The sequence below is a fragment of the Bactrocera tryoni genome, chromosome 3 (genome assembly GCF_016617805.1).
Source record: "Bactrocera tryoni isolate S06 chromosome 3, CSIRO_BtryS06_freeze2, whole genome shotgun sequence".
NCBI lineage: Eukaryota > Metazoa > Arthropoda > Insecta > Diptera > Tephritidae > Bactrocera > Bactrocera tryoni.
In genome coordinates this window covers 34,242,902-34,387,080 of record NC_052501.1, presented here as the reverse complement: position 1 = coordinate 34,387,080, position 144,179 = coordinate 34,242,902, and the positions used below count along the sequence as shown (strand labels likewise).

At 34.6% G+C, this 144,179-nt stretch overlaps 7 protein-coding genes across 15 annotated transcripts in view; 3 read left to right on the top strand and 4 right to left on the bottom strand.

Annotated features, from left to right (window-relative positions):
• The window catches only part of LOC120770961, a 10,954-nt gene extending 10,474 nt beyond the window's left edge, over positions 1-480 (bottom strand). The window contains exon 1 of the mRNA XM_040098690.1: positions 161-480. The gene's annotated coding sequence lies outside the window, so the exon portion shown is untranslated. The remainder of the gene's footprint in view (positions 1-160) is intronic.
• A 4,800-nt stretch (positions 481-5,280) lies between these two features.
• On the bottom strand, positions 5,281-6,845 carry LOC120772264 (inactive selenide, water dikinase-like protein). The gene has a single exon (XM_040100767.1). It carries the CDS (start codon positions 6,731-6,733, stop codon positions 5,531-5,533), a length of 1,203 nt encoding a protein of 400 aa, XP_039956701.1. The 5' UTR covers positions 6,734-6,845; the 3' UTR covers positions 5,281-5,530.
• Positions 6,846-7,939: 1,094 nt separating this feature from the next.
• LOC120772450 (toll-like receptor 3) lies at positions 7,940-15,477 on the top strand. 3 transcript variants are annotated; one of them, XM_040101072.1, is made up of 14 exons: positions 7,940-7,962; positions 8,104-8,327; positions 8,390-8,550; positions 8,636-8,805; positions 8,863-9,015; positions 9,159-9,361; positions 9,441-9,542; positions 12,183-12,327; positions 12,392-12,646; positions 12,712-13,323; positions 13,468-13,562; positions 13,947-14,136; positions 14,209-14,906; positions 14,968-15,477. In XM_040101072.1, exons 2-14 carry the CDS (start codon positions 8,227-8,229, stop codon positions 15,353-15,355), a joined length of 3,273 nt encoding a protein of 1,090 aa, XP_039957006.1. In that variant the 5' UTR covers positions 7,940-7,962; positions 8,104-8,226; the 3' UTR covers positions 15,356-15,477. The 3 variants fall into 3 exon arrangements, with proteins under 3 accessions (XP_039957006.1, XP_039957005.1, XP_039957004.1); XM_040101071.1 differs by having other exon boundaries at positions 7,948-8,038; positions 8,089-8,327; XM_040101070.1 differs by having other exon boundaries at positions 7,954-8,327.
• Positions 15,478-23,670: 8,193 nt separating this feature from the next.
• On the top strand, positions 23,671-85,209 carry LOC120772069. Of its 7 annotated transcripts, XM_040100454.1 has the most exons (16): positions 23,671-24,193; positions 24,597-25,188; positions 39,135-41,372; positions 67,110-67,281; positions 67,488-67,726; positions 67,794-67,957; positions 70,856-70,998; positions 71,055-71,192; positions 73,906-74,001; positions 78,056-78,205; positions 78,304-78,380; positions 78,432-78,743; positions 81,092-81,186; positions 81,317-81,405; positions 83,312-83,628; positions 83,771-85,209. In XM_040100454.1, exons 2-16 carry the CDS (start codon positions 25,121-25,123, stop codon positions 83,904-83,906), a joined length of 4,434 nt encoding a protein of 1,477 aa, XP_039956388.1. In that variant the 5' UTR covers positions 23,671-24,193; positions 24,597-25,120; the 3' UTR covers positions 83,907-85,209. The 7 variants fall into 7 exon arrangements, with proteins under 7 accessions (XP_039956388.1, XP_039956393.1, XP_039956391.1 ...); XM_040100457.1 differs by having other exon boundaries at positions 23,672-25,188; positions 67,110-67,269; positions 70,856-70,992; XM_040100456.1 differs by having other exon boundaries at positions 23,672-25,188; positions 67,110-67,269.
• A 14,016-nt stretch (positions 85,210-99,225) lies between these two features.
• Positions 99,226-102,475, bottom strand: LOC120772104. Its single transcript, XM_040100514.1, has 9 exons — positions 102,210-102,475; positions 101,342-102,142; positions 101,162-101,284; positions 101,024-101,100; positions 100,826-100,967; positions 100,550-100,768; positions 100,377-100,496; positions 99,859-99,899; positions 99,226-99,798 (listed from the first exon to the last, which is right to left on the bottom strand). Exons 1-9 carry the CDS (start codon positions 102,396-102,398, stop codon positions 99,573-99,575), a joined length of 1,938 nt encoding a protein of 645 aa, XP_039956448.1. The 5' UTR covers positions 102,399-102,475; the 3' UTR covers positions 99,226-99,572.
• A 4,216-nt stretch (positions 102,476-106,691) lies between these two features.
• LOC120771113 (60S ribosomal protein L23) lies at positions 106,692-110,427 on the top strand. Its single transcript, XM_040098962.1, has 4 exons — positions 106,692-106,774; positions 106,895-106,978; positions 107,039-107,166; positions 110,195-110,427. Exons 1-4 carry the CDS (start codon positions 106,762-106,764, stop codon positions 110,390-110,392), a joined length of 423 nt encoding a protein of 140 aa, XP_039954896.1. The 5' UTR covers positions 106,692-106,761; the 3' UTR covers positions 110,393-110,427.
• On the bottom strand, positions 110,421-127,520 carry LOC120771112 (inactivation-no-after-potential D protein). Its single transcript, XM_040098961.1, has 14 exons — positions 127,204-127,520; positions 119,885-119,955; positions 119,728-119,817; positions 119,548-119,670; positions 119,404-119,479; positions 119,143-119,312; positions 118,631-118,721; positions 118,201-118,556; positions 117,724-117,876; positions 117,591-117,662; positions 115,218-115,329; positions 114,983-115,122; positions 110,871-111,167; positions 110,421-110,675 (listed from the first exon to the last, which is right to left on the bottom strand). The coding sequence occupies exons 1-14, from the start codon at positions 127,229-127,231 to the stop codon at positions 110,487-110,489; spliced, it is 1,968 nt and encodes a 655-aa protein (XP_039954895.1). The 5' UTR covers positions 127,232-127,520; the 3' UTR covers positions 110,421-110,486.
• Between the last annotated feature and the right edge of the window lie 16,659 nt (positions 127,521-144,179).

Below are 144,179 nucleotides of genomic sequence, written 5' to 3'. Positions count from 1 at the left end.
CATACAAACATATGTATTCAAATGTATATAATAAACAGCTTTACAAAGGTAATGGGTTCGTTCATTCATACATATATTTCATTACAGTTAAAGCACCACATAAGCATGAATAAAAACGGTTAGGTTGGCTTTGCAAAATTGTCACAAATATCTCACATACTTTCTATTTTTTCGTGCCGCCAACAACACTTAGCTCTTCACCGATCTTCAATTATTTTTGAGTTCAGTTTCTAGTCTTAATACTCGACTAAATGACTAAAATATGCCGATGCAGCATGTATCGGTATAGTTTTCTTGTTATTTCGTTTTTTAGCTTGCTTTCCTTTGAGCACTGACAACTATGAAGATCCCCAACGAGATGATTGTGTGCTATAAATGCGGCGGTGTGGCGTCAGTGGCGGGAGTATGTGTTTGGTAATGAGCGACCAGTTTCGTTGCGAGCACTACACGCGTTCGCGTCGGCAATCTATTGTGTACTGGCACTGGCGCCAGCGACCTGCTCTCGAGAAGCTCAAATTGTTTGCACGAAAAGCTGAAAGAGCTATCATGCCAATATTCCACCTTCTCCTCGGACGCATGGGTTAGCACTTGAGCGGTTTCTTGCTAGATACCTACTCTCTTAACACACTCGTTGGGAGATGCGCTCTTATCTTATAATCAATACAATGATCAGAAATTCATGCACATATTTGAATCTGTAAAAGTAACATGCTTTTAAAAAAATAACTCTTGTGTGTATTAAGTCACTCAATCACTTATTGATGTTACTTGTTACACCTATTTATCTCAGAGTTTGGCTTTATACTTTCCTCAAGTTGAGAAGTGCAGCGTCTAAAGGTAATCCTTCTTGTGGACTCATTGGTTCCACGGTGTTATGAATTCCGAATTTTGACTTTTCAACGATGGAGCTGCTGGCCGTATTCATATTCAAATCGCCCATTTACTGCGATTATTTTAAGAAATAATTTTGCTTTTGAAAACAAAAATAATATTAAATAGTGCAAATACTATATGTATGAATCAATAATTACACAGTTCTACATAAACAAAAAATCATTTGCTCTGGATATATTAAAGAATTTTTATTGAGTGTGCTCTTACAAGTATGTTTATGATAATTGCTCATCATATATTTTAATCAATTATAGGCTTTTTAGTTATACGACTTATTTTTCCAGTCTTGATAAGCTTTGGATTTCGTATCATTCGTAATTGAATGAAAGGTTTAAGGTTTAAATATACATTAAAAGTAATAAACATCACTTACAGTCTACAAATTGTTCTTTTTTACATTGAGTAAACTTTTGGGGGATGGAGTCATGTGTAGAAGTGCACGCAAGTGAGGAAAGTTCTCTGATCGCCATTCACTTAGGAGTGGTCAGAAACGATTCTTTTACATATGGCTCAAGCAGCTCACGACTTCCGGTCTTTGAGCAAGTATCCTCTGGTTAGCCTAAGAACATCCGTTTGAAGGCGAGTTAAAGTGTGAAGGCGAAACAGGGTTGTGCGCTGGGTTTGGGACCCGCCACGTAAAATGCGCCCTTAATGGAAGATTACCAACTGCCTCGGATGAGAGACCCCCCTTGGCAAACGAAATAAGGACTACGATTTTAGAGCATGCAACTGGAACGTCCGGTCTCTTAATTGGGAAGGTGCCGCTGCCCAGCTGGTTGATGTCCTCGTTAGAGTGAAGGCTGACATCATCGCCGTCCAAGAAATGCGATGGACGGGACAAGGACTGAGACTTTTACTATAGTGGCCATTTAAAGGAGGGCAAATTTGGTGTAAGATTCGTGGTGGGAGGGAGACTCCGTCGCCGAGTACAGTCATTCACCCCGGTGGAGGAACGTCTAGCCACAATCCGCATCAAAGCGAGGTTCTTCAACATATCGCTGATTTGCGCCCACGCCCCGACGGAAGAGAAGGTCGATGTGACCAAAAATGCCTTTTATGAGTACTTGGAGCGCACTTATGAAGTCTGCCCCCGCCACGATGTCAAAATCGTGCTTGGCGACTTTAACGCCAGGGTGGGCAAAGAAGGTATCTTTGGCACTATGGTCGGTAAATTCAGCCTCCACGACGAAACATCCCCAAATGGGTTGAAGCTGATTGACTTCGCCGGGGCCCGAAATATGGTTATCTGTAGTACTAGATTCCAGCATAAGAAGATTCATCAAGCTACCTGGCTGTCTCCGGATCGAAAAACTACCAACCAGATCGATCATGTTGTGATAGACGGAAGACACGTCTCCAGTGTTTTAGATGTGCGTGCGCTCCGAGGTCCTAACATCGACTCGAACCACTATCTTGTTGCAGCTAAGATTCGCACCCGCCTCTGTGCAGCAAAAAACGCGCGCCAACAAACACAAGGAAGGTTCGACGTCGAGAAGCTACAATCACAACAGACAGCCGAACGATTTTCTACTCGGCTTGCACTCCTGCTCTCTGAGAGCACTCGTCAACAACTCGGTATAAGGGAACTGTGGGACGGCATTTCAAACTCCTTACGTACAGCTGCAACCGAAACCATTGGTTTTCGGAAAGTGCAAAAGAACAGTTGGTACGACGAGGAGTGCCGTGTCGCAGCAGAGAGAAAACAGGCTGCCTACCTCGCAACGTTACGATCGACCACTACACGTGCGGGATGGGATAGTTCGAGAGTTGAAGAGGGAAACGAGACGCATTTGTAGACAGCAGAAGAAAGAGGTCGAAATGCGTGAGTACGAAGAGTTTGATAAGCTGGCGGACAGGGGTAATTCTCGAAAATTCTACGAAAAAATGCGGCGGCTTACAGAAGGTTTCAATACCGGAGCATACTCTTGTAGAACCCCCAAAGGTGATCTAGTCACTGATGCCCAGAGCATACTTCAATTATGGAGGGAACACTCTCCAGCCTGCTGAATGGCAGTGAACGCACAACACCAGGAGAAGGAGAACCCGATTTCTCAATCGCTGTTGATGGAGCAGACGTTCCATGGCTCGACCATGAAGAAGTTCGAATAGCAATTTCCCGCCTGAAGAACAACAAAGCGGCAGGGGCCGACGGATTGCCGGCCGAGCTATTCAAACACGGCGGCGAAGAACTGATAAGGAGCATGCATCAGCTTCTTTGTAAAATATGGTCGGACGAAAGCATGCCCAACGATTATAATTTAAGTATGATCTGCCCAATCAACAAAAGGGAAGACCCCACAATCTGCGCCAATTACCGTGGGATCAGTCTCCTCAACATCTCGTATAAGGTTCAATCGAGCGTATTGTGTGAAAGATTAAAGCCCACCGTCAAGAAACTGATTGGACCTTATCAGTGTGGCTTTAGACGTGGCAAATCAACAACCGACCAGATATTCACCATGCGCCAAATCTTGGAAAAGACACGTGAAAAAAGAATCGACACACACTACCTTTCAAAGCTGCTTTCGACGGTACGAAAAGGAGCTGTCTTTGTGCCGAGATGTCTGAATTTGGTATTCTCGCAAAACTAATATGGCTGTGCAAACTGACGTTGAGCAACATCAAAAGCTCCGTCAGGATCGAGAAGGACCTCTCCGAGCCGTTCGATACCAAGCGAGGTTTCAGACAAGGCAACTCCCTATCATGCGACTTCTTCAATCTGCTGAGAAAATAATTCGAGCTGCAGAACTTAATTGAGCAGGTACATACAATCTTTTATAAGAGTGTAGAGCTGCTGGCGTATGCCGATGATATTGATATCATCGGCCTCAACACTCGCGCCGTTCATTCTGCTTTCTCCAGATTGGACAAGGAAGCAAAGCAAATGGGTTTGGCAGTGAATGAAGGCAAAACGAAATATCTCCTTCATCAAACAAACAGTCGTCGCACTCGCGACTTGGCTCTCACGTCACTGTTGACAGTCATAACTGTGAAGTTGTAGATAGTTTCGCATATTTGGGAACCAGCATAAATACCACCAACAATGTCAGCCTGGAAATCTAACGCAGGATAACTCTTGCCAACAAGTGCTACTTCGGATTAAGAAGTCAAGTCCTCTCTCGACGAACAAAAATCAAACTCTATAAGTCACTCATAATTCCCGTCCTGCTATATGCTGCAGAGGCTTGGACGATGGCAACAACTGATGAGTCGACGTTGCGAGTTTTCGAGAGAAAAGTTCTGCGAAAGAAGTTTGAAAATTTTTATATTAAGTAGACGGGAGCAAAGGGGAACTATTGACCCGATTTTAAAGATTTTTGCCATAAGGGAACATTATTCTTGGAAACAGATTATCTCTGAATTTAAATATTAGGTATATTTCACATAATAACCGATATGCTTAGTTAAGCCATAGGCCCTGTGATCTACTTATTCGGTATCTGGGGAATTGAAGTTATTCTTCGATTTCGACACTTAGGTACTATTTCTGATACAAATTTTCGCACAGTCTGAGATGAAAAAAATCTTTCCTTAGCAAGTTTGGTGGATATGAATTTAATGCCTTGTGGGATAAAACTATTACCAATTAGACATTAGGCCACGCCCTTTTTTCGCCGACTGGTTCTTGTCACTACTGCGATCCAGTAGCAGCAAGTTGTTTGAGTATAAATATGTTGAGTAAAAATTCATCATTCATTATTCGACGAAGCCTTGGATGAAGTATTAAAATCATGTTTGGTATTTTATAAGCAAATATACAATAACGAAAATGATTATAAGAGCTGAGATTGTTTGAAAATTTATGGTTAGTGCCTTGAATGCACTGTATATCCAAGCTTTGGACGAAGTTCTCACAATTTTGTAACTTCAATGCCCCCACGTCCACAAGCAGTGTATGTTCAAGGCGCACCAGCGAAATATTAAGATTAAAAAAAAAATTCGGTAAAAGGTCTTACAGGTACCTTTTACATCGTGATACGTGGTTTTTGCTATTGTAATGAATTACTTTTTTCGAAAATAAACTTCTTCACAGAGGGATTAAACATTTACTTAATATTTTAATAATTTTAATGAACTTGCGACATTTTAGTTATATTTGGATTTAGCCTATTGCAGCGATATTTAATTTTTTTTCAAGTTATGGGTTATTTCTTCATCTACCTCGATTACATAGCACAAGGGTGATTATTTCTTCGTCAGAACATTTGTATTTATAATTATAATTTATATCTGACAAAGAAAATGAGGAAGAAAAAACAAAAACTGACGGAACTGTGTTTAAAAATCTAAAGCTGGAAAGATTAAAATATGAAACAATATCAATATCTTTAATTTAAATTTTTAAAATAAATAATAGCCATAATACTTTGGAAGAAAACCTATGGGTAATTTTAATTATATCATCAATCTTATACATTTTGTTTATTCTTGAAAAAATGTAGTATCAATTACATAGTAAGCCTTAGGGTATCATTAGATATATAGTGCAAACTTATATTTACGTAATTAAATATATTTTTAAATATAATGCTGTGTAAAAACCAAATCGATAATCATAGATTTCAAAGTATGCAAAATATTTAATGTCTATAAAATGAATTTTGATATAATAAATTCTTAATAGAAATGTATAAAATTAATCTTTTGCTGGCACTTCAATAACTCGGGGCTTATCAATAATACGAGCGGTTTTATTGCCCTTCTCAACTATACCAATTATCCAAGCCTGATATCCCTCTTGCTTCTCTATATCTTTGCAATAAGCAGCAGCTTGTTCTCTTGGTAAACAGATAAGAAGACCCCCAGATGTTTCAGCTGAATGTCCTTGTAACAATTGAAACATGTTTCCACAGGCTTTTGCAACTGCAGCCATCTTGGCAATTACAGGCAGATTATGTATAACGAATGATACATCTTTTTTCTGATGCGAAGCAAGAGTTTGCGCGTGTCCTAATAATCCAAATCCGGTAATATCAGTAGATCCATGGGCGTTGTATTTGTGCATTAGGCGTGCGGCTGTTCGGTTCAAACGGGCCATTGAACTCATTGCTCGATGGTATGCTTTGCGGACATCCTCTTCGGAAACTACAAGTTTAATGCGATTCCACCGTTCTGGTTGATCTAACCACTGGTGAGCGTTCACAGCTACTTGAGTTCCGAGCGGTTTAGTTAGCACCAACACATCACCTACAACAGCATTATCCGGGACTATATACTCATTAGGTTGACATATGGTTGAAGCCACTCCACCAATGGTACACCAAGGATTCACTACACTTTGCCCACCAGTAACAGTGGTTCCCGCTTCCAAGGCTGAATCTTTAAAACCGCGCATTATTAGTGGAACGACAACATCACGCTCTTTTTCGGTCATTTTTGTGCTTACAGCAAGCAGCATCAACATGTTATCGCAATCTGTTACACCCATTGCATACAAGTCACTTAAAACATTGGCACAAGCTATTTTTCCCATCATATAAGGATCATCAACAATGGGATAGAAGAAATCTGTTGTTTGAACTAAACAGAGACCGCCGTGACGTAAGGGGATAACTGAGCAATCCAAACCGATTCCAATGCGTGGAATAGCCATATTCATAAATTGAGCATCTTGATCCGAGGCATTAGAATAATCCTGCTGCAATGCCGAAACAAGTTTACCAAGAACTTCTTGTGGCACTTTACAACCACGTCCCTTTAAATCAGCGAACCTAGTCAATCTAAAAGAGGGTTCCAAATCATGAGCTGTTGGATCAAATGGTCGTCGGAGTTCGGCACCACTACCACTTCCTTGCAATTCAAGATGTGCAGAATTCAATGCTTCTACTTGGTAACTCATTGTAAATTCTTTTTATTTCTATTTATAAAAACTAACTTTGTGCAAAGTTGTTTAAAATCAAACACCACAACTGCGAACCAATATGCGTTTTGATAGAAAGGTTAAGTATTAATGGCTACCTTTTAGCGCTCGCTTCGACAAATAACTCACATTCTCCCTCGGCACACACACTATTGTCGATGGCCATGCATGTATACAAAATTTTAACCCGAAGCTGCGCTAGTATGAGTATTCGTTGCATTTATTGGCTGATTTAGCAATGGCGGTATGAATCGGGCGAAGTCAGTATTTCTCCCGTCGGTCATAGTAGGCGATTGAGTGTTTTCTGGCAGTGTTCATGGCATTTCAACAAACGTATTGCTGTCAATTTTTGCTACAAAGCAGTGTTACCAAGGTTTGCAGGTTTCAAATCTACAAGAATTAAATAGGTATCTTTTTGTATTAGTTGGTTTTAAGGATTTATATTTACATTTGTTATAAACAAACTATTTAAAAAAAAGTATGTTTTTAATATTTAACGAACGAGCCAAGGTGCTGGATTGTGTAATTATTTCTAAACCAAAAGACTCCTCTGCTCAGCTTCAGTCAGATATGGGTCAATAAAAAAAACACATGATAAAAAAATAAAATATTGCATTTATTTTAAATATCTCCCAAACCTTTTAAAATCGTTTACCATATAATATGTATGTATGTCTTTTGAAAACACACATTACAAATCATAGCATTCATTGGCTTAGTATATAAACATGTTAATTTTACCTTTTTATATAAAATTAGATGTTGATGCATTTATTTTAATGATATTATTATTCATAACATGTATTCGAAAACAGCTAAAATAATGGTATTCATACTATTTTTTGTTTTAAAAGTTTTCGATATAATTAATATCGAGTAAGTAGTTTGGTTCGCGTTCAAATTAAATTGGAATGCGACAAAAACAATTCAATTCCAAGATGATTTATTAGATTAGAAATTCATCTTCCTATAAGGTGTAAATTGTAAAATCTAATTGTAATACCAAACAATTAAAATTAATATCCGACAGGCTAAGCATTAATGAAGCATTAAAATTGTTCGGCTATAACTACTTATTTCGCCAGCAACATTTTTTGTAGATCTCCCGCTAAAAGTAAATGCTAATGAAGGCAGTAAGTTAGTTTGAAAATGTCATGACGTAGGGTCCAATGCAATGTATAGATCTGATCTGTCTACCATCCACATGAGTAAAATATGTTTGTTTAATTTTTGATCATTTATTTTAGTGAAATGAATAAGAACCCGCAAGAAGCCTTATAAATAGTTAAGCAGTTTATAATATATTGAATAAATTAAATATATTTTCTCAGCAGAATGTTGTGTTTCAGCAAAAATTGATGAAATTGACACGGGTTTCTTTTACGCATAAACGAAAGACTTAAGCGACGAACTATATCAGTGTTCATGTCAATGTCGAATTTTCTCTTCAACAAACCTGTTTAAATATAAATATGATTCAGCTGCTACTTAGGTGCACTTTCATTTTGTGTTTATGTGCAACAGTGAAGTCAGAATATGCATTCAGTGAGCCAAAATATAAGTGTCCAGCAAAGTAAGTGAGGATTTCTTTAATACATGTATGTAGATATGGGTATTAATAAATTGTTTGTTAAGGCCGAAACTTATATATCCATGTACCTGTTGGAAGAACTCCGATGTTGGCATCTATGTGCGCTGTGAAAACACGAACTTAGCAACGCTCTCAATTGCTCTTGAAAATCTTGGAGCACTGGGAACGCCTGTAGAGCAGTTGGAAATTTTAAAGGGTCATTTCGGTAAAACAAATTCTAAATTAATCTTGACTGGGATATATGTACATACATATGTATGATTGCTTATACCTCTATTTACCTTTTACAGTTCGTTTATATGGGCCAGTGTTCGCGACCGTTAAAACTAGATTGCTTACCATATCTGATACGCCTATAGTTACCATTGAGGATTACCCATTCTTCGGTGTGAATAAAACTATAGAGGAGTTGCGCATACTTCGCACCAATTTAACATCGTTTACTCCACTATCGTTTGGGGTAATTTTTTAATTAATTCTTATTGCATTTTCAAGCCAAGTAATTGTTTATTTATAGATATTAGGAAATGCGAAAGAACTAATAATTGACGGCCATGCGATGCAAAGTATCAGCAAGAATGCTTTCGATGGTCAAAACATTGGAAATAAGCTGGAAGTCTTAAGAATTATCAACGGACCTTTAAACGAGGTTCCAATTGAAACTTTTCAGGTATGTACCATATATTTGGCATATAATTAAAATCTTAAAATATTTTAAGTCATAAGCTTAAAATAAGCCTGAACCTATGCGTTAGGTATAAAGGCAATGAAAATATTTATTGTGTTTATTAATTATGATTTACAAAAATTCAGCCTCTTCGAAAACTGAGGGTTCTTGATTTACATGGCAACCAATTAGGGAATCTTAAAAAGAATCAATTTAAGAATCTAAGATCTGTGGAGGTCTTAGACATTAGTTTCAATAATCTTAAAAAACTTGAAGCACAACACATATCGGACTTAACCAAGTTGGGTTGGTGCAATGCATCTAACAATGCCTTAACGGAAATTTCTAGGTAATTACCATGCACTTATTTATTAATTATCTTTAAATATTATTTTTTATTATATAATAGCTTTTTATTAAATATTTAGAGGTACCTTTGCTCGCAACTCCGTTTTGAAATTATTGAATTTGTCGCACAACAACATCAGCCGCTTGGATGCGAACAGTTTCCGAGGAATGCGGTTTTTAAGGTAAATGTAAAATCATTTTCACACTTTCGCAACACACAATTTAATTCATATAACCTCTTCTTGTCATTCGAGGTAAGCTGGAAGATACATACGTAGGTTGCTATATATATTTCTGGCCTAATAATGTAAATAGGCATATTTATCAACGAAAATTGTTCTTTTTATTTTTGTCGATTGCTGTTTTGTTTCGGGCTCATACGCATAGATCCATGATTCGTCACCTGTGACGATCTTATAAACGTCTTTTGAAGCACCGCGATCGTATTTTTTCAGCATTTCTTTACAACAATCCACACGAGCCTTTTCTGAGCGATTGTCAAATTGTGCGGGATCCAACGAGAACAAACCTTTTTTACGGCCAAGTGTTCATGCAATATCGAATGTATGCTGTTGGGAGAAATACATAGGCATGCCTCTATCTGAAGGTATGTTACATGACGGTCTTGCATTATCAGTTCACGTACGGCATCGATGTTTTCTGGCACAACGGCTGTTTTGGACGACCTTCACGGAATTCGTCTTTGAGCGAGCGTCGGCCACGATTGAATTTGTTGTACCAGTTTTTCACAGTGCTATAGGATGGTGCTTCATAGCCATACAAAGATTTTAGTTCATCGATGCACTCTTGTCGTGATAATCCACGTCGAAAGTTGTGAAAAATGATCGCACGAAAATGTTCACGAGTTAATTCCATTTTTTGGCCGAGATGAATTTTTAATTCCCTGTAAATAAAACAATTCACGATTAAATGACAAAACGTTCTGAGTGAAGTTATGCTAAAAAATGTCAAACTTTCCAATGGAAATGTCAGATTGCACCTGGCAACACTTAGTGTTGCCCTAGGCCAGAATATATATATCAGCCCTCGTATTAAACTAACAGCTTCGCTTTTGTATTAGAAAGAACCTTTGGCAAACCGCAAAATTTGTAATCTATTATACATATCATTGTACACATGTATGTATATATGTATAAATGGGAAAATTTGGTTTAGGCATGACCATTTTCCTCTGTCCGGTTGTTTTGGAGTTAAATGTAGTATCCTTGGGTAATTTAGTACTTGATATTCTTGAAATGGATTACCTACCAATCCAAAAAGGGTTAGATGATCGAAATAACAACCCTTAACAGGTTGTTGGGATGAAATCGGTTTTTAACTTCGTCTAAACCGGATATTCAGTTCATTTTTTATTCTCTTGTAACATACTGATACTTTAATAGTTAGTTGGTGACTGTCTGTTAATCCATACATATTGTAACTTGAGGAAAAATTTAAGATATTATGATGAGACTTGCTATATATACATATATGTTCGCTGGAACGATTGTTGATGTGTGGAATTAGACCACTGCGATATCCGCAAAATTCCGTAATTCCCAAACATATAAAATGTCATAACAAAGTCGAGTATTTAGATGCACAATTATAATTTTGTTCAGCGATTTAGATTATGTACATAACGGCATCTCAAAAGCCACTAAAGCTATATCAACGAAATTTGCTAAGGACAATTACTTTCGGCAACTTCATCGAATATTTGGAAATTGGTGAAATTGAACGATAAGGATTAATAAATGTTGCTGTAAAGAAATGGGTGCGGCACCATCCTTCTTTGGGTAGAATTCAACAAATTTGATGTGTAACATTATCCAGACAAACTAATATTTAGTTGTGAAAATGGGCGAAATCACCTACTTGCCATATATCACAAATATCTGATTCTTTCACCTTATAGTATATAAATTGGAAGCCTTCACGTTATCGAAATAAAATTTCCCTCTTACATTGCCTTTAATGTATGCGATCTAACTTCTAAAGTTTGTAGAAATCCGAACTACTGGATATGTAGACCCCAACTTTTAAGGCTGACTTTTTACTAAAAATATATGTAAATTTTATTGAAATCAAGATAGAATTTTTTCTGATAAAAATCTGCGCTTGTGGACTAAATTGGTGAAATCGGTTCAATACTAAATAATCTAGCCCCCATATACCTTATATAGAGATATTGGAACCGACTGACTTAAAATAGTTTTTTCGGTAAATATATACGTTATTTTAATGAAATTCAGAGATAAAATCGGGTGAATATATCTTCTAACAACATCTTTATCCGTGATCGGGATATATTAAGCTTGCCCCGCAGTTTGTGATACCCTGAAAGAGTTGTCGCACAGCGCATAAAGTAGTCAGCTTGATGAGCTGAGTCGATTTAGCCATGTTCGTCGGTGTCTCCATCGTCGGGATGGGACATATAGCTGCCATTAAACTCAGCCACACCTTTTTGTTTTGTCGTTGTGGCTAGAAGAACTAGCAAAACATTTTTTTGAGTGGATGCAAACCGTTAACCGATTATGGTTTTAGATTTAGTTATAGCTTCGGTACAGCTGAATTTAACGTTTTTTACTGTTTAATATAAAATTTTGTAGCATCTGAAAGTATTTCAGCGACGAATTGCGAAATGTTCAGTTACAATCCTTCCTTACTTGTTTTTTATATAATTGTTTTTCAGTTCTCGTGCATATTTAGTGCGCACGAACTTTCGCACTTATTTGCTAAGCTTCATGACGAATGCGACTTTGATTTAGAAAACTTTTAATTAATTTTTGTTTAATATTTTTATTGTGTTCATTTAATAGACGTCTGTTTTTGAGCGATAATAAAATAAATGATGTTGGACGTGGCACTTTCGGCTCCATCGGGAAAATCGGCACTATTGATTTGGCCAGAAATTTTTTGAAAAAAGTTGAATTTCAAATGTTTTCCCAACTGAATTACGTTGAGGTGAATATAATCAATTTATGCTATTTTAAGCAATTATATTTATTAATTAAATTTTGTATTTTAGGTGATTGATTTGGCTGAAAATAATATAACGATCGTGGAAAAGCACTCTTTTAAAGATATATACCAATCAACAATAAATATTTCACATAACGCCTTGGAAAAAATAGAGTCACTGGCTTTTGAGAATTGTGTAAACATTACAATTTTGGACTTGTCTTTTAATAGGCTGACAAATTTCTCACGAAACGCATTTGATCTCACTACTTTCGCAACAGAGTTTCAAGTGAGCTATAATTTTCTCACAAATTTAGCACAGGTGAGCATACAATAAGTTTAACACATTTTATAAGAGGCCAATTTAAATATGTATTTCTGATGCAGGTGCCTTTCCAAAATATGACCGGAATCAAAGTTATAAATGCATCACATAATTATATAGCAGAAGTGCCGAAGAACTGTTTTCCAAAGCTATATGAGCTCCACACTATAGACATTTCATACAACAACATTTCATTGATTGCTAACGGTGTCTTTCAGACACTTTTCTCACTGCGCTTCCTAAATCTTAGCCACAATAGCCTCACGGAGATTAAGTCTTCAGTTTTTGGAACGCTTCCCACATTGCTGGACATGAATCTCAGTCACAATAAATTAATTTCGATTGTTCGTGGTGCGCTGGCCAAGCTTACAAGTTTGCGTTTTTTGGACCTCAGCCACAATAAGCTCGAAAAGCTGTTTCAAATTCCAATTTCTCTGAATGAGCTTAATTTGGAAAGCAACCTCCTAACTGGCATACCAGCAGGCACTTGGCCGGTTATGAATTCGCTGCTATTTTTGAACTTAAATGACAATCAAATCGGAGATTCATTATCAGCCCAAAGTTTCACGGGCCTGCTTGTATTACAAAGATTATTACTAAATAGAAATGGCATAACCGTGCCACCGATTGAGTGTTTGGCAGGCATGTCAACACTTCAGTATTTATACTTAGAGGTAAGTTCAACTCGCTACAAGAAAGGTGACATAAATTGCCAAACAAATAATGTCTTACCATTTAAATATTTATTTGTTCGTTGGGTTTAAATTAGTTACAATGGAAATAATAATTAATATATTTATAATTCATTTATTTATTAGCAAAACAACATAACAACGTTGGATAAGAGTGCTTTCGGAAAATTGCCAGTCTTGTTTGAACTTAATTTGCAAGCTAACGGGGTTCAAGAAATCAGGTTAGTATTATTCTACTAATGTTTTTGAACAAGTCGTCGTTCCTAAAGTCAGTTCGGGTACGTTAAATTTAGTGGCAATATCCAGCTTTCTAGGTCTCAATGTTAACCGATTATCATTTTACATAATATTAAAATGTTTAGACCATATCTGTTTTTAAAGAAAATTTTATGATTTTCAATAGATCCGATAACTTTTCATTGCACATAGAATTCATATGCTTATTTCGATCGATTGCGTTTTGAAATATTTAGAGCAGTCAATACTCGTGAAACTCCACTGCAGTCTAAGCATTTAAATCTCTATTAGCTAGGATGTAGACTTGCTCCTTTGTCAATTTCTACAACGTAACTTTACTAAGAAAAAATATATATTTAAACTTTAAGCAAGCGTTCCTTCGAAGGCCTGTTGCAATTGCTTACGCTCAATCTGTCCTCCAATGCCATTAAAAGTATTCCAACGGACGCATTTATTGGCTTACCTTCTCTGCGGAAGTTGGATTTATCGTTCAACCAAATATCAAAGCTGGATAATAAAACAAATGGGGTACTTGACGATTTGCTTAGTTTGGAAGAGGTATGAATACAAATGTTAATATTTACAATATGATTACATAATATATGCATAATCATAATTGATTAATTTCAGTTGAATTTGAGTCATAACAAAATAAGTTTTGTCACCAAAAAGACTTTTCCATCCAATCAATATATACCGTATAACTTGAAGCGTTTGGACCTAAGCTTCAATCAAATGCCTGTGTTGACATACGATATCACTTTCGGCACTAAAAAATTGCTGAGCTTAAATATATCTAATAATAATATAAATGAAATCCGAAGAGGTGTTCTAGCAAATTTTACCGAACTGCAATCACTGGATTTATCCAATAATGAACTGAGTAACTTGGCATCCGAAGCACATGTATTCGACCTACCAAAGAATCTTATCAACATCAATTTGAGAAACAATCAGATATATAAAATACCAATTTCAAATTTTAAAAAGGATTTGCAATTCGAAAACATTGATCTGCGAAACAATAAATTGACGGAATTTCCGCAACAATTAGTGCTTATGCTTCGTAACGGTACCAATGTGTATTTTGCCGGAAATCCTTTGGATTGCAGTTGCGCTGCTCGCCCACTTAAGCATTTCATGATGGAAAAATCAAAATTAGATTATGACTTAGAAAATATTGAGTGTGGTACCCCGTCGTTTCATAAAGACCAAAGGTTGGCGGAAGTGCCGGATGAGAATTTGCAATGTTTATTAGAGGATAGAGATCGATACAAAGGTGTAGCTTTTAAAGAGCTTTCAGATGTACAGTTCCGAGATATTAAAATGTAAGTAATATGCGGCCGATTTGTTATACTTTCAACTAATGTTGTTCCCCTTATTGTCTAGCGCTGATTATGGGAATCTTACGGTACGCTTCTTTGTCACGGCTGCGAGAGATATAGCCGACTTTGTAATTTATATTCGAAACAACGAAAATGATGTTTTGTATCAGGGAGAGGCAGCGTACAATGAGCGAACGCATGAGATACCCATCGAAACTATTCGGGACAGGATTAAAGGACAAAAAGCGGAGATATGCATAATATCGAAAAATAGTAATGGTATAACGGGTCGTTGGTTTAGTGCACAGTGTACAAATCTGCCCGATTTAAAACAAAAACGTAAAGGCATATTCACGTTTGCTGCATTTAGTTCCGCCAATTATAAAACTCCGAATACTCTGATATCGACAATCATATCACTTTTAACATTTTTAACAATTACTCTGTGCTAACAGGCCAAATTTAGTGCATCACTGCCAAACTAATTTAATTCGTATAGCAAATACTCATTCCTTTTGTGATATTGTTGTTTAAAAGAGTTTTTTAATAAAGTTGATTTTGTTTAGACATTGCACGATATCTGTCTTATAAAAATATTTTTGGAAACCAGACGCACGCTTTGAAACTATTTCCATTCTACATTAAATTATGATGTTTCAGTTACAGAATTATTGCAGAGATTTTGATATTTTTTTTAATATTGGATACAATTTATGACTGTTTGCAATATAAACTTAGATCTCTTTGGCGGACTTTTTCAGACAGAAGCATATTAATTTTTAATAAAATTCAGTGTTCGGAGCCCCAATTTTATCAGACCAGGTATTTATACCCTGAACAGGGTATATTAAGTTTGCCACGAAGTTTGTAACACCAAAAAAGAAACGTGACGAGCTGAGCAATGTTCGACTATACATTTATGCGAACTAAATAGTCCCTCAGTTTTTAAGGTAATGATCAGAAATGCGTCCTTTTCTCATCAAGACGCTGTTCCTTTGACGGAACTGTTGATATCGGACCAATACAGTATACATATAGCTGCCATATGAACCAAACTATTGGAATCAAATGCTTGTTTAGAAAGCTTGATCAACTGTCGAGATATCTTTAAGAAACTTGGCATGGTCTATTGCCTAAGCCAATTATATAATTTCCAAAAAAAAAATGTTAAGATCAAATCACTGTAGTATATATGTACATAAGTACTATAGCTCTCATACAAACTGACCGAACGAATTCAAGTTCTAATTTGAAATAATTTTTTATTTGACAAAGTATCAACACGAAATTTTGCATAAACTATTATTCAGTGCTTCTCTACAATATACAATGATATAGTTCAGATCGGACCACGATATCATATAGCTGTCGTATAAACTGACCGATCAACACCATATAAAGATCTTTTATTACTCATTTATGCTGTGGATAGTATAGCTTCAATGCAGAAAAAGTTAACGTTTTTTTGTTAAGCTTGTGTTTCTGCGAGAGATATATTATACCATATTGCAGATCTTGAGCGAATATTTTTTCACACCAAGCAATTTAATTGGTGGTGATCTAATTGATTTTGTTTAATATGTCTAAAATAATATACCTTATTTTGTAAAAGCAAAAAAATTTGGGTCGTGTGTACAACAAAACATTGAGTATAAAAATATACTCGATAAATATTCGATTTATTGTAACTTTTGTTTTTATTGTTTTAAACCATTGGACTAATTATTTTGTTAATATTTCTTATTTTTTAGGATTTGATGTTATTTCTTATGGGCTTATTTTGTTGAGATTTTGGATTTGTACTTTTATAATTAGTGCTAGTGAATCTGTTTATAAGAATAATAATTATAAAAATTTATTTTTATTTAATGTTTTAATTTTGTTCGAATTTTTAGTATTGACTTTTTGAAGAATGAATTTATTTATGCGTTTAAAAAGAAGTGATCTACAGCCTACTAGAGAAAACGTTCTACAAAACAAGCTCAACCACATTCTTTAGCTTCTTTAGTTTTCAATAGATTTAAGATTTAAATACTTATTGTTACGCTTTACCAAGCAAATCAAATAAATTATGAAATATTGAAAAAAAAATTGTGGCTTCATAAGGCCCATGCTGAAGCACCTGTTTCAGGTTCAATGATTTTAGCTGGAATTATATTAAAGTTAGGAAGGTATGGATTATTGCGTGTTTTTCTTTTTTTGCAGCGGTGGGGAGTTAGAGCGGCTAAGTATAATTATGTATGAGTTAGTATTAGATTAGTGAGAGGAGTTTTAATTAGTTTAGTGTGTTTACGTTAAACTGATTTAAAGGCTTTAATTGCTTATTCATCAATTGCTCATATAGGAATTGTTTTAGGCGGTCTAATAACTTTAACTTATTGAGGTCTTAGTGGTCCTTATACTTTAATAGTTGCTCAAGGGTTGTGTTCGTCTGGGTTATTTTGTTTAGCTAATATTACATATGAACGATTAGGGAGTCGGAGTTTATTAATCAATAAGGGTTTATTGAATTTTATACCTTCAATAACTTTATGGTGGTTTTTGTTAAGAGCTTGTAATATAGCTGCACCTCCTTCTTTAAATTTATTAGGGGAAATTTCTTTATTAAATAGAATTGTGAGTTGATCTTGAGATACTATGATTTCTTTATCTTTATTATCTTTTTTTAGTGCTGCTTATACTTTATAGATATTTACACATATGCTGACTATAGCATGGTAAAAATTTTTCAGGAGTTATAAATTTAGATGTGGTCAGATTCGTGAATTTCTTTATATTTCTTCATTGATTTCTTTTAAATTAATTAATTTTAAAGAGAGATACCAGTTTATTTTGATTTTAAATCTAAATAGTTTATTTAAAATATTGATTTGTGGTGTCAATGAAATGAGTTTCATCATTTTATATCGTGAAATATTTATAAATTTGTACAATTCGATTTTTAATTTTAATGACTACTAAGTTGAATTTTTTACTTCCAGTTTGGGGTTATTATTAAATGACTATTCTTTATTTTTAGAATGAGAAGTTAGTTAGTTTAAATTCGACTAGAATTGTAAAAACTTTTGTATGAGACTGAATGTTATTATTATTTGTACTTGTATCTTGTGTTTTGTTAACTGCATCTTTGGTTATTTATTATAAAAGGGACTATATAAGAGGGTATATAAATATTAACCGTTTTATTATAGATATTATTTTTAATATTTCTAGTGTCTATAATGCTATTATTAGTCCTAATTTAATTAGAATTTTATTGGGGTGAAATGGATTGGGGCTGGTGCCTTATTGTTTAGTAATTTATTTTCAAAATGTAAAATCTTACAATGCTGGGATATTAACTGCTTTATCTAATCGTATTGGCGATATAGCTTTTTTTTTATTAGCAATTGCTTGAGTATTAAATTATGGAAGTTGAAATTATATATTTTATTTAGAAAGTATAAGGGATAGAGTGGAAATGGAAATTATTGGTGCATTAATTATGTTAGCTGTTATAACTAAAAGAGCACAATTTTTTTCTTCTTGACTGCTTGCTGCGATAGCAGCTCCAACTCCTGTTTCGACCTTAGTTCATTCTTCGATCTTAGTGACTGCGGGTGTTTATTTATTAATTCGATTTCATATTTTATTGAGAGGTATATGACTTGGGGATTTACTATTATTATTTTCTGAATTAACAATATTTATGGCACGGTTAAGGGCTAACTTTGAATTTGATATAAAGAAGATTATTGCTCTTCCTACTTTAAGACAGTTAAGGATTAATAATAAGAATTTTATCTATATGATTTTATAAGCTTGCTTTTTCATTTATTAGCACATGCTATATTTAAGGCTGGAGCTATTATTCATAATATAAATAATTCTCCAGACATTCAGTTAATAGGAGAGTTAGGGTTATAGGAGGTTAGGTTATGCCTTTGATTTCTGGATATTTTAATATTGCTAATTTAACATTACGTGGATTACATTTTTTAGATGGGTTTTATGCTAAGGATTTAATTTTAGAAGTTGTTTCTTTAAGTTACATATATTAATATATTTTCTTATTTTCTATATTTTTTTACTGATTTAACTGTTTGTTTTTCTTTTCGGTTGGTGTACCATCTCTAGAAGTTAACATAGCTACTTCTTCGTTACAATGCTGTAGCAATCTTGCACTATGTGCTGTTGCAATTTTTAATATTTCTGCGTTAACCGAGTTTACGTCTAGATCACGCTTTATATCAGCACATTAACAATACCATGGCGCTTTGACAATTAGTCTTTGTACTTTGTTTTGAAATTGTTTGATGACTTTCTTATTGTTTCCGTTAGTCCATCCCCAGAGTTGTGCACCATGGCTTCATATCGGTCGGAGTATTTGCTTATAGATAAGTAACTTATTTTCGATGGATAACACTAATTTGTTGTGTTGTAATTTTTGAGTCGCTGGTCCAGCTTCTTACGTTTGTTTTTTACGTGAACTTTCTACCGTAGCTTAGTGTCAAGCGTCATTCCTAAGTATTTAGCGGAATTAAAGTACGGATTCGTGCACCGTCTATGAAAATCGGTAAGTGCTGTATCTTGTTGTATGTGAAAACAATGTGTATAGACTTAGCTTCATTCAGTTTTATCTGCCATTTCTTCAGGTCGTGCGTGAATGGAATATAAAGAAGAGGGTCTAATACACTACCTTGTGGAACTCCTGCTTTTATTTCCCCTAGAATAGAATATTTGTCTCCTTGTTTAACGCGAAAGTAGGGATCTGATAAATACGATTTTAAGACGTCATAACGCTGTTTCAGTAAAAACAGTTTCAGTTTCGAAAGCAGTCCTTTGTGACAAACTTTATCGAACGCTTTTGCAACATCCAAAAACAAGGCAGAACAGAATTTTTTTTCCTCAAAGACTTTTTTAATAATGTGTGTAATCCTGTGGATTCGATCAATCGTAAAATGGCCCGAAACCCAAACTGATGCGCTGGAATTATTTTTTCGTTCAATGATTTTATTGATACGTTTTATGAGAATTTTCTCAAAAAGCTTCGATATTATCGGTAGAAGTGATATGGGCCTGTAAGAAGATACATCATATCTTAGTTTTCCTGGCTTTAGAGAGGACAAGTTCTCCGAGCGCCTTCACATATGGCTCAAGCAGCTCACGACTTCCGGTCCTAGACCAAGTATCCTCTGGGTAGCCAAAGAACATCCGTTTGAAGGCGAGCTAAAGTGAGAAGGCGAAACATTCCCTCCACAAGGTTGTGCGCTGGGTTTGGGACCCGCCACGTAAAAAAAAACGTTCCCAATGAAGAGAAAAAACAGCGCAGCAGGCTGACATCACCGCCGTCCAAGAAGTTCGATGGGCGCTGACACGAATAGGTCTTGTGGCATTTTCTACAGCGGCTATATAAAAAAGCGCAAATTTGTGATTCGTGGTGGGACAGAGGCTTCATCAACCAGTCCGGACATTCACTCCGGTGGATGAGCGAACGAACTAGCTACAATCCGCATCAAAGCGACGTTCTTCAACAAAGCACTAACTTGCGTTCACATCTCGACGGTAGAGAAGGACTATGCGACTAAAGATGTCTTCTATGAACGCTTATAGTGCACCTATGAGAGCTGTCCAGCCAATATGTAAAAATCGTGCCTGGCAAAGGTGGGCAAGGAAGGTATCTTCAGCGCAACGGTCGGTAAAATCAATCTCCATAATAAAACATCCTCGAATGGTTTGAAGCTGGTCGACTTTACTGAAGTAGATCGATCATGTTGTGATAGACGGAAGACACGTTTCCAGTGTTTTAGACGTGCGTACGCTCCGAGGCCCTGCCATTGACTCGGACCACTATCTTATTGCAGCGACACAAGGAAGGTTCAACGTCGTGAAGATGAAATCACAACGGACAACCGAACGATTTTTTACTTGACTTGCCCTCTGAGAACACTTTGAATTTAAGTGTGCTCCTCCCAATCCACAAAAAGGGAGACCCCACAATCTGCGCCAACTACCGTGGGATAAGCCTCTTCAACATCGCGTATACATAGTATAAGGTTCTATCCAGCGTACTGTGTGAAAGATTAAAGCCCACAGTCAACAAACTAATTGGATCTTACCAGTGTGGCTTCCGGTCTGGAAAATCAACAACCGACCAGATTTTCACCATGCGCCAAATCTTGGAAAAGACCCGTGAAAAGGTGATCGACATACACCACCTCTTCGTCTATTTCAAAGATGCTTGTAAAAACACGAAAATGAGCTGCCTTTATGGCGCTATGTCTGAAATTGGTATCTCCACAAAACTAATTCGATTCGATTTAATACCATTCGAAACCAAACGAGGTTTTTAACACTCCCTATGGTGCGATTTCTTCAATCTAATCCTAGAGAAAATAATTCGCGCTGCAAATCTCAATAGCGAAGGTACAATGGATATAGAATCGAAGCAAATGGGTCTGGTTGTGAACGAAGGCAGGACGAAATATCTCCTGTCATCAAGCAAATAGTTGTCGCATTCGCGACTTGGCTCCCACGTCACTGTTGACAGTCATAACTTCGAAATCGTAGATAATTTAGTCTATCTTCGAACGAGCATTAACACCAATAACAACGTTGGCCTCGAAATCCAACGCAGAATTACTCTTGCCAACAGGTGCTACTTCGGACTAAATTAGCAATTGAGATGTAAAGTCCACTCTCGACGAACAAACGGCAAGATCTACAAATCACTTTTCACCCCCGCTATATGGTGCAGAGGCATGGACGATGACAACATTTGATGAGTCGGCGTTACGAAGTTTTGAGAGAAAGTTTCGGCGGAAGATTTGGCAATGGCAAATATCGCAGTCGATGGAACAATGAGCTGTACGAGATATACGACGACATTGACATAGTTCAGCGAAGTAAGAGGCAGCTGCTATGCTGGCTAGGTTATGTCTTCCGAATGGATGAAAAAATTCCAGCTCTGAGAGTATTAAACGCAGTTCCCGCCGGGAAAAGCAGAGGAAGAGGATGATCTCCACTCAGTTAGAAATACTAGGTGGAGAAGGACTTGGCTACACTTGGAGTCCCCAATTGGCGCCAAACAGTGAAAAGGAAGTACGACTGGCGCGCTGTTGTAAACTCGGCTATAACCGCGTAAGGGATGTCTATGCCAATATAGAAGAAGAAGACATGTATTGACTTTCGTTGCTCTTGCAAACCAGTTTCGATCCTTGCAAGTTGCAAGAGTATGAAATATTCGGTTACACCCGAACTTAGCCTTCCTTACTTTTTCATACTGTATTTATATTATATTTTAAGAATATATTAATATACATACACATATGTACATAGTATAATAAATACAAAAGTAAGTAAGTATATAAATAAATAAAAATACAAAGAATAAAACTTATCGTCTGGTCACTTTTCACTTTTGGTCACTTGTATTACCCAAAAATAGTTATTTTCCTTTCTAATAAAATAATCATAATTGTTTAATATCAGTTTAATTTTTTAATTGTAATCTAAGGATTTTATTAGACTATATAAATATGTAATGTATAGAAACGAAGATATATTGGGTGAATATAATTCCACCTAATTTATGATAAAAAGTAATTTCAAATCAAATGAAATCACATCGCGCATTAGAGCGCACTTGTGAGGACATTACATATGTCATATACATATAGTATGTACATGCATGTATATATGTATATAATATTTCTTTCGAAATTTATTTATATTACTTCGAACCAAATGCACATACTCACAGACGTCTTCGTCTTCGATTTGCCGATTTGCCGATTTGGCAGTCGACAGTCAGATTTTGTGTTGGGTGCGTTCGTTTTTATGAATGAAAGAAAACACGGTTGCAATGAGAAAAGCTCCGCATAATTGTGCTCCTGAGAGGACCTTTCTCTCTCTCGCTGAGTGCCATAGACAACTGAACTTTCGGACGACAGGACATGCTCATTCTTTATTGATTTTCATATGGATAAGTTAAATAACAAGTCAAAGCAATGCGCCCGTGAATAAGACAGCTTTACTTACAGTGGGGAGTCCGTATTGAATAGTTCAGGTCAAAGTGAAAGTAAAAGACTAATCAAATCAAAGGTTTATTGAATAATTCCCCAAAGCTGTTAAAGTGTTACATAAAAAATATGTAGAAAAATTATAGCGGACTTAAATAAATATTACTTATTGTGTAACAGCGCGAGGAAATGTGCTAATTGTTAAATTATTATTGCACTACGTTGAACACACACATTTTTAGATTTTGCGAAAAATGTATCCTAGCCAAATGAAGAAATAGAGGTCAAAGGAGAACCATTGATTTTATAAAATATATGTTATTTAATTTTCCATCTCCCTTAATATTGTTTGCCAAAAGCTGCTAAATCGAAGTTACAAAAGTGCATATTTTCTTTAATAAAATGTAATTGCTTAATTGATATTTGCAAAATGTAAAGTGCAAAGGATTCCGACTTGGTGAACCATTGCACACCTGCACAGGGGTGCTCCTGAAACATAAAGTCATAGTTATCCGTATGCGTACATATGTATGTTCAGCCGTATGTATGTATGTACATGTATACAAGTACAATAAGTCACTTTGAGTATCGGAATTTTAGGTACAATGGGAAACTGAAGGATGTGTTAAGTGCTTTTTTTCGGTATGCTCCGTGCTCGATACAAGCGTGTATATGTGTGTGCGTATGTATATAATTCATAAATATATATGTACATATACATATATGCATACCGATATGCTTGCGTAGATATGTATGTATAGATCACAGTATGTGCAGTGCTGTTCGCGATGACGAAGAAAGTGAATGTGCATCACTCATATTCAATGAAAATGAAAACAATTACATAATCAAATAAAATTCTTCATTCAACAGAAGCGCAGTTTCACAAATAGTTAAAAATGAATGTAAAACCACGTACCTGTTTGAAATTCAAAGCGTTAAAAAGTGAAAAACAAAAAATTAATTAAAAAATATAAATCGCCACCGTAGCATTTACTAATCCCAAATATTGAAACTTACTAATCTAGTTGTACGAAACGCGTCAGTTTTTCACAATTTAAAGAAAGCAGTTATTTAACCCGAAAAAATCGAAAATGCAGTGCAGCGGTAAAAGTGTGAAAATGTTACGCTGCTTCGGAAGTTCGAAATAGGGAGCATGCCAACAACATAAGTTATATAATTATTACAGTGCCGATTATACCACAGCTTTGTTACAACACGAAATGTACGTTCAGTGCACGAATTGTAACTGCTTTTGGCAAAACACTTAAATTAATGTAAACGAATAAGGTATTTAACCAATGAAATAAATAGCTAAATTTAATATCACAATTAAAGAAACAACACACAATTAATTTTAACGCTCAAATACTTATTTTGTATGTCATTAATATACATAATTAGCGATTATGCCAATATTCTTAACCGATTACGTACATATAAACGTAACAATTACCGTAGTAACTAGCAACATCGATACTATTCCCTGCCTATTTAATAATTGTAAAAACATATGTGCTTAGCAGTTCCCATTAGAAATTCAAGTGCTATTGTACCTACACCTCTACAGTAATACATATATACATACATATATATATATATACTATATCTATATATAGTAAAGTAACAAATTTACACGAGTACGTATAGTTTATATTCGTTTTTCGTACTGTACCCACCAAAACCACAATAGAATCTACAACGACAACGAAAACCCCTTATACCGCAATACACAGGACGCGCCAAAGGACTACGGAAAAGCAAAGCACAATTACAAAGTGAAAGTGCAAAGTTGAATGAAATCAGGTGCATCTGCGACACCACCCAATCAGACACCTACCCACCACCACCCCACTACCGTTCAACAGAAGACAACAGGAGAGCTAAATGAAGTGAAGTCCTGCCTCAGAGCTCGTACAAAGTATAACTACTTCAAAATGTACGACAACATATTTGTTTCCGCATCTATATAATCCATATGCAGTACGTATGTACATATGTATATGTTGCTGTAGACGTACATGCATACATATATCAAGGATATTCGTAGAAACACGTACGTTTAGCGATAAAAGCGTGAAACTTTCGCCAACTCAGTTATAAAAGTAAACGATCGGAAATAAGGTAGTGAAAGGTATGGTGACATTTAACTGCGCTTGCAGTGTGAGCAGTGTCCCGCATACCGAACGTTCACGCTGAGCTTCTTGTGAAGATAAAATGCACGTTAAACATACTCAGCGCAGAGTTAGTGGACCTGGAGCATTTGGAACATCCAACAATCAATGGTATGATATCCATTATTGTGTGTGTTTATTCTACTGATGCTATACTCACAATTTTCATCAACAAATCCTTTTTATTTCACATACATACATTCATAATCACATGCATTCATACATATATGAAATAATTACCTTATATCTTGGCTTAAAACTCACACATTCGAATACTCGTATAACGGATCAACCATAAACATTGCAATAAGTAGATTTAAATGATATTGTTGTTGCTTAATAGAATTTTTCAGTTTTCGCTTCATTGATTCGTTAGTGGATGGTTCGTTGTATTATTGTAATGATTTGCAATGCAAATAATGGTGCAACACATGCATACATACGGTCACATGGAGCAATACAGGTCTCCATACAAACAAAACAACCTTAAAATTTGAATGCAAGTTGCTTCTACATTTTCATTATAGTGATAACGGCAAGCAATCATTTAACTTAACTGATTGATTCATTCCTGATAAGTTTTGTGTTTTCGAAATCGGCATTTTAATTTTTGAAAATGTGATCAAGAAAATAAGGTTATTTTCACTCAATACTTTCAATTACATATCACAAATTTTTTAAATGAGCAGCGAATCGTTGTTTCTTTAGCATTTGAAGGCCTTTCGCAGATATGCTATACAGTCACACAGTTAATAATACATACAACATATGAAAATTACGTACGATTTAAGTCCGATTACCAAACCATTAGACACATTACACACATCCGAAGAGCAAATCCGAACAGCCCCTGTATTATGCCTGTGTTTCTTAAGCAAAATAAGCAAAAAACGAAGTATGTTTGTATATACATAAATCAAGGCAGGAATATAGTGTAATATCACTTCTATGTGATTAATATATTTTTAATACATATGTAGTTTATTCTGCAAATTTTTTAGTAGTAAGAGAATGTCATTCCATTTGTTCCGGAAGACTGTACAAATTAGTGTCCGACCGATGCACCATTTTTGGCCGATGCTGATGCCAATTTGTTAAAAAACAACTATCCCAATATTATTTCTAAATGTATTTAGTAACTAGTATAACAAAAGAAAAGGATACAACAACATCACAAAATAAATGCACTTACTTAGACATAAATAAATATTTATTGAAAATTCTTTCCATTACAATATTTCGCTCGATAGTATTTTTCTTTTTTAATATAAAATAAATATTTCAGTCGAAATTACATTAACACCCATGTGATGGCCTGTATTTTTATGAGTTTTTCTCTACGAATAGTGAACAAATAGAGCTTTAAGTTTATTTACATTTAGAGTGCCCAAAAAATAAGGTGACATTTGAATTTAAACTGAGAATTATTTTTTTTTTAGGTTGATAGTACTGTCAGTCACATTTATGTCAAATTTCTTGTCAAAATATTCATTAGTGTTTGAGATACTTACGTGTCGTTTTGTGAGCTGCTAAAAGTGAGTTTTTCGTTTTTTGCGATGTCGAAATTTGTTGAGCAAAGAATTTGCATTAAATTTTGTTTACGGAATCAATTTTCTGCTGCGGATAAGTTGAGGATGGTGCAGAAAGCCTTTGGTGATGAGGCTATGTCTAAAAAAAATGTTTACAAGTGGTATAGTGAGTTCCAAGCCGGCCGTGAACGTGTCAAAGACGAAGAGCGTCCAGGGCGTCCAGGGCGACTATCAACCTCAACCGACGAAGCTCACGTTCAACAAATCAAAGATTTGGTGTTGAAAAACCGTCGATTAACAATTAGAGACCTTGCTGATGAAGTTGGCATATCGAAAGGCTCAGCCAATACCATTTTGAAGGATGTTTTGGGCCTCAAGCGCGTCAAATCTCGACTGGTACCGAAAACATTGAATTTTTTGGAAAAAAGGCGTCGCGTTGAAGTGTGTGAAACGATGCTTTCCGACTACCAGGGTGTCATGAAACGCATTATAACTGGCGATGAGACTTGGATCTATGCTTACGATCCCGAAACAACCGATCAATCGAGCTGCCAAAAGAGAGCCGAGACCAGAAAAATCGCGCCAAAGTCGCTCAAAAATCAAGGTCATGTTGACTGTTTTCTTCGATTATCGTGGTGTTGTGCATTATGAATTCCTTCTAACCGGTCAAACAGTCAACAAGAAATATTATTTGAACGTTATGCGCCGTTTGCGTAACGCTATCCGCCTAAAAAGGCGGGAATTGTTGAAAGACAATTCTTGGTTTTTACACCACGATAATGCACCATCCCATACTGCCCTCGTATTTCGTGATCATTACGCCAAAAACTCAACCCATATCGTTCCGTTCTGATATGGCGCCGTGCGACTTCTGGCTGTTCACCAAGCTCAAAAGACCGCTCCGGGGATACCGTTTTAGAGGAGATTCAAGCCGCAGCGAAGACTGAACTGAAGGCCATCCCGGAAAGTGACTACAACCAGTGTTTCGAAGATTGGAAAATCCGTTGGGATTACTTTGAAGGGGATGAAATTGATTTGGAAGAATAAATAAAAAATTTTCAAAATAAATACAATGTCACCTTATTTTTTGGGCACAGTAGTATGTTCCGTCAAGCCGTGTTTGAGAAACGATGGAGGAAAGTTTGGAAAAAAAACAGTTTTAAGAAACACTCGTTTAAAGTTTCAAGTCCGCCACTCAGCGCTCCGCACAGCTCCTTCTTCCAACTGCTGTTAAAAATTACTTCGAATTAAAAAAAATCGATTTTCTACCGTAGTGTAGACATTTTAAGAAATCAATAAAAAGAAAAAAAACATGGAATGGCATCTGAAAAAGTACAAAGAATCGGCTAAGGAAATGGACACTAATACAAATACATATGTATAACAACAAATCAAAAAACACAGAGAGAAAGTGCAGACATTTTCAAAAATTTCAAGAATATTTAAATTCATTAGAGTTTTACGCGTAAATTAAATATAGTGTTAGTTTACGTGGTTAAATACTTATACGCTTTGATCTTACTTACTATAAATGATCTGAATCGAGAGCCAATCCACCTTTAGCAAGAGTTTAATGTCCGTTTGAGTCAGATTTCAATGTTTTGTATTTATCTATTGTTACTGAAATAAGAAAAAACGTGAACTTTGGTTGCACCGAAGCTAGAAAACTTTTCACAAATATGAAAGTATCAAAAACTTGATTTCTATCGGTCCGATTTTATGGGAGCTAAGTATATACATACTTTGTTGATCATATCTGACCATTGCTTCTGTTAGTAATTTATGTAAAATTTCGTGAAAGTGTCACTTTATAGGATCTCTCACGTTTCCTTCTAGATTCTTTAAACTTCGTGGACTTAATATACCCCGTTCAGGGTATAAAATACGCAAAGCGACTTATGGTTCATTAAGGTGAAATTAAGACACTTCTGTTGCGGTAACTCGTTCTTTGTAGGAGAGAGGGGCGATGAGAAAAGGGGAGTGGCACCGAGTTGCACGTGCGAGGGTAATACTTGTGATCTCGCTTTGTGATTTTGTTCGTAACAGTTCGCTGATATGTACTTCGGCATTACTTTTCAGTTTGAATTCCAAAAATTTGCAATCCTATCAAAGGTTGCGTAAAATTTCAAATGAAAATTTATTGGGTAGTCTAAAAAGGCTTTTCGGTTTTCTAATCAAACCTCAACTTAATTTTTTAACATTTATACTGGTAAATAAACAAATATGTACCATTTTGGTCCACCACTTTTTGCCATTTTTCCGCTAGAGTCATTATTCCATCACTGTAAATCGAAATTTCGAAATTTTCAGAACGGAAGCGTGCGAACCATTGTTGTGCTACACGAGCTGATACAGCATCGTCTTCGTAAACTTCGCAAATTTCATTGGTGGTATTTTCATCCATTTTTGAACTGTTTAAAATTTTTTCAACTTCCCCGAATTTAATTTGTTTTTGGGCTCAAAGAAGCTTAAAATTTCACCTTTTCAACACTATATGGTATGTAGGTTGCTATATATATTTCTGGCCTAATAATGTAAATAGGCATATTTATCAACGAAAATGGTTCTTTTTTTTTTTTTTTATTTTTTTTTTGTCGATTGCTGTTTTGTTTCGGGCTCATACGCATAGATCCATGATTCGTCACCTGTGACGATCTTATAAACGTCTTTTGAAGCACCGTGATCGTACTTTTTCAGCATTTCTTTACACCAATCCACACAATCCACACGAGCCTTTTTTTAAGCGATTTCAAATTGTGCAGGATCCAACGAGAACAAACCTTTTTTACTGCCAGGTCTTCATGTAATATCGAATGTATGCTGGTGGGAGAAATGCATAGGCATGTCTCTATCTGAAGGTATGTAACATGACGGTCTTGCATTATCAGTTCACGTACGGCATCGATGTTTTCTGGCACAACGGCTGTTTTTGGACGACCTTCACGGAATTCGTCTTTGAGCGAGCGTCGGCCACGATTGAATTCGTTGTACCAGTTTTTCACAGTGCTATAGGATGGTGCTTCATAGCCATACAAAGATTTTAGTTCATCGATGCACTCTTGTCGTGATAATCCACGTCGAAAGTTGTGAAAAATGATCGCACGAAAATGTTCACGAGTTAATTCCATTTTTTGGCCGAGATGAATTTTTAAATTCCCTGTAAATAAAACAATTCACGATTAAATGACAAAACGTTCTGAGTGAGTTATGCTAAAAAATATCAAACTTTCCAATGGAAATGTCAGATTGCAACTTAGTGTTGCCCTAGGCCAGAATATATATAGCAGCCCTCGTATGATACAATGTGATTGATAGCAATGGAGATACATGACTACAACGACATCTATTGACAAAATACGAAAATACTTTTTCGACTATCCAATATTATATACTTTCTGTATGTAAATGCAAATACATGAATAAATATGCATAATGTAACAAAACATAGTTTATGAGAATAAAATTTATTTAATGAAAAATATTTTTGTTTTTGTACCGCGTAATTGAAGAATACGAGTTTTGGAGAAAATGGCATGAAAGACAAGTCTATCCGCAGAGCAGAGCTAAAATTCCTTGCTCACTTTATATTTATATTATGCCAAGAGATATATACGGTTGTCTTTGAAAGATGTGGGGAGATTTTAAGGCATTTTCGACAAAATCTTGATCGCAGTTAAGATGATTTTCATTTCTCATTTCAAAACTTTATATTAAAAAACGTAACGAAAGAATTCGATATTCGTTGTTCGGCAAAATTGTAAATCTTACCAATCTTAATTGGTATCTAACTTAAGCTATATTGGTATTATCGTATAGGTAAACACTTAGTCCGATATATTTATATTAACATCCATCTGATTAATATAAATCTCAATACTAACCATATAACAACTGTAGTTGTAGGTGTTACCAACAACTTTTAGGTGAACATAACTATCAAACTCTGTGGCAACAAGTTACGGAGCATAAAAAATTTTATACAAAATGTATACAAAAATCCGCACCTTTAGTTGAGTCCCTACCCATACTGCTTAAGAGCATGTTGCCAACAATAACTCATTGATAGCTGCCTATTCTTAATTCACTTATTAAATAGTAAGTAATAATATGATTTTGCTTTTTGAATTAAGTACTCGTACATATACACATATTCACAGACCATCGCACTTACATAAGTAAAGTTTATTGAGGAAAAATATCTAAAATAAATAATTTTGTGTCTTACCATGTTTTCAGGATTGGTATAAGGAGAACAATTAAGGTACAAATTGACAGATTATTTTAAATATTTTCAATATAAAATCTTTTTATGCTTCCTCTAAATCCCATATTGAAAGCTTTAATATGATTTAGTTGGCTTCCGTACTTTGCATATTCCATCACTATTGCTATTTTTCAAATCCTATCTAAAAACAGCCATACATACGTAAATCTATGTATGTACCTTAGCTATTTCTGATATACTTGTATTCTAATATAGTATGTATATTTAAACCATAACCAATTTCTTATTCCAAAAACTGCATAATTTAACGGTAATAGATAAATTTCCTTCCATTTGACATAATAACTACTTTCATACATACACAATTGCTTTTATACACACCTACATGCAGTAACTGCATAGCATAGCATATTTTTTCAAATTTTGTCATTGCAAAAGTTTGTGCAATGATATTTTTATTTTGGCCCCTCTTGCATTTAGAAAATCATTACATTAGCATCAATTCATTTTAGGGTCCAATATGCACATAAATTGCGCTAAATAATCTTATTTAACATTTCGTTATTTTTCTTTTCTGAAGAGATAAACCCGATTTCTTTATCCCTAATATAAAATATGTAAATAAAATTGACTATAATTCCTTACTCTAACTAACAGAAGGTTAGACGACACATTCCTTTACTCAAATATCTCAATCAGATAGCTCTTAGTGCTTAGTTCGAACAAAGTTGCGTTAGAAAAATAGTTTAATTTTTTCTTAAATTCTTATATTATAGAGTTTGCAGAAGTAAGGTTCCTTCATCGTTCATCGTGAAGACATAAAAAGCAATAAAATACATACATTTATTGAGCGAGTAAAGTCGTTAACTAATATTTACGGTATGTAATTGAATACAAGGTCGTAAGAATATTACGATAAATATAAGAAATAGCATGTGTACCGTTATTATTAACTCGTACCTAAATTTTAACATGTACACGGATCGAACTTATGCAAATATAGTAGTACTACTATGTACAGGGTAATCATAATCACTCTACCATATACGTAATAAATTTTATATAATCTTTATTCGAGCGTATGTGATTTTTAATATCTCACTTCCCTCAAACCTTCGTCCTTAAAGCACGAAGTTCCTTCGCACGTTTTTCCACTTTCTAATATTGATAAGCATTTTGGAAACATTTTTTCAGTAGTATATTTATACACTGTGTAAACTTCCAAACGAAAAAATTCAGCATTTGTTTTTTTTACTTTTGGCATGATCTAACGTTTTATTTATTTTTCCTCGGTATTAGATATAACTAATTTCGAACAAATCTTGTCCAATTCACTTAATTTTTTTAACCTAGCACCTTTCTTTTTACCCAAACATTTTCTCGTAATAAACTTGTCCGATATATCTAAATCTACAAATAATTGAACTAATTGCATTTTTAAAATACAAAATGGTAAATAAAACTTGTTTTGGTGTCACATAAAAATAATGACAATAAATATCTTAATTAATTAATATATTATATATAATTTATAATAAAAGTAGAGCCTACAGACAAGGTAGATACAATTAAAGTATGTATTCTGTGACTTCTTTCGGATGGAATTGGATATATCAAATATCCTTATAATTCGTTTAGTAACGGCAGTGAACAAACAAATTGCAATTATGCTCCCAATTAGTCGCGTATTAAAATATTTCCACTCACACTCATACCATATACGAGTACAATAGGCATTTTTATATAGCATGATACGACATTATTTTACTTTAAATTTAAGCATTTTCTTTAACTCTCTTATATTGTATGTAAATACGATGTTATTTAATTTTGAAGTTTAAAGTATCTTGATTTACAATAAAAATTGAGCTTACCATCACGTACAAATTTCAGCGGAACAGTTCACTGCTTTAATATCCGAAATACTCACCTTTATTAAACAATCAAGTCAGTAAACTTGTTATAAGGGTCACGTTTATTTACGCATTGGAAATAGATGAAAATTTAAATTAAACAATGGCTCGTTGAAAAGACTGCATCGATTCTGATGCTGTGTAAATAGTACAATAAGAGAAACCGTTAACTACGGTTACAGCGAAGTTAGAATAAAAATGTTTTCATACAAGAAATAAATTTTGATCATACGGTTTGCTTGGCAGCTATATATAGCACGTTGCCCGATCTGGAACATTTCTTGTGATATTTTATCGTTGCCTTGGACAATAATCCACAGTAAATTTCGTGAAGATATCTCGTCAACTAAAAAAGTTTTCAAAATAGGTACTTTATTTTGAGCCTTCAGTTTGTATGACAGTTATGTGCTATAGTGAGCCGATATGAGCGGTTCGTATAAGGAACGTGTGAAAAATTTTAAATTGACATCTCAAAAACTGAGGGACTAGTTCGTATATACACACGACGTTTACTTCTGTCAGTTACAAGCAGTTGGGACAAAATTCATATACCATAATCAGCGTATAATGAATATCAATTACTTTTGAAATTTTGGGTTTCCTAAACCATCTATCTACTGTATTCAATAATAAATATTTGGGAATAGTATGCTTCATCAAGCTGCCTCAGTGGTTCAGAGCTTACGTTGAAAATATTTCATGCCTTTAAAATATTTTTTTTTATAGAAATGAAATGATTGAAATTCCCCAACTTATGAGCTTTTTATAGAATAAACGATGTCTCATTATCGGGATATATACATAGTATATAGTATAATAACATCTTTCATATATTTCATATCTCTTATGGAAACAGTCATAGATATGCAATATAAAAGTACTATGTTGGAGGCACATATCATTATTTGTGTCTCTCAATTTCAATTGGGAATACCAAGAAATCTTATTCAACGCGATTAAAGTAGAAGTATAAGTATACAGCAATTGATTATATTTTATATACTCCTGCAATATATTGTATCATAAAACTAGTCAAGATAGATATGCAGTTATATACAAATTATCAGGATGACAAGATGAGTTAAGTTCTGACTGTCTATCTGCCCGTCCGCCCGTTCGTGCAACCTTGAAATTGTATTAACTTGTCATTAACTAAGCTCCAAATTAAGAAATAAAACTAGTATATGTTATAGGAGATCGCAGTAGTGATGGCACCTGCAAACTGCGCAAAAGCCAGGCAAAAGTTTTTCTGGATTATAACCATGGTTATCCTGAAAACAACTAAAAAGTCGCCACCTCACTAAATAAATTAGTCAGAAGAGATAAATTTCACAAATGAGATGATAATAAATGCCATCTTAAGTCTAAAAATTGTCAAAATCGGAACATAACATAATGTATGCGATCTAACTTCTAAAATTTGTAGAAATCCGAACTACTGGATATGTAGACCCCAGCGTTTAAGGCTGACTTTTTACCGAAAATATATATAAATTTTATTGAAATCACGATAGAAATTTTTCTGATAAAAATCTGCGCTTGTGGACTAAATTGGTGAAATCAATACTAACTACTAAATAATCTAGTCCCCATATACCTTATATAGAGATATTCGAACCGCCTGCCTAGTAGCCTGATAGTTTTTTCGGTAAATATATGAGTTATCTTAATGAAATTGAGAGAGCGGGTTTCTCTAATAACGGTGCATTTTTGTATCTAAAATTTGATGAAATCGAGTGAAATTTTGTTCTAGCCTTCAACTAACTGACATCAAAATTTTTAAACATCCTCCTTAGATATTGGTTATGGTATGTATTACCATATTATTAATTTAAACTCAGAAAGCATATTTCTCTGCTAATAATACTATTAGCAATGAAAAAATAGACAAAAATCAGGTCAATGGTACCCTATCTTCCATATACATACTTAATATAACATTCTCAAACTTCCGGTTTTTATACCGTTTATATCACTCAATATGTAAGATTTCTTAGAAAAATTAACTAAATGTACATATAATATCGGATATACTTCAGTTTAATGCCGAAAATGTGTTAAAATAGTTGACAAATTATCTCAAATTCCATATACCACATATGTACATACATACATATGTATAATGATTTCATTATATTTTATTTTAATAAACCTTTTGCGGCATATGTTAGTCAGGTTAAATATTTAAAAAACCGCTTGCTAATTTTCAGGTATATCTGAGCAATGTCAAAAATGAATGCCACAATTCTCGAAGTTTTTTTGTCCCAATATGTACAATGTATATCCTTAATAGCGAAATCCGACCTTCCTGTTAACAGTAAACCTTTTAGTTTGATCAAAATGAGTGATGTTTTCATGAAATTAGTAAGTTGACAAGCTCTCTTTGGTTGAGCTCATATCATATATACATACATACATATGTATATGTATATGTATGTACATATGTTAGTATACAAATGAAGGAACGGAATATCGGTGCAAATGATAATACTGGGAATAATAATATTTTATTTTATTGAATACAACAGCAAAGATATTTCAATATTTTATAACTAGTAGAGCATTCCTGGATATAAATTTCTTTTAAATTATATTTGCTCTTGCTGAAGCATTTCGTTGATCAATTGATAAGATGCAGAGAGCAGCGACAGCGAACTCTAAAAAGCTCTGGTAATAAAGCAAATTTGTGTTTGAATAGCGCAAAGTTGACAGAGAGAGCAACGATCGGTCGCGGGACTTACATGCGAACGTGTGTTGCTTACTCATCTGTTTTCAACAAATATTAATTTATGGCTTACGTTTTGTGGCAAATATTTAGACGCCAGCTTCTCTACTTCACCTCGTATATACGACATCGAAACTAGCGTTGCCGTTTTGGTGCGATCGAACCAAAATTGGTAGTTTCCTATGTTTTTGATATACATTAAAGTTAACCTTTAAAATTTGTTCGCTTAAAATTTCAAATATTCTTGGTTGCAATACATAGTAACTAAAAAACAGGTGGGGAAGGGCTAAGTTCGGGTGCAACCGAACATTTTATACTATTGCAACTTGCAAGAATCAAAGTCAGGGAAATACTTTAAAGTGTAAAACCAATCATATGGAGTAAAGTCAGCCGGATGTTTGAAAATCCTGTTAATAGTTATATAGGGGCTAGGTCAAGTTTTCGCTCAAATTTATCTATTTTTGCCACAAAGATACACAGTTGTGAGTAAAACACGCTCTCTTATTTTTATTGGGATAACTCACATGTTGGCCGATATATACGGGACGAAGTCACCTGGAAGTTCGAAAATCCTTATATTAAGTACATAGTGGCTAAGAGAAGTATTAGTCTGATTCAACCCATTTTTGACATACAGACCTACCCTTAATTTCAGTTATATATATCACACATTGACCGATATTTTCGATCAAAAGTCAACTATAGGTACCGGTGTCTAAATATTCGAATATTCGGTACCTAGAGGTTTGAATAGCTTTTGTTGCAAATTTGTAAGCCTTTTATATTAATTGCTTCTTGATTTTTGTACTGCGAATTGAACGAATCAAGTGGAATTTAAAATTGTGCTATATGGGAAGGAAGCGTGGTTGTTGTTTGATTTCGTCCATTTTAACAATGTGACATAAGAATGTGAGAATAATGCTACGTACCAAATTTTGCCGAATCGGTTGGTCAGGTCTCCAGATCTGGGATTTTTCTAAAAAGTGGGCGGTGCCACGGCCATCGTGCAATTTTCACACCACATCTCCAATAAAGCTCTCTCATACCATTTCGGTGATACAATTTTATGCCTCTGGCGTATTTAGTTATAGATTTATCGGGCTTTTAGTAGTTTTTAACAGTACCGTTATATGATTTTATCCTTTTTCACACTATCGGTAGAAGTACTTATAAGATTTGTATTCAGCAAATTAGGTTGTTGTAGCTTAAGTGGTTTAGGTGATATACTACTGTGATCAAATTGAAAGACGATTTTTTAATTTATACTTCACGTGTTTTTCGAATCGGTAAATTTCTTTTCTGGTAGTGCCGTTGGTGACATCTATGCTAAATTTCACGCCAAAATATTCATTAGTATTTGAGATACGCGTCGTTTTGTGAGGCTCTAAAAGTGAATTCTTCGATGCTGAACAAAGAAATGCGATAATGCACCATCTCATACTGCATTGGTTATTCGTGATCATTTCGCCACATTTTCAACTAATATCGTGCCGCAACCACCGCATTCGCTTCATTTACCTTCGTGTAATTTCTGGCTATTCAGCAAATTCACGTGACCACTCCGAGGACACCGTTTTGACTCAATTAAGGATATAAAAACATAATCGAAGAAGGCTCTGATGGCCATCATGACGGAGGATTTTTCCAAGTGCTATGTTGACTGGAAAATTCGTTTGCATAAGTGTATTGCAGCGAGAGAAGATTACATTAAAGGAGATGAAATGGACAATGGATTCACCTTTCAATTTGAACACAGTAGTATACATTAAACTTGTTAGAAGGCGGGATCATGCCCACTTGCCCACAAGTACCAAATTACAATTTTATATCTTAATTTAGTGCTTAGTTATGGCACTTTTATGTTTCGGTTGATGGCGATTTGTGGGCGTGGCAGTAGTCCGATCTAGGTACTCATATTTTTTTTTGTACTAAGGATTCTACATACCAAGTTTCAGCGAGATATCTCTATTTTTACTCAAGTTGCAGCTTGCACGGACGGACGGACAGACAGTCAACCGTTAGGTGAACAAAACTATAATACTGTGTAGCAACTGGTTGCAAGAGTATAACAATCAGGAGTAGTGGGAATCTGCTCAATGTGTCGACCACTCATATAGTTCTCGACAACCTGACAATGATGAATGACCTACAAAGCGAAAATTCCATAGGGTGTGGTTAAAAGCATTCGATTGGCTTGAAGAAGAGGAAGAGTGTGCAAGTACCTAAACTTAATCAACATCTTAGGTTTATTTGTATTTACATATTCTACCAAATGTGATGTTTTGATTCTAAGAAAATTTGGTAGTTTGCAACAGATTTGGTAGGCATTCTGGTACTCACAAATTTTCTCAAGTGGCAACACTAATTAGAACATGTGTGTGCACTATACCTACACTCTCTTAATAGCTCACTCATTTCTCTCACGACGTTTTCGCCTTTCAAACCATTATGTGTTCATACACATGACAACAAATATATTTACATACATACATATGTATGTATATACTCGAATATGAAAACATATGTATAAGCTTTGCTTAGCTAGACTGCGTCGCACATGTAAACTTATGTTGTTCAATATCGGCATTCTGGTGTCTCTCATTGCGTTGACAAGAGCGGCACGTGTTCCACAACTAGAGTCGAACAATTTTCTTTTTGTTTTTTTTCTTACTGTACGTTTTTGATTATCTAATTTTTATCCTTAAACACTTTTTTAAAACAATTATGTTATTTTATGAACACATTACGTACAAAAATAAATAATAAATAATAAAATTTAAACTTCTGAACACAATGTAGATATTCATTTGAACTCGAGCGCTATGCAACCATGAAAGGAATTCCAAAAAGGTAAGGAATTCCGAATTGCGTAGTAGTGAACTGTTACGAACAAGAACACATCGCGAGTCGTCAAAGCACGAGCAACACGGTCCCTTCCTCCTTCCCTGTCTACAAAACCAGATTTGAGAGACAAAAGATTTCGCTTGTGAACCGGCATTTACAAAGCAGATTTTTTAAATATTTTTTATGGGCAGTATTCATTCGGGAGCCAATGATTGTTCAGACCTGCAGCTATGCAACTGAAAAACTCCTCTCTGCAGCTTCTCCAATGAGCACACAATTGGAGCAAAATGATCGTATTTTGCACAATATCAGCGATGTAGAACTAGTTACAATACATTCGCCACATGAACTTATACATATTGATACTCTACAGTTCTATAGACACAGTCCACAAAGCTATTACTAATGACAGCGCTTTAAAAATCTATTTAGCATAGAGTATTTTGTTCATTGCTTATTCCGGATAATTGCTTTAAATGTAGAATGCCAATGCTTTGATTTCCACTTTTATTACACAAAGCTATGTATGGATGTATGTATGTATATACATATGTATGCACATTTGTATATTCATATAATGTTCTCATACAGGCATAGAATGCACATGCAAATGTAATCACATACACATTTTATAAATAACTTGGCTATCCATATAAACATATATGTATGTAAATATCTTTACATATACATACATATGTATATATATATATGTATATTTAAGTATGTATATATGTATATGTAAGTATGTATGTATTAGTTGTAACAGTTAATTGGGCTCGTACTTGCACCAATGCTGCTTTCCATTTCTGTATATTTTCCAGCGATAGCAGAGAAAACTTGAACAGCGATCAACAACAGCAACATTTACCGTATCAACAACATCAGCAGCGTCTGTATCAGCAACAGCAACAGCAATATCGACAGCAGCAACATTCACATCCGCATTTATTGCGACAGTCTCTGATCAACCTCACGAGCGCGCACAACATCTCAAATAATATCGGTGTTACGAACGCATCGGAACAGAATATAACAAGTAATAGAAGCGGTGCAGTCGCGCCATCGTCGTCGTCCCTTAACTACCCCAACACCAACACCAACGCTAAAAGCAATTCGAATACCAATATCAAGACCACCAATACCAACGCCAACACCAGCACATTACACAAATTCATTTCCTGCAGTTGCGAATCACTGAAATGTGCCGCTGCTGTTGCGGCAAAGTCAACGAAAAAGCGATTGGGCCACAGTTCTGGCGATCCCGACAGTGAATCATTGCTTGATAGTCAAAACGCCGATTATACCGATTACAACGTTACTTACTTGAGTACTGGCCACACTGGACACAGTGCGGGTTGCATTAGCAGCAGCATTAGTGGTGGGGGTGGTGATGATCAGCGTTCGTTGCAGTGCGAATATCTGTCAAGTCGTATTAGCGGCGTTTCCAAACAGCATTCATACGACAGTAGTTGTAGCGGGCAACTGCATGGTCTGACCTTAACCGCCAGGGAGCGCAATAGTGACACTGAACAACAGCAACAACAACAATTGGACTGTATTGCCAATTCGACACGAGTGCCAAACAGTCCGATCAGTTGCACTAACAGTAATTACAGCAATCAAAGTAATATCAGTGCGGGAACCGGAGCCGGAGGGGGTGGAAGTGGTGGTGGTGGTGGTGGAAGTGACGTTGTCAGGGAAGGAGACGGTGGTCCGTCCACTGTATGTGACGCATACAAGAATTACACTCATTACGCGATCACCAATAGCAATAGCACAAGTTATGGCAACGACTTCAACGACGACTTCAAGCATGTAGTCGTTCATAATTTCAGCAATTCCGATCCAATAACACGTTATAACACCCTAAGCGGAGAAAGTGGCGGCGGTGACGGTGCCACTAGCATCAACGATACTTCAGATACTCACTGTTTGCCCCTGAAACCACATTACAGCGACTGTAATATTTATGCGAAACAGCAGGCTGAATATTTTTCGAATTTAAAAAGTGATTTTGATCAACACGCGCAGCACGGTGATAAGCAGCAGATAGTTAATAAGACATATATTTTCAAGTGTCTCGCTAATAGCCCCTCATTCCTAAGATCCAACAAGATCAAGGAACAATCGAAGAAACTACGCAACTTGTCGCTAAAAAATCGTACGGCTAAGAAGAAAGGGCAAATTATAAGTAAATCGAACGCGGTTTCTGATAATTCCCTTCATCCAGGAGACAAATACCTCAATTTATATCTAGTCGAGAAGAAAAACTCCCAACAATACTTGCAGCAATATCAATATCAACAGCAGCAGCAACAACAACAAACGCAACCAGGGCAATTAGAAACGACTGGCAGCGGAACGGATTCGCGGCCGATTGGAACTAGTCGACAGCAACAGCAACAGCAACAACTCCCAGATCAGCAGCCAGTAGTTGCAGCGCTTAGCAGAAATCTGCAACAGCAACAGTGCCTCGTTAACGGTTCGGTTCGAACGCATCCCACATATCGACATCAGTCTTCAATTAAACGCGCTTCGAAAGATTATAGCGCAACACTCACACCAACACCATCGACGCATAGGAATCCAAAGGCCGCCTCCAACAACCATAAAAGCTGCAATCTGAACAACAACGGCAACAAGCTAAGTGTTAGCACGAATTCGTGCAACAAACTGCACGTGGCCACTGCGGGTACACATCCTTATGCCACTTCGCCCAAAAGTTCGCTATCGAGTAATGGACATCTGAACAAATATTGTTTGACGGACATAAGTCGTCGACGGAAGGCGGCGTTCAATCGACAACTTAGCGCCCCAACTGATTATACGCATTCTTCCAACAACGGTAACGGCAACAGCGGCTCACATTCTGCTACCGAGGCCGCCTGCGAGTCGACATCGACCGTAGCCAGTGCAGGCGTGGGCTCGGCGACAGCGAGGACGTCCGCATCGCTACAGAATTCCGTATTAATAAAACCAACATCCACGTCCAATTCGTGCACGAACAGTTTCAATCGAAGACACATTAAGCGCCAAAAGAATAACAAATTAAACGAGAGGTATGTACGGATGTGTATGCACGAAACATATTAATATACTACATCTTTACACACATATTTTCATATGTATTATATACATATACATATGTATATGCTTATATATTTACACACTCCCACACCGAAAAGTCAAATGGGTTTTATAAACTATTCTTTTCATATGCCTATGGTTATGTATGTGTTTTTGAATGCTTACATACACACATATGTATGTACATCATACATTATATAGATCAACCTATGTAAATTCCAGCAAACTCTTGAAAACTTATTTATACACATGTGTTTGTAGGTACCTATGGGTATGAATCAGTGAATGGATAAATTTGAACATATTTATGTATGTTCATATGTACATATACATATATGGGTGGATTTTTCTCCGCTTCTGTTAAATTTATATAGATATGTATGTATGCACGTACCCGCACTCGTACTCGAACTTGTACTCGCAATTATTATACTGCATATGTACTTCCACATGCGTATATATAACATATGTACATACATGCATACATTCATAAACACGGCATGTAAACAAAATGAAAAGAAACTTTACAAACAGCAGTGGCTAACAGCTCTGACCCCTAGATATCATTTGGTGCCTTTCGTAGCACGTGTGAGCGCCTGAGGGCAGCCAGTAGTCCAGTGCCTGCTGTAAACAAAAGACTGTTGGAACGAAATTTCATCGTTAGTATCCCTTTCACTTTTAAAAGCTGCAAATGTTTGGCACTTGAGCCACCAACTATTTAAGCAGAACTTTTTGTGGTTTCACATACAGACATACAACATACATATGTACATAGATATGTTACTCCATAGTGTAAAAATGCCAAAAGTCAATATTTAAAGCATACAAATTCCAATTTCGAAAATTCATAAAGTGAATAATAATATAAAATGGTTTGTTTCCTTGTGATTAAACGAATTTTGCGAAGATTGTGTGCAAATACTTGTGAAAAGAATGTGTGCCTAATATACATACATATGTAAATACATAAGTGTGTATGTATGATGCACGTATCATGTATGGATTTCGATTTACGGAAATTAAATATAGAATAGAAATCGATTTGCAGCCTTAAAAAAGAGCTTGATGTGGGTGTGATTAATGTTTAAGGAATATATCGAATAAAATAAATAAAAATCAATAAACTTAAAAATTAAAATTTTGACGTTTTTAGCGTGATTTCCTTAAGATTACATACTTCTACTTACGACGACGAGTACGACCAGTGTTCCGATTCCCTACAAACAATTGGTGAAATAGAAAGAAGTGGTCGATATTTGTTGAATTTTAATACTTAAATTGTTCGTCGCGATAACTTCGCAAATACAATCGTTTTTGGCGACGATTCGGGGCGGATCTAGAGTATAAGTTTTTTTCTTCGCGGAGTGTCACTTATGATGGAAATAATGTATAAATTTTAACTTTTGGGGAGGAAACTCTCCGCAGTTTCACCCAGTGGATCCGCCCCTGTGACGATTATCAGCTTTGAAAACAAAACCAAAGGCGCGAGAAGTACGTGATATATACGGTCAGATAAACCAAAAAGAAATTGTCAACGCTAGTAATGGCGGATATACATATTTCCAGAAAAATTAAAGGAAGCCGAAGATATCTGCTCCAAAATCGCTGTTGAGGTACAACAGGAATGATGGTCAAGTACATCGTAAGAAGCCATTCAAAAACACTTGCTTTCGCCAAAGCAAACGTCAGCAAGAACTCTGACTTCTATAATATAGTCAGACTGGTTCAAATTTATCATATTTGGATTGGACATGCTGTCCTAGATTGTATATCTAGAGAAAACCAAAAACTGAGCTGAGAAAAGTAAACATAAAAAAGACAGTCAAATATTATTGTGGTATTGAAGTGCCTTTAAGAAAATATTAGATAAATATGTGTACTTCCACATACTCGAAAACAATTTACTTCAAAGCACTTAGCGTATTATGTATTATTTCCACATATCCCCACACCACCAGCGAAGTCGCCTGAAATGAGCATCCGAGAAAATATATAGGCTTTGCTGGAGACAAACATCTGCCACACACAGTTTCCATAAGATGACCTGATGAAGACGTTGCTGGAGGAACGGTGGGAGGGCAAAAACTATTCCTAAAATCACATTGAAGCGGGTTGATTCAATGACAAACAGTCTGCAATCCATTATTAAGGCCAATCAATATCACAAAAAAACTAAAAAAACGCGAAAAAATTTATATATTCTTATATATTCACAGTTTAAAAAGGACTATTCAAATAAGTTGTGATGTAGATTTTTGAAGTATTTTTAACACTATACTTCAAGCGTTAATTTAATTTTCTTTATCTTTCCTAGCTTTTAGTCAATTACAGTTTAATGTTTTCAATTTCGATGCTCCATCCCCAAAACATAACCGTTATATCTTTCAAGTCTCTAATACTCCTAATTCTGTTTTTTTCACGTTTTTGATTTGAAACAATTTTTAATTTCCATTTTTATATTCCATTTAGTACGATCAAAATCACAAATTTCGAGGAATGACCATGATTTATTTATACTTCATATTACAAATTTAAATTTTCTGATTCTAAAAGCATTTGAAGAACTATTACTTTGTTTCATTGTTTTACATGAGCTATAAAAACAACTCAATTGCAAATTTCTGCATATAGATAAAATATGTATGTATATACATATATATATAAATAACGAAAATGGTTTCTACTTTTCAAAAACACATTTACATTATTAACAAAATATAGTATAGTTATTTGTATTTAAATCTCAGACTTCCAATCAAATTGGAAAATACGCATGTACATATCTTTTGAATCAATTCGCCTAATTTGAATGTTCTGCACAAAAGCAAACGGGCAAACAATGAGCAGTATATACATATGTATGTACATAATATGTATTATTCTCCACACTGATTTTGAACTTTTCTGGTCTGGACTTGCTAATTCATTTTTGTCAAAATAGTGATTCATAACTTCAAAAACACGATCGAAAGATGTAGAGTAGCGTATTATTTGAAATGTATTGACTGTACCAAATAAATAAAATATTTTTTTTTCGGTCCCACATCAAAGTTTCGTTGAGAGTCACGAAAAAAAAATTGTGTCAAAATTTGAGCTCTTTATCTTCATTTTTTATTATTATTATTTCGCAAAAATAAGAATTTTCGTCAAAAAATGTTTTTTTTCATTCGTTTTTTGGTTATAGATAATTTCAAATACCTAATATAAAAAAACCCTTGGTATGGTTTTGTAGGAAATTAAATTCTCTACAAAAATGATCCTTTCTTGAATTTATGGAATCAACACCGTTTTTTATATTGCTCATTCTATTACAATTTGTTCTATGATTTTTATTTTCAATTATTGATAAAAACTTATTAAACTTCTTTCCAAAGAAAAAAACAAACTAAATCAATTTTTTTAGGAATGTTTATGATCTAAACAAGTAGTTTTTATACTTTAATTGATTGTTATGTGGTACAGTAAAAGATAAAAATAATTTTATTAACAAATATAATGAAGACAAAAAGATTAGTCTTTTTACAATTTTATTTATAAGTCTCGCGGACTTATAAATTATTTATGATGTAAAATTTATAAGATATATCTTTTTGGACCTTTTTATACGTCAAAGGATTCTGGTATAGAGCTTGTAACTTAAAACGGAAGTTATATAACACAGCCAGTGTACAACTGCAAAGATGTCGTTAGTATAAGTATGTACATATGTATCACAGCTGATTAGATGAAATTGGCTGCATTAGCTGATTAGTTTCTATTCTATAATTTGAGATCTCTGGATATTTATTGTTATTAGTTTTGTAAAGATATATTACTATGTCGGAAAATAGTTCAAATTATGGTTATCTTTTGGGTGCCGTTTATAATAAATTGCCATAACGCATGCTGCCTAAAAATGGAGATGTTTTTATTTATTTCATGTTTAAGTACAAGATCTTAAAGAAAACAATTCGTGAATGTGCTGCCGAGGTTATAGAAGAAGTTCAAGAGATTTGGAGTGTTATGAACATACCACTTATAAGAAAACAACATGCTATCACAAAAATCGAAACGCTTTTTACAGAATGGATAAATTTAGATAAAAGTCGATTTAAAAAACATTCTGAGTTTCATCTGTTGAAAATAAAAAAATTTACCAATAAATTGGATGAATTATTTGATATAAGACTCAAAAAAGATATCTGTATCTGATAACTCCTATCCTGAAGAACTTTTTTTGTTAGTAAAAAAAGTAAAGGCCGGTTAACATCTCTACCAGATGACGTAGAAGATGAGAGTTTTCCTCTTGAACCAATAGAAAATGATACTTATAAACATGGTAATAATTATAAACTTCGTATTTGCTGACAAGACATTAAAATCTAATTTTTCTGAAATATTATTATTTAAATATCTAATCACAATGATTTTTTATCAGTCTTAAGTCAAGCTTTATCTCATACATCTGTTTCTTTTGGAAAATTGAGCGGGTCATCATCTAGTTTTTGTTCAAGAGCACCTAAAAGAACAATTTATAATTTTGAAGACGAACTTCCTCAAACTTCGTATGAAAATAAAATAGATGTTATGACTCCGGAATTATCATCAGCTTTAGACAGATCAAATGTCTCTAGCAGAAATGCTGCCTATATTGTTATCTCTGCCGCAAAAAGTTTGGTTTGATCCTAAAAAAATTAATGTTAGCCATAGGTCAATACACAGAGATCGTAATAAAATTAGAAAAATGTTGGCAATAGATATAAAAAATAATAATTCAGCTGTTCAGAATGTATGTAGTGTTACACTGGGACGGTAAATTACTCCAAGATTATTGTGGTATACAGAAAGTTGATAGGCTTCCAATAGTAATCTATGTGAGTAATATGTTTACTTGGATTTCATAATTGTAAGGATCTTATCAGCCTCTTTTATTACAAGATCAAAAATATGTTTAACATGATAATTTTATGTCAGAGGACATATGATCTTTTAGAGAAAAGATGTAAGATCTTAACAATTAATGAAACATTTGAATAAAAATAATAAAATACAATAGCTCCTCATTTCTTTACTTAATGTAAGCTTTTTAAGATATTTTGTTTGTAGTAACTATCTATTTCTATTAACATACCAATGATTTTTCATAAAATTGAAGATTTGTGGAATTCAGACTCTAAACATGAATTTTACTAAGCTTTGACACAATAATAAGGACAAAAGCAAAAAAAGATAAAATTAGCATAAAATTCATTATTTCAAAAATAAAAAATATTAACAGCTTAAGAGTATTCACACTTATTAAAGTATAAAAACTATTTGTTTAGATCATAAACATTCCTAGAAAAATTGATTTAGTTTGTTTTTTTCGTTGGAAAGAAGTTTAATAAGTGTTTATCAATAATTGAAAATAAAAATCATAGAACAAATTGTAATTGAATGAGCAATAAAAAAAACGCTGTTGATTCTATAAATTCGAGAAATGATCATCTTTGTAGAGAATTTAATTTCCTACAAAACCATACCAAGGTTTTTTATATTAGGTATTTTAAATTATCTATCACCAAAAAACGAATGAAAAAAAAAACATTTTTTGACGAAAATTCTTATTTTTGCGAGCGCTAACTGAAAAATGAAGATAAAGAGCTCAAATTTTGACACAACTTTTTAACTCTCTGTAACTCTCAACGAAGCTTTGATATGGGACCGAAAAAAAAAATGTATTTATTTGGCGCAGTCTAATATACATACATCTTTGTGTTCATAACTCTAGTAAATGTTTTCATCTCACATATGTTTTACTTCTCTTTCTTTTTTAGTAAAATACAACACCTGTTCAAATTTTTTATTCCACTCGGGTATGCTTTTAATGGGCACTTAACGCAACATGTCAAGACAGGTTAAGTAGGGAAATACTAAGTTTGGATGTAACCGAACATTTTATACTCTTGCAACTTGCAAGAATCAAGGTCAGAGAAATACTTTAAGATGTAAAATGTCAACCAGAGGATCGGAATCCAAACGAAAATTAATTTACTTGTATGTATGTATGTATGTAGTATATGGAAGTTGGGGGAGTATCGTCCCGATTTTACCTATTAACTATTATCATACCACATACTTAAAAAATGTTCTCTGGGATTCATTAAAATATCATACATACAATTATCAATCACATGGAGTAAAGTCGGCAGGATGTTAGAAAATCCTAATATTAGTTATATGGGGTACCCCTCCTATCCAGTCAAGTTTTAGCCCAATTTGATTTATTTTAGGCACAAGTCCTTGTCATTTTCATTGAGATAACTCACATATTGGCCGTTATATGCAGTACAAAGTCACTTGGAAGTTTCGAAAATCTTTATATTAGGTATATGGGGCATCAGGGAAGTATTGACCCCATTCCATTCACTTTTGATACACAGCGATACTATACTATACATTGACCAAAATTTTCAGCCAAAAGTCAACTATAGATACTGGAGTCCAAACTTTCGGTATTTGGGCGTTTGAACAGTTTTTTTTTGGATTTAAGAAATTTTTGATCATAAGGTGGCATACTTTAAACGAATCTTTAGTACAAATTTGTATCCCGTTATATTTTTTACTTCTTGATTTGTGCACTGCAAAGTGAAAGAATCAAATGGAATTTAAAACTGTGTTATATGAAAAGTAGGTGTGGTTGTAGCCCGATTTCGCATATTTTCCACTGTGCCATAAGAATAAGAGTAGAATATCAAATGCTAAATTTAGACGAATTCGGTCGGTCGCGTCTCGAGATATATGATTTCTCCAAAAAGTGGGAAGTGCCACACCCATCATCCAATTTTTACCTTGACTCCCATAACGCCTTTTTATACCATCTCTGAAGTAAATTTTAAAGCCTCTGACTGAATAACTAAGTACAATCATTTATCGCACTTTTTGTAGTTTTTAACAGTACCGTTATATGCGGAGTGAGCGGGGTTATAATCCCATTTCATCACACTGTCGGTAGCAGTTCTTATAATATTTGAGCTGGCTAAATTTGGTTGTTGTAGCTTTAGTGGTTAAGAAGATCCATATGTACAATAAACTTATTCAATATTTTTCAAAATTTTGTACCCTAATCAATTCGAGTCATATTCAGCGTTAAACCACATAACTTAAAAAAAAATCTACTTAATTAATAATTTTTGTCCGCATTATTCAAAATATTAGAATTCTGTGGTTTACTGTTTAATGATTCATGACTAGTTTATTCAGACATTTTTATTTTTATTTTCATAAATGATAGAGGAGGCATGTGTATGTAAGATATAGGTTGTTGTCTAATTGTTAGAAAAAAATCAGTAATTTTTGTTTGACGTTTCTTATTTTCGACAGAATTCAATACGGCTTTTTCGCGCATTGATTGCAGCATATTCATTTTGTTTGAGCTAACTCTTTCAGCAGTTGCCCATTGTATAGCTTTGCTAAAAATTGATACCCCTTCGGATGAACTTATGCGTTCTGCTTCATTTTCACCTTCCGCTTCAAAGTCATCTTCAGAATTGCTTTCTTCAATGTGTTCCTCTTCAATCAGATTATTCCAGTTATTTTTTTCTTCTACTGTAAAAGTAACCTAATAAAAATGTTTTGTTACTAAACCTCAGGATTTGAAACTTCGAGAATATTTATAGCTTCTCAAGTTAATTTTTTTTCATTGATTCGACCAAATCGCATACATCGGAGAAAATGGCTGCCAACAGGGAATCTCGATAATAACTTTGTTTAAATTTTGTTGATGCCGATTTTGTCACTTTTGCGCGCAAGAAATGTCAAAATATGTTGCTCGAACGTTTGACATTTGCAAAAGTTGCTACATTTTTGCGTCGAACATGATGCTTTGCAATATTGCCGCAGTGATTGAGACTCGAACATCCCCTATAATTGTTAGAGGGTATTCAGTCTGTAGCGTTGTGTAGTTGCCTGTGGTACAAAAGAAAAGTGAAACCAATTTTTGGACAGAGTTGATGTTGATGGACAGAGTTGATGTCATCCAGCTCTGGGCAGTTAACATGTTTAAAAAGTCAAGGATTTTTTGCTCTTTCAATTACAACTAATTTAATCTTGTGTTTTCCAGTAGCATTAGCACATGCTAAAAACGTAATTTTTCATATATGTATGTATGTACATTAGGGCGATTCAAAAAAAATTTTTTTTTTTCGTTTGGTACCCGGAAAAATAGGTTCCTAGACATCTATAAGAAAACCTCTCCAAGCATGAGTTCTTAATTGTAACAGGAAGGTCCTCCTACATACAGTTTTCTATTTTTTCTTATAATCAGATAGAAAAATTTATATCTCGCTTCCAACTACTTGTAAAAATATCTTGTTCCTTAGATTTTGTAGGAAATTGAATGCTCTACTAAAAAGGTCTGCACGATTTTTTCGTAAGCCCAACCGTTTAAAAGATGTAACGGTTGAAGTTTGATTATTTTTGGGAAAATTTTTTATTTCTTATGAATTTTATAACTCAATGAAAATTTTTTGAAAAAAAAAATTTTTTTGAATCACCCTAATGTACATACATATATTTCCCGGTGCCGGTTTCTCCATTCGGAAGAAGCTTGCAATATAACCCGGATTCAGCTGCGTTGTAAATTTGTTCTGGACATAGTTCAATTTCCTGAATTTGCCATTTTTGACTGCATTAATTATTTCAGCCTTTTTTGCTAAGCTCAAAACGTTTAATTTTCATCCCGTTATGCAATAAAATACACTTGACCTTAACAGCGCACGAATATCAATTAAAAGCGATGCAAACGCAAGAATCATCAAAATCATTCAAAATCTTTCTTTTGAATTCGCTATACTTTTCTTGCGTTTGCATCGCTTTTACTTTTTTTTACTACTATAACATCGTTACTAGTCGCTAATAAGGCGCCTTTTAATAAAAAAATACGCATCTAACAACAACAGTGCACGCATCGGCCGTTGCACAACTTCTAACTGAACATGTTCGCAAGCAACAGTTCGAATATGTATGTATGTATATGATATATAATATTTCCGTGTATAAAATATTAATATAAAATTTTGTTCGAGTTTTAAAGTCAATGGAGAATTAAAAATGTTCAAGTTTCCGAACGTTCGAGTTATTGTATGTTCAAGTTTCCGCGAGTGCTCTGTAAATTCAATCCAGAGAACGACTAGCAGTGGTGAAACACTTCCATCTCGACCGAGTTAGCGAAAAATATTTTTACGTTCTTCGCGCCGTGAACCTTCTCTATGATAGACGTTCTCTGTTCAATTTTAACGCTCTTGCAACCAGTTGCTAAAGTTTTGTTCATCTAACGGTTGTACGTATCACCTAAAACTAAGCGAGATAGATATAGGGTTTTGTATATAAGTATATATGTATATGATCAGGACGACGAGAAAAGATTAAATCCGGTTGACTGTCTATCTGCCCGTCCGTGCAAGCTGTAACTTGAGTAAAAATTGAGATATCTTGTTGAAACTTGGTATGCGCATTCTTTGGGGAAAAAAGTAAGAGCTTGTAGATGAGCGTAATCGGACCCACAAAACGTCATTATCCGAAAACGTATAAAGTACTAGAACTAAGCATTATATTAAGATACAAAACTCTAATTAGGCACAGGGAATCGCAGTAGCAAGAGGCATCAGAGGGCAACAATTTCACCAAGCCCAAATATAATAAATCGAATGATCATCCCGCTCACTTCCCATATAACGGTACTGTTAAAAATATATGATAAAAACAACTAAACACGCCAGAGTCATCAAATTTTACACCCGAGCTGGTATGAAAGTGCTTTAGAGGAATTGGGGTAAACATTGGACGTAGCACCTACCATTTTTAAGTAAAATCACGGCTCGACCGATCGATTTTCACTAAATTTGCTACGTGACATTTTTATGTTACAGTGTGAAAATGAGCGAAAGCGAATTACAACCACGCCTACTTCTCATATATGTAGCACAATTTTAAATTCCACCTGATTCTTTCAATTTTCAGGACACAAATCAAGAAAAATTTTATAAAACGGTAGAAACCTTTTCTAATTATTCCTATAAAGTATAATTATTGCTTTATATCATAACGGTAGAATGACCAAGAACTGTCTAAATCCAACCAAAACTATTCAAGATCATTTGACCGAAAGTCTCGGCCATTGTGTGAGATATACATATGTATGTACATATAAATGAAATTCAGAGAGATTCCTTTCCTAATAGTAGTATGTCTGTGTGCTACAAATGGGTTGAATTGGGTCAACCTTGGCCCTACTATATCTCATATAAAAGTTTTTGAACTTACGGGTGACTTTATTCCACATGTATCGGTCAACATATAACTTATCTTATTAAAATTGAGAGAACATGTTTTCTAAAATGAAATAAATTAATTTAATCTGGGAAAACTTGTTCTGTACCCCTTCAAGCCTTCTGTAAGTGAAGTGAGATTCGATACTTAAATCTACTTATTGATGGTTTTGCATCTCCGCCCTTATAGAAGTGTACTTTCAAAGTAATCGCTTAAGTTGTCCCCGCAGTAAGTTGTCTGTTTTCTTAGTTGACTTTCGATGACGACTTGAACATTTTCGCGTGCCAAAACATCGCTATTCTCTTTTTTGCAAAAGGCGAACAATGGTTGAATGGCTAAAACCAATTCTAGTTGCTATTTACTGAGAAGCTTGCTTTCTTTATTAATATCTTCTGATTATTTGGCATTTTGCACAACTTTTCCAATACACGACTATAACTGAACAGTGTTAAACCCTATTTCATAAAAAGAGTAAAAAAGTGCCTCATCTCTTAAAACTTTTTTCAATTATACAGCATACAGCTCAAGACAGTCTACAAAAGTGGGGGTGCGTTTTTATTGACCGCAACGTACATACATACATACTTATGTATATGTTCCTTAAATTTTCGTTCATAAGGGCAACAAAGCCCACCATACAGTCCCGTGAGGGTTAAATGAAACAAATTTATATAACATCGGTTTTGTTCTACTAAATTCTTTCGTTTTTCCCCAATGATATGCACGAATTGTTTTCAGCATCTAAATCGCCTTGCAACGAGTCTCCGAATGTGAATCATAGAGTCAGGATTGTAACTGCTTACACGACAGAAGGAAAGTATAGTACATCCGATTACACACCGATATGTTAATTAAGAATATCAAGCGATATGAGTTAAAGCATACTTCGAATAATTCTTAAATCGATATGTCCGCTGAGAATGCTGCAATAAAATAGTACTAATTACCATGTACTCGTGGAATAGTATACACGATAGGGTGGGTCAAAAAAACAAGTGTTATTTTTTTGCTTCGTACTCTAAAAAATTGGTTGATCGATACCTCTTTGATTATTTATGGAAATAATTTGTGTTCTTATAAATAAAAAAAAAATCTTTTAAATTGTAAAGCTGATAGTTCTTCTGAATTTCATTTTATTCGGGAAACTCCTAGTTTTGTAGCAAGTTTGCTGCCGGTGTGTTTAATTTTTCGATTAATTTAAGTGCTTACAAGATATTCATCGTCAAAAACTAACGAAGAATCAAAAAAAAAACATACAAAATAACTTAAAAAACAAAAAAATATATTCGGAAGCAAGATTTTTTTAAAATAATAAAATTTAAAATACATATTTTAAATGGTTAGGTTTACGAAAAAATTGATGTAGACCTTTTTTGAAGAGCAAAACAAAATATTTGTTTTCGAATAGCTTGCAGCGAGTCACATATTTTTCTAACTGATAATATGAAAAACACTTATAGCCCTACTTAGAAGTGTCTACTAACCAATTCTTCAGAATATGAAGCAAAAAAATATTTTCTTGTCCCACCCTAATACTTCTCTTTTTTTTAATAGGCGTAGACACCGCTTACGCGTTTATAATACCTACCACCCTAATACACGTACATATATTATTCTTTAGTTGTGCAATGATCGAGAATATTGGGATGTACCAGCTTTTGCTTAACTACATACATACATATGTATGCATCGGTCATTGTAAAAGTCATGTAACTCTATAATATAAAAATTTGATTTCTTTTTCGTAGTGGACTCAGAATTTATCATATCTTTCAATATAAAAGTGAAGCAAGTTCACTGGTACAACTACATACAGCATCACAGATGTCGTTACTAGTTCACTATTACAATGAATAAATATCTACTCATTTACCTTTTCTAAAGAAATAATTAAGTCAGTTGGTGAAGGTCATAAAATAACTCAAACAGGAAAGAATTCTAAACACTTATTTCCAAGTACTTATACATGGATGAAAAGCAAAGATATGGCCATTTGATTTAATATTACCGGGCATATCCTTGTAGAAGGCATGGAAATTATGTTTTGCGCGAACGCGAGGGGGTTTTTTAAAATATCACTAATGAAGTGAATCTAGTGAGTTTTTATGACAAACTAAACTAAAATATCTTTATTTCATTTATACTCTTACCATTGATTTATTAAGCCTAGATACAAAGTTTCATCTTACATTCTACGAAGTGAAGAGCTTAGGTGTTAGATGTTGTGTTGTCTACTTTCTTCTACTTAAAGCGTGCCATAAGTTATAGTTGATGGCCGCTTCCTAATTGGCGATGTGTCGATAACATATGTATGTGACCATTCGTTTAATAACGAATTTATATGCTTTTAGCTATTAGTGGCGTTAACTTGGATGTATAAAACAAAAGTACGAATCATTATCAACCATTTATAGTAAATGTAGTTCTCTGAATATTGATTAAGATATTAGACATTCTTAGTTCTTTTATCGGATATACATCAAACTCTTTTTTTACACGGTAGATACGTTACTCAGAAATCCGTGTGAAAAGAAACCGTGTAAAAAATGAGGCGTTTCCTATAGTAAAATGAGGGATACGTTCCATGTCTTCTGGAAATCGTGTAAAAAATGTTGAAAACTATAAAATTCCAGATATGCATACAAATTGTATCTTCATATGGTATTTTATTGAGCATTAAAACTTAAAATACATAATTCATATAGTTGAAAAATTAGTAGAGCAAGCAAAAAAGAAAAAAAATCTGTTAATCCAAAATTAAATTGGAATAGAAATAATGAAAAAATATTTACATAGTTACATAGTTATTCGTCGCTACTAGATAACAAGCGCAATTGTTTGCGATGTACTGGTCTAAAGTCGGTATCATCACTGGAGATATTCACTTCAGCAATGTAAATATCATGCGAACAAAATGTGTAGGTAAGAGTTATCGAATAAGGGGATTTCCCAGTTACTACCACAAGGTGTGTTCCAAAGTAAACAGGACTTTTTGAATCTAGCGCCCCCTGGTGGTATTGTCCAGTGAGAATTTCATGACATTTCATATATTCGAAGTGAAGTTATTGCGTTTTAAGCGTCAGTATGTTTGTGTTATCGGTGCAAAAATGAGCTTCGAACAAAGAGCCAACATTACATTTTGTTTTAAAATTGGGGGAACTTTTACCGAAACGTTTCAATTGATGAAACATGTTTATGGCGATGATTGCCTATCCCGTAGCAGAGTGCACGAGTGGTTTCAATGTTTTCAAAGTGGTCGTGAGGACATAAATGACGATCAACATGTGGGTCAATCAAAATCCGTGATCACCGGAAATTCCATCGAAACTGTGCGTGAATTCATCAAAAATCAGCCGAAGTCATCATTGAAATTCATGCAAATGGAATTGAACATCTCCAAAACATCGATTTATCGCATTTTGACCGAACATTTGGGAGTAAGAAAGGTGTGTGCACGGTTTGTTTCGCACAAAATGACTGACGACCAAAAATTGCTCAGTATCCAACATTCGAAGGACGATTATTTGACCAAAAATCACATTCTAACCATTGACCACTCCCCGTATTCACCTGATATGGCACCGTGCGACTTCTTCCTTTTCAGAAAAATGCATTTGCCCACGAAAGGAAAGCGTTATGCAGACTTAGAGGCCATTCAAAAGGCTTGCACTGGCATACTGGCCAACGAGCTAAAACACTCGTTCGACATGCTTTTGGACCGTGAAAAAAGCTATATTGAAGCAGAAGGAGACTATTTTGAATAAAATAAATTGATTTTGCTGAAAAAAACATTTGTTCTGTTTTTTTTTTAAAGTCCTGTTTACTTTGGAACGCATCTTGTATGTAAATTCATTTCAGCAGTGGTGCCAAGGGTGGTAAAAACAAACATAATTACAAGATAGTGATTTTTAAACCGTACTAGATTAAACATTTTTTACAATTTTTTTTCAACCTTGTAACTTCAAATCTGTGTAAAAAGAAACCGTGAAAAAAAGAGTTGGGTGTATAAGAATATCTAAGGATGGGTTTGAACCATTTTGGAATCCTTTGATGCTTTTAATTCAAAATATACTTCTATGCACAGGTATGAGAATTTGAACCGTGTCTTCACCAGATTATTGAGTTGGGTTTTGGGGTATACATTTTCCAGCGGGCAGAAATATGCAAATAAGTATATACATATGTTTACGATTCATATTGTATGTGTGTGAAATAAATAATAATACCAAGAATCGATTCGATTTTTTGTAACTGTAGAGTTAGATGTTGAATAATTGGATATGGTTGGGAAGATATTATTAATTATTAAAGGGAACCAGTGATGACATTACAAGTTCGGAACATCTCTAAGGGAAGGAAATATTAAACAATTAGTAAAAAGAAAAGAGTAAATACTATTTATCTAATTTATGGTAATTAGTTTTGTTATAAACAATTTTGAGACCCCCTCTTTATCAGAGCTCGAAATTCTAGTACAATTTTATTCGCAAGCGAGAAGTTACATTGCAAATGAAGGTGACGTGAAAATTAGCGGTAACAAGTTGAAGCCGGTGCCGCTGGCCGTGAATAAATAGATTAGCATAAAAATACGGATGTCTGTATATAATTTTTTGCATGCATTTATAATCACAAAACGAGTTTGCTGATTCGTCTGGGATATTTATTAGTTTTACTGTTACTAATAACTACAAACGGTAATTCACTAATTGTGAGATCATTTAGATGTCTTCATGGAATGAAAAATACATTTTTACATAATTATTCCCTTTCACTATGTAGTTTATATATTTATAAAAACCGAAAAGTTATCTCTTCCAAGAATTAGATATACATATGTATATATAGTAGTTTCGTTTGTGTTTCAGATAAGTTCTTGACTGACAAATTGGATTCTCACAGAACTCACAAAACTTCCTCGAATTAATAATATAATACTTATCGTAATCCCTTTTGTGGCTCGATTTAACTGGCAACTGAAAAGATGAAACTTTGACTGCTCAGCTTCAACATTAATATACATATGTACGTGGGTTGCTATATATATTTCTGGCTGAATAATGTAAATAGGCATACTTATCAACGAAAATGGTTTTTTTTATTTTTATTTATTTTTTTTTTATTTTTTTTTTGTTTTTTTTGTCGATTGCTATTTTGTTTCGGATAGATCCATGATTCGTCACCTGTGACGATCTTAACGCCTTTTGAAGCACCGCAATCGTATTTTTTCAGCATTTCTTTACACCAATCCACACGAGCCTTTTTTTGAGCGATTGTCAAATTGTGCGGGATCCAACGAGAATAAACCTTTTTTACGGCCAGGTGTTCCTGCAATATCGAATGTATGCTGATAGGAGAAATGCATAGGCATGCCCCTATCTGAAGGTATGTTACATGACGGTCTTGCATTATCAGTTCACGTACGGCATCGATGTTTTCTGGCACAACGGCTGTTTTTGGACGACCTTCACGGAATTCGTCTTTGAGCGAGCAACGGCCACGATTGAATTCGTTGTACCAGTTTTTCACAGTGCCATAGGATGGTGCGTCATAGCCATACAAAGATTTTAGTTCATCGATGCACTCTTGTCGTGATAATCCACGTCGAAAGTTGTGAAAAATGATCGCACGAAAATGTTCACGAGATAATTCCATTTTTTGGCCGAGATGAATTTTTTAATTCCCTGCAAATAAAACAATTCACGATTAAATGACAAAACGTTCTGAGTGATGTTATGCTAAAAAATGTCAAACTTTCCAATGGAAATGTCAGATTGCACCTGGCAACACTTAGTGTTGCCCTGGGCCAGAATACATATAGCAGCCCTCGTACCATGAATGCATATGGTACATCACCTCAGAAAACAAAAAATTCTTTAATAACAAGATTGGAAAAGAATTTTTATGCCCCAAGAATCGACAAAAATACAGAGTAAAAATTTTATAGTAAAAGTATCCAATATGAAATACACTTATTATGTTACTTGTATGTTTCACAATAATGTACTGAATTATTAGCAATACTTATTTTACACAAAGGTTAACCATTTTGGAAATAATTATTGTTTGGACTGAGATCTGTTTGGTAAATTCTACAATGAAATAATTGAGGTCAATTAATTTCGAAGCACATTGGTATGTCATGCTCTAAGCTCCCAATGTAAATGTTGAATATATGAAGGAAAATATTTTAATATTGTCCATAAGTCAACCAAATGCACCTTTCGGTGCATAAGCCTAAAAAAAGATATAGGAGACGTAAATGGAAAGCCTGTTAATTTACTGGTTATCTAATCAGGTGGTAAATACTATACTAACCGTCATCAGAGAATCAGATGGTAAAAAGTTATTAATACAATTAATAAGACATTCCGACACATCTTAAAGGTAGGGTTCTAGAACTAGATCAAGCTTTTTATTAAAAACCCAGCAAAAGAGCCAGTGACAACTTTATACTCGTATGCTTTTTGGTAAGCGTTATTTTCATTTCATTGCCATAACATCAAGTCTTTGTAAGCACAAATGTACATTTCCAACCGTTAATACCAACTATCGAGTTTGTACTGTATATTAATTGGTGATTAAAGATTCTATCGTAAATTCGTAGGGACTTATTCCGGCAGGGTATTTACCATAAATAAGCATGTATTCATGTGTATATATGTGCAAACATATATACCCAGGAATAAATGACGTGAGGCAACTACGCTCAAACAGGTTCTCTTATTCTGTTTAATTCTGTCGCTCGCTTTTGAGACCGAGTTGAGTAAGTTAATTGCTGATATATTTCGACTTGAAATTTGAGAAAATTTTTTTTTTTTGTTTTTTTGCGTGGGTTTTGTTGATAACAAGTACTGTGAGGAGGGGAAAAACACCACAAAATACTGTATAAACGAATGGCAGACAGAAGCAATGGTTAAGCAAGCTTGGGAAGTGAGAGGGAACGCCGGTTCGTTGCCGGTTGAAAGACCTAAACAGTAATCACCATGCTATGCTCGTCATAGACGTGTCGCGCTGAGTCTATGTACAACAACTTGTTCCGCAAATCGCTTGCTGCGAAAATCGAAACTCGCACTGCGAATCTTGAATCGCGTTCAAGTTCAGGAAATTCTCGTTCACATTCCTGTGTGTAAAATGAAAACCTCTAAAAGGCACCTGTGCAAATGCGAACTTTTCCAAACTACTAAAGTATAACATTTACTAGTAAGTCAATTACAGTTACTTTTTATTGAAATTGGAAAACGTGTTAAATTATTATCAAAAATCAAAAGAGTAGAATCGGCATGAGCGCAATCTTTCATCTAACAGAACATCATTAACTTAAATTTCAATTCAGCGACAATACAGGCGCATAGTTACATACACGTGTATAGTGATTGTGCGTTTGTGTTTATTGTAATTTGAATATGTGCTCATGGTGTGTTCATAGTGTGTCCAAAATACATAATTCCACTTGATCGTGTGCATTCAAATGAAAAATTAAGCGTGGACAGTGCTTTTGAAAGAGGCCACACAGGCAAACATACCTACATTATATTATGAATAAACGTACAAACACATAATCGTAGTAAGTATATTTCTACATATTGAATTATGTGACAAAGTGGCTTACGATTCTGATAAAATCTGATTTCGAAGACCGCTAAAAATTATTGTATAACTGGTTCGTACCAGTATTTAATTAAACGTAATATGGAAGAGGTGCCCTTAAAAATTCTGATCTCCGGTCGGTATGTAAAAAAGCCAAACACCAATGTATCTTCCGATATAAAATAATAAATTAGTCAACTATAAGTTAACTTCAAAATACAGTGCGACTTTAGTTAAGAAACAATTTTTCAAAGTGGCAAGTAAAATTTTACACGTTCATACATACATATGAAGGTGTTAACGTATTACCGAGTTGTTTTTATGTGTGTTTTAAATATAAATAATGATATGCAAATATTGCCCAGTACAGTTTTACGCTTTCTAGGCGTGCCTAAAGATCATTTTCGCAATTTCCATACATATAAATATGTAAAAATACAAACAAATTTAAATAAATTAGTCCATGTGTATGCATACGACACGTTTTAATACGTAGATTATGGATTCTTACAAGAACACGTTGTCAGAAACTCCAAAAAATTAAAAAAAAAATTAATAATAAAATGAAATAATCGCGTAAACAATCGACATAACCACAGCTTAGCCTTGACTTCAGTATTGTTGGAAATACTCAAAGCTTTGCGCACAATTTCCTTTCCTGGGCTGTCACAAATACAAATTTCCATGTTGTGATGAGGGTCGTCTCTCATCTTCTAGCTTTATTGGGCTAAATGAACATACATACTTGTGCACTAGAAAAACTATTGAGAGAAAGTTTAAGCAAGTTCCTTATATTCTGGATATTTTACCGCCCGCACTTGCATTTTTGTTGCAAAACTAATGCAAAAAAAATGTATCAATGCATTTGGCAGAATGCAAGTGTTCAGGCATTTCATAAATGATCTGATTAATCGTTGTCGCAATATATTAATTAGTTAAATTGGTGTAATTAAAAATACTTATTGGCAATAATTAACAAAATAAACTTTCTGACATACATATGTATGTATGTATATATTTAGAAATTTATTATCTCAGCGCGTCTTTAAGTGATCAAGCAAATGATTAGCTATTCAAATTAATACTCTCGTACATACCATACATATGCATGTATGTACATACATATGTATGTACATATGTTCATTAGAGTGATTCAAAAAAAACATTTTTTTTTTCGTTTGGTACTCGGAAAAATAGGTTCTTAGACACCTCTAAGAAAGCCTCTCCAAACATGAGTTTTTAATTGTAACGGGAAGGTCCTCCTACATACAGTTTTCTATTTTTTCTTATTATCAGATAGAAAAATTTATATCTCGCTTCCAACTACTTGAAAAAATATATTGTTCCTTAGATTTTGTAGGAAATTGAATGCTCTACAAAAAAGGTCTATTATGATTTTTTCGTAAACCCAAACGTTTAAAAGATATTAACAGTTAAATTTTGATTATTTTTGGGAAATTTTTTTATTTCTTATGAATTTTATAACTCATTGAAAAAAAATTATTATGAATGATGAAACTTATAGGCTTTCTTACAGGTGTCTAGGAACCTATTTTTCAGAGTATCAAACGAAAAAAAAAATTTTTTTTGAATCACTCTAATGTACATACATAAATGTATACTACATGTACATAGCTGAGCCACGAGAATACGAGGACTGCTCAGGCAGCACAATCACAATAAACAAATGGCAAAAATATATGTTTATAATTTTAAATTAATATCGAAAGCCCTAATTAAAATGAATTTTAAATTAATATCGAAAGCCCTGAAATGAATGCATTTTAGTATTATCTATAATACAAATATATTGTAAAAAGGTTCGAATTCTATGAAGTGATAATTATTTGCAAATTCATTTACATTTAAAAATTTCCCTGTTGTGTTTTTAATGTCAGATGATTGCTTTATGAATTTTAAAAATTTAAAAACCTTTCAGATCACTGATAAGCTAACCACATATTATTTTCCTTACCTTAATACCCATAATATGTATGGGTGTATGTGCGTAAGTGTAGGGGCTTCCATTCCATTAACGCAAGTGCAGTGCTTTGGCTTAGATATAAGCCAAAGTATTAAAAGAAAATATTAGATCATACACAGATCTGGACAAATTTGCACTGCAGTACTCGGAACATATTTACGAAGCCAAACAAATATTTTATGGACACACATTTTAGAGATCTTATTAATTTATTTGATAACTTGTTCATTCTATAGTTATTTGAATAAGCATGTACATACAATGTACATACATACATACATGTTATACAACCGACTATAAGAATATTTATTTAATATGAGGAAGGAAAATAGATTGCACATAGACAAATTTCTCATTTGCATGTGTGCACATTTCTTCGTTTTTTCCAAACTACATATAGTACATACATATGTATGTATGTCTATGTGTATATGTAAACGCAATATATGAGTTCATATGCATACAAGATATATGTATATATTTATATATATGTATTAATAATTAAAGCTTTCAGATTTCTTCGGTTTATGTCCATTTAAAATCTGTCTCTGGGTGCTTACATACATACATATGTACATACAATTGAACTTTCAAGTTCACACACGTATCCATATATTGTATTAATGTATGCATAAGATATAGATAATTAACGTATGTCTGTATTTGCTTGTAAATATTATATTATATAGATGTATGTACATATATTGTTTCTATAAATTTTGCTATTAAACACTCCTTGTGTTTACACGGCAAAAACGCATACATAATCTTACATAAGATGGGGAACGATAGACAAGATATTTATATGCAACAGTGGCCCACGAAAGTATATCTGTATACATACTTACATATAATATGTAGATATGTATGGATATGAGTATTTTGAATGCCTTAAAGTGTATGAGACTTCGACGAACTTTAACAGTTATACTAAGTATGGATATATTAGAATAAACTCATAACGAGTAAGAATTATTATGAAACTTGGATTTAGGATATCATGGATAAATTATTCTTTTAAAGAAATTCAAAAGTAGTTTTCAAAGTATTCAAATAAATTCTAATGAAGGAACATGTATCCACGTTAAAATTAATAAAAAAAACAAGTAAGGAAGGGCTAAGTTCGTGTGTCACCGAACATTTTATACTCTCGCATGGTAAAGTGATAATCGAGATTTCATTATCCGCCATTTACATACTTATTTTTCAAATACCGTATTTGTGGAAAGTTTTATTCCGCTATCATCATTGGTTCCTAATGTATACATACTTACATATGTATACATATTATACAGAGAAGGCATCGGATGGAATTCAAAATATTGGAAGAAGGCGTGGTTGTGAACCGATTTCACCCATATTTCGTACATATCATCAGGGTGTTAAGAAAATATTATATACCGAATTTCATTGAAATCGGTCTGGTAGTTCCTGAGATATGGTTTTTGGTCCATAAGTGGGCGACGCCACGCCCATTTTCAATTTTTAAAACAAGCCTGGGTACAGCTTTTTTTTGACGTTTTTTGTTAGTCGGTTAACGCACTTTTAGTGATTTTCAACATAACCTTTGTATGGGAGGTGGGCGTGTTTATTATCCGATTACTTCCATTTTTGAACTGTATATGGAAATGCCTGAAGGGAACAACTCTATAGAGTTTGGTTGACATAACTATAGTAGTTTCCGAGATATGTACACAAAATTGTGTAGGGGGCGGGGCCACGCCCACTTTTCCAAAAAAAATTACGTCCAAATAAGCCCCTCTTTAATGCGATCCTTTGTGCCAAATTTCACTTTAATATATTTATTTATGGCTTAGTTATGACATTTTATAGGTTTTCGGTTTCCGCCATTTTGTGGGCGTGGCAGTAGGCCGAGTTCGCCCATCTTCGAACTTAACCTTCTTATAGAGCCAAGAAATACGTGTACCCAGTTTCATCATGATATCTTAATTTTTACTCAAGTTACAGCTTGCACGGACGGACTGACGGACAGACGGACGGACGGACAGACAGACATCCGGATTTCAACTCTACTCGTCACCCTGATCACTTTGGTATATATAATATCTGACTCTTTTAGTTTTAGGACTTACAAACAACCGTTATGTGAACAAAACTATAATACTCTCCTTAGCAACTTTGTTGCGAGAGTATAAAAATGTATATTCAATTCAACTATAAACTTACATTCATTTAATGTTTAAAAGTATTTGGTGAGTTTTGAACAGCGTATTTTAAAGGAGAAAGTTTTCGGTAGACACTATACCAAGTCTTTTGATCATTACAAATGATATCAGTAAAATAACGGCTGTTTTTTAGACGTGGGGGTCTCAATGAGACTACACTATTTTCGAAGGAGGTCGTTTTGACTATATTTATATTCATTTTAGTTTACCATTTTATAATGAACAAACTTACTCCGAATCAACATTGCAAATCGGACAAATATATATGACTTTCTAAAACCAAATGGCCACCAATCATGATTTTCACAAAAAAATTTTCTTCAGTGATGCAGCTCTGGTTGGATGGGTACGATGGGTTCAAAAACAAAATTGTCGCATTTGAAGCGATGATAATCCACAAGCTATTGTTGAAACGCTGTTACATTCTCAAAAAGCCAATCTTTGGTGCGAAAGGGAATGGAAGACGGCGCTCCTTGCCATACAGCGAAATCAATTTATTGAAGGAAACTTTTTGTGAGCGCCTTTTTGTGGAATTATGTGAAGTTGCTGGTCTATGGAGATAAGCCTGAATCAGTTGAAGGCTTGGGAGAGTATTCGGCGCGTTATTGCTGGCATACAGCCGCAATTGCTACAAAAAGTGGTCGAAAAATGGGCCTCACGACTGCAATTTATTCAAGCCAGCTGCGACGGCGACTTGTCCGAAATCTTTCTTAAAACTTAATAGCAACATCTTATCTTTATAATAAAGCTAAATTATTATTTTCGTATTATTTCTTTTTGAAACAGCATTTCTTAGAAATATCATTTATAACTAAAATTAAAAGTATAGGGGAAACAATTTATGAAATATGAAACTTTAAGAAACAAGTAATGAAATTAATACAATGTCAAAAAATAATACCTAGTATATTAAATCACAAAAGTTAATATAAAAGGTAAATTTAAAAGTTGTCGGCCTAAATTAGTAAAGCAAAATTCGTTTTTTTATTCAACAGAGATCCCTTTAAGCGTGATACCCTGATTATGGCGACCTTCCAACTATTTGATACCATTTTTGTAGTTCGATTTGTCCTTTGCTTCAAAACAGGCCTCAGTTATGGCGTTCACTCCTTCATTCGACGAAAATTTCTTCCCTGCGAGCATTCTATTGAGACCTGAGTACAGGAAATAGCCACAATCCCCAATTCATGGATTTTTGTCATTATTTTCACTGGCATTGTCTCGGTGAAACAGGAATTTCTTTCCTTCAAATGCGCTCGTTTTTCGACGATTTCGTTCTTCAAACGCTACAAAGTATTACAGTTTTGTTCACCTAACGGTTGTACGTATCACGTAAAACTACGTTATCGAGATAGATATAGGGTTATATACATATGTATATATAAATGATCAGGGTGACGACAAAGGTTAAAATCCGTCTGTCTGTCTGTCCGTCCGTGCAAGCTGTAACTTAGTGCAAAAAAAGTTCGAGTTCGTAGATGGGCGTAATCAGATCACTGCCACGCCCACAAATCGTCATTACCGAAAACTTATAAAGTGCCATAACTAAGCACCTAATTAAGATATAAAACTCATACATATACATATGTGCACAGGGGATCGCAGTAGCCAGGAGCACCTGTGAGAAAAACATTTTGGAAAAGTGGGCGTCGCCCCTCCCTCTAATAAGCTTAATGTCCATATCTCCTAAACGGCTTAAGTTACAACAACCGAATTCGATCAGCGCAAATATTACAAAAACTCTTAACTATGGTGTGAAAATGGATAAAATTGGATGAAAATCCTGTTCACTCCCCATATAAAATTTTAAATTAAATTTTACCTCCAGGATGGTATTAGAGAGCTCTATGGGTGAAATCCCATATCTCGAGCCCCGACTAAGCGATTTCCACAAAATTTGGTATGTTGCATTTTTTTCATATTTCTATGTCACGTTATGGGAGGATGGAGTCATGTGTAGAAGTGCACGCAAGTGAGGAAAGATCTCTGATCGCCATTCACTTGGACGTGGCCAGAAAAGATTCTTTTACATATGGCTCAAGCAGCTCACGACTTCCGGTCTTTGACCAAGTATCCTCTGGTTAGCCTAAAAACATCCGTTTGAAACCGAGTTAAAGTGAGATGGGGAAACATCCCCTCTACAGGGTTGTGTGCTGGGTTTGGGACCAGTCACGTAAACAAACGCACTCAATGAAAAAGAACAACCAGCCTCGGATGAGAGACCCCCCTTTGATGACGACCATGGCAAACGAATTAAGGACTACGATTTGAGGGCATGCACCTGGAATGTCCGGTCCCTTAATTCGGAAGGTGCCGCTGCCCAGGTGGTTGATGTCCTCGTTAGAGTGAAGCAAATTTGGTGTGGGATTCGTGGGATTCACCCCGGTGGAGGAACGTCTAGCCACAATCCGCATCAAAGCGAAGTTCTTCAACATATCGCCGACTTGCGCCCATGCCCCGTGACCAAAGATGCCTTCTATGAGCGCTCGGAGCGCACCTATGAAAGCTGCCCCCGCCACGATATGAAAATCGTGCTTGGCGACTTTAAAGCCAGTGTGGGCAAAGAAGGTATCTTTGGCACTACGGTCGGTAAATTCAGCCTCCACGATGAAATATCCCCAAATGGATTGTGACTCATCGACTTCACCGTGACCCGAAATATGGTCATCTGTAGTACTAGATTCCAGCATAAGAAAATGCATCGAGCCACCTGGCTGTCTCCGGATCGAAAAACCACCAACCAGATCGATCATGTTGTGATAGACGGAAGATACGTATCCAGTGTTCTAGACGTGCGTACACCCCGAGGTCCTAACATCGACTCGGACCACTATCTTGTTGGAGCCAAGATTCGCACCCGCCTCTGTGCAGCAAACACCAGGAAGGTTCGACATCAAGAAGCTGCAATCACAACAGAGGGCCGAACGATTTTCTACTCGATTAACCCTATATCTATCTCTTTTGGTTTTAAGAGATACAAACAACCGTTAAGGAACAAACTCAAACTTTCTAATTGTGTTCCTTGGCTTTGTTGGTTGGTATTGCATGTAGGTGGATTCAGCCTTATGTTAGATTGATTTTAATATAAATAAACCGGATATGAAACTAAGTGATTATATACCGTACATGGTTATCAGATACCACATATGATATATTATTTCGTCGAATAACGAATATCGAATTCTTTACTTGTATAGCATAAAGTGTTGTCAACATCTCAAAGTACCTTTTGCCCCGGTTTTGTTCATTTCAAGATAGTACTATAATTGGCGTTAATTTGTTCTAATTAACATAACTTATTAAAAGGATATTTTTGTTCCTTCTTCAACAAGCTTAACAAACCCTTAGAGGCAATATTTGTGGGCGAACAGTTTGAATAAAATTCTTATGTATTCAAGTTATTTTCGCATGTGTGTCATTATGTGCAATCTAATATATATCGTAGAATCTACAAATTATATTTTACACACTACAAACACTTCTTTGTACGCTCATATCTGAATGTATTATAAACAGAATATTGCACATAAGTCGCACAATAGTCATAAAAGTATATCACACGTCTGCAAGGTCTACAAATTGTCTTAATTGGCATAATTACACCACATAACACATTCTCAATTCTATATTTGTTGTATTTCATTGGCTCAATGTGCTTATTTCAGATTAATTCATGGAGACAGTGAAGAATCTGTACGCTGTTCATATTGCTCCGTTTTGAATGAGAACGACTTACGTATATCTTTCGAAAATACCTGCACCGATTCTCTAGTAACTGCATTCGATGATGAGGCTTTATTAATATGCGACCAAGGAAACGAAATGGCAAGAACAAAGGTTTATTTTACGTTAATATTGCAGGGTCCATCCATATCACATCCACAATCAATTACCGTATCTAAAAAATCTTTAAAAATCTCATACATCACAAATTTGTTTTTATTTTGTCGAAATTCTACATAATTTTAAGTTATAATTAAGTAAATCTCTACCTCTTCATGAATTAATTAATAATTATTATTGCATTTGCATATTATGAATAGGTTCACTTTGATGACGTGTCGTTATACGGGACTCCGAAAGAGGAGCCAATGCCTACCATCCCCGTCGTTTCCGAAAAAGTTTCTGCGAATTTCCTAAAAAGTCAATTGCAATCATGGTTTCAACCGACAGACAATCGGTTGGCTATGAAATTATTCGGCAGCCGGAAAGCGCTAGTCAAAGAAAGAATTCGCCAAAAAACTTCCGGACACTGGGTAATTCATCCTTGTAGTTCATTCAGGTTTGTATTCACACAGAAATGTGTTTAAAACATTCATTATTAATCGTATCTGCATATTGTATTTTAGATTTTATTGGGACCTTTGTATGCTTTTATTATTAGTAGCAAATCTTATAATCCTGCCAGTCGCAATATCATTCTTTAACGATGATCTGAGCACAAGATGGATTGCCTTCAACTGCCTAAGTGATACAATTTTTTTAATAGATATTGTAGTCAATTTTAGAACAGGTGAGTTAAGACCCTCTCATTACAATACAGAAGTAAGCGTTCTTATATCTATATACGATATATATAGTATAATCACATATGTATGTACATCACGATGAAAATTTATTTCAATAAACATACAAGTATTGTGACAAAAAAGTAACCGGAAAATGTAAATAAATCAAAAAATAGCTAATTATTCATAAATATACCCACCAGATGTAATACATTTATACCAACGATTTTTCCAGTCCTCGAAAAACTTTTCATAATGACTTTTTGAGAAGGCCTTCAGCTCCTTCAGTGAATTTGATCGATGATTGATCGATGGTATTCATTGGGTTTTTGGCTTCAAATTCGGTCACATTCATGGCGCAATGCGATGGTGCATTATCATCGTGTAAAATCCATGAAATCCGGAATTCGAGCTCAAGCATGTCCAAAAATAATTTTTTACGGTACACTTTTTGAAAAATATTGTAACATTATCGGGTTGTCGAGTCGAGGAAAAACGTGTTTCATACCCAAAATATCCACCAAAATCAATCTCTCTCTCTCTCTTGTCATCTCTCTAACACGTCTTCTTCTTCTTTACGGGCGTAGACACCACTTACGCGATTATAGCCGAGTTGGCGCCTACTCAGTCCGAAGTAACACCTGTTGGCAAGAGTTATTTTGCGTTGGATTTCGAGGCCGACATTGTTGTTGCTGTTAATGTTGGTTCTAAGATAGACGAAATTATATACATCTTCGAAGTTATGACTGTCAACAGTGACGTGGGAGCCAAGTGCGCCGACTGTTTGTTCGATGACAGAAGATATTTCGTCTTGCCTTCGTTCACTGCCAGACCCATTTGCTTTGCTTCCTTATCTAGTTTGGAGAAAGCAGAACCAACGGCGCGGATGTTGAGAATGATATCAATATCATTGGCATATGTACGTCAGCAGCTGTACACTCTTATAAAAGATTGTACCTGCCCGATTAAGTTCTGCAGCTCGAATTATTTTCTCCAGCAGCAGATTAAAGAAATCGCACGATAAAGAGTCGCTTTGTCTGAAACCTTGTTTGGTATTGAACAGCTCGGAGAGGTCCTTACCGATCTTGACGGAGCTTTTGGTATTGCTCAACGTCAGTTTACACAGCCGTATTAGTCTTGCAGGGAGACCAAATTCAGACATCGCGGCATAAAAGCAGTTCCTTTTCGTGCTGTTCAAAGCAGCTTAGAAATCGACGAAGAGGTGGTGTATGTCGATTCTCTTCTCACGGGTCTTTTCCAAGATTTGGCGCATGATGAAAATCATCGGCACGTATTGTGGCCGATCGTAATGTTGCGAGGTAGGCAATCTGTTTTCTCTCCGATGCGACACCGCAACCCCGTACCAGCAGTTCTTTTGCATTTTCCGAAAACCAATGGTTTCGTTTGCAGCTGTACGTAAGGTGCTTGAAATGCCGTCCTATAGTTCCCTTATACCGAGTTGCTGATGAGTGTTCTTAGAACGCAGGCGTACAAGCAGAGTTGAAAATCGTTCGGCTGTCTGTTGTGATTGCAGCTGTTCGACGTTGAACCTTCCTTGTGATTGTTGACGTGCGTTTTTTGCTGCACAGAGGCTGGTGCGTTTCTTGGCTGTAACAAGATAGTGGTCCGAGGCGATGTTAGGACCTTGGAGTGTACGCACGTCTAGAACACTGGATAAGTCTCTTCCGTCTATCACAACATGATCGATCTGGTTGGTGGCTTTTCGATCCGGAGACAGCCAGGTAACCTGATGAATTTTTCTATACTGGAATCTAGTACTACAGATGACCATACTTTGAGCCCCGGCGAAGTCGATCAGTCTCAACCCATTTGCGGATGTTTCCTCGTGGGGGCTAAATTTACCGACTGCGTCAAAGATACTTTCCTTGTCCACCCTGGCGCTAAAGTCGCCAAGCGCGATTTTGGCATTGTGGCGGGGGCTGCTCTCATAGGTTCGCTCCAAGCGCTCATATAAGGCGTCCTTGGTCACATCCTCGTCGTTCTCTTTCATCAGGACGTGGGCGCAAATCAGCGATATGTTGAAGAACCTCGCTCAGATACGGATAGTAGCTAGGATTGTAGCTAGATCCACCTGGGTGAATGACAGTACTCGGCGACGGAGTCTCTCCCACCACTAATCCCACACCGAATTTGCGCTCCTTTATATGACCACTGTAGTAAATGCTACAAAGACCTCCTCGCCTAAGTCTTTAACCCATCCATTGCATTTCTTGGACGGCAGTGATGTCAGCCTTCACTCTAACGAGGACAATAACCAGCTGGGCAGCGGTACCTTCCCAGTTGAAGAGGTCGCAGACCGTCCAGAACAAGGCATGTCTTCAACGATCTATCGACTGTCTTTGAAGGCTTTATACCACTCGAGGGCTTATGTTAATGATAAAACTGAATCACCGCAAGCCGCTTTAGGGTAGATATCTTTATGAAACTAAGGCCTTGTGCCAATAGCAACAACAATAACAAGTTCTTCAATATTTCAAGCGCCCCTAATACTTACAAAGGCTCTAACCCATAACCGCAAACAACAAAAATTTACTTAAAATTATACTTATTTTTGAAACTGAAACAACCGAGGCCATCGCCTTGTGATTAGTAACCGGCCTATGTACTTATAGTTAAATACTTCAGGTTTATCATTAGCAAAGTAAACTTCAGACTAAATATCACTGTTTAATTTGCAACAGTATTTGATGAAAATAATTTATTTTTACTTATATCAAGACGATTTGGTAAAGTGACTTACCTTAATTGTTTAAGGCGACGTGAATAAATATTGAAATATTCTGTAAGTTTAAACTAAGTAATACATATTTCTTAAAAACTAAAATACATAAATGCACATATAGTATATACATTGTAATACTTATTATATATCTTCATCACAGGTATAATGCAGCAAGACAATGCAGAACAGGTTATTCTGGACCCTAAGCTTATAGCCAAGCATTATTTAAAAACATGGTTTTTTCTGGATTTAATATCGTCAATCCCACTTGACTACATTTTTTTGATTTTCAATCAAGTAAAGGAAAATATTTTCTCTTTAATGGAAAGGAAGTTTTAACGACATATTCAATTTTATAGGATTTCTCCGATTCTTTTCAAATACTTCATGCCGGACGTGCTCTACGTATTCTTCGTCTAGCTAAGTTACTTTCTTTGGTTAGGTTGCTACGTCTGTCCAGGCTTGTGCGATATGTCTCACAATGGGAGGAGGTATATGTAAGTATTCACAATTTGATTTCGATTTATAAACCGTAATTTGTTAGCATTCCTAATGTTCTAATCACATATGGTTCTATATTGAATATGTATGTATTATACATTTCGTATTAGATATTTATGTATTGATTGGAATAGGACTAATACACAACTTTTAAGCGCATATCAAAACAGTCATACCCTATGTGTTAGGATTATTGAGAATGCCAGTCAACTTGCTATCATCTCTTAGTGCCACGCCTCAAATTAAACATGGAGGCACTACAGTAAAAAACGCATAATGAAATATATTAGGAAGGAAGGAATTTTTAAATAATTTTATTTTGTTGTAGAGTTCAGTAAAAATGTGGAAGAGCATAGTAATTGTGCCCAATATACTTTCCATAATGCCAACAATTTTTATTACGTCCATAAATGATGTTTGCTTTTGTATCATGGTTTTTTGTTCGTCGACAATTGATATCCCATTTAATATTTGTTTTCATTTTCAATACTTAAGTATTTATATAAAATTTATAAAAAGTAGTTTACAGTGGGTTATACGATAGCCAAATAACATTACTACCAACATTCCATCTTCAAATCTCATAACACCATTTAAAGCTTGAACTGCCAGTTGTAAGTTTCGGTTATTAATTGGGTCTCTCTAAAATCGCAATATATATGTATATACATATGTATAATTAGGGTAATATGTATAATTAGGGTAATATATGTACATACATATATATAAACTTAATTGTCGTTTACTTATTTCGTTTCCTTGTTAATGCTGTGCTCGTAGATAAAGCTAAGTTACATAGTTGCCTACTAGGCCTTGACTGGTGTTTGCGCACAGTAACAGTAAAATTGTCAAATTGTTACAAAAGTAATCCCTAGACACTATTTTATCGTTCGGTGTAGTGGAAAATATGTTGAAAATAATTTTTTTTATTGTTAAAGGGACATTTTCCGACTAGCAAAACTGCGTCAAACCCTGTTGAAATATTAAGCATTTTCTTCTTCAAGAATCCTAAATTCGAACAAAAATGGTTGTACTATTTTTTATAATAACTTAATATTCTTAATTAAGTATATTCGCACAATCGAATTTTGTGTAGAACTTTCATCTTTGTTCGGAGATCAATAACACTATTTTGCATTCATTTGGCGACTGTGATGTTAGAGGTTATTTCTTGCTAATTTTGGGTTGCTAAAACAGAAAATTATAGTAAAAATTTCCTAACACGTAATGTTTCTTGTGTTGTGGCCAAGTGCTGTGAGCATCCAACAAGCATCAATTGCTAAAATGACAAAAACAAAAACAGCTGTACGTGATGGCAAATTTTTGAACTCAAATTTGTAATCAGGACACCTCAAATACCGCGCATACCTCTTAGCATATCATTCGCAAATGTTTCCTGGAGATTTGTTGGGTAGTGTTATTTATTAAACATAATAAAATTATAGGCTCCCTTGTGCAGCATAAAATGTAATAATTATAGTAATGTGTAGCCTGCGATTAAAAAGTAAAAACGTGTTTTTAAATAATCGTTAGTGATAATTATTTATTATCAGTATTTTTAATATTCACCATGTCTTAGCTTACATATACATATATCAGAATATTGTATTTCAAATGTTTCATATTATTTTATCAAGCATATACATACATACATACATATTTTCTTAAAATAGGTTGCTTAAATTATATATTCCTTATGTAATTTTTAGCGTATATCGAAAACGTCATGAAAGGAGTTACATATATCTGAGTTTCCTATCATGAACGAAACATAATAAAGAAACTAGTTAATCGAGGCGTGGCAGTACCGATTCCTGTGACTAATCACTACACAAATATTAACTAAAAGCAAATATATAAATACACTTACATGTAAAAAACAAAATTTTAAACTTTTGACACGATATTCTTCCTTCTTATTTTCATTTCGAACGTGAAAACTGATTTATCTACATACTTACTCAAATACTCTTATAAGAAAAAAATGTTTCCTACAAGTGCTTCAAGAGTATTGCCAAACATCACTCTAAGTGATCGTTTAGAGACATTCGTACGAAACATTTTAAAAGGGTTCTAGATCTTATGCTGCCTTTATAAACCCATCTTTGTAATTTTCGCAAGAAAAATAATGCAAATTGCCAAGAACTGAGCAGATACTTATTACCGTAGTTGCATAGTTGGTTCAACCTGAGGCTCAATTATGTCCTCAACAGATATTCAACAGGGAACTTAAACAACAAATAAACTTAGTAGAAGTATTTGTTTACATACTTACATACAAGAAATTTACGCAGATATTTTTTGAAATGGGTGTACAAGAATATCAATACAATACAGAACACAAATTTATGTATGATTTCAAAATATTTGCACATATACATACATACGTAGTAGAAACAAGCCACCGGTTATTAATTTTTATGTAAAACGGAGCAGAGCAGTCAGATGCTCAGCCAACAACAATTCGAAACCACACTTTGTATGTTTGAACACTTAAAGAAAGATAACACTTAAAGTAGCATTGCCTTATGTTCAATTGAGAATTGCGATGCCAACATCACTTTTGTCAGAAACAAATGAAAATAATACATACATACATACATATATGCCAATATGATAAATATTTAATTATTCTATTTAAATTAATAAACGAGAAATATGCAACAAGAAAATTAGCTTATCGGGGATTATGTGTATGTATGGTTCTAGATTCTGCAGAATCTGCAAAAAAAAAGTGCTGATCGAAGAGGGAGAATGCATAGAAAAGACAAAGATGGCTTGACTAAAAGCAACCTCATTTTGAAGGTAACCCAACCAACAATATTCAACAACTTTTAAATGCAACCCATGATTGATTAATTCATTATGATTGATTGATTAATTGATTGCTATTATACATAGTTAAATATTATTAAATCACTAACGAGGAATGGTTTACCCTATTTCTGTTTTAAATAGTATCGAATTTGATTTTGTTAGTTAACATGATTGCTTCCTTTTGATTTCACAATATTTACTAAGTCTGCCTTTTAGATTGATGAAAACCTATTTTGATGCATACAAATTACAACTGCTTCTTTACTTGTAACGCACTTACTTACTCACACAGTACTTATTCTAAGAATGTATATTATTGGTGGCGTGGCGATGAAACACAACATTTATTCCCCAAGGCGGTGTTCAAAGTTCGAACAGCGTACACACATGGATACATATGCACATATGTACATACATATATTCTTAATAATTTAATGTGCTGAGTAGTGCATACAAACAAACGCATATGTATGTATGTACTGCCAAAAACCATGATTGTAGAATCGGAATGTGGTGGCATCGACTTTTGGGGTAATGTTGGTTCGTTAAAGACCATGACCAGCCTTTATAAATGCTTTTGCTTCGTTTAAACACACACAAAGTATGTGCATACATATGTATGTACAGACATGTACTTACCCATATACAATTAGCGCTTACACAAAAAACCAAGAAAATAAGTTGTGTAACTTAACGCCACACAATTAATTTATTGTATAAAACATGTGTACAAAAGCATACATTTCCACACATACTTACATACAAACATACCTTTTACGCAGCCGTATGCATAGTTACGCTTTTGTACAAAGGATTTTTAATGCTTTACGTTATGCTTTCATTGGGTTCAGTTCATTTCTGTTCGATCCAGTTCGCCTTCGATTCATAAAAACTCTTTACATGCTTTAATTGAATTATCCATAAAATGGGAATCAGTCCGCGAATCCGTGTAACACTTTTTTTCTTTCCTTTCATCACATACATATGCTGTATACATGTGTACGTGCATACATACATACATATAATTAAATCATTCATATTTCTGTTTACCAAATTTACGCTTACGCGCATTACAAAAATGCTCTTGTTGATTTTTGCTAATATTCAAACAATTTGCTCCCAGCGTAAGTCAACTACATACTGCATACTTACGTATACATATATCGTATGTAATGAACGTATGTACATATTAATATTGCATAAGTCTCGTTTTTATGTATTTTATTGTATTGTAATTATTACATGTAATTGCGCAGCGCCGTGATCCACCAAGCTTTTATTGTGCAGCTTAATTTAAGCGACATTGTACATACATACATACATATGTACATATAACTGTTAAATTTCCAAAATAGATTTATTTTAAGCTTACGAAAGCGCACCTAACGTAGCTTTTACAATGCTTACGTTTTTTTTTCTTTTTTCAAATATTGTATTACAAATGCTTGTCAGTAATATGTAAATATTTTGGGATTGTTTTAAGGTTTTTAGTGAAAATAAATAGGTAGGTACTTTATTTGCAAACCTTGATTTCATACCTTTTTCTTATGCTCACTTTCTAATCAAAATACGCGTCAACAGCTTATAGGTCTGTCACTGATCTTACATACATATAAGTATATTTGTAAAGAGTATTGAGTGTTACTAAGAACCACGCCCGAGAAAGACTGATATATATCACATTATAACTGCTATAATTCTCTGAAATATAAATGTCTAAATTTTAAGATTTCTAAATATGGAACTTCAAATAAATGATGTGAATTTGATACTAAAATGAATGAAATTGGAATTCGCCCCTAGTTTCGCATATCAATATAATGATATGAATGTTACGAATATATGTATGTATGTACATACATACAACGTGCGTTCCAAAGTAAACAGGACTTAAAAAACAAACAGAACAAATGGTTTTTTCGGCAAAATCAATTTATTTTATTCAAAATAGTCTCCATCTGCTTCAATACAGTAATTTGGACAGTCTAAGAGCAAATCGAACGAGTGTTTTAGCTCGTTGGCCGGTATGGCCGGCATACTGGTGCAAGCCTTTTGAATGGCGTTTTGAATGACCTCTACGTCTGCATAACGCTTACCTTTCATGGGCAAATGCATTTTTCCTAAAAGGAAGAAGTCGCACTGTGCCATATCAGGTGAATACGGGCAGTGGTCAATGGTTAAAATGTGATTTTTGATCAAATAATCGTCCTTCGAATGTCGGATTCTGAGCAATTTTTGGTCGTCAGTCATTTTGTGCGGAACAAACCGTGCACACACCTTTCGTAAGCCCAAATGTTCGGTCAAAATGCGATAAATCCATGTTTTGGAGATGTTCATTTCTGTTTGCATGAATTTCAATGATGACTTCGGCTGATTTTTGATGAATTCACGCACAGTTTCGATGGAGTTCGGTGATCATGGATTTTGATTGGCCCACATGTTGATCGTCGTTTATGCCCTCACGACCACTTTGAAAACGTTGAAACCACTCGTGCACTCTGCTACGGGATAGGCAATCATTGCCATAAACTTGTTTCATCAATTGAAACGTTTCGGTAAAAGTTTCACCAATTTTTAATGTTTGCTCTTTGTTCGTAGCTCATTTTCGCACCGATAACACAAACATACTGACACTTAAAACGCAATAACTTCACTTCGAATATATGAAATGTCATGACAACTGGACAATCTCACTGGACAATTTATAAAGATAGCAGATTCTAACGCACTAGTCGACATGTAGATGGCGCCACTAGGGGGCGTTAGATTCAAAAAGTTCTGTTTACATTGGAACGCACCTTGTATATTAGTTAATATCTGAGATATCTAAATAAAAGTATGTTTTCTCAAGCATAATGAGGTTCGGAGGCACAAAGGATGAAATCGGTCTAGATCTTACCCTGCCACGTTTTTCAACTAAAAGGACACCTGACACCAGTTTTGTTTCATGGACTGAAAAGATTGTATTATTTTAAGGAAAACCGGAAAAGATTGCTATCGAAGCCGAGATAACGAATATAGTGGTCTTCAAAGTGTTCGAAAACTTTTTCCTCGAAAAATCGTTCTGAGTACTTTTTCACTTTTTTCCGTAAGAACCTCTTTTGAACGCCCGTTCATGATTTTTAGTGCTCATATGACCTGTACGGAATTTAGTTAACTATTTACGAACGATTGCTGTTATAAGCAAATTAAGGAGTTCAGAAAGGACTAATATACCATTTATCATATTTGAGGCATTCATTAAATCTTTCAATGCAAATAATTAGCTCTCAACTCTGCGTAAAATTTAAAAATTTGGACTTAGAGGACATCAGTGACATATGTATATATAGATACAATAAGTGCTCATATAATTTATTTATAAGTATGTCTTTACAACTAAATAGTTCTCTGCACACTTGTAAATTTGTACCCGTACCGTTTAAGAATAATTTTAATGGTTAAGAACTGTTCGAGGCTTATTTTAACTGAACAAATACTTATTTTTGGGTTTAGATATGTATGCACATATATTTTGACAATAGTTACGAGTTTCGACAATAGCGCTTTCTAGCTCCCAAAAAGGTCACTTTCTTGTATTTAAATTATTGATAACATTTAATAAGGTCAATGTGAATTAATCAACTGTTTATAAAGCTAGAGGCTCGTTGTTCCATTACAGCAACCTATTTAATAAGTAGATATGTATGTATACGGCAAAATTGTTTGTGATGATACTACTGATGTTTTGCTCAAATGCTAAATTTATGCATTTACAACATTTTTGGTTATTGGTAAAAATATTTTCGCTAAAAGAAACTACTTAATTGTTGCAAATGTGTGTTTTTTTGTTGTGGAATAAATGTGCGAAGGGCAGAATATTAGTACTTGAGCATAGCATTTCTAGAATGTTATTTATTTAGTTTTTCTTGTTCAGTTGTAATTACTGTGTTTAACTCTTGTATTTTCACATTTTTCACTTGTACTTAATGTTGTACAACAATGAATTATGCATAAGTTCATTTGCTTACGAAGGGTTTTGGATTGATGTACATCTTTTCAGTTCCTTAATATGGCATCTGTTTTTATGAGGATCTTCAATCTGATTTGTATGATGCTACTTATCGGCCATTGGAGCGGCTGTTTGCAGTTTTTAGTGCCAATGCTACAAGGTTTTCCATCGAACTCATGGGTATCGATTAACGAGTTGCAGGTAACCCTCCAAAGAGCATTTTGCTTGTTGTCCCCCACTTTTTTGCTCTTTTTTTTGTTGTTACGAAAATATAATTTGATGTCGTGATTTGATTTAAGGAGTCGTATTGGCTAGAGCAGTATTCATGGGCTTTATTTAAGGCGATGTCTCATATGCTGTGTATTGGCTATGGCAGGTTTGTCCCTATATATCCATAAAAACTGTGAATATACCTTTTTTTTTGTAGATTCCCACCGCAGTCATTGACGGATATGTGGCTGACAATGCTTTCGATGATATCAGGAGCCACATGTTATGCACTCTTCTTAGGTCATGCGACCAATTTGATACAGAGCTTGGATTCTAGCAGGCGGCAATATCGTGAAAAGGTGAAACAGGTGGAGGAATACATGGCCTATCGGAAGCTACCACGTGACATGCGCCAAAGAATTACTGAGTATTTCGAGCATCGATATCAAGGAAAGTTTTTCGACGAAGAATGTATACTTGGGGAACTGAGTGAAAAACTGCGAGAGGATGTAATAAATTACAACTGTAGGTAAGTGATCAGGAATTAATATGAATGTAGTTAAATTCCCAACAACAAGTTTAGTGATATGCAATACTGAAGGAAATTGCTAACTCTTTATGTACTTTGTTCAATTGTACACCAACCAATATCTGCGTGAAATTATGTGTTTTTAAATGAAAAGAAAGTTGAATTTATATTCTGTTGAAAATTATTTGTTTGCGATTTTTCTACATTTTTTTTTCAATGTAACGCAGCTTGATAAACAATATTTTTTGGTTTCTGTTTCGGTGCGTAAATGTGCAGAGAAGATGGGTATCTAACTCGTCTAACGCCTGGCCGTGTGGAAAACATGGCATTTAGAGATTTATGCCACACACTTCTAGCGACTATCCTTTTGTCCTGTTGATTGTCATCACAAATGCAATTTTCCCTGGAAACTGAATAGGTTTGAACTGAAATTGCAAATCGTTGGAACTCAAAGGAATTCGTAGAAACAAGGAATTTGGCCCCGTGTATTCAATAGCTGCGTCACAATCAGTCGGGTACACAGTTTCGGCGCATGAAGATTGGAAAACATAATAATGACAGATCCAATTTTGAGGCGCAAATTTTGCCTCGGCATACCAAGCCTCTCTAAAGAATTTAGAAATTCCACTAGATAATTCACGGCTTCGTCTTTATTGTCAAGACGATCGGAATTTTCCCGTTTCCAATTCTTAACGAATACGATGTAAAATGTCTTCGGCAATGTCATTTTTGTTCGTATTCCAAAATTGACGCGGATTTGAAGGCTGATATGTTGAAATGATCATCGCGAAAAGTGTGCGAACTTCAGTGGCATGCGAAGTAGCTAACGAATCGTCCATCATTTGCATTCGAGTGATTATCATGCTTCTCAAAAAGTTGCACACACCGGATCATTCACAGTACGCAGTGACTCAAATGAAGTTGAACCGCGTACATTAATCAATAGCAACCGAAGGTAGAAGCAATCGTCGTTTTTCGGGTGGATTGTGCAAATTCGTCCTAAGGCATTACTTGAGAACACACCTGGATGCCCATCTACCGGTTGGTTGTCCATGAACCATATTGGTTTTCACCACTTCGTATAATTCTTGACATATCTCTATATCAGGAATTTCCGCACAAATGATTTCATGAATTTGATCCGGTGTAACCACTATCCATCAAGCATCGTAGCTGTTGTTTGAAAAGCCGTGCTTGCTGATTGAACGCGATTAATTAATTTCGTAATCTATGGCCAATTTGCATGTGCTTTCGGCTGCCAATGTACTCGTACTATATGTTGATGGCAAAAAAAACGTCGACTGATATTAGCGCGACCTCTTCGTGACATCGTTACAAATTCCAATCTGTAATTGATCACTTTGTATGAAACACACTTAAAAATTTCACTGAATAATTTTCAATAATTTACCATTTTAATAGCCGAAATAAAGAAAGCAAACAACAGAAATTGATCGATTCAAATAATTTACAAAGAAATCAATTGGAAGACAAAACAAAAAAAGTAAAGAAGTAAATATTGTATGAAAAAGTCACTTTTTGGAAATGTACGCTCGTAAGTCGGTTAAAAATGAATATATTTTTCTTTTTTTACAAACCATCCTCATTTGTTTCCCTTCAAAGTGGTTCAGGCCATTTTCATTTCATATAATGGTTTAGTCAGCTATAACGAACAGACAAAACCCCAACTTATTTTTGTATATAAGATTTGATATATTATTATTATTGAGAATCCTGTTTTTCTAGAAATATTAGCTGTCTTCGATTCGCCAGTTCTCTGCTCGCATCTGCTCTCTTTTCACAAAAATTTCATATAAAAGCAACAACAACAATCAAGTTGAATTCCTGCTAGAGAGTATGCGAATACCTCATTAATGTGTAATTATAGCCGCTATCTGCGGTGCATATTTTAGATCAGTTTTACTATTGTGAATAGTTCAAATGACAAACGAAAATACGAATTTCTCGTATTTCTTTGTATTTCTCCAACTTAAGGTTTAAAATCAATAGTTTAATTTATATTAAACAAAAACAATGCTTTTTGACCTACAGAATTTTTGCCACTAAGAAAGAATCATAGCACTATTACGCACACATCAGAAGACATTTTAGCGCAGGGTTGCACCGCAAGTGTTGCCTGTTTGCTTGAGCATCTGGTATAGTTTGAATCAGCTACTGTTTGAGTAGTTATTATGGCATTGTGTAAGCAGTGTAAATACACTAGTGTACAATATATTTATATTCTAACACTTTTTATTTATATTAAACTTATTTCTGTATTTTTCGATTCATCCAAATCTAATATACTATATATAGTACATATATTTATGAATTCCTTTCATTTACAGATCTCTCGTTGCGTCTGTGCCTTTTTTTGCAAATGCTGATTCAAACTTTGTTTCTGATGTCGTAACGAAACTAAAATATGAAGTTTTTCAACCCGGTAAGATGAGATAATTTAAGTACATTGTATGTATTAGTTATATATGAACAAAATGCTCAAAAAAGTTCATTCAAAGAAGCAATGTAAAGCGATTTTAATTCATTCAGTAACTTCTAATATTTTCTTATAGGTGATATTATTATAAAGGAAGGAACCATTGGAACCAAAATGTATTTTATTCAGGAAGGTGTGGTTGATATTGTTATGGCGAACGGAGAGGTATTTCCACAATCTACTTGAAACTTCTATATTTTCATTTTTAAACAATAAAAAAAGTTAACTTCAGTGTAACCTCCAGAAATGTATTCTTTATAGCGTAGAGAGTATAAAAAGCTCTTTAGCTTGATTTTGTTCGATCAGTTTGATTGGCAGCTATGTATATGGAATAGTAGTCCAATCTGACCAATTTGTTGTTTTTTTTTTGGCGTAAAGGCATGCTGTTCTCACAGAAATATTTTGCCCGAATTTCAATACAAAAAGTCACAGATTAACCAATATGTTTGGTAAAAAATCAACCATATATACTGGTGCCCACATATTTGGTGTCTGGGTTCTTGAAATTTTGTAGTCCAATTTCGACATTTTATGGGTATGAGATTAAAAACCTTTAGGACGCTGTTTGTGAATAGTTTCACTGTGATAACTTAATTCATGTCTGATTTGCATACTGTAAAGTGAAAGAATCTGTCAGACCTTAAAAGTTTGTTATACAAAAAGTAGGCGTGGTTGTTATTGAATTTCATCCTTTTTTACAGTCAATGATAAAAAATATTGGGTAACCTCATAGACCAAATACGGTTGAAATTGGTTCCGTAGTTCCTGAGATATGCGATTTCAACTGAAGGTGGGTAGTGCCACGCCCATTGTCCAATTTTTACACAGTCTGCTATAAAGTCCTATTGGTGTATCGCATTTATCAAGTGACTTACCACATTTTTAGCAATTTTCAACATAGGTATCTGTTATTAAGGGAGAAGGCGTGAATATAATCTGATTTTACCCATTTTCACAGCATATAAAAAAGTTTGGTTAATTTAGCTTTCGAGGTTTGAAAGTATCATTTAGGAGGCGGGACTAACCAACTTTTGAATACATTTTAGCCAACAGGTGTCCATCGTACTGCCATACAAACTGATCCCTTGCCTCACATTACAGTTATGTGTCTTAATGAAGTTCTTAATTATGGCCATTTTTTAGGTTTTCGTTTATTGACGTGTCAGTGGTCCGATTACGTTCATCTACAATACCCACTTCTCCTGGTTGCCTAGGAGCATATGTTCCAAGTTTCATCAGGATTTTTAAAATTTTACTAAATGCACGAACAGACGGACGGTCACCCGAAATTCAACTCGATAAAACAATCCTTAGCTAAACAAAGCTATTATACTCTTTAGCAACATGTTGTGAGAGTATAAAAATATTCCGAAATAATTCAACTTGCAGTATTCGAAGAAACCGAATAAACTAAGCTGAAGTTCACTTAGACTTAGTTACTTGTATGCAACTTCAGCAATGTTGGAAGTTATTATGTTAGGGATACTCATCATTCTTGGAAAACTTCAGCATATCTGAGAAAAATAAATTATATTAACAACCAGCGGCAAGATAAGCAGCATTACCTCCATGAACTGCAACAGATTTGGTGCTCTTTTCTGAAAATGATTAACTAAAAATTAATGAAAAGATGGAATTTTCGCTATTTATTAGTAAATAATACTCACATTTCAACAAAAACACTTTATTTGGGAACGAATTTGATTACAAATCACAAAATTCCGATTGGGTAGAATCAAAATACGGTTGCACATGTGTGTATGTTTTCATAAAAATACTTCAACTGGGCTGCGGTTTCGGTAGCCGTGACTTGTTGCGTTCATATTTGATCAGCTCGAAGTGCATCAAATGATGGCAGTCGACAGCAAACTGTTTTCAAAATCTTCATTCGCTTGCAAAAAATAAAATCTGCCAAATTCTTACCGTATACATATGCATGTACATACCGTATGTGGCAAGCTTGACTACATTTCTCTTTCTTAACTAACCAATTTATATGAATGTAGATACATATTTAAAATCTGTATTACTGTACATTATATGAAAATGATAAGCGCTTTTGGTTTCCTAGGTTGCGACTTCACTTTCTGATGGCTCATATTTCGGTGAAATCTGTCTATTGACGAACGCAAGGAGAGTAGCCAGTGTACGCGCGGAAACGTATTGCAACTTATTTTCTTTAAGCGTGGATCACTTCAATTGTGTTTTGGATCAATATCCATTGATGCGCAAAACTATGGAAACCGTTGCTGCAGAGCGCTTGAACAAAATCGGAAAGAATCCAAATATTATGCAACAAAAGGATGAGCAAATTAGTAATCCGGAATCAAACACTATAACCGCAGTAGTGAATGCGTTAGCAGCCGAGGCGGACGACTGCAAGGACGAGTAAGTTTTTTATACATTCCAATATAACTTTTGAGGAATGAAATATGCCAAAAACAAAATTTAAATTTATGACCACATTTCTCTGATGAGCTTTGATCTCCATAGTATATTGTTGTCAAATATGTTTCTATTGGACTTTCAGCGACATCGATATCAAGGAGAATTTGCTTCATGGCTCGGAATCAAGTTTCACGGGGCCAGTACAAACGATACGAGAAGGCTTGCCGAGGCCCAGAAGCGGCGAGTTTCGTGCGCTCTTTGAGGGAAATACCCCATGACACTGAAGCTTGGAGCGAATTGGTACATAGCAAGAACAAGTAATGCAATAACAACTATTGCATTTGCAATACCGAGGGCGACTACGACGAGAAACAATATGATAAAGCATCGGAAGGATGTACATACATACACACAACCTTATTACGTGATGAACACACAAAGAGAAACACTTGAACATATTGTTAATGTGTCGTTATGATGCAACTAATGTCCTCAGCAATTAATCATAATTTCAGCTCCGCTAACTGTGATGACTTTAATAATAAGAATCGAAATTTGAAAACTGGTGAACTAACTCTACTACATACAAAATTCATACATACATACATGCATGAAAATAACTTAATACATATAAAGAATCGACAAAACCCATGATAATTATAATTAAATAAAATGTAGTAAATTAATGAAAACCAAATATATATATATATATATAAATATGTATATCTATAGAATACAAATAACTCGCTAGTGTACAGGTTATTTAAGAAAAAAACGACGACGATGGCGACTCGAAGAGACTTCAAACTACACTATAGAATTATAAATGAATTTGAGAAAAAATAAAATAAAAAATCCAAAAAAATTAGAATCATAAACCAAAAAGGCATTAAACAACCCTACCTACCAAAACATGCAAACAAAGCAAGTTGCATGTCTAGACACGCTGCATTGCAATTATTATTACTGTTAAAGCCGTATTAAAACTTATAAGTTAAATTAATTTACACATTGACATTGAAATATATAGTAGATAAAACGCAGCCTGAGCAATGAAACAAAAAGACCAAAACAAGCAAGGAAAGTATATAAATACAATTAGAAATAGTGTGATCAACTAGTGACATACATACTTGCATACCAAAAACAATACATCCTACCAACATGCATTCAAGCAATACAAACCAACCACCCCAAAAACAAAAAACAAAAAAAAAAAACAACTAATAAGCATTGATACATACTCGTATGCATACAGATATACACTTACCTGAAGCAAATAGAAGAAATAAATAAAATGTAAAAAAATTGCATTCATTCAAATTGAAACAGTACATTGAATGTAGAGAAATGTTTTCTTTTTATAGCAAGCTGTTATATTTTTTTAGTTAAATTGTAATATTGCAAGTTGTATTTGTTTAAACTAAGATCAGAGCGAAGTACTCATAACAACTGAACTCAAAAAGTTAAGGACACATGTTGGGCATATGAAAGCACAAAGAGACAAATTAATGGGTATCTTAGTATTTTATTACACGTAAACTAATAAAACCAGAAGGACAACCTTTGCCTTGAAACGAATGACATTTTATTTATTTATATCCAAAAACTTCATCCCTTCGTAAGAAAAAGATTGGACGAACATTATATTTAATTTCTTCAGAACATATCGGATGAGGTATGATTTCTGCATTAGACGTGAATTCACTTAAACCTTTAAATTTGAGCGCGACTTGGATGGATTTTCATATACATATGTATGTACTTCACTTAAGTATTGCATAACACCTGGCACTTACCACCTAATTGCAATTTACGAAATATTTTACGGGTGACTAAAGTCGGGCGATTTTCTGAATTCCCTTTCACTGCATATTTTCAAATTCTTGTACACTTCATTTACATAATTTTTGCATTATACATGTTTGCCCTTATGCATCATTTTCTAAAATATTTAAATTTCTTATAGATATTTGTATACATATTTGCATGTTAGGCACAAGTACTCGCATATCCAAAAATATATGATAAAATTAAAGTTTTCGAACATCTTGTAAATATTCGTATGAAACCGAGCGAAATTACAACTATGGAAATAACCTAAAAAGGCAAACGATATGCATAGCATCGAACTGTTACGAACAAGAAAACAAAGCGTGCCACCTGAGACAAGCAACATGCTCCAAACGTCTTACCCCGTCGTCCCCTCGTCATCCCCTCATCTACAACCTACATCTACAATCTACAAAAAATCCAGTTTGAGCAACGAAAGAGTCCCCGCGTGAACACAGTCATAGTACATAAGAGTTTAGGCTAGAATTGTCAGTAGGCCCTTAAGAAACCTTAACAGAATTGGGTAATTAACCTGTGATAGGTGAATTGCAGAGTTATGAGAGTATTCGCCAAACGGTAACATTGTTCTCTGTTTTAAAAAAGGTATACAATTATGCTGTAAACAATTTTATAAAAAATTTTAATAATAGAGATTCAAATCAAAAATTTACAGATTTATTATTAACTGATAACCCAGTCTACTACTACGCTACTTGCTCTAGATATACCTACATATGTATGTATGTACATATGCATACTTGTACATACATATCACTCGATAATTACATCTGAGGAAATTAATGGCAGAAGGAATTCTTCCAGCAACACTTTATACAAATTATGTAAATTTGAATATTGGATAACTTATTCCCGTTATTTGTAAAAAAAATAATTCCAGTCTCTTGCTTCTTCGGGTAACGCCCTTCACACCCCTTTTAGGCTGGTGAGAGATGTATGTAAGTATGTTTTCAAATATTCCAATTTTAACCCCATGTTTGTACTGTGGACATTTCGCGTGAAACCCCATTCGTCGAAAAATTGTTCTAGGTTAGTATGACTGTCAGTGACATCTGTGTCAAGTGTGACATAAAAATAACCATTAGTATTTCGTATACGCCTGTTTTTCTAAAGTACATAAAGTGCATTCGACGGTTTTTATGATGAATGAAATTATTCAACAAAGAAGTTCCATTAAATTTTATATGCGGTATCAAATTTCTAATGCCGAAACGCTCAGAATGTTGGAAAAGGTCTTCGGTGATAATTATGTGTTGCGTGTTATTGATTGGTACAAATTAAAATCCGTCAAAGAGGGACGAGAACGCGTTGACCACACCAATCATGTGCTAGACGGCCATCACCATCAACTGAAGGTCAACACGTCAATAAAATAAATGTAGGGGAGTTCTATTATTGAGATTTGTTGCATATCCAATCCCTCAATGAAAATGCTTCTGTCTTTCTTCTACAAAAAAAAAATCATATATACTACATCAAGATCTGCTAACCAACTCCATATGTATAAAATTACTTTACACATTAATTATAATGATTTCGTATTTATTTACTTTCTTTTATATTTCCAATACTTCATTGCTGCCTTTTCGACCATTCAATTACCACAAATTAGTTTATTCGCAAACGCATGTCTTTATTCATATTTATTAGTTGGAAAAATTTTACCTGACTCTTCAGCTGAGTAAAATTATTACAATGGAATTCACCAGCAAAAACGTCGAATCTTCACTTTCATCTGCATATTTAGCGCTAACATCATGACAGAAATTTACTCCCAGATGTCTGATGAGACAGTGCGCAAGATCACAATATGCATATTTATACATGGTCGCGGTGTTCGCAAGAAACAGCTTATTTTAACTGTAAATTGGTAAAAAAATAAACATATTTTGGTTCACCAATTCATAAAAACGAGAGTTTTTTTTTCCATTTTGTGAGACTATAATATTCAGTTATGAAGGTAAGTAGAAAATTTTCAGATCGTATAGTCGGTATATCGTACAGCAGGATCCAATTGAAAAACTACAAATTAAAAACATCAAACCAAATTTAAATACGATAGGGTTCCGTCATGGTGTGAGATTTCAGTTAGATCAGTGGACCCGAAACCTTTTACTAACAGATGGCACAATGGACAAACTTCTTTATTTGTCCATACAATTTGTGTTCCAGTGCGAAAACGGGTGTGGAAAGAAGAGTGTTTTTCTTTGAACATGTCAGTGTCATACAGCTCATGACGTTAAAATGCGGATGGGAGATAACTTCCGCGAACACAAAATTTATTCGAGAAAAGATACTAAAAACAGTTATGCTAGAGAAATGGGAATTAAGCCGTAAGTAAGAACAACAAGATCTGTTTAATTATGCTCTTCTGCAAAGACTTATCTGAGTCACTGTATTATGTATGTGTTTTGTATTACACAGAGCAAGTTTGTGAATATATTATAGCATAACTGGCAGTAACCTGGGATTGGCCAAAAAAGAAAAGCGAAGGTGGAAGATTATTGTTGAGTAATATGCTCCATAGGGACTGTTGAACGTCATACTGGAGATGACATAACTTGATTATTATTCCATTGTTCTAATATTCCGAACATACGTTAGAAAGCGTTTTTCAGTATACTCGTATGTCATCGAATTGAAGCGTAAACAGCATTTTTTTGTCACCTCAAATAACAGCCGGATGCATACCCAAGGAAATTGGTTGACATATTAAATTATATGTACGTTGAAAGACGATTTTGCATTTCAGAAATGCTACTTGAACGCTATAAAAAAATGTTGTTTTCGCATCACATTGTGGCTGGTGAGAAAAATGAACGATAACACAAAAAATCATATATGAAACCTAACCAACCAGCGAAATCCAAACGTTACCGACAACAAGTCACCAAATTCAAACTGCCGAAAAACGCTTCAGTCAATAGCGATTCCACTTAATTCATTTCACGAATCACATTATATTGATCGAAATATTTTCCATTATTTTTTGTCAAAGTATGACAAGAGTATGCAAAATATCAGGAAAAAGAAATATGCGGAAGTTTCTCTAAAAAAAAAAAACGAAATAACGAAAAGTAAAGAAAAAAATATTATTCAATTATAGAAGGAATTCTTACGAAATTCTAATGGATTATATCCATAATAACAAATTCAAAAAAAATCTTTCTGGCAGTAATAATGATAAGAACAGCTACAGAAACAAAAATTTCAACAGCTAAGATTTAAAATTGCATTTTAGTAAGATGATACGATTATATTTATTAAGAGAAAGCAATACAGTATTTTTTAAATTTAAAAAGCTAGACAAATAATTCAAAAACTTGTCAGAATGGATTTGGTTAGTAGGATTCCATATTATATATAAATTAGAACCATATTCTAATTTAGGCCTAACCAAAGTTGTAAAAAGACTTTTAGTAACATACAGATCTCTAAATTTTTTAGTCCAACGTTTAACAGAACTGAAATCATCTTTTGCTTTCAAAACCATGCTATCAATATGAAGACTAAAATTAAGGCCCCTATCGCGGTTTTCAAACCAACTGCATTTTGGTTCGATTTTGGAATTCTGTATTGTGATTTTCAACCCGACCCGTAAAAAAAATTCGGTTGAAGAGTTGTCAAACTTCAACTTTTTTTGGTATTACGGTTTTCAACTCTGTGTCAGTGGGGTTGACCAGAGCATCAAAAATTATTAACGGTTAACAAGCAATTGTGCAAATTCTGCACCCTTTCTAAACCTCTTTTGCCTTAACAAAATTTATAACTTTTGAAAATTATTAAGGTCATTTCATTAATTATATTTAAACATAAAAACACTCATATTCCAAAGTTTTAACTTATACTCTTGTTGCAGTTTCAACTCCTTTCAGTTGAACTGAGGTTAAAGCAATTCAATTTTAGATCAACCCAACTCGTTCTTGGCATTAAGAAGTTCGACTACATCCCGTCAAAGTGTCATTGATGTTGTCACTCTTAAATGGAGATTTGATAGATAATTAAACAACTGGAAATTGAAAATTCAATTCAAGAATTCAATTCAGTTATGCTTATGAAGAGAAGAAAAATTATTGGATATTATTTTTCATTTATATCAGGATCTCAAAAATGTTAAGCCAAAACGGATGACCTGCACATTAGAAAAAGCAAATCTATTTGAACTCAAACGTAAACAGGTGATACAATCTATTACTCCTACAATATACCTTTGATACACTTTTGAATAAACTTAAATTTTTGAAGCGTTGCTGCTTTTCAGTCATTAGTGTTTTATCAACACGCACAAATATGGTGTTGAAAATATTACAAGCCGGTTTTGTAACAACCATAGATATTGTAGGTTGCTTCAGCCTAAAGTTAAAATCATTTAAAATATAGTAAAAAACAAAATAATTTCATTTAAAAGAGGATTAACTTTTGATTTTGCAGCAAACATTAGTTAAAAGCCCTTGAATTGTCATAAAGCTTTGGCTTACTTGGTATTAGGAAGTTCGAATGGATTTCTGTGATAACGAAAGCCTTTTCTTATGCGCAGCATTAGTTCTGACTGTAATATTTTTGTCATCGTAATATAAATGAAAGCTAACGCGTATTTTAGTAATTATCAAACTTAACTAAATTAAATTGTTTTGATTTTTCGTCTAAAATTTTTCAACTGTTTAAAGATCTGAAAAATTTTCATTTTTTAGGTTGGCAATACCAATCAAACTTTGACTGAAAATAGTCGTAAATATCGTCGTAAATCGTAATACCAAAATAGAGTTGGGTTGACTTGAAGTTGAATTGTTCTAAATTCAATTCAATCGAAATTATCGGATAAATGGAAAAAGTTATTTGATCAGCGATGATAGCATCAACAAGTTTTGGTATAACTGATAGCTTTGCAAAACCCCTATATTTTTTAAAGTATGGCCTAAATCCACTTTTATGTAAAGGGAATTATAAATGACTATTTCCATATTGAAAGAAAATATGTAAATTGCCAAGTTGATAAATTTGGCACAATTTTTGAGGAAGCAAGACGCTATCATATCTGAACACTAATTATAAGATGGTTTTGATATAATTAAATGAAATGAGACGTCTTCTTCATAAATTATTGGAAAGTTAATTGAAGAGTAAATGCAGAATATTTAGAAAAGTAAACCGTCTTTTTATTGTTTAAAGGCGTAAATGAAATGTGGAAAATAGGTGGAATATTAAGCGTCTACCAACAAGAACAACGTGGTATTAAAATGAAAACAAAATTCAAATATAGTCAAAATCGGTTCTGTGCTTTTTTTTTTGTTATAAAGATAATTTTATAACATTTATGATTTGAACAAAGAGCTAGCCGGTAAATTTTTGGGGATGCAATACTATGATTTCACTCAGCCCAATAGAAACCATTTTGCTTGTTGAAAAGACATTAAGCCTGAAATGGAGCTCATTGGAGAAGACCGTATTTTGCGCGAAGAGCTCTTCACAATTTTGCATATTTTTTAAGTATTGTACGAACAACGTAACATGATGAAATGGCAAACCTTACTGAACACACTTTTACGTGTTACACAAAGTTTACGTGAGCCAGTTTTTGTAATAACGGTACGTCTGTGTCTCTCAAATTGAATATAAGGTGAAAACTTGTTTTTATTTGGCGTAGACGCAGCTTACGCGGTTTTAGCGCCCCAGTCGTTCTTCCTTTTCACTTTAGATTTCATCCATTCGAACGGTCTCTTCATTCCCTGAACTTTGTCAATATCGTCGCCTACAGCTCATCGTTCCATCGACTGCGGTATTCGCCGTTGCGATTGCGGAAATAAACCATAAATCTTCTCCGAAACCTTTCTCCTGAAAACTCGTAACGCCGGCTCATCACATTTTGTTATCGTCCACGCCTCTGCGCCATATAGAAGGACGAAGAGTTATTCTGGGTTGGTTTTCGAGACCGACGCTGTTGTTGGTGTTAATGCTGGTGACATGGAGCCAAGTCGAGAATGCGAACACTGTTTGTTTAATAACAGGAGATATTTCCCTCGATCACTTATAGGCTCATTTGCATCGCTTCTTTGTCTATCCTGGAGAAAGCAAAACTAACGCCGCAGTTGTTATGACCAATGATATCGATATCATCAGCGTATGCCAACAATTGTACACTGTTGTAGAAGATTATTCCTTCTCTATTCAGCTCGAATTATTTTCTCCAGCAGTAGATTGAAGAAGTCGCATGATCTCCCTATCAATTGCGTTGTTTGAAACTTCGTTTGGTATCGAACGGCCGGTGTTATGCTTTCATTGCCACTCAGCAGACTGGAGAAGTGTTCCTTCCATACTTTCAGTATGCTGTGCGCATCAGTCGCTAGATCACCTCTGGGAGGTCTACAAGAGTATGCTCCGGTCTTGAAACCTTCTGTTAGTCGCCGCATCTTTTGATAGAATTTTCGAGCTGTCTTTTTTTGTCTGCAAATGCGTCTCACTTCCCTCTTCAACTCCCGGTATCTATCCATCTCGCACACTGTTATTTTGCCTTTATCGAAACCAATGCTTTCATTTGCAGCTATACATTAGGAACTTGAAATGGACACCCACAGTTCCCTTATACCAAGTTGCTGACGAGTGCTCTCAGAGAGCAGGAGTGCCAGTCAAGCAGAAAATTATTCGGTTGTGTGTTGTGATTGCAGCTTCTCGACGTCGAACCTTCACTGTGTTTGTTGGTCCGAGTCAATGCTAGTAGGGCCTCGGAGCGTACGCATTTCTAAAACACTGGAGATGCGTCATACATCTATCACAACATAATCGATCTGGTTGGTGATTTTTCGATCTATACTGGAATCTAGTCCTTCAAATAACCATATTTCGGGCACGGGCGGACCGACTTAGCCTCAACCCATTTGGAGATGTTTCATCATGAAGGCTGAATTCACCGACCGTTGTGCCAAAGATACCTTCTTTGCCCACCCTGGCGTTAAAGTCGCTAAACAACCTACCTATAATGGAGAAGTTATTTTTCTGTTAATAATATGTACTAATGCAAAAACTAGTTAAAATGTGGTCAATACTACCCCTATGTCACATATCCCTATGGTTTTCAGGTTTCCGATAGCTGACGAAAATTAACTGAACGTATAATATTGGATATACTACTTTAATGTCCGAAAAGTAATAGGACTGAGTCGATTTAAAAAAATTTATTGAACCAACCGTTACAATGCTTTAAAAAACTTCAGCTCTCGCAGCACGGTCTTCATCAGCGACTTCTTCCCGGCCCTCCAAAAAGACCTGGTGCCACCGAAACACAGACTTCTTGCTAAAGCTACATCTGGGTAAGCCTGCTTGATCATATCCCTTGAATCGTCTCTGTCGCAGATTTATTGCGTTTCACACAGAATTTAATCGCGTACCTCTGCTCTAACGAACACTGCATTTTCGGCTTGCACCACTCACAGAAACACGTCGCTCGAAAATGTTTGTCCTGACTCGTTTGTGCTCGGAGACAAATGACCAGATGCTCGTTCGTTAGCTAGAAATGCCCTCTACCGAATCCAGTCGGTATTACTTTCCGGACAAACCCTGTAGACTTTGATCTCCAATACAATGAATTCCGCTCATCTGGTTGACTTTTTAAAATAAAGTTCTACCACACCTTAAGGTATTTCCCGGCTCTGATTCTTGCTAATGCAAGAGTGAAAGGTTCGGTTATACCCAAAATTAGCCCATAACCTGAAAATTTTTGAAAAAAATTCGAATAACAACCGCTCCGTTAGTTCTGCTTTCTTCAGAATGGGTAAGGTAGCGAAGCAAATGCCTCCGGTGGTTAACGGGGGCAAGACGAAATACTTATCTCCTGTTATCAAACAAACAGTGGTCGCACTCGCGACTTGGCTCTCACGTCACTGTTGACAATCATAACTTCGAAGTCGTAGATAATTTCGTGTATCTTGGAACCAGCATCTACACCAACAACAACGTCAGCTTTCGGACTAAGAAGGCAATTGAGAAGTCCTCTAATACCCGTCGGGGGAAGCAGAGGAAGAAGTTTTTTTCGATATTAGGTCATCATAACGAAAAAAAAAAATTTAAAAAAAAGAAAATTTGTTGGACATAGAAGGTAAGTTTACACCAAATTTCGCAAAAAAAAAAACATTTACAAAATAAAAATAAAAACCCAAAAACTTTGTTACTTGAATTTTTTACATTATTTATGGGGTTATGTGAAAAGCTTTATACAAAAGTTATACATATTTTCCATTATCTACAACATTACCATATAATTTCTTTACATATATGACTCGTAGTTTAGCCGGAAATCGAGATGAAGCTTTTTTTAAATTTCAACCACGCCCCTCCCCTTCCGTTTCCCGATCCCAGGTTGCTCATCACTGATTTTTCCCTTAATCTTTGTTATTTTATCTTTCGTTTCCAATGAGTTTCATGATTTTTTTGTTGTTTGTTTTCAAAAGTTATATACCCTGATCTAAGGTTGGAATTTACTTTTACTATGTAAATGAATTTTATCATACAAAACAAAAGGCATATTGGGCAATTATTTCACTTTTCCACAAAAAAAATTAAATTTGGCTTTTATTAGGCTCATATATGTATAGCACCATTAAGAACCATCTTGCTAGGGATCTGAAAGGTGCCAATCCCTTGAAGCCAATCATTTGAATGGCTTATAACAATAGAACGACTTCTAATTAACAAAGTGTGGGAACACATGTTTCAATAGTTTTAATAACAATTTAAAAAAATTTTTTCCAGTCTAACCTTATCTGAAGGGATTTCATACCGCGCGGCTAGAAATAAAAATTAAAGTAATAATACCTTATAACACAACAAAAATAGCGAATGCCTAACGGTATTCGCTTTCCTAGCGACAACTATACTAGTCACAATACATTATAGGGATATAAAGTTGCTGACATTAATATCGGAATTTTTTTGGATTAAATTGGATATCGAAATAAGTGCAATCAAACGGCTTAACAGAACTCAAAAAAGAAACCAGAACATACTTATTATTTATATTCCCACAGAAGATTTATTCATATCGAACATTAAGAAGCAAACTAACTTTTTGTCTTAGATACTTATGTACAAGTATGTAGATTAAGTAAATTGTTTGTCAGCAAACAATTTGGTGAATGATATAGGAGAGTGGCTAATTGTAGCAAATTACTTCAATTTATCGGTAGTATCATGAGGTAAATGAGCGCAAGCATTGATCGCTGTTTAAAAAAAAGTTTCACTCATCGCATACAAAGCTTTTTCATTTAAAGAAACTTATATGGCCTACGTGTTTCTTTGAGACTCCAATAGCGTCAATTAATTCACTCAATTACATTATATAGTCAACCAACGCAATTTTACGAATTTTCGCGATGATTTTTACCAATGCCATCACTTGTGCTGGTAAGAGCAATCGAGATGATGAAATAAATGATATAAAACGTAATGGCACATACATATATCCCTATTACGGATTTCAACTCCGCTGAGTTGAAATGAAATTGAAGCGATTAAACTTCAGATCTACCCAATTTTTTTGATATTATGAATTTCAATTATTTTTCACTGACCTTTCCAACTAAAAATTAAAAAAAATAACATATTTTGTCCACATTTGTTTCTCTATTCAATTCAATGCATCCTTATTTTTCAGGACAAAACTGATATTATAAATACATCTGTTATTTTGTTTCATGTTTTCAGATAATTGTAATGTAAAAACACAAAACAATGGGTTTTCAATTATGTTTGTTGTAGATGCACATCATAAATCATTTTCGTTTAAATGTCGTTTAAAAGATGAAGGAACAGACGACCATATCTATGGCTTTAAAAATATTATGAACACCATATTTATGTACAGAGAATAAAACTCCAATGGCATTTTAAAAATTTAGCTTTACTCAAAAAATACATATATTCCTAGAAGTAATAATAATAATAATAATAATAATAATGTTCGAAACACTTCCCAGGGTCCCTTAATTTTATTTTTTCCGTTTTTAAATTGTAGCTTGCCTCCAGCCATTTTGGGATATTACTCTACGAGCTCAACAAATTTTTCGCCTTTCTATCTATATATTTGCACAATATTGTATTAAAATCCTTTTAATTATAAATAAAATAGTTTTATTTACCCATTTTCACCAAAATGGCACAGCTAGTGCTATTTGAGGCCGAAATACAACAGGGCTGCACTCCTTCCTGCTCCCACCTACCCATTTTCTGTTAACATTTTTCCTAAATAAACGCAGTAATGTTTAAAAACAACTGCTTGATATTATTTTTGATGCACTGATATAAAAGTTTGACACATCAAACGAATCTTTTTGATATTTTGGTTTGAGTTGATGTCAATATACCGAATTTCAAAACTTCGAGCAAAATGAAGTTGGATTGAAACCCGTAATAGCGGCCTTAGTTATTAGTTTTTTTTTATGGCCCATCCGCCAGATCAAAATTAGCTGTTTTCAGCTCAGAAATCGTATAAAATTGACGATAATCCTCGTAAGCCTTTCTTACCAGCCATCCCCAGATATTCTAAAGTAGGACTTACATCAGAATAACCAGCTGGCCATTTCAAAAGATGGATATTTTTACGTTCGAGCCACGTTTTCGTTCGCCTGCTCGTATGGGTTCTTGGGTTGTCTTGTTGAAAAGAGAAGAATTTTTGTAACTGTAACTGTAATATACTGTGTATATAGCGTAGCAGATTGGCTTCTAATACTTCCTGAAACTCCGAACTATTCATTAGGCAAGAAGGGAATGCTAACCTCAATACAATAAGTGAGCCTCCGCCAAAATTGCGCTTTAAAAAATATCGTGACTCTTTTCGTAAATCTCTTCCAAAAGGCCATCTGGACCAGCAAGGTTTTCTCATCGAAAAAAAAGTCACCTAGAGCCAATAGTAAAGTTTTTTTGTAAGAGCATTGTCTACTTTGCCGCTATCGTATTATTCAAAATTTTATTTTTCTGAATGCCAGTCTTTATTCATATGATTTCGGACAAAACTGAGAGGAGAGACTTTACGGTGTGGTTGCTCACGTACAATGTTAGGATTTCGTTTCACCGCACCCCAAATTGTTGAAACCGATGCAGAAATTTGGTTCTTTCTTTTCGCTTTCCGTATTGACGTCATTTTATTTGATAAATGTCTATAATTTCTCCTTCCCTGTTAATAATTTCTTTTCGACCAGCGTAAGTTCTCTGGCCATAATTTTCTTTGTTAATCAGGTAATTACACACCACTGTTACCGACTTTCCCAAAATTCGTTATTGCTCAAACACTCACCGTTCTAAGGGTTTATTGCTGCTTTCCCTTTATTGTTATGTACGATATGCTTTTGTGTGGCATTCTACGATTAGCTAACACAATTTAATAAAATTAATTTATACCTCTAATAGCGCAATTTGGTAAGCAGTCTCTAGTCACTATTTGAGACATTTTTAGACTGATTATACCTGCTCATTTTCAATTGAGACTTTTGTGATTGTCACGTACTGAATTGCAAAATCATCTCAAGTCACAAAAATTGTCTCTAATTTAAAATCTCAACTTTAGAGACTTGTGACTGTATCACAGTACATAATCGCTCGGTAAATGGCACAGATCGGTATGAGTGTCTTTAAAGCAATGAAACAACATATGTATGTATATATAATGTGATATTTTTCGTCTTTGCTACTTTTCAGAGGTGCGGAAGGTGGGCGTAAAAATAAATTAAATGCTTTTGATTTTTTCTTACAGAACACGCAACAAACTTAGCAAAAATTCATAAAAAACTATGTTTTATTTTGAGCAAAAAAAAACACAATAAAAATCTGAAATAATCATAATTTATGATTTTTGATAAAACTACTCAACAACAAGAAAAACCCTTTACATTGGTTCACTGAAGCTATATAATACCTTTCACAATTAATCAAATTTCCACACAAACTTAATTTTGATCAAAAAATTTGTATGAAAGCTGTAGAGGAAAACAAGCTATATGTATCCGATCTGAACAATTGTACCATTGCCTTGGACAGTTATCTATGCCAAATTTCGTAAAGATATATTCTAAAAACAACAGTTTTGCATACAAGAATTTAATTATCCATGTGATCCGTCTACGGTATTGAAAACTAAGTACAATTCCGCTCATAAAGAAAACCGATTTGACTTTATAATGTTTACATGGTATCTTTTAATAAAAATTAATCAAATGAAGACCTGTAGCGATAATATATTTTTTAAATACGTTTCAATAATAATATTTGATGAGCTTTTTATGCCATTTAACTCATATTATCCATTTAAATATTGGGTTTTTAGCGAAAATTAAAAAACGCTGTAAAAAACTAAGTTTTCTATTATAGAAATGCATATGGAAAATGGAGAAAGAAAATGTTTTTAAGCAACAAAACGGGTTTTAATACTTGTATTTAATACTTTTAAAGTGTTTTTCTTATATTTTGATTTGACACAGAAATTTATTATTTTCTTAATAGTGGTTGTCGCCGCCTTTTGCCTTTATAACACTTCTCAGCCGGTTGAGCATTCTTTCGTATAGTTTTTTACTTAAGTCAGAAGAAGTTTCATTATACCACATAAATTCAACAATCTCTTTCAATTTTTGAATGCTAATTGGTTTATGGCGTCGAAATTTGTGCTTCATAATTGTTCTCAATAGGGTTGAGATCAGGGCTTTCCAGGCCATGGAAGGGACTCAATCCCCAAAATATCTTTATATTCGTTAACCTATGCAAAGTGAAAAGTTTATTTGTGATAATTAATGTGTATGGAACATAAAAAACTATTTGTGAAAGAAAATGTCTAATGTTATCCTTACCGACTTTGATCGATGACACGGTGCAGAATCATCTTGAAAAATTATTTTTCTACGTGCTCAGTTAGTCTTTTTTTATTACTCCTGCGTACGTTGCTGAGTTGACAGTACCATCTAATATTATTATTTCGCCAAAACCATAATTTGTGATTGCTCCCCAAACCATAATGTATGGCGAATGCTTTACAGTACTCTGAGCACATTGATCACTGTATCGTGCATTGACTCTGCGACGAACATGACTCCCGAATCTGGTCCAATAATGTTTTTTTTGCTTTCGCCTGAAAACACAATACGATTCCATTCATTTTCGGACCAATTTGCTCAATGTCTGCACCAATTTAGACGGGTAAGACGCATTTTTGATGTAAGAAGCGGGGAATTTGCAACTCTTCGGGCATTCAAATGATTTTCTTTCAACCGACGTTTGACAGTTCAGCTGCTTAGTTCTATTCGATAAATATCTTTAAGCTCCGCAGCAATTTCTGCCTGTGGTTTCGTTGATTCGTCTGCCTTCGATGTCCGCTTCCAGGCAGGCGGAGTACACTATCAGTTTTAAGAAATAGCAACATTTGTCATCGGTTGCTTTTTAAACACAATAATATTTTCTGATTTGCACTTAAAACCATCGTTTTCAGTTTAAATTGACTTACTTCATCAATTTCTCAAATTGTAATTTTAATTTCAATTAAATTCTTGTACTTTAACCCGAAATTAAAATAACTGACATTTGATTACGAGATTTTCTCTTAAAACGCAGAAAATCACAAAACTGCAAAGATATTTTCAATCGGCTATTTTATGAGCGGAAGTGTAGCTTCCTGTGAAAAAAAGGACGTGTGCGAATTTATGCATAAGAAAAACGGTATTTCGCTTTATACACCATACTCGAAAGATCTCTTTGCCCATTTATAGCACATACGAATATTATAAGCTTACTCACTTTTATTTTATTTTTATGTTTCAACTCAATGAGCTGCATTCTGCATCTAAGCCGTACATACATATGTATATCAGCATATAAAGTTTTATAAATAAAGATATTGAACAGAATATCGAATAGTGAAAAAATATAAAATATTAGAAATAATGATGCTATAATATGCCTGCTTAAGACCGAGTTGAACAGAATCCCGCAGAGTGAAAAATATTCAAAAAAAAAAACATATATTATTTAAAAGTAAATTTGGGAAGTCAGAACTATATCTCAGAAGTGTTATAATCAACAAATACCCTCAAATAAGATACATACAAACATCTTTTTATAAATTCTTATAACAAATGTTTCAGTTGTAAATAAATATCCTGTCTAAAAGGATTTGTTGTAAGCAATTGAAAAGGAAGTCTACGGATTTCATCAGGTACATTTTCTTGAAGATCCAATCTACCCGGATGAAACACATGGTGATCAGTGATTCTTTCATAGTCAATACCTTTATTTGTAAGATCAACTAGCTCAGCCAAGGAAGGATATTCGCCCATTTCGAGCATAGAAAACCTGTATAAAAGACGGGACAAATTTAGTATAGTTTTTACCAGATTCAAGTGTGTGCCTCACGTAGGAAAATCTTCACGAAGATGATGTGTTCGCAGCTCATCCTGAAAATAAATTTGCATTTATTTATTGAACCGAACATTACTGGCTTCCAGTTGTATATGTGTGCATATAAAAATTCCTGCCTCATTTAAATATTACAAACGCAAAGTTTTAAAAGAAATTCATTCAAAAATACCTATTTATTGGAAGAACCATATTAGTTCAAATAAAATAACTATTCATTTGGTCAAGCTTGTCAGCACTAACATACAAATTTTGTAAATAAATTTATTTTAATAACTTAGATTTATATATCAATTATTCATGAATTTAAACTAAATATATATACATACATATATATATATAATATACATATAACAAGGAACCAGAGTATTGGCATTAACAGTCCATAAGATACATACATATATACAAGTAACAACTTCCGAAAGGTTTAATCATGTAAAAATATTTGCTTAATTCTTATGCACATATATATATGTATATACATATACATGGCTACATTATTGGGAACTGTTCACCTTATCAGATTTCAACCATTGTTCATCGTAAAAAGCAAATCCTTTTTCCACCAACTCTCTGTTAATTTGTAAAACTTTATTTCGATTCGAATCACATAAGACCATGTGAATTATGCGTTTCTATAAATGAATTTAAGTTTTAGAATTTTCGCACCACAATAAGTCAATACTACCTTTTCATTGATCTCTGAGACTTGACCATAGAGCATTAACTCAGAAGACAGGGACAAAAAATATTGAATTGATTCCGGACTCCAGTGATAATTATTGGGACAAATATGGGACAATGATCCGCGAATAGCTTGCTTTGGCAATCTTGCGAACGAGGTCAAGAGGAATTTTATGTTGCTAACAGGTACATTCGAAACGGTGCCATAATCTACAAAGAAGACCTGAAAGTAAGACATCTGAATTAATATTTACCAGAAAATAAAAATAAAAGTAATTACCTTTGCTTTATTCCCAATAACTGAAGTCAAAATTTCTGCACGATGCCATAGTCCTTTGTAAAGTGCTGCACACACTTGGCCAGGACTTACACAAACACTAGGTATGCAGAATATTTCAGGTTCCAGTGATGTATAAAATCGTCTAAATACATTCAAATTTTAACCATGTTATATTAACAAATATAAAAAAATGCTTACTCAATTTGAAGCATTAAGTCATCCAATTCATGGTGTTTTTTGTAAATATGAAACCAAAATTTGTAAGGGCTGTGAATCTAGATTTTAAATAAAAATTAGTATACCAATAGTGAAGTGAATTATATAATAATGTATCACCTCTGATATAAAAATTCCAATGATAGAACCTCGAATAATTTGGTCCGATATTTTATAAGATGGAATCTTCTTACCGAAGGTCATAGTATTTTCCGGAAAATCCATTCGGAATACCAGGCTATTCTGTAAAATTATGTAAGATATGAACACAAATTTTTAAAAATAAAAAACAATACATACGGCTGCGAAGGCTGGGACTGCTTCTTCAATGTCATCTATGTGACTTTTTTCAAGTGATTTTTTTAATGACAACGGTTTAAAAAAGTTTTTAACAGATACTTCCTCATCTCCGTTCTTGTTTTTATTTGAAATTTCAACTGCGAAATTTTCTTTTCCATTTTCTACAGTTCTATTTCTTGATGGATCTACATCAACTTCATCACGTATTTCACACATACCAAAGATTTTCCATAAAACTTCATCTTGCTTTAGTTGTGTTAATGGAGATCTGCCCAAAATATTTTGTTCTACCTCAGAATGTGAAATTGTTTCAAGCATTTCTTGTTTGGAGTGTTTGATTTGTGGAATTGTTTCAGATATTTTATTTATGGGTTTGTTGCTTTGTAGAATATTTCCAGGCATTAAATGTAAGGGTTTGTTGATTTCCTTCGCATCATCAGGACGGCTTTGTCCAGAAAATTGTATTGGTTTTTGTTCAACTCTTTTAAACATAAACTTCGAAGTGTCAAGCGCTTGACACTTTATTACCGTGTTCCGCGGGCCACAGCGTGGTATAAAATGACTGAGACGAATATTACTTGAAGGAAGAGTATTATTGCTTATTTTCTTAGAACTTATTTGTAATTTCTGTCCTGCAGATTGTGATTTATTAAAATGAGAAGCATTTACTGGTATTATTTTTTGTTTTGACGGCTTTGGTTTATTTCTTGTCTTTTTCTGCTCGCTTACCATCTTATGAATGTGAGCAGATTTTTCATTGACAACAATACCTACAGAAGCTGAAGGCCCACTTCCGTAAACCTAAAAATAAATAAAATAAAACAAATTTTAAAAATCTACTTGATTGCTTTATATATCCAATATTTACATTAACTGTGTCAGGAATGGAACGAAGGAACGACTCTAATGTTTGGAAACCAAGCTTATGATAAGGTATTCGTTGGCCCTCAATGTTCCTATAGTCTAGGTTAAGTTCATCAATCGTAATTGCATTAGGACACGAAATGACAAGCGATTTAATTATTGCTTTTACTTCTTGTAAATATCCAATTTCCATTATCCTATTTTTATGTACAAATAACTTAGGCACAGTCAAAAAATTAAGCACTTTAAACCAAGAAACAACACTTAACTGTAAACAATTGAGATGAGATAAACATATTAAGCAATAACCGATATTTTTCAGTGCTACCTCTTCATGTAATCGAGCGTTTCCACAAAAAATTTCGGATTTCTAAAAATCTGTATTGCTAGCAATATTGTTTCCACCTGTATTTGCAATTAACTGTTTTCACAGAAAATTTGGAGCGGAAACATTTATTAATGATTATTTGATTTCATTATAGTATATGCCCACATAAAAGCATAGCCAACTTTAATGACAATGTATTTGACAGAGGTTAGCAATGCTCATTGTCTTATTATTATTATTACTTGTACATACACTTATAAATCCTATTTTCAATTCTGGTTATAGATTGAAGTTTAATGCTGTTATCTAAAAATTTAATTATACCTTCTTGATATATGTAGATAAATATGCTGTATATTTTTTAGTTAACCTATTTATGGACAAATTGGAAATTATGTTTGATAAAAGATAATTATTGAACCCATGTTTCTTATATTTTAAGTATAATTTGTTTTAATCACAAACTGCATACACGTTTTATATAATATATTAGTGTTTGTGTAGAAATGTAAAGCTGTCTCAGTTTTTCAGTATTTAGTGATGAATATATATATATATTTTATGAACGACTCTTTACAAGAACTACCATATTATTATTTGGTTCCAAGCTAAGTTTTTAAATATTTTAATAGATTATTTTTTGAATTTGCAATAACTTTATAGTATAAATACGGTAAATATGTTACTTTCATAAAAAATAATATAAATTACGGTTGCTTCAATGCACCTAACATTTTTCTGTGGTGAACATCTGTTAACTTACCACAATTAGCGAGAACACCATCGCGGATGGGTGCATTACTCGACCCTCGTTTCAAAAATGAAGGTTCCGAATCTGAGACGAATACACAACAATCTGTTATTTGTTTAGAGCAGGAAGTAGCGTCTTTACGTGTGAAAACAATTCACAGTGCGGACTGCACCATGATTGATAGTTCCAGTTCATCTTCGCTTGTTTACATGCGCGTGACGGGAAAAGTAAAAACTTTACGTTCAGATAGCATAATAATGCTGAGGCAATATTATAAAAGAGCCAACATTAAGATAGTGCTGATTCACTTCTTTATTGAAAGGTATAATTATAATTAAGAAGGTATACATTCTAAGATCTGACCAATTCTACTTTTAGATTTCAGGCGATAAATTTAATGCAATAAATTATTGTGCGCCTAAATACTTGTGTATTCCAGCAACATCTGTGAAATCGGAGCGTATTTTTAGCAAGTGTGGGAAGCGGATTATAGACCCGCGAAGGTGCCTAAAATCAAAAATATGTTAATATGCCAATTTTATGGAATGGAAACCATTTTTTGCTGTAGTATTCGTAATAACTTAAATTTAAATTTCATTTATTTCCTTTGGATGAAGAAGAATTCATACTATCGATGGTAAGTGATCATACTATTGCTCACAATCGATGATTCCAACTACCGATGGTTTGCGAACTCTAGTTTGAACATATTAGGGGTATTCTCTTGCTCTTGCAAAACCCTTGCACAGTGCATGAATTGCAGAATTTACAACTTGGTGAAACGGCGTAACAACAAACACACGCCGAAAATTATTTGCAATGGCTGTAAAATATGTCTGACCAAACTCATGTTTATTTTCGTGCAATGACACGTAAAAATGTAATTGCAACCCGGTTTTAGCTGTCATTTTACATAAAGACATTTTACGCCGTTAAATCGTTGAGAAAGGTAAGTTTTAAATAGATTTTATAACTTCTACTTGAAGGTTAGTTTCCAGCTCTTAAGTAAAAGCTCAAGAAAACAATTCTCATTTCTTGAGCTGTAGTCAAGTAATAGCGGGATTCTGTAACCAGTCTCTATTAGAGACATTTTCAGGTAAAGTCTCAATTTGTGACCAATTGCTATTCACTAAACAGTCTCTAGCGTTAGTCTCAAAATATTGCTTCAAATTTGAGACCTCATAGTTAGCAGTTCACAAAACTGAAAAGCCATTTGGAATATACTGAAAAGAGATCATCATAGATATTAATCGATTGTCGTTTTTTTATATATTGTAAGCAACTCAAATACAAAATTTTCATTCAAGCGTAAGAACATCTCTGAATAATGAAATGTTAAAGATTGTGTGAATGTCACTTACAGAATAGCAAAATCGTCTCAAGTCTCAAAAATTGTCTTTTACTTAATATATCAAGTTCCTGATAAAACAGATGTTTCTGCCGTTCAAGAATTCACATCACTTAATATTTATTAAAAGAAAACATTTTTATATAATAAAAGCCGTCTTTTTTTTTAAATATTTTCCATATAATGGAAATAATGGACGAATTTTTTTATTTTGGAAGTCGATTTTCATGTGAATTCAGATTCATTGCGTTTAATTCATTTGTTTTTTTTACATATTTTTCTCTTTCTAGGTCCTAAATCAGCTGTGATAATGTGATGATTGCCAATGCTGACAAGTAGAGAGTCAGAGTCGCACAGTGAGTTTTCGCGTACATTAGATTCAAATCATCTCAAAGACGAGATTAAGAACCGTCATCTTGTGACTAAGTGCCGGTCTGAACATGGTATAAGATGATGAGTAATAAAGCATTAAATTGTTTGATAAAGAAATAAAGATAAGTGCCATAAAGTTGAGAGGTTTATCTAACAATCAAGTGATCGAACACAAGAGAGAGTTACCAGGTAAACAATTTGATATAACTAGTACTATGTTCGGACCGACATTGAAAACATTGTGAAAACACATTTATATGTTGTGGAATCTAAGTCGTTCGGACCGACAATGTGTGTTTTCGATGAGTTTTCACTGACAACTAGCAATAGCGGCATTATCTTGCTCTTGTAAGATTGCACGATGACACAAAATGCAAAAGTCCCATACCGAAATATGCAACGCCAAGAGAGCACCCATTTCAGAATCTAGTGATATATGACGGCACTAAAAAAAAAGTGGGTTTTCGTCTGACATATTTATAGCCATTGCAAATCATTTTCTGCGTGTGTTTGTTGTTGTGCCGTTGCACCAAGAGGAAATCTTTGCAATTCCTGCACCGTGCAAGGTTTTGCCAGAGCAACAGAATCCCCCTAATATGAGAATATCAAGCGACAGCTGTTTTTGTATATGGAATGTAAACAAATGACAAGTGACAATTTAGGGCCGGCAAAATATGTCTTCCAAAAACATCGATTAAACTAGAGCAGGCACCGATTATATTGAGTGGAATGTAAGTTTTCAAGTAGTTTTCAGCGAAAACTGTGTTTTCGTTTGAAAGATTTTACATGGACGAAAACACAAGTTTTCGTGCTAAAACCAGTATTTCCCACAAATACATACACAATTCGGCTGCCTTATATGGTAAATCTTTTACCATTTATCCATCATTCGAACAATCCGGCAACTAGGAATTTCGCTGTCTAGTTGATTCTAGCTATTTATAGCACAAAAATCCCCGTCTGCCCTACTTATAGACTTTACACAGCTTGATTAAAAACTAAACAAGACTTCTTCTTTCGATAAAGGATTTAACTGACAGATCGCTGCTAACCAGATATTGAGAAGACCATTTTTCAACATTTTGCTGATAAAGTTCTGGTTATGCCCTTAACCAGACATTGAGTTAACGGCGCTAAGAACAAAAAATCTGAAAACGGAAAGAAACTGATTTCCACTTTAACCTAAATTGGTTTTAATTTTTTTGGGTTTGCTGTATGTAAATTGTAAATTATTTATACAATATTATCAACTAATATTGAGATGGTAAAAATGAAATATATTCCCGTAAATGATATTCTAAGAGTTTGTCAAAGCCCAAAAACTACAATTTTTCAAAAGTAATTGGATTCATAATTTCAAAATCAGCAGTTTCGTTTTGTTTTTATGATTCAAATACAAAAATTTCAAAGATTTCAACCATTATTACTAAAATACGTTTTATGAGTGATAACTCAACACGAATAGATTTTAAATAACACAAATTCGTCAATATGTAAATATAAAATGCAGCAGATATACAAAAAACACATTGTGGATAAGAACATTTCTTTCTATACAACCTTCTATAATTGTATCATGGCTGAGTCGATATAATGCAATAGCATCCACATTTGGCTGCCAATGCCGTATAATTATTCGGATTGAATGTGTGCTATTGGTCTTTTTGTAAAATGTCAGAGTTGACAGTTGGCAGCATTGCTTGCCAATTGCCCGCTCTCTTTCTTTTACTTCCTTTTCTTACCGAGCAAGCAGCAAAATGTCGAAGAGAGGTAAAAATAATCGGGAAAAATCGTGGAATTTAACCGAGTTATTTGTTTTATTAATGTGTATATTTGTTAGAAAAATGTGTAAGAATGTCTAGTAATCAATATTTCAATTGTGTGTTTTAGGACGTGGTGGTACCGCGGGTGGAAAATTCCGCATCTCACTTGGTCTGCCAGTGGGCGCCGTGATGAATTGCGCTGATAACACAGGTTCGATACCCTTTATTTATTCTGTGTTTAAATCTCATTAATTTTTAAATTGTACTTTAGGTGCAAAGAATCTGTTTGTAATTGCTGTACATGGCATTCGCGGTCGTTTGAATCGTCTGCCAGCTGCTGGTGTAGGTGATATGTTTGTAGCCACAGTGAAGAAGGGTAAACCTGAGCTAAGAAAGAAGGTAAGTTTTTGGATCAAAGTCACGTTACGGTCAAAGGCATCTTATTAATTATGTGAATTTGTGTATTTCACTCTCTAAGAGTATGTCTGAGAGTTGAGGAAAAGGGTTTAACTTGTAAATTGGTATTACATACCAATCCAAGTAGAGTTGAATTCTTGAAATAATAGTCTTTTGTCGGATAAAACGCGGGTCAGTTTTGGTGTCGTAGGACAATTGAGGAAATTATAAATGACAATATGTTTTATGTGCACTTTGTAATTTACTGGGAATAATTTTTATCTAACACTTACGACGATGTTTTGGATTCAACACCGGGTTTGGTAATTAGAGTAGTGTGTATTTTTTTTTCATAAATTTTAGATTAGCATCTCCCGATTTCAGGGTTATAGAGGGTATGTATGGATAGAGGGGGTTCTTCAAAGAGATTCTTATAGGTGCCGCGGACTAATGTGTTTATAAGATATTTGCGTTTAAAGATCAAATATTTAAAGGGCGCACTTCTTCAATTTATAATACATTTTTAACTTTTCTATCTAGTAACACTTCACTAAATTTTTTCTTGTTTTATGAAAATTGCTGACGATAACTTTGGCGTCACGGGTTAAAATGGACATGTGCCAATAGAGGAAGTTCTCCCGAAAAAAATGTATACATTTGCAGACATGAATACACTTTTTGCTTTTTTTTATTACTCAGCCCAAAACATTCCGAACTATTCGAAAAGGTAACGAAAAAGGATTAACTATACGAAAATTTGTCTACTGTGCTGATATGTACACAACCTGTACTAAGTTGTTTCTTTACGTTTTTTAATTATGTACGTCTGGAGTGCAAAGAATATATATAAACGTGTCATCTAGAGAGAAGTAAACATTTTTTTTTTAATTTCATAATCTTTGAAAACTTTTTTGTTTCGGCATTCCTCGTACCTTTTTTCATATCCGGTTATATGATTTTGTTCGGTTGGATAGAGGTCCGAAGACTATGGCCGACTAAACAGTTGCACAAGTCGACTTACACCGTGCTTCAAGTCATTCCTTCGTTTAACATAACACATCATGTGAGTACTGAGAAAAGCTTGACAATTTTCTTTCCAAGCATTGTTTCAAAACAATCTACAGGAAACGACAATAAAGGCAAAGGAAATGAAATTCAAGATATATTGCAATGAGTGCAACAAAACATTTTCAATTTTTTTTCAGTATATTTGTGCATATTGCTATTATCTATTATTGACTCCTATAATATTTAAGTTAAGTAGTAGTTAATAGTAGAAAACATTTTCCACATTTGCTGTAAACATATAATCAAGTATGTGATATTAGGCAATAAAGGCAATGTTTGACATGGCATTGCCTTTCAAACATCTAAAGTTTGTGTCCTTCGTTGCTATTCAAATTCACTGCTCACCTTGCTGTAAATGATATCAAACACGTTAATGCAATAGGTCACTCCTTGTTTCGGTGATATCAAGTGCACTTGCGCAGCAGTCTAATGCCGACCAATCTACCATATTACCGATTCGAGTTTTGCATTGGGTCATTATCCTGTTGATTAACCCATACAATGGGCATATCCTTTTTGACTAAGCCTTCCAGATTATTTTTATAATAATTAAATGGTATCCATATGAAATCTTTATTAGAGCTCAAAGACCACTACAAGAAAAACATCCGCATTATATCATCTTAGGGCCTCGATACCTTATGGCCTTCGTTGTATATTTAGCGTTGACTTGCTGATTAGGGGATAATCTAACATATTCGGCCCTACTCCCGTTGTCGTTGTTACCGTCGTTTAATTCGTAATCTTGAAGTATATCCTAACGTCAAAAAAACCGAAATTAAAAAAAAAAAAACAAGAAAGTGGGATAACGCCCAATAGCATCATTGTATCTAAATCTTTATTCATCTTAAAGCTTTGGTAATCCAATTCTGGCATTAAAATTTCTAACTGCTTCAAATAATCGTGCCCGTTTCAATCTCGTTTATATTCGTTAAAAAACGGCTTTTGCAACTATTTTTTTATTTGCTTGGAAATCGTGAATGGGCACCTTTTAACGATTCTTGTGATGAGCTCATTGTGCTTATCGGAAGTTTGTTTGTGCCTTCTCCTCTTTTCAGCTTCCAGCGACCAATTTTTGCAGGATAATATCATTCTGTAAATAACTTCCAATTTTAATTTTTCTGAAATCTATTTTTAATAACTATCCTTTGCTCTCTCAGTTTTAAAGGTTTAACAATAATTTAAACATCCCATTTGCTCAAATTCGACCTCGAATAAGAATATTAAAATGTAATATTATTTATCTAGCCCAGATCCGAAAATTTGATGTCGGTGTCGGGGTATAAACTGCTTTTTTGACTTCGTTCTCATTTTTTTTTTCCAAGGTTGTTTCAGGTTCAAAGCAACAACAAAAATTTGAAGATTAACGTTATTGTATGAAGAGAAATGCAAAACCCCTCATTTACCATATATACATTTGTACATAAAATCTAATATATTACACTTATATGTCTATCGGACTCATCTTGTACACTTTCTTGTCTGTATACCTGATGATAGTTCTTTTTTCCTTAATAAACATTCGAAGCAAATTATGTTTTGAAATTAAAGAAGAGCTGTTACAATTTTTAATTATCACTGGATAAAATGCGTTCCTTTCAATATGGATTTTTCTTGTTTTCTAAAAGAGTAAAATTGTCACTATTGAGTGAACTTGGTTTTTAATTTCCCTTCATTTCCAAAATAGCCGTGGACATTTTATTTTAATAAAGTTTTTATAAGTTTAATGTTTTTTTAACAACCGGCTATGCTCAACTGTCTTACTCAAATCCGTGTGGTTTTAAAAATTGTCCAAAATAATTATTTTCTTTATCAAATAATTATCATTATAATAGATATTATCAAATATTATATTATTTGGTATAAATGGTTATAATAAATGTAAAACGCATTATATGTATTACAGAGTGTAGGACATTTTAAAATTTTCCTCTTAATAATAATTATATTTTTTTCTTTTAAGGTTATGCCAGCTGTAGTTATCCGGCAACGTAAACCATTCAGAAGGAGGGATGGTGTTTTCATATATTTTGAAGATAATGCGGGGGTTATAGTGAATAATAAAGGTGAAATGAAAGGTTCTGCTATCACTGGACCTGTTGCGAAAGAATGTGCTGACTTGTGGCCCCGTATTGCATCTAATGCCAGTTCAATCGCATAATGTTTTAAATAAATGATATGATACCAACTAAAATATATCGCATTGTTTATTTCAATTACATATAAATGTAATATACAAATATTTTTTATTTGAATTATTTTGACGCTTCAGTGCGACATGTAGGCTTAGGTCTTGTAATTTCCAATGAAATTTTTCCATTGGCTCCTTTGAACAAGGCGTAACATATTTCAAAAGTGCACCCCTCCAAAGAATCACCATTGAATTTGGTTATGATATCACCACGTTGTAACTTATTATCAATCTCAGCGTAGCCAGAAGGTATCTGAAAACGAGTTGTAAACAGTAAAATTCAAAGATTCCATATAACTATCCAAAATTCTTAAAAATTCTAAGCAACTACATTTTTTCATTCATGACGTTGTGATCTGAGTATCTTTTAACTTTACGTGATTTGTAATCCAAATTTCTATAATTTATGATTGCATATTGGTATTAAGTTTCAGTAAAAAAAACTTACAATTTCGGAAATTGTGCAGCCGCGATCATTTGGTGCTAATGAAAGCCCCAAGTCTTTTCCTGGTTTCTTTATAAATTCAACATTGAACTTTTCTACTTCCAACGGGTCAGCTCGAAATACTTGGAATGTTACAACTTTCTCGTACGTTGTGTGGAATATTTGGTGCACTTTTAGCGTCGTCATTTCACTGCAATTCACTGGCTTGCTGTTAACTTCCACTATGTGGTCGAAAATATTTAAGCGTTTATCTGCTGCTATCGCTCCATCAGGATAGATGTGGGTTATAATGCATCCGGTCTGCAAAATAGAATAGATTACAATTTAAAGATTAATTAAGGACGATCGGCTGGGTCGGATTAGAGCCGAAAATTAGATATTTTTGCAGTTTTTTTGTCTTTTAAATCAGCAGGAGAAACGTTTATCAATTTATACTCTTGCAACAAGTTGCTACAGAGTATAATAGTTTCGTTCATCTCTTGTGTGTATCACCTATGGTTAATCGAGATAGGTATAGGGTTAGGATAGGATTATGAGCCGAATTGAAATCCGAGTGTCTGTCTGTGCGTCTGTCCATCTGTGCAAGCGATGACTTGAGTAAAAATTGAGATGTAATGAAATCCGGTAGTCGGGTTCCTTGGCGAAAAGAGGGATCGACTTCGTGGATGGGCGTAATTGGACCACTGCCTCGCCCAAAAAACGACATTAAACAAAAACCTTTAAAATGCCATAACTAAGCACTAAAGGGGCACCTGTGAGCTAAAAATTTTGAAAAAGTGGTCGTGATCCCGCCCTTTAATAAGTTTAATGTAGATATGTATATCTCAAACCATTCAAGCTGAAATCAACGAATTCACTCAAAATAAATCCTATAACCCCTACCGACAGTGTGAAAGAATGAAATTGGATCATACACCCGTTCATTCCCCATATAACGGTAATGTTAAAAACTACTAAAAACGAGATAAATCAATAACTAAATAAACCAGAGGCATTAAATTTTACACCTGGGATAATACAAAGTGGCTTTATAGGTGCCGGGGTCAAAAATGGACGTTGGGTGTAGTACCGCTCATTTTTCGATGAAAAGGACCTACTCGATCGATATCGGCATATAAAAGTAACTTAAAATTTCTATGTTCCAGTGCTCTTTCCACTTCGTCCGCATATGCTGGTTTACCAATCGCCGAATCTCCAAATTGAGATCCCTTATTCGGGGATCCCCGGGATCGGCATGGCGAAAGGTGTCGCCCTCATTAGCTAAAACGGCTGCTTCGGCTGGGAAATTGAGGCGGAGTTCCGCTATTCTTCCAGCCGGGATGAAGCGAGCGGTAGCTGCTGCGATCACCTTGCGGAATCGACGTTCCCCAACGGATACGTCCGAAGGAATGGGTAGAGTGTTGAAGGTGCTCTCAGTAAATTCTATGAAGCCGACCCAGTTAGCTTTGTTAAAGTTAACGAAGGTGCAGTTGTCCACAGCAACAAAATCGGGAGGTTTCTCGATCCAGATTATTATGTGCAGATGGTTTGATGCGAGAGCCGGGTTATGCTATTTATCATACCACCACTAGCAATGGTAATATCGAGCGCGCTATTACAGGTGCCCATAACTCTGGTGGGGGCTTCGTCATTCATTGTGTAGAATGTTGAATCGCCAATCTCCATCCCCCTACGATCCTTTGACAGGCAGGAATGCCAAAGATCGTGGTGCGCGTAAAGTCGCCTAGTATCAGAGGGTTTTCACCACGAAGTGGCGCACCTATATTCGGGTGATATCCTGTAGGGCAACATGTAACTGGGGGGATGTATATAGGTATTAAATATTTCGAGCTCGACATCGCCTGATCGGATAGCCCTGACATTCTAGGGTAGTATCCCTGCGGTCAATGTCTTCATCGATTAGACGATATTGCACGGTGTTGTGCAATATGAAGGCTAAGCCACCATCATTGTCTCGCTCACGATCCTTACGTATAACGTTGAAACAGTCACAACTCAGAAGATCTGAACGGTTGTTTAGCTTGGTTTCTTGGACCGCAGCTATCGATACGCATTACCGGTTCATAAGTGCATCTATCTCCTCGATCTTGCGCTGGAGTCCGTGGTAGTTGAATTGAAGAATGCGGGTTTGTCGCGGGTGATCGTGGGTGATCCTGGGGGTGAGGGAATGGCGTGTAGGTGGTGTTTGTTGTAGCTGTAGAACCCGCAGGGGCGGTTGTCTCACTGTGGTTTTGTTTGGCGACGCCATTGTTATGTGTTGCGGGGGCAGACTCCTGCAGTATGGGGTGCGCAGGCCGGAACATGCCGGGAAGTGACACCAGAAAGTGCAAGAATTGCACTTCACTGATGTGACGTTCCGACGTATGACGGTCTGACACATGGAACAGACTGTGCGAGGAGCAAGGAGTTGCTGAGTGGTTCTTGCACGAGGATTGGAGCGGGATGAAGGTTGGGGGGAGGAGAAATCGGGATGGGAGCTATGTTGCCTGTTTGAGCTTCTGGGGACCGTGGAGGTCCTCTGTTGGCCACTCCGGGTGAGTGGCGACGCAGCGCGCGAACTGTGTGCTGATTGCATAGCTGTAGAGGTTAGTGTCGCAGTGTTGCGTTGGCAACATGGGGCCACGTAACTCGTGGTCCACTCCCTATTAGTCTTAAGGCCTGAGCAGGCTCCATCCGTTGCAAACGCAGCAGAAAAATTCCTAAAGGCCCGGGTTGGACTCAATGCCAGCACGAGCCAGGAGGATATGGAGCAACCCTGCTGCAAGGCATTGCTCTGATACGACAAACTTAGTTTAACAGTTACCGATCCAAACGGCGTTAGATCGCCGAAAAAATAGCCTTTGGCCGTGTCAATTTCGGTGCGTAGAACCGACTGTCGTGGAAATTGATAAAATTTTGCTCAAGTAATGTGCTTCAAGTATGTCACCTTATGACCAAATAATTATGAATAATAGGAGCATGCCTGTTCTGTCAATAATGGATTGAATCGAATCAATAATTTCTTCCAGTGGACTTTATATCGCATATATCGGCAAACGTGTGAGGTATTTTAATAAAATTGAGCGAGTGTGTTTTTCTAATAACGATGCATCTTTGTGCCTAAAATGGACAAAATCAGGTGAAAACTGGCCCCTGACCCCATATAACTTACAAACGTTATGCGTCTGAAGGTATTTTCCCGCCTTTGATCCTAGCAAGTTGCAAGAGTATGAAATGTTCGGTTACACCCGTATTAGTACTGAGGGAAGATATCGACCGATATCGCTAGTAAGACAACCGCGTGTAGAGTTGGAGAATGTTTTGCTCCGTTTCAATAAGGAAACATCAACTTTTATCACATTTTAACTCGTTAATGAATATGACCTATGTATTGGAAACGGAAGCGAATATCCTCATTTTCAGTATTTGCGGGGCAGAATAGGTATAGACGGGCTTCGAACATTGCTAATCCCATATTAACAAAAAGTTTACCTAAATATGACCATTCCGCGCCTCTTCTAAAATTTTTTAACTGAACTCTGTAAAATACTGGTATCTAGGAAACCTAATGTCATGTTTTCTCGTCAATGGCCAGAGACTTATATGTAGCATGTTTTATATTTTCGAAATATACCGTTATAAGAAAGTTGTGCGAAGTGTCAATGTGTTATAACAAATTAAATATTTGAACAAAATCGTGTAAGCTCTTTGAGCAGCACCGGTCTAAAATTTATACCTTATTTTTGGTAACTAACTCAGGTGGTAAATTTTTTGAACCACAAGCATTTTCATTTATTCCAAGTTAATAACAAGTTTAAATGTGTAACAAATGATATAACGGATTAATGGCTCCATCATGCCAGATTTTATGGTGAAGTTTTTCTGTTTCTACTCGTTTTGTCGTTAATTTCACTTCATTAACCTGAAAATTCTGCATGTGAATGGAATATGGTGTGAAAAAGTGGTAGAAAACTTCTGCAATCTTTGTCGCTCAAAGAGTTAATGGATAAATCTGTACATTTTCGAAATCAGTTTAAATCGTGTCATAGAAAGAAGAGAAATAGTTTTAAGAATACAAAAAGATGAAAATCTTAGAGCAACTTTACGTAGCAGCAATCATGATTTTGAATGCTTACCTTGACGTGGTTGTTCTTGCCTCCAACAACTATGACTCCAAGAGGTTTCTTTTCAACTTTCAGTTCAATTAGAATTTTCTTGTTGACTTTGATTTCCGCAACGGAAGGATCCTGTGGCTTTTCAGCTTCTATTTTTGCTTCTGTTTGGGTTATAAATGTTATACGTTTAATTTTTCTTTCTTTAATAACCAAGGTGGGAAGACAATAAAATTTCTGAATCAAAAAAAATTCAAACCTTCTTTTTTCTTTTCTGCAGCCTCTTTTTCGGCCTTGAGAGCTTCCTCCGATTTTAGAGTCAACAAAACAAGTGTTACTATACCCTCAGCACGCCTTATTAGTGCAACGGCCTTAAAACATTGAAAATATTTGTTAGTTTATAAAGTTATTTCTAATTTATTTCTATATTTACAGTTACATATGTATGTACATATGTTTAACCACACTGAATATGAGCCAGAAAAATAGCAGGGTTTAAAACAATATACATAATTTTCAAGAATATGTGATTCGTAAATACAAGAAGCTTTCCAAAGTAAACAGGACTTAAAAAAACATAACAAATGGTTTTTCGGCAAAATCAATTAATTTTATTCAAAATAGTCTCCTTCTGCTTCAATACAGCTTTTTTCACAGCCCAAAAGCATGTCGAACGAGTGTTTTAGCTCGTTGGCCGGTATGGCCGCCAGTATGCCGGTGCAAGCCTTTTGAATGGCTTCTACGTCTGCAGACCGGTGCCATATCAAGTGAATACGGGGAGTGGTTAATGGTTTAAATGTGATTTTTCGTCAAATAATCGTCCTTCGAATGTTGGATTCTGAGCAATTTTTGGTCGTCAGTCAATTTGTGCGAAACAAACCGTGCACACACCTTTCGTAAGTCCAAATGTTCGGTCAGAATGCGATAAATCGATGTTTTGGAGATGTTCAATTCCATTTGCATGAATTTCAATGATGACTTCGGCTGATTTTTGATGAATTCACCCACAGTTTCGATGGAATTTCCGGTGATCGCGGATTGTAATTGGCCCACATGTTGATCGTCATTTATGTCCTCACGACCCCTTTGAAAACGTTGAAACGGCTCGTGCACTCTGATACGGGATAGGCAATCATCGCCACAAACTTGTTTCATCAATTGAAACGTTTCGGTAAAAGTTTTACAAATTTTAAAACAAAATGTAATGTTGGCACTTTGTTCGAAGCTCATTTTCGCACCGATAACACAAACATACTGACACTTAAAACGCAATAACTTTACTTCCAATCAATGAAATGTCATTAAATTCTCACTGGACATTCGATAAATATAACAGATTCTGACGCACCAGTCGACATATAGATGGCACAACCAGGGGGCGCTAGATTCAAAAAGTCCTGTTTATTTTGGAAAGCACCTTGTACAATATTTCTCAAGTATTCAAAAAACCTTAAGATTAATTTTATAAATTGACTCCGCTATGAGAATGAATACTTAAAATAAAATTTTTAATTATTTTGTTGGGACATATGATCTCATTATATCTTTATAACCTAGACAGTATAATACATATAAACATGATGGAAAGCCATTAACGTGAGTAAGCTATAGCGACCCAACTGAATAGGAGCATACGAGGCCTGCTATATACATATGTATATGCTGGCCTAGGGCAACACTAAGTGTTGCCAGGTGCAATCTGACATTTCCATTGGAAAGTTTGACATTTTTTAGCATAACATCACTCAGAACGTTTTGTGATTTAATCGTGAATTGTTTTATTTACAGGGAATTAAAAAATTCATCTCGGCCAAAAAATGGAATTAACTCGTGAACATTTTCGTGCGATCATTTTTCACAACATTCGACGTGGATTATCACGACAAGAGTGCATCGATGAACTAAAATCTTTGTATGGCTATGAAGCACCATCCTATGGCACTGTGAAAAACTGGTACAACGAATTCAATCGTGGCCGACGCTCGCTCAAAGACGAATTCCGTGAAGGTCGTTCAAAAACAGCCGTTGTGCCAGAAAACATCGATGCCGTACGTGAACTGATAATGCAAGACCGTCATGTAACATACCTTCAGATAGAGGCATGCCTGTGCATTTCTCCCACCAGCATACATTCGATATTGCATGAACACCTGGCCGTAAAAAAGGTTTATTCTCGTTGGATCCCGCACAATTTGACAATCGCTCAAAAAAAGGCTCGTGTGGATTGGTGTAAAGAAATGGTGAAAAAATACGATCGCGGTGCTTCAAAAGACGTTTATAAGATCGTCACAAGTGACGAATCATGGATCTATGCGTATGAGCCCGAAACAAAACAGCAATCGACAAAAAAAATAAAAATAAAAACAAAAAAAACAAAAAAAAAATAAAATAAAAAAACCGTTTTCGTTGATAAATATGCCTATTTACATTATTAGGCCAGAAATATATATAGCAACCTACGTAAAGGGGTGAAATCCGCAGCAAGAAAGTTACTTGGCAAGGCTGAATGGTTTTTGTCCGTTTGACAAGTCACAATGATAATATAGTATAATATAAATCTTCATTTTTGTAATGAAATAGAAATTCGTCTTTTTTACTTTCGATATTTAATAGTTATTAATTTCAAAAATACCTCATCGTAATTTGATTCCAAAGTGACATCTTTGTTTACAGCTAATAACATATCACCGACTTTTACTCCAGCCTGTAAGGTTGTGTATTACCGGTTTTAATTTCAAAAAAGATAAGACTAAGCAATTTATTACCGCTACTGCATTGGATTCTTCACGCAAATCGGATATGAATATACCGTTGCCCACTTCGACATGTTTTCCATATATAACCATAATGCCTAAAAATCCTTCCTTTTTAACTTGTACTGAACGGGCATTGGGATATAAATCAAATAAAAACTTGGTCTGCAAAAGATTAAGAAAATAATGCGAATAGTAAATTATTCAAAAGTTAACACTTACATGCTTATGTACATATATACATAATATACATATATATATATATATATATATATATATATGTATATAAACTGACTTCAAAAACGTTGACTACAATGTAAGAATAGCAAAACTATAGGCAAGGTAAAACTTTAAGTCAAGATAGTTTTCACCCTTGTTTCATAATATTTCTTTTGCACAAAGTGTACATGTTTAAACTTTGCTATGATACATTTTAGAAGTCAGTCTACAAGTATATTTGAAATACTATGAGTTTATATTGCCACTTACATCATCGACTTCCTTGGGGAACTTCTTTATGGGCTTTACCGATATGCCTTCATCATTGTCTTTTCTGCGTGATGTTATAAGGATAATTTTCTCGGTGTCGATGTTTTTGAATATCACTGAGGCATTCAAATGGCAACGGTTCTGTAAAACATTTCCGTTCACCTCGAGTATCTCATCGCCCGGTTTTATATCCAACGAAGCTAATAGGCCATTAGAATTTATTCCAGCTACAAAGCAAGCCATTTTTCTTCTATCCTTGTGGCCGGCTAAGGCCAATCCTAGTGAGGTATTCGGCGCGCGCGTCACTTCTATTTTCCGCAAATCTTTCATTAAATTATAACGTTTCTTGATTTTCGCTGCAACAATAAAATATTCACATATATGTACATCCAAATCCGAGAAAATCCTAAATAAATAATCATCTTCATACCCATTGTGTATCCGAACTCATCGGGTTGTTCTTTGTCTCGTTCTTTCTCTTGTTTATTGAGTTTACAATTACCGGCGGACGCTCGATCAATCTATAATAATTTATTATGTGTATGTATGTAAGTGTTAAACTAAAAATTAAAATGCTAAATGAAACAGCTTTCAATATGGCAACTTGTTGCTAAATAAAGAAGAAATATAGAGTCAGGGAGTTTTTGACTAACTCCTAACTAAAGGTGGTGAACCGAGAACTAAATTGAATCAAAGTTACATCGATTGGGAAAAAATACTCTTTTAAAGACTTTAGTGAAATCTGTAAAGCGAACGGCAATTAAAATTCCAACTATTTAAGAAAATACTTCTAAAATTTTTTTCAAATGTCAATTTTTTCAAAAGCAGCAGTGGGATTGTCAAAAATAAAATTTGATAGTTCGGAAAAAGTGGTAGCTTCTTTAATTGGAGTAACGAAATGTAATTGTTTCCTGTAAGTCAATTAAGCATGAGTTATATTACCTCATATCCAGATTCTGTTCGAATTCGGCCAGTCATATCTCGTGTGTCCTCGTCATCCTCATCATTGGCTGTAAAATTCGAAGCTGGTTTCTGGCGAATGGAAGCGGAAAACGCGGGATTTCGCGGGGTTTCTTTCGGAGCCGAACTTTTATTCGCCGACATTGGCGGTTCTTAAAGAAATATGATTCCATAATTACTTACTTAATTTCAAATAATTTAAAATAACTTTTGCAAATTTAAAACTTGTAAATGTATAAGCACCTGGAGCAAATTTTGCTTTGGCTTGCACATAACCATTTTCGTTGCGTTGATCACGTTCCGACGTTTTCTTCTCATCCTATTTAAATGCAAATAAACATTTACGAATCGTTTAGGTGTTATTAAAGACCAAAGACCTAAACATACCTTCCCATAAGTTTGAATTTCAAGATTTATTTTGATGCCAGCATCTTTAATTAGCTCGATTACCGCTTGCTCTGTAGCGTTTCGCACATCCTTATTGTTTAACGACAATATCCGATCTCCCACCTAAAGGTTATCAGTTATCATTCAGTAGGAGTTACAACATTTTGATATTTCAATCACCTTTAGTTTTCCACACAAGTGGGCAGGGCTGTCTGGGACTATACCTTTTATAAAAATTCCGGACGTTTTTGAGTTTGGTGAGTCTTTAACCTTTTGAAATTAAAATATAAGCAATTGGAGTTAAGTTTATTGGCATTAAAATTGTTCATTTAATCACCTCTCCTCTAACTATACATATTCCAAATGACTTCTTTCCGGTTTTATCCAAAGTTACTGTGTGAATGTGATCTGAAATAAAAATTATATATTTTTAATTTACATTAAATTAAAAATCTACAGCACCAGTCAGACTGAAAAATTTCTACGAGAGGGAGCCACTAGCATCGAACGAATTTGATAAGTTGTCAGAGCTAAAGTTATAGTAGTCATGAGTATGTCGAGATAATATACACCAAACTTTATTCACATTGTTCGAGTAGTTACTGAGGTTTTATTTGGACCCATTGTCTAATTTTATTATCGACTCATATGCAACCCTGATAAACTAGCAAAATATGGTATGGTTATGAACAAAGTCTTGCAATTTTTTGCTGAATTGTGATACTTATATACATAATAAATAATAATAATAATAATAATAATAATAATAATAATAATAATAATAATAATAATAATAATAATAATAATAATAATAATAATAATAATTTAAGCGTTGCGATCTTAAGCTGCTCAGCTACAGAAACAAAAATTTCAACAGCCAAAATTAAGAATTAGAATAAAGTAAGTTTATTATTTTTAAATGTTACTTGTTAAGAGTAGATAAAATAATTTTTTTAATGGTAAAGAGTGAGTCTGTTGGATCAAATGTGCTGGAATGAGAATTGAAATCGTGACATATCCGGCGGAATGGTTCGTTTAACTCAAAATTTCTTCTAAACAATTTTAAAAGTAAAGGTCTAAACTGCCTGGTAGAGCGAGCGGGAACGTTAAAATTAATATCAGATAAGAGAGAAGGGCTACACACTGACGCATTCATGACTTTTACAAGTTATATTATACATATGTAGCAAGCATCTTCCTACGTCTAGCGAGTGTAGGGAGATTTATAAGCTTTAAACGGTTAGTTTAAAGGGGAAGGTTTAAACTGGAATCCCATTGCAAATGATTTAAGGCAAAAAGTAAAAATTGTTTTTGAATGGACTCTAACTTCTCCGAAAGGAGTTGATAACTAGGGTTCCAAACCACAGAAGCATACTCTAATATAGGCCTCGCCAAAGATATAAAAAGATTTTTTGTGGTAAGCGGATCTCTAAATTCTTTAGATCAACGTTTAACAAAACTAAGAGCGCCTTTATCTTTATTAAAATTGAGTTTGTGCTCCATAGTTACTCCCAAATCAACAAAACTGCATGCTTGCTCCAAGCTACAGCTTTGTTTTACGTATGAAGTAGGGTCTACTGATCTACATACGTGAAAAGCACATCATTTTACATTTTTTAAGGTTCAATGGCATATTATTTCCAACACACCAAGAAACTAGGTTGTTTAACAAAAAGTTTGTTTGCAACAGACATCTTTCACTATTTAAAGTATATAATTTAAAAAGTCTTACATCGTCAGCATATAATAAAACTCTTGAATACTTAATAACAGATTATATGTCACTAATAAATAAAAAGAACAGAATTAGACCAAGATGGCTACCTTGAGGAACGCCTGAAGGAACATTGATTATGTCAGAAAAAATATCGTTAAATATGACTTGCTTAATTATATTACTCAGATAAGAAGCAACCCATTTTAGAAATATTTGTTGAAATCCAAGAAGATCAAGTTTATTCAAAAGAATTGAATGGTTTACTTTATCAGAAGCTTTACTAAAATCTGTGTATATAACATCAGTATGCTTATTCTCCCTAAAGTCCGTTGAAACATGTGAAACAAATTCAAGCAAATTAGTTACTGTAGATTTCCCTTTACTAAAACCGTACTGAAAACAAGAAATTAGTGGAGAAATCCAGAAGGTTATTATAATTGCTTCAAAAATTTTAGGCATTGCTCTCAACTTTGCTATTCCCCTATAGTTTTCAATGGATGACTTAAATCCACTCTTATGCAAGGGAATTATAAATGACTTTTTCCATATAAATCCATTTTTTAAGAAAGCATGACGGAATCATATCTGCGCAATAATTAAATGATTGTTCTAACATATTTAAATTATATAAGACGTTTGCTGCGGAAATGGTTGGTGCATTAATTACATAAATCGGACATAACTTGTGCTGATGCGGAGATTTTGTAGAGAAATTGGACCTAAAGAATTCAGCAAACATATTAGAAATTATGTGATTTTCACACGATATACTTGTGGTATTATTTATATAGTTATTATGACATATTTTGTTAAGTTCAGCAAATTGTCGACACAATTTAGAATATTCTGAATAGTCAAAAACTAAACCAGTTTGATTAAAAAGTTTAAAAGCACGAGATTTCCTTTTTTTTTATTTACATAACTCTCTCTAAAACCATAAATTAGAACTAATTTTTTGACTAACAACACATTTCGGAACATATTTTTCAAATAGTTTCTTTAAAATGGGATGCACTAAATTCAATATTGCCACTGTAATCTGGCCAAGTTACTTTAGAATTTCGCAATTAAACTTCTTAAAATTAGCTTTCACAAAGTTGGACCGAGAACAAAGGTCTTGTGTATTGTTATGGACTCAGTTGGCTATGGTTTCGATATTAATTTCCAAAGCAAGATGATACAAGTCCTGTGGCCGAACCAAAGGATCACATTGGACAACAGAGAACATTGAAGCGTTATCAACGTAAACTAAGAACAGATCTAAGAAACGCGTTTGAACTTAAATTAATTTGGTTAAGACCCAACTCCGACATTGCATCAATCAGTATTATTAGCAATTATTTATTAAAGAAGCATGCAGCATATATACAGATAAGTCCGATTGAGACGGTATATAAGATGTTAAGTAGATATGACAACTATTAGCGCAAATTCGAATGCACTTAAATTGTATGAAGTCTACATACGGAACATCGACTGCTTCAGATGGAATTGAAGAATTAACGGCAAACAGGACACCAATTCCTATTTGAAATTAAATTTTCGGATGTCTGTATCGTCCGTTTTTAATTTTGATGATATAATGTATAACACCTTATGTCATCGACTGTGGTATCCGCAGCAAGTCTTGAGATGAAAACTGACTTTTTCCGCGGTATTACAACCAAATTTTTATTACCTGACTTACAGTAATTTGGAGGCAGATCCTGAGAAGTTTTTCGCTTACCATGTTCAGTTACAGTTTTTCTGTATTCTGAGCAGACGAAATCTTCTCTCCTTGAGGACAAGGGGAAGAAAGATTGATGTAGTCAATTTTAGGGGCATTCTTTTTAAGGAAGATGCAGTGGCCTCTTCATCAGACGGACGTTTAGAGGAAGGTTTTTGAACATTTCATAATGCTTAAATTTTTCGGTAAGGGTTTCAAGTTCACGGCCAATCTCCTTAAAATTATTGAGCGCCTGCCTAAAGACTTTAAATAATTCAATATCGGTCGGTCTGCATTTTAGACCAGCCCAAGCCCTTACTATCAAGAATAGAATCCAATATCCTGCCAGTCAGTCCAGCACATTTAAGATGGGCAAGCCCGTCACATAGCCAGTAAGTAACAAGGCGTTCCGACTCGCCTTTTACAATTCGGGAAATTGCAAGTCATAATGACAGAAAACAATATTAAATACAAATAGAACAAAATTAAATAATAAAAGTAAAAAAAGCAATGAAAAAAATATTATTAAATAAATAAATGCAATAAAAATAATTGGTATCAAAGCTTATAACCAATGTAGCGAGCAGTTTGAGATGCACTGTGACACACGAAGAGTAAGAAACTAGATTATGGTTTTTTGCGATAATATTTAAAATTTAAAAAATGTTCTAGATGTCGAGGCAGTAAAGAATTTCTATTTCATTTCTATGAAAAAATTATTTAGGGGTCATTAGGGTAATCTGGCCTGATTTTATTTGATATTTTTGGATGACATTTTCGGAATTTTCGGAAGACATTTATCGGAGAAATGGCTGGGTGAGTGAGATGCGTTTTTTCACTGGCGGACACGATTTCTCATGTTTGAATCATCTGAAACACAAAAACCCAATTTATTCTTAAAACGTACCTATGGTTTTCCTCCCTACTAGAATCATGAAAAAGTGTTGATAAATAAAAAAGTAATTAACGTTTTTGGTTTTTTTTTTTAATATTTCCTCATGTTTTTTACATAAATTTTGTCATAACATTGTCTATAAATTATAAAAAATATAAGGACGATAGCCAGGCGCCTTGTGAACATTTAAAAAAAATTAAGCAAATCGGTTCAGTAGTTCGACCTGCATCATGTCAGTTTAAAAAAGTGTGTTTTGAGAAAAACTCGTTTAAAGTTTGAGGTGTGCACTCCGAGCTCTCCGAACGTCGAGAGGTATTATTATTTTTATGCCTTTTTCGAAACCTTCCAATGGTAAAGTGGGTTTCTAAAAAAAAAATTTTTGAAAAAAGATTACCCTACTGACCCCTTAACGCAGTTTTTTAAGAATCAACTTAAATTACATCATACTTTATTAAAACTTGTTCGTTGATTCACGCAACATTTCTTTTAAAAGTGAATAAGAATAAGTAAATACGACTTAATAAAGTTGTTGGCATTTCCCGCCCTTTTCCATTTGAAATCACATTAAAATTTGTAAGCCTTTTAAAATCTGAGTACGGAACTCTTGCTTAGCAAATTTTGACTACATTAATGTGTTTGATTTGACCACGTTTTACTTTAACATATCTGTACTCTTATATTTACTTTAATATATCAATGTATTTCATACAAGGTCTGTCGCAAAAGAAACAAGACTGTTAAAAAAAAAAACAAAAAAAATTAATATTTTTCAAAAGTTATATTTTTTTGTTCAAAGTAGTTTCCTTGTACAGCATTTAGCCCGGTCAATTAGCATTTCAAATGAGTGTTTAAGGTCATTTTTCGGAATGCTCTTGAGAATATCGGTCGTCGCCTTTTGGATAGCTGAAATGTCCTGAGACCAGTTTCCTTTCATGGGCAAATAAAATTTTCCAAATAGGTAAAAATCACAGGGTGCCAGACCAGGTGAGTAGGGTGAGTGATTAATGGTTAATATGGAGTTTTTTGTCAAAAAATCAGTGACAAGCGTCGACCGATGACACGGCGCATTATCGTGCAACAGGCGCCAGGACCCTACCTCACGGTATTGTGATCCAGCACGACGAATGCGTGACAAAAGACGCTTCATAACACCAAGGTAAAACACAGCATTAATCGTTTGGCCAGGTGGGACGAACTCTCGGTGTACAATACCCTCGGAATCGTAAAAACAAATCAGCATTGACTTTATTTTTGACTTCTGAAGACGACCGACTTCTGATCATCACAGAGGTCCTTACGACCTTCTTGGAATCGCTTAAACCACTTATGCACATTACTACGGGATAGGCACTGATCACCATAAACTTTTTTCATCATTTGAAATGTTTCAGTAAACGTTTTCCCAAGTTTAAAACAAAATTTAATATTTGCTCTTTGCATTTTACGACCGATGAACAAAAGCTGCTGTCACTTTTTGATCGATAACATCGATTGTAGTTATCCAATTGTCTTAAATTTTTTACGAAATGTCAACAAGAGATCAAACTTTTTATTTCTTATACCCATCAATAGGTGGCGCCACCAGAAACAGTTATATTGAAAAAGTTCTGTTTCTTTTGCGACAGACCTTGTATATCGAAAACATTTGTTGTATTTGACTGTATTTATAATAAGTTCTTTTCCCATATCTAAACGAAGCTCTATGTATGTATTGCGCGTTTTTATTGGTTCAATTAATGGCGGTATTGGTCTTTCACATGGGGTTATAGAAGTGCTGTGCACATTGCTCGACGCGTATTTGGTCTCGAACCATGCACGTTTCAATTAATATTGCATATTCTAACAATAGCATACACAGAGTAAAAAACATTGAAGCGTGTAAATGTAAGAATCCTCTATTTGTCTGGGTAAATTTTCTGATCTGAAGCCAGATTGTGGGGAAACAAATCTTCGGTAGAAATATCCAAAATGCAGTTGATGCTTTATCGGTAAGTTGCTTTCGACCAAAATACTATATGTGACCTCGTCTACGAAAAGGGAAAAGGGAGCTAACGTGCGAAAACTAGTTTTCTGGGAAACAGCTGTTAAAAATAAACAACTCGTGAAAAAAAAAACTCGTGAAAATTGATTTTTTGACACCTAAGCCCCCTTTCCGTAGACCAGGTCACATATATAAACGCTCGGAAGGCCGAAAACTACTATTGCGTATCCGCCACTGTCTTGATGGATATTAATATATATTTTTTTTAACAACTCACATAAACGTTGCCACTCGGCGAACTATTGAATCTACTAAAATTACGTTTTAAATGTAATGTTTTGTTTCATTTTGAATTGTGATCTAATCGTTTTACAGTCGATATTAATTTTTTAAATTTAAAAATAAATTTTTCGGATTTCCAAAAATAGTTTAACTAAAAAATCATTGAAAAATATTCCATATATACTTGTATAACTTTGATGTGGTAATTATAAATTCTACTAAACGAAGAGATCAAGAGACATATGTACATATTCCCTTATGAAAATCATTGAAAATTTGTTATTACTTCACGACATTCTAATTTGATTGTCTCTCCTTATACAGAACTATGTTTAACGATTACAAAACAAGTTATTCAGAAAACCGAAGTACTGATTTTGATTTGACAGTCAAGTTGTGGTTCTTTCGGTGCTTCACACAGAGAAAAAAACACTATAAAGTTTACTTCAGGCACCAATGGATTTACAAATAGGTACATATACTTACATGCATGAAAAGATTGTTTGGAAGCGAAGAGTGAGTAAGGTTACAATGTCACGAAGGATGAAAATAATGCCATTACATGTCTTAAATAAAAATCTTAGCTTGAAGTAAATAACATTTAAATGCTAATTGATTCGATGGCCATTTATTTAAAAAATTAAAGACATTAAAGTCCTATTCAACAGTCTTTACATAAAGGCGAGACTGTTGCAAAATAATATTTATTTTTTTAATTTACATATTTATATTGTGTTCTCAATGTTATGTCTTGACGGAATTCAAAATTAAAATGTAAGATGTTTCGTACATTGACTTGTTCGCACACAAATGTTCAAATACAATGAGATTAAGGACACACATACATATGTATATACATTTTGCTACACCGAATTTCCAACAAGACATTGATAATTTTCTCGAAAAATTGCTTGCGTTTGACGTTTTTATATTTGTAATTATTGTAACATTTATAATCAATTCACAGCGTTGTTGTAGTTGCAATTGCTAACTCAAAGTTAACGGTCGTTTTTATGCTCGGATATGTAAAAGGCATAGAAATTAATTTGAGTGCCCACGAACTGAAGATCACTTACCGCCACTGCCAGAGTTAATTTGCACCATTTTGAAATTGAATATTCAAGCCTTATGATGTTTTAAAGTTTAGTTACTTTCACCGTAAGGATATTTTTAAAAACATAAGTTCAATAAATAACTCCGATGTGATATTTATGCGCGTATGTACTTGCCACAACTGTCTTTTCAGTTCATTGTATATACGAGTAATATATAGGGGTAACTATTTAAGAATTTAAAGTCGAATAATGGTGGAAAATTTCGAAGAGCTCGCGGACGAGCTCGAACTATCCAAATGAAAATAGCGCCTAAACTGATTTGTAAACCGTTTTGACTGACTAACTAGCTTCGTTTGTCTTCAGTTTTTTATTTTTTTATTTCTATGCCTCATACTTGTCGCATATGGAAGGTAACATTAGACGGATATCGATTATTGATTCCGTGGCAGGGCTTAACTGTTAGTTAATTTTGTTCATACAACCGAACGAAGAGCTGTAAGAATACTTTACTATTTTGTACGAATTTCTTTTTACGGTGAATCTTATGAAAGTGCCTTCGTTTTCTGATGTTTAACATTTTAATGTTAAATTTCATTGCTACATACAACATTCATTACGTTTACTTAAATTTACAGAGGCAAATAGACAAGCTGTTTGTATTTTGTTTTACGGCGGTGGGAAATCGTTGCGCCACAAAGGAAGCCTTGCAAGTTGAAGCCGACACAACAAAGACGGATCGATATTGATGGCATGCGAATATTTGCGATTCTAAAAAATAACAGAAAATGATATCACCTTACCTAGACATGCCTACTTAAATTTTTATGTATTTTTATTTAAAGAAATTCAATAAAATATTACTTTAATCCATATGTACTCAGTCGCAAATTCAAACCTGTTGGCAAGAGTTACTCTGCGTTAGATTTCAAGGCTGACGTTGTTGCTAAAACTGGTCCCAAGATAGACGAAATTATCTAAATTCCTTATCTAGTCTGGAGAAAGTAGAACTAACGGCGCGGATGTTGAGGGCAATGCTATCAAAAACATCGGCTTACGCTCTTGTAGAAGAATTATTGTCTTCAGCAGTAGATTAAAGAAGCCGCTCGTTAGGGAGTCGCCTTGTCTGAAACCTTGTTTGGTATCGTTTTCTGCTTTCTTCAGCTTGGAATTTAAAAATTACGACTTTGATTATACACATGAAAAAACTAATGAAGTTAGAATAATAAATGAGGTATAATTTTATTAGTTGCATCATTTGGCCTAAGACTTAATAAAACAAGTAAAGAAGGGCCAAAATCCGATGTACCCGAAAATTTTATACTAGTGCAACTTGCAGGTGTTGGCAATATTGGAAAATTGTGCAAAGGGTTCAACTTCATTGTTCGACGAAATCGTGAATAGATTACAATCAAAACGAAAATTTTACTAAACCATTCTCAATCGATTTTAGGATTTTATCTATTTTAGCCAATACCATTTAATATTAACATACCACAATCCTAATTAAAAATGCTGTCAGGATTTTATTAAGGTATCTCACATACCATAACCAATATATGTATATGAAGTAAAGTCGTCCGGATGTTTGAAAATTCTATTATAAGTTATATATCCGCTAGGTCAAGTTTCCACCCGATTTTATCAATTATAGGCCCAAAGGTTAGTGAAATTCGCTGTCATTGAGACAACTAACATATTGGCCGGTATACGCGGTATAAAATCACACGAGCATGTGCGGGCTAAGGGAAGTATTGACCCGATTGAAATAAACTTTGACACAATGACATACTCTTAGCAAACTAAAGACTTTTTCCGAATTTCAATTATATATCTCATACAATGACCTATATTTTCGGTATAAAGACAACTATAGGCACTGATTTGATAACTTGGAGCTTGAATAGTTTCAGCTCGATTTGTAAAATGTTTGGTCATTGGATGCCACACTTCAAAGGCATTATTAATATAAAGTTATATACCGTAATATTCATTGGTGTTTTATTTGTATACCAAATATGAAAGAATCAGATGGAATTTCAAATTATGTTATATGGGGAGTAGATGATGCGTAAGCCCGATTAAAGAGTGGGCAGGATTATCATCCGATTTCGCCAATTTTCACACACACGTGAGAAATGTTGACAGAATTAGTCCTATACAAATTTAGGTGATATAGCTATACATTAAACTTATTAGAAGGTGGGGCCACGTCCTCTTAAAAAAAAATCTCAAACCACCTGTGCCCCTGCTTATTGGGATTCGTTGTGTAAAATTTGAGTTCATTATCTTAATTTACGGCTAGTTATTGCACTTTATATGTTTTCGATTAATGATTAATTCAAAACCACTCTTAGGGTTTTCACGGTAAAAAAAAGACTTTTTTTTAAATTTATTTCTCAAATCTGGATTGAGTAATTTTATTCGGACCTTTTGTACATTATAGAGCACACTTTTGACAATGTAAGGTATTTTTTTTATGCAGAAATATTGAGGCATAAGCCGGTAACAGATATTCTCACGGAAACACTTCAGAAAAAAGGCCTTTGCGGTTTTCACCATAACTCGGCTGGAAATTATGCGAAAATAAAAAATAAAGAAAAATTTGTTTAACTATAATCAAATCTTTCCCCCAACGTTCTCTGAATTTTTTTTTCTGGATTCAAAAATTTTTGGCGGCCATCTAAAGTGTAAAACTGTTATTTTTCCACTAAAAATTCCGCCATTTTGTGGGTGGAAAACACCCTTAATGAAAAAAAAAATATTTAATAAACGTTGGGGGACGGTATTTTATATGTTAAAAATGTGTTCAAAGTTTGAAATGAATCGATCAAGTAGTTTTGAAATGACAGTGAACACGGACTTTGAAAAAGTAGTTTTGAGGAAACACGCCTAAAGCTGCACTTCTATCCCGACCGCTCTCAGCTGTTAGAGTTAGAGCGTTAAAGGCCAGGAGACTAATAAGACGATAACTTAAAGAATATTACTTCTATCGTTTTAAAATGTTAAGGACATATTCTTGAAATGTTAAACAATAAGATAGGACAAAAAAATCGATTTTACGAAAGTGAAAAACCCTACCCCCCTTAAGATAAATTACTCTCTTCAATAACATCTTACCTTCAATTCAGTTCCATACTTAGTTAAGGGGTTATATACAGATGGAAGTCGAAAATAAAGAAATTATGGTATATTTTAACTGTATTATAAGACTCAGTATGAGTAAAAATATTTATTTGGAAAGGAACTAAAGCTGATCTCCGGGAGCTTCTCTCAAAAAAGACGTTAAGTGGTGGTCACTATATCTCTGAACTGGATCCTCTGAAATTAAAAAAACAAATAGATTTCGTTAAAGTAATGTTTTAATGCCATTTTACGCTTTCATATGTACTTAATTATGACTCTTTATTTCCGCTACATATAAACTTTGCTTGCTCGGATTGAAATTTAAGCGAATTTATAATATATTTTGCTTTTTACTATAGAATGATCTTCACCTCTCTACTCAGAAAATAGGCAGACAATTTCAATTTCTTAATGGTGATTATTAAATAAAATTGAGATCTGAACACTGAGAAATACAAAGTAGGATGGATGCACTTATCATCTTCTTATTATCGTATGTCTCGATTATTTCATGGTTTTAATTGCTCATTTAATTTATGTATTGTCTACAAAATAGATGGTAACTAATATTAAAAAATTATTCATCTTAATTAAACCTTTCCTTTTGAAACCTTCCGCTAATGTATTTCAGGTACGCACCAAAGTTGTCTAGTATGAAGATTAGTCAAATGATACGTTTTGGTTCGAGTTATGCATTAAAAAACTATTAGGACATCTTAATAAAAGGAAAATAAATTTGTTTTATGTCATTCTCGTAAAGTACAGTATTGAAAACATTGTGCAGGCTAATTCATTCAGTAGTCAGTTTGTTTTCATGATACTGTGCAAATACGAGTCGCCGTATACCCAAACTTTTATGTGCACATATTAAGGTAGATACAGATACATACATACTATATTTTCGTATATCATGGTACAGACACCAAGGCGTCGGGGGCAGAGAAAGATCGTAAGTACAAAGCACAACCATTGCGCAAATGACTAATTATACAATAACGAAATGGTACACAATATACGATAAACGTAACGATTTAACGGTTGTTTGTTCAACCCTATAGTAGTAATAATAATAGCAGTAGCGGTTCCTAATGGGTTTCATGAGTCAAACTTAAATTTTAATTCAAATTTAAAAGAATTTACGAAGCTTTTTTCGTAGAAAGGATACGCCACTGAATAATAGATACCGAGTTATCTAAAAGGAAAATTTCAAAATGATGGGAAGGATTTATTTCAGGACACTGCCTGTGCGACCTACTGCTAGTCTAATTATGTTCATCTCTTACTTAGTGGAAAGGGTAATTTATTAATTAGTTTTTAATTAGCAATTATTATTTAACAACGTCGAGAAATTTTTTCTAAACACATTATAAAACAAGCATGGAAGGCCTAAGTTCGGGTATAACTGAACAAGGATTAATGCCGGGATAATACTTCCAGGTACTACAGGCTTGTCAGTTATATGGGGTTTAGAGCGAGTTTTCACTCGATTTTATTCATTCTACATACATACTTATGTATATACTATACGTCCGCAACGCGTGACAAGCAAAAAGCGCAGATACCAAAGATTTTCGATGACATTTACATACATTTAGTAGCTCCGTAATTTTAAAGAATAGCGATTTTTCAGTTTCGTCCGCACTGAGCATTTCCTTACTTTTTACTCACAAATATTCATTGTACGATTACACTCGTACACTGCCTCTCAAAAGTATGCGAAAATACACTTTTTTAGTAAAAATGAACCCACAAGATTTTGGTTTCCAGAATTATCTTTTGGAAAATCAAAACTTATTTTCAGTAAAAATATGAATTTAAACTACTTTAAACGTGCCATCTAAGTACCATTCACTTGGGAGTGGCCAGAAACGATTCTTTTATATATGACTCAAGCAGCTCATGACTTCCGGTCTTGCCACATACTAAGAAAATTTTCTCTGGGTTTTATTAAGGTATCTTACATACAATCACCAATCGTTTGGAACGAAGTCAAGTGGATGTTCGAAAATCCTGGCAATAGTTATAGGGCGGTAGGTCAAGTTTTCGCCCAATTGTATCTATTTTAGGCAAAAAGGTATACAGTGTTAAGTAAAACATGTTCTGTAATTTTCATTGAGATAACTCCAATATTGGCGGATATATCCAGCATAAGAGTTCGAAAGTCTTAGCATTAGGTATGTATGTATGTAGGGGCTCAGGGAAGTATTGACCCGATTCAAATCATTTTTGATCCAAAAAAATACTACTGAAAGGATTCTTTTTGAATTTCAATTGCTTATCTCACACATTGAACGAAATGAACTATAGGTACTGGGGTTCACATATTCGTTTTGGTCGTAAGCTGCCATACTTTATAAGAATTATTAGTGCAAAATTTTATTCCGATCTATTAATTACTTCTTAATTTGTATACTGTAAAGGGAAAGAATCAAGTGGAATTTGACACCCCCCCATCTATGAACGAGTCGGCATTTTTGCCCGTTTTAATATCATAACTAAAAATTTGAAAGTTCATTTCGGCAATTCCACTAAGAGTTGCCAAGTACCCGGAAATTTGTTGTCAAAACTTATTGAATATTTTTAAGATTTTCATCAAAATATATTATTGCACATTAATTTTTACGTCATATCCATTGCGAATTCACTAGCCGGCATTTATGAAAATTCTAACTTCAGTAAAACGCAATAAATAGCTCTATAATTGCGGAAGCAAGCTTAAAAAGACACCTTTTCGTAATTTCCACGAGGATTATTAAAACACTACAATGCTCGAATAACAGTGGTTGAATATATTTTTTTTTAAGTTCGAAGAATGAATTTACTATCCATCGCCATTCTTTCAAAAGTCGGTTATGTCCTAATTTACTTTTATATGTGCAATATTTATATTCACAAGAAACTCGTTCTGTTTAAATTGACCAAGGAGATTATGATTAGTTTATCATATCGTATCATATAGGTATACAGCAATGTTAAAAATTCAAATCAGCGAGTGAATCGGCGTTCAAATGAACGAGTGTTCGAATAAACAAACTTCTCCGTAATACCTTATCAGAAATGAAGATATCCTTATTTTATATATATTTATAAACATACACATTAAATCGGCAAATTCTTGAAGTCGGCATTTCAAAGGGACTCACGCCCCCATGATCTGGATCCTCGCGACGCCCCTGGTTATGACTGTCAACAGTGACGTGGGAGCCAAGTCGGGAGTGCGACGACTGTTTGTTTGATGACAGGAGGTATTTCGTCTTGCCCTCGTTCACTGCTAGACCCATTTGCTTTGCTTCCTTGTTCAGTCTGGAGAAAGCATAACTAACGGCGCGCGTGTTGAGGCCGATGATATCAATATCACCTGCATACGTCAGCAGCTGTACACTCTTATAAAAGATTATACCTGCTCGATTAAATTCTGCAGCGCGAATTTTTTTCTCCAGCAGCAGGTTGAAGAAGTCGCACGATAGGGAGTCGCCTTGTCTGAAACCTCGTTTGATATCGAACCGCTCGGAGAGGTCCTGCCCGATACTGACAGCGCTTTTGGTGTTGCTCAACGTCGGTTTACACAGCCGTATTAGACATCTCGGCATAAAGGCAGCTCCTTTTCGTGCTGTCGAAAGCAGCTTTGAAATCCACGAAGAGGTGGTGTGTGTCGATTTTCCTTACACGGGTCTTTTCCAAGATTTGGCGCATGGTGAAAATCTGGTCGTTTTTTGATTTTCCGGGTCTAAAGCCACACTGATAAGGTCCAATCAGTTTGTTGACGGTGGGCTTTAATCTTTCACACAATACGCTCGATAGAACCTTATACGCGATGTTAAGGAGGCTTATCCCACGGTAGTTGGCGCAGATTGTGGGGTCTCCCTTTTTGTGGATTGGGCAGAGCACACTTAAATTCCAATCGTTGGGCATGCTTTCGTGCATGCTCCTTATTAATTCTTCGCCGCCGTGTTTGAATAGCTCAGTCGGTAATGCATCGGCCCCCGCTGCTTTGTTGTTCTTCAGACGGGTAATTGATATTGGAACTTCTCATGGTCGGACAATGGAGCGTCTGCTCCATCGTCATCGATTGGGGAATCGGGTTCGCCTTCTCACTGCCTTGGTCGATCGTAACTGCTACAACACGGCACTCCTCGTCGTTCCAGCTGTTATTTTGCATTTTTCGAAAACCAATGGTTTCGGTTGCAGCTGTAAGCAAGGAGTTTGAAATGCCGTCCCACAGTTCCCTTATACCGAGTTGTTGACGAGTGCTCTCAGAGAGCAGGAGTGCAAGTCGAGTAGAAAATCGTTCGGCTATCTGTTTTGATTGCAGCTTCTCGACGTCGAACCTTCCTTGTGTTTGTTGGCGTGGGTTTTTTGCTACACAGAGGTGGGTGCGAATCTTGGCTGCAACAGGATAGTGGTCCGAGTCGATGTTAGGACCTCGGAGCGCGTGCACATCTAAAACACTGGAGACGTGTCTTCCGTCTATAAAACATGATCGATCTGGTTGGTGGCTTTTCGATCCGGAGACAGCCAGGTGGCTTGATGAATCTTCTTATGCTGGAATCTTGTACTACAGATAACCATATTTCGGACCCCAGCGAAGTTGATCAGCCTCAACCCATTTGGGGATGTTTCCTCGTAGAGGCTGAATTTACCGACCGTCGTGCCAAAGATACTTTCTTTGCCCACCCTGGCGTTAAAGTCGCCAAACACGATTTTGACATCGTGGCGGGGGCAGCGCTCATAGGTGTGCTCCAAGCGCTCATAGAAGGCACCTTTGTTGAAGAACCTCGCTTTGATGCGGATTGTGGCTAGACGTTCATTCACCGGGGTGAATTACTGTACTCGGCGACGGAGTCTCTCTCCCACCACGAATCCCACACTAAATGTGCGCTCCTTTATATGGCCAATGTAGTTCTCTTCTCAATCTATCTTCACTCTAACTAGGACATCAACCAGCTTGGCAGCGACACCTTCCCAATTAAGGGACCGGACATTCCAGGTGCATGCCCTAATATCGTAGTCCTTATTTCGTTTGCCATGGTCGTCATCAAAAGGGGGCTTACTCATGCGAGGCTCGTTGCGTCTTTTCATTGGGGTGTTTTTTTTTTACGTGGCGGGTCCCAAACCCAGCGGACAACCCTATGTAGGGTATGTTTCGCCTTCTCACTTTAGCTCGCCTTCAAACGGATGTTCTTATGCTACCCAGAGGATACTTGGTCAAAGACCGGAAGTCGTGAGCTGCTTGAGCCATATGTAAAAGAATCGTTTCTGGCCACTCCCAAGTGAATGGCGATCAGAGAACTTTCCTCACTTGCGTGAACTTCTACACATGACCCCATCCTTCCAAGTGGAATTTAACTTTGTGTTATATGGGAAGTAGGCGTGGTTGTAGTCCGTTTCGTATTCATTTTCGCACTGTGATATGGGAATATGAAGAGAATGCTACGTACTAAATATAGTCGAAATCGATCGATCGAGTCCCGAGATATGTGGCGGGCGGACAGACAGACATTTATACGGATTTCAACTTTTCTCGTCATCCTGATCATTCACATACATATTTAGGTGATACGTACAACCGTTAGATGAACAATACTATAATACATATGTACATATATGTATGTATGTACATACATATACATATGTATGTTTCTTGCAATACAGAAATTAAACATTATATTTTAATAATAATAAAACTTTTTTAAGAATTTCTTTCTTAAAAATAATTTTTTGAGTACTTTTGTGAGGCACTGTATGTATTGTACATACATACATACATATGTATATAGATATGTTAATGTGTTTTTTCAGGAAAAATAAATTGATATGACAAGAAAATTCAAAGCGGAACATGTAGGTACGAGTTTAGGCGCACATGCTCACATCACCATCAAATAAAGGTTTTTTGTATATTAAAAGTATGTACAGATATTCCTATCGTTTTAAACAAAACCCAGAGCTAGGGTAATAAAATACAAGCAACATAAGGGCAAGGAGAAGATTTGTACAACGCTCATTCATATACACAATTTGGTACTATATATATTTTTATATGTACATACATACATACATACGTGTGTATTATGTATACATGTACATACATACATACATATGAAAATGGCATGTTGGCTGAGACAGGAAAGTCAAAAGACAATAACAAATTATCACAAGTTCTCTCTTATTACCTGTGAAAAATTAAAGCACAGTGATTGGCCAGTTAACGCTCTCAACGACCGCCCACTTTTCGAATCTCTGTCAATTTGCTTTGCAACTGCATTTGTGTTTGTCAACACAACACACACGCAGATACGTTTGACTTTATGTTGTGTGAGTGTGAAGTAAAGAAAACCCTAATAAATAAACACATACTTTTACACAAAGGGCTTGTGACCATGCCGCTCTGCCTTCCGCTTCTGCAGCATCATAACCTTTCTCTCCGCAGCACAACATCCACCATTAAATCAATCTTCGCCATTTGCGTTTGTTTTCCTCTTTCTCATTTCTGCTTCACTGTTTCGTGTTTGTGATGCCTGTTTATTGTGTGAATTTAGTTAGTTGAAGTGATTTTCTGTTCAATGCCACATACTCGTGCAACACAATTTCGAATTGTTGACTTGCAAGCAACTTATGTCTAGTTATAGTGAAATTGCTAATAATGTGTTTTTCCTGTTTCATAAGATCTTTTTATTATGAACGACATAGATGCGTACTTATGAACATATGCTTATAGATACATTCATATATAGATATACACAATCTGGACGTAAGTTTATGCAAGCGTTTGCTTATAAATGCTTTCGTATGTGCTAGATATTTAAATCGATTGTCGGAGGGATAGATGATGGCGGCGAAACATTCCGAACATTATGTAGTTAAGGGGTTAAATGGGTTTCACAACTTCAAAAAATCGATTTTATAACACCTCTAGAGCATTGTTCTAAATGCTTCAGTTGATCTGGGTAATAGTTTTGGGGATACAATCGTGAAAAGTGCGTTTTTCTCAAAACTGTGATGTCAAAGTCGGTTGCCAAGATAACATGAAATATGAAGATTATTATATTAAAACTTATTTAATCTTTATACAATTGAATATCATGTGATAAAATTTCGAATGGAACTTCTAATATCAATTGCTAATAAATTTAAAAAGCACATTATAAATCGTATGTAGACGTGCGGGTGCCATACTTTATTGCAATGTATTATATAACACTGTCGTGATTTTCCATTTCTTTGGTTTTCAAAGCTCATACTTTTTTTGGAAGCAGCAACCCAGTTGAAGGCCATCCAATATTTCTCTAGAAAAGCGCGTCATCAAATCTGCGCCGATTGTATCCAATAAAAGAATGTACACTGAGACCCTGTAGTATTCTTCGCAATTTCTCACGCAGAAATTTTCGCGTTTCGTTTGTCGGCGGCAGATTCTTGGTTTTTCTTCGTAAACTTTCAGTTCTGCCGCCATTTTTTTCGCCCCGGGCGCAACGTCTTGGGGGCAGCAAAACGATCTTCGCTGTTTTTTAATATTCAGAAAAATACTTCAACAAATTTTTTTACAAAATTTATTATAAAAGATAAAGAGTTGTGCACTCACAATATAATAATCTGAATAACAATGAAAAATATTAATTTTTACTCGGATACTCTTCAGTCTTTGAATTTGTCTTTTATCTTTTGGCTTATATCTTTCTTAAAAATAGTGAAAGAACTTAAAGATGCACTTTTCTAGCTTTGTCTAGCGACGTGTCACTCTCACAGTTATCCTATGTCTTGAATGTAACAAATACTTTTATTTCTCCAAATTTTCAAAAATGGTATTTAAAAACTCCAATTCGGGCAAAAATTCCTGCAAATTGTTTCAAAAGTGTACAAGATATAGGGCGAAAATGGGTTTTTTCTATGGCTTTTAATAAGATGTCTTGTAAATTTACTATCAATTTCCTTAAAAACCGTATTGTGAGAATTTTGGAACTTCAGAATTTGCGTGGCTTCTAGTTCCTAAATTTTATATACTTAATATCGAAGATATGGTGGTTGTTGTAATTTTATATACTTAATATCGAAGATAGTTTGTAAAAATACATTTTTGTTCGAATCACCTCATGAAACTTGTAGGTTGGTAGATAAAGGGGGCGGCAGAACATCCTTGGCCCCGGGCGCCCGAAGTTGTAGCTACGCCACTGTTTGTCACAAACTAGTAAATACACAACCTAGGATGTATACTTCAATGTTGTTCTAGAATAATACTCTTACAGGATTCAGCTTTATCGCAAGAGAAATCTAGCAAACTCTTTTCGGTTTCTACAGTTAAAATTAACCGAACCGGACTCGAAGATTTGTTTTTACCGACAGGGGACGTTTCGGTAGTTTTCTTAAAAATGTGAACAACGGATACAACAACCACCTCCTTGCAAAAGAGCAAACGGCTACATTTAACGGAGAAAACGTGATCTTCTACCATGACACCGAATTGACTCAAATCACCTTCGACGCTGCGGCCCACTGAACGAATTAAAATAAGAACTGCTACGCGATCTACAAATTTTCCCCCGCATGCCTTTATTTTGTTTCCAAATGAAGACTTTAGAACATCTGGGTCAATGTAACTAGCTAAAAGGAGGCTATGTTAAGAAATAAATCGCTATTTTCTGGAATATTAATAGTTTTTAAAGTTATATACTTAACGGACCCCAAAAATAAAAAGGGAGTAATCACAGGTTTCGTTTGGAATTTCGAAAATAGAAGCAAAGTAATAGGACTATGGTTCATACCGGTCCCAAAACTATTTCTGTTAGTTACATATGTATGTCGATTTCAGACACTATATAAGTATAATATAATAGAGTAATAGTTTTCAACATCTAAAATTAGTTTAGATTTAAATATAGAGTTTTATACCAATGAAATACTAATTTTAATGGGAAAGTAAAGATAAATTATTCAAATTATTGATCATTGCTTTATAAACATTCTGACCACCTTTCTGGCAATTTGTAGATAAAATTCCAAAAAAAATGTTCGTCTTTTGAATAAACCCAATTTTCGACTTCTGCGTAGGAATCGAAGTGCTGCTCAGTCAATTCGTGTCCCTGCGATGAAAACAAATGGTAATCGGAAGGAGTCAAGTCTGGTGAATATGGCGGGTGACAGCTTCCAGCCAAGTACTTTCATTGTGTGCAGGTGCATTGTCGTATAACAAAATTACTTTGCCCGCGTCTTCTGCCACATTCTGCTCGTTTTTCAATCAATGAATGGTTAAATTGATCTTTTGTTGTATGCAATGTTTAGTTTATGAGTTTCACCAGGTTTTAGAAGTTCATGATATGTCTTTCAATCAATTCATGTGGCACCCATTTTCTATACTTTTGAATCTTTCCCATAGCATTCAAAGGGTCTAAAATTTAATGTTATGCAATATTCAACATGGCTGCCTTGAAAATATGATGTTGTTTGTTAAATGACTTTAAGATTATTGTATATGTTGGACAGATGTCATGCCAACCAAATAGAAAACAAATTATGATCAAGATCGGGACGAGTTGAATTTCATGTGTCTGTCTCTTCGTCCGTCTGTACATGTGATGTTTGGATTAAAATTAAGATATCTTCATGAAATTTGGTATATGTGTTTCTTATATGTTGGTTGACAATTTTTAAAAAGTGACAAACTTAATATACGCTTTTCAGGGTTCGGTTCGGTTTTCACGAGGGCTAACCTCCCTTACATGTTTTAAGGGGTTAGGGGTAGTCAGAGGCACGAAAAAATGAGAGTTTTCAGTATTTTTTTCCTATTAAATCATGTTATTGTACAAAAGTAGTAATATGGCATTATTATAGGATGCGTTGACGTGAAGTCACGAAAATTAAAAAAAAAAACTTAATTTCCAAAGTTATAGTTGTTTGTGTTGACCCTGTTCCAAGAAAAGGTACTTGCAGTGACAAGCATAAGTCCTTGGAGATTCATCTAAAATCAATCGGACAAAAAAAATTAGTTTTATAAATAGATAATCCTGGGCCTGATCGAAGGATTTTTTTTCAAAATTTACAAAATGGCGGCCTCAGGAAATTTTTTTCTAAATTTTTTCGAAAAAATCAACAGTTAATTGGTCTTAAAAAATCGAAATTTTCGAAAAAATAAAAATCCTTCGATCAGGCCCGAGTTTATTATGTATTCTAAAAGCTGCATAAATTTCATTAAAATCTACTGAACGGGTTTCGAGTTACAGTCACCATTTCAAAAAACATTGTTTTGAGAAAAACGCGTTTAAAGTTTCACACTAGCGCTTTGAACTGCCCGAGCTCTCTTTGTTATTTGTCGAATAACTCAAAAACTAATTATCGGATCAACGTGAAATTTTCAGGGAATATTTTTAAGATATTACACTTAACGGAAATGCAAAAAAAAAAGAATTTTGAAAATTCTAACTACCCCTAACCCCTTAAGACAGGTATTTTCCCAACATTAAGACTTGCGAGTTGTGAGAGTATAAAATATTCATTTAGAACTACTTTTTCATGTTAGGGCGATAATCCTTCGTAACTAATGTAATATGTATGTATATGTATAAAGTTATGAAAGACTATAATTCTATTGAATAAAATCAGAAGCTTAAAATTGGACGACAAGGATGAACTGTTTGGAAGTGGGAGTGATTCTGAATTTATTGAAAATGTGGAACGATTTGTTTTAAATTGGAGAGTGTCAGTTTCAATTGTTGTTTTATGCACTTGTAATTCACATTTATTTTGCGTATAGAAAAAACCAAAAGTAAATACTTATAGGGCACGTTTTCACACTCAATAACCGTTGCTGGGGTGTTGACACGTGGCCACAACTGGCATCGGAAAAATACGTAATTGAACTGTCGTTTATAAATATTTACTTATTGCAACGAAATTAGTGTGCTCACATCATCAAAGCAGCCGAGCGGTGCCCGGTCAGAACGTTAGCGAATGCTTTGCTTCGATTCATGTCTTAGATAAATTAAGCGAATGTTTAATGAAATATTTTGGTGATGTTATCCTTAAACGTTAGGTAGTGTTCATAATAATACGAGAATGACACCAAGCAACATCAACCGACACGTGCCACGAACTTTTAAAGTAGTTCGAAGCTTACGCAGAAAAACATGACGTGGTGGTGGAACCAACAAATTTGTAAACAAAAATTCCAAATTGGTGATAGTAAAATGATGTGTTATAGCTCTTATCGAATTCGTAAGTGCAAAAAATCAATTATCTGATAACTTCTCTGAGAAGCATATGAATTATTTTCGCAACTAAAATATTTTCGGGTATGAAAGCACCGAAATTAAGATTTATTTTGAAGCAACAGAGAAATTGTACTACAAAAATAACAGAAAATCTAAGTTGCAGCCGAAAATTACATTCACTTATTTCAAAAGAACTCAATTCATTGTCTTATCTTTCCGTGCTTTTATCTTGGCACTTATAATTTGCCATATAACAGAGTCATGCACTTCTATTCGGTAATTCCAAAATCGGATTACACATAGAGTACACTGTCAAATGAATCTACTATGTAGACTCTTCATCCGCTCGCCTAATACTATTGTAGATCTCCTTTAGAGAATATGGAATTTGGATGCTAAGAAGCACAATTTAATGAGATTCAAATCTCGGAAACTTTTCATTACCACCCGTAAGTCTTTGAGGTTGGGCGAGTTTTGTACTGTCATTTGTTCTTTAATTGGACTTGTGATTATTTACAGCTGATAAATTAGGAATTGAAGATCACAATCCAGCAGTGGCTCCGAAGTCAACATTTTTCCTTGTCCTTTACATACACATATGAATAATTATTCAGGCAAATCGGATATAACATTTTCCATTTTTTGTTAAAACTCTAAATTTAATTATGCCTTGACTACTCCGCTTCATTAGGAATTACGCTAACAACAGTTGTAAACGTTATTGTTTTTTTGGTGACTGTTCATAAGAATAAATAAGTGATCTTTGGATCTTTCCCAGTAAAGCTATTATTGCATAAAATATACTCATATAAGTATACATACATACATATGTATGTAAGCATGCATCTGTATGTATGTATGTATGTATTTACAATAGCGATTTGAGAATGAGTGACTCAACATTCAAGACAGTAAGTTCTCATAACGGTTGTAATAGTCGATCTAATGCGTAGTGAATAAAATAACAACTCAATATCCTTTGAGCAAACAACGGCACCCTCATGAGTGTGTCTGAGAGTCACTAATCGCAACAGCACACAATACGGCATTTGCCTCGGTCAATCACGGATATTCGCCTTTGAAAAGCGCGAAGTTTGAACAGGATTTGTAATCCAACGACATTAAAATTCAATTCCGACTGACAACGTATAAACAAATAATTGTCCTTTTAAAATTGTAATACGACAAAATAAACCGTTTCAGCAAACAACAGCAAGAAGCAACAACCCTACCCTACTACGAGTGAGCAGGGTAGTCGATGATGCACAAGTGCTTCGTGTACTCAAACACACGCGTGTGAGAGTGCAGCAGAGCACATCTGGTTGACACCAGCTTTTCACAATTCAAATATGTATGCATGTACATGTACATACATATGTATGTATAAGTACGTAAATGATGGTATGATGGAAGCCACTTTACGACACAAACTGGATTGGCTTTGAGCATATAAACTGTTGTACACAGTCCCGTATTGCGGGCATCCCGAAGTAGTATCTTTAAATCTACTATTACACCTATAATATAGGCATAATGTTCAGAGGGTACATAGAATATTCTGAACTTGACTTAAACGATTTGTCTAGGGACGACTGCTATTCGGTACAATTTTTATGATGGTCGGAACAGGTATCCAACCTTCTAATTCCACATTTTTATATCCAATATTATACAATATTAGCATCTTTACAATAACTTCTTTCGAGGAAAAAGTCTTTGGCGTTATATTCGTAAGTTGCATTAAATATTTATAATTAAGATAATAGCCCTGACAGACGAGCAAAATTAATACGCATTAAGCAACGCTAATGTGCATTGTAATTTTATGGTGACAGGCGGCAGGCTTGTGCATTTAGACAGCTGATTGTGAAATTTGTTTATTTATTAAAAAAAAAGTGCAATAAAAATGAATAAGAGAAATTATTAATAGAAATTTTGGTATTTTTGGTAACTCAATATATGTAAATTTAACGAAAAAATTCGTTTATTATTAACTACATTCAAAGATAATAGAGTGAAATTAAAAGCAATAATTGATTGTAATGCGGAAAAAGTGTGCGAAAAAGTTAAGATTATTGGAAAAATGGATAGCAAGCTGTGCGTTGTTTATTTTCAGCCATCTAGAAATATTAAACTTTGTTTTTGTTAATATACTTGCACATAATTTAATTAGCATATAAAACTGTTTACCTCTGATGCTGTAAACGCAAAGGAGGCGGCAGACTTCAAGCGACATCTGTCAAAAAATAGCAGAAATCGGCCATTTTTGAGTACTCAAATTTGGTAAATTCAGCAAAATGTATGAAATTCTTGTGCATTACAAATTTGCATTAACATGGGTCAAATGCGCAAGTAAATGTAAATTAAGCCGTCTAATGCAAATTAGCGCTGTCGTCTGTCATATTAGTGATCTCTTAAGTATTTAAAAGTATATAAAATTCCCGAATTCTCCATGCTTCGGGATTGATTTAACTATGAAAGAGAAATTATTAGTTTTGTATGAGTTTGTAGAGATTTACATTAATGTGTAAACAGTAGTATTGAGAAAAGTAAATTTAATTTCCTTCTCTCTCCAGCATTGCTGATTGTGTGCTTTGCTATTTAATGAAAGCCTTGGGCAAAATTCCTCTAATCTTCCTACATTTGGTAAATTCAATTTAAAACACTCGTAAATAC

Excerpts from the sequence above, each read along its gene's own strand:
- LOC120772264 (XM_040100767.1), bottom strand. The coding sequence starts at position 6,733 with ATGAGTTACCAAGTAGAAGCATTGAATTCTGCACATCTTGAATTGCAA.
- LOC120772450 (XM_040101072.1), top strand. The coding sequence starts at position 8,227 with ATGATTCAGCTGCTACTTAGGTGCACTTTCATTTTGTGTTTATGTGCA. Across the intron at positions 12,647-12,711 it reads TTCTCACAAATTTAGCACAG|GTGCCTTTCCAAAATATGAC; the intron begins GTGAGCATACAA and ends TTTCTGATGCAG. Across the intron at positions 13,563-13,946 it reads AACGGGGTTCAAGAAATCAG|CAAGCGTTCCTTCGAAGGCC; the intron begins GTTAGTATTATT and ends TTAAACTTTAAG.
- LOC120772069 (XM_040100454.1), top strand. The coding sequence starts at position 25,121 with ATGCACGTTAAACATACTCAGCGCAGAGTTAGTGGACCTGGAGCATTT. Across the intron at positions 81,187-81,316 it reads ATATGAAGTTTTTCAACCCG|GTGATATTATTATAAAGGAA; the intron begins GTAAGATGAGAT and ends ATTTTCTTATAG. Across the intron at positions 83,629-83,770 it reads GCGGACGACTGCAAGGACGA|CGACATCGATATCAAGGAGA; the intron begins GTAAGTTTTTTA and ends TTGGACTTTCAG.
- LOC120772104 (XM_040100514.1), bottom strand. The coding sequence starts at position 102,398 with ATGGAAATTGGATATTTACAAGAAGTAAAAGCAATAATTAAATCGCTT. Across the intron at positions 100,497-100,549 it reads TCTCAGAGATCAATGAAAAG|AAACGCATAATTCACATGGT; the intron begins GTAGTATTGACT and ends ATTCATTTATAG. Across the intron at positions 99,799-99,858 it reads CTTCGTGAAGATTTTCCTAC|GTTTTCTATGCTCGAAATGG; the intron begins GTGAGGCACACA and ends TCTTTTATACAG.
- LOC120771113 (XM_040098962.1), top strand. Across the intron at positions 106,979-107,038 it reads GAATTGCGCTGATAACACAG|GTGCAAAGAATCTGTTTGTA; the intron begins GTTCGATACCCT and ends ATTGTACTTTAG. Across the intron at positions 107,167-110,194 it reads AACCTGAGCTAAGAAAGAAG|GTTATGCCAGCTGTAGTTAT; the intron begins GTAAGTTTTTGG and ends TTTTCTTTTAAG.
- LOC120771112 (XM_040098961.1), bottom strand. The coding sequence starts at position 127,231 with ATGGTGCAAATTAACTCTGGCAGTGGCG. Across the intron at positions 119,480-119,547 it reads AAATTCAAACTTATGGGAAG|GATGAGAAGAAAACGTCGGA; the intron begins GTATGTTTAGGT and ends GCATTTAAATAG. Across the intron at positions 110,676-110,870 it reads GCTGCACAATTTCCGAAATT|ATACCTTCTGGCTACGCTGA; the intron begins GTAAGTTTTTTT and ends ACTCGTTTTCAG.